Genomic DNA, 144179 nt, shown 5'->3' with positions numbered 1-144179 from the left:
AAAAGTAACTCTGTATAGGCCAGTGCTAAGTGGGCTATCGTTAAAGTACAGTAATTCGGTATAGGCCAGTAATGGGCTATCTTAATGGTACACAGACAACAGTAATTCGCATAGGCCAGTGCTAAGTGGTCTAAAGTAAAGGTACACAGACAACAGTAACTCTGTATAGGCCAGTGCTGAGTGGGTTATCGTTAAAGTACAGTAATTCGGTATAGGCCAGTAATGGGCTATCTTAATGGTACACAAACAACAGTAATTCTCATAGGCCAGTGCTAGGTGGTCTATAGTAAAGGTACACAGACAACAGTAACTCTGTATAGGCCAGTGCTGAGTGGGTTATCGTTAAAGTACAGTAATTCGGTATAGGCCAGTAATGGGCTATCTTAATGGTACACAAACAACAGTAATTCTCATAGGCCAGTGCTAAGTGGTCTATAGTAAATATACACAAACAACAGTAACTCTGTATAGGCCAGTGCTAAGTGGGATATCTTAAAGCTACACAAACAAAAGTAACTCTGTATAGGCCAGTGCTAAGTGGGCTATCGTTAAAGTACAGTAATTCGGTATAGGCCAGTAATGGGCTATCTTAATGGTACACAAACAACAGTAATTCTCATAGGCCAGTGCTAAGTGGGCTATCGTAAAGGTACACAAACAACAGTAATTCTGTTTAGACCAGTACTAAGAGGACTATCGCAAAGGAACACAAACAACAGTAATTCTGTGTTTACCAGTGCTGAGTAGGCTATCGTTAATGTACACAAACAACAGTAATTCTTAAAGGCCAGTGCTAAATGGGTTTTCGTAAAGGTACACAAACAACAGTGATTGTTTATAGACCAGTACTAAGTGGGCTATCGTTAAGGTACACTAGCAACAGTAACTCTGTATAGGCCAGTGCTAAGTGGGCTATCGTAAAACTACACAAACAAGAGTAATTCTGTATAGGCCAGTGCTAAGTGGGCTATCGTTAAGGTACACTAGCAACAGTAACTCTGTATAGGCCAGTGCTAAGTGGGCTATCGTAAAACTACACAAACAAGAGTAATTCTGTATAGGCCAGTGCTAGGTGGTCTATCGTAAAGGTACACAAACAACAGTAACTCTGAATAGGCCAGTGCTAAGTGGGCTATCGTAAAACTACACAAACAGCAGTAATTCTGTATAGGTCATTGCTGATTGGGCTATCGTTAAGGTACACAAACAACAGTAATTCTGTATAGGCCAGTGCTAAGTGGGCTATCGTAAAGGCACACAAACAACAATAATTCGGTATAGGCCAGTAATGGGCTATCTTAGAGGTAAACAAACAACAGCAATTTTGTATAGGCCAGTAATGGGCTATCTTAAAGGTACGCAAACAACAGTAAATATGTATAGACCAGTGCTAAGTGTGCTATCGTAAAGGTACAGGAACAGCAGTAATTCTGTCTAGGCCAGTGATGAGTGCGCTATCGTAAAACTACACAAACAATAGCAATTCTGTATAGGCCAGTGCTAAGTGGGCTATCGTTAAGGTACACAAGCAACAGTAACTCTGTATAGGACAGTGCCAGGTGGGCTATCGTAAAGGTACACAAACAACAGTATAACTCTGTATAGGCGAGTGCTAAGTGAGCTATCGTAAAACTACACAAACAACAGTAATTCTGTAGAGGCCATTGCTATGTGGGCTATCGTAAAGGTACACAAACAACAGTAACTCTGTATAGGCCGTGCTGAGTGGGCTATTGAAAAGGTACACAAACAACAGTAACTCTGTATATGCCAGTGCTAAGTGGGCTATCTTTAAGGTACATAAGCAACAGTAACTCTGTATAGGACAGTGCCAGGTGGGCTATCGTATAGGTACACTAACAACAGTAACTCTGTATAGGCGAGTGCTAAGTGAGCTATCGTAAAACTACACAAACAACAGTAATGCTGTGTAGACCAGTGCTGAGCGGGCAATCGTAAAGGTACACAAACAACAGTAATTCTGTGTAGACCAGTGCTGAGTGGGCTATGGTAAAAGTACACCAACAACAGTAATTATGTAAAGGCTGTGCTGAGTGGGCTACCGTAAAGGTACACAAACAACAGTAACTTTGTATAGGCCAGTGCTAAGTGGGCTATCGTTAAGGTACACAAGCAACAGTAACTCTGTATAGGCCAGTGCTAAGTGAGCTATCGTAAAACTACAAAAACAAGAGTAATTCCGTACAGGCCAGTGCTAAGTAGGCTATCGTAAAGGTACACAAACAACAGTAACTCTGAATAGGCCAGTGCTAAGTGGGCTATCGTTCAGGTACACAAAACCACAGTGATTCTCTATATGCCAGTGCTGAGTGGGCTATCGTTAAAGTACACAAACAATAGTAACTCTGTATAGGCCAGTGTTAAGTGGGCTATCGTAAAACTACACAAACAACAGTAATTCGGTATAGGTCAGTAACGGGCTATCTTAAAGGTACACAAACTACAGTAATTCTGTGTAGGTCAGTGCTGAGTGGGCTATCGTTAAGGTACACAAACAACAGTAATTCTCTATAGGCCAGTGCTGAGTGGGCTATCGTTAAAGTACACAAACAATAGTAACTATGTATAGGCCAGTGCTAAGTGGGCTATCGTAAAACTACACAAACAACAGCAATTTTGTATAGGCCAGTAATGGGCTATCTTAAAGGTACGCAAACAACAGTAATTGTGTATAACCCAGTGCTAAGTGGGCTATCGTAAAGGTACAGGAACAGCAGTAATTCTGTATAGGCCAGTGATGAGTGTGCTATCGTAAAAGTACACAAACAATAGCAATTCTGTATAGGCCAGTGCTACGTGGGCTATCGTAAAGGTACAGGAGCAGCAGTAATTCTTTATAGAACAGTGATGAGTGGGCAATCGTAAAAGTACACATACAACAGTAATTCTGTATAGGCCAGTGCTAAGTGGGCTATCGTTAAGGTACACAAGCAACAGTAACTCTGTATAGTACAATGCCAGGTGGGCTATCATAAAGGTACACAAACAACAGTAACTCTCTATAGGCGAGTGCTAAGTGAGCTATCGTAAAACTACACAAACAACAGTAATTCTGTATAAGCCAGTGGAATGTGGGCTATCGTAAAGGTACACAAACAACAGTAATTCATATCGGCCAGTGCTGAGTGGGCTTTCGTAAAGATACACAAACAGTGAATCTGTAAAGGCCAGTTCTAAGTGGGCTATCTTAAAGGTACACAAACCACATTAATTCATATAGGCCAGAGCTAAGTGGGCTATCTTAAAGGTACACAAACCAAAGTAATTCATATAGGCCAGAGCTATGTGGGCTATTGTAAAGGTACACAAACAACAGTAATTCTGTATAGCCAAGTGCTGAGTGGGCTATCGTAAAGGTACACAAACAGTAATTCGGTATAGGCCAGTAATGGACTATCTTAAGGGTACACGAACAACAGTAATTTTGTATAGGCCAGTAATGAGCTATGTTAAAGGTACACAAACAACAGTAATTCAGCATAGGCCAGTGCTAAGTGAGCTATCGTAAAACTACAAAAACAAGAGTAATTCTGTACAGGCCAGTGCTAAGTGGGCTATCGTAAAGGTACACAAACAACAGTAATTCAGTATAGGCCAGTGCTAAGTGGACTATCGTAAAGCTACACAAACAAAAGTAACTCTGTATAGGCCAGTGCTAAGTGGGCTATCGTAAAGGTACACAAACAACAGTAATTCAGTATAGGCCAGTGCTAAGTGGACTATCGTAAAGCAACACAAACAAAAGTAACTCTGTATAGGCCAGTGCTAAGTGGGTTATCGTAAAGGTACACAAACAACAGTATAACTCTGTATAGGCGAGTGCTAAGTGAGCTATCGTAAAACTACACAAACAACAGTAATTCTGCATAGGCCATTGCTATGTGGGCTATCGTAAAGGTACACAAACAACAGTAACTCTATATAGGCCGTGCTGAGTGGGCTATTGAAAAGGTACACAAACAACAGTAACTCTGTATAGGCCAGTGCTAAGTGGGCTATCTTTAAGGTACATAAGCAACAGTAACTCTGTATAGGACAGTGCCAGGTGGGCTATCGTATAGGTACACAGACAACAGTAACTCTGTATAGGCGAGTGCTAAGTGAGCTATCGTAAAACTACACAAACAACAGTAATGCTGTGTAGACCAGTGCTGAGCGGGCAATCGTAAAGGTACACAAACAACAGTAATTCTGTGTAGACCAGTGCTGAGTGGGCTATGTTAAAAGTACACCAACAACAGTAATTATGTAAAGGCTGTGCTGAGTGGGCTACCGTAAAGGTACACAAACAACAGTAACTTTGTATAGGCCAGTGCTAAGTGGGCTATCGTTAAGGTACACAAGCAACAGTAACTCTGTATAGGCCAGTGCTAAGTGAGCTATCGTAAAACTACAAAAACAAGAGTAATTCTGTACAGGCCAGTGCTAAGTCGGCTATCGTAAAGGTACACAAACAAAAGTAACTCTGAATAGGCCAGTGCTAAGTGGACTATCGTAAAGGTACACAAACAACAGTAATTCTGTATAGGCCAGTGCTAAGTGGGCTATCGTAAAGGTACACAAACAACAGTAATTCTGTATAGGCCAGCGGTAATTGGGTTATTGTGAGATACAAAAACAACAGTGATTCTGTATAGACCAGTGCTGAGTGGGCTATCGTAAAGGTACACAAACAACAGTAATTCTGTATACATATAGCCCAGTGCTAAGTGGGCTATCATAAAGGTACACAAACAACATTAATTGTGTATAGGCCAGTGCTATGTGGGCTATCGTAAAGGTACACACAGAACAGTGACTCTGTATAGGCCAGTGTTGAGCGGGCAATCGTAAAGGTACACAAACAACAGTAATTCTGTATAGGCCAGTGCTAAGTGGACTATCGTAAAGGTACACAAACAACAGTAATTCTGTATAGGCCAGTGCTAAGTGGGCTATCGTAAAGGTACACACAGAACAGTGACTCTGTATAGGCCAGTGCTGAGCGGGCAATCGTAAAGGTACACAAACAACAGTAATTCGGTATAGGCCAGTAATGGGCTATCTTAAAGGTACACAAACAACAGCAATTTTGTAAAGGCCAGTAATGGGCTATCTTAAAGGTACAGGAACAGCAGTAATTCCGTATAGGCCAGTGATGAGTGGGCAATCGTAAAAGTACACATACAACAGTAATTCTGTAAAGGCCTGAGCTGAGTGGGCTAACGTAAAGGTACACCAACAACAGTAACTCTGTATAGGCGAGTGCTAAGTGAGCTATCTTAAAACTACACAAACAACAGTAATTCTGTGTAGACCAGTGCTGAGTGGGCTATCGTAAAAGTACACAAACAACAGTAATTATGTAAAGGCTGTGCTGAGTGGGTTATCGTAAAGGTACACAAACAACAGTAATTCTCATAGGCCAGTGCTGAGTGGGTCATCGTTAAAGTACAGTAATTCGGTACAGGCCAGTAATGGGCTATCTTAATGGTACACAAACAACAGTAATTCTCATAGGCCAGTGCTAAGTGGTCTATAGTAAAGGTACACAGACAACAGTAACTCTGTATAGGCCAGTGCTGAGTGGGTTATCGTTAAAGTACAGTAATTCGGTATAGGCCAGTAATGGGCTATCTTAATGGTACACAAACAACAGTAATTCTCATAGGCCAGTGCTAAGTGGTCTATAGTAAATATACACAAACAACAGTAACTCTGTATAGGCCAGTGCTAAGTGGGCTATCTTAAAGCTACACAAACAAAAGTAACTCTGTATAGGCCAGTGCTAAGTGGGCTATCGTTAAAGTACAGTAATTCGGTATAGGCCAGTAATGGGCTATCTTAATGGTACACAGACAACAGTAATTCGCATAGGCCAGTGCTAAGTGGTCTAAAGTAAAGGTACACAGACAACAGTAACTCTGTATAGGCCAGTGCTGAGTGGGTTATCGTTAAAGTACAGTAATTCGGTATAGGCCAGTAATGGGCTATCTTAATGGTACACAAACAACAGTAATTCTCATAGGCCAGTGCTAGGTGGTCTATAGTAAAGGTACACAGACAACAGTAACTCTGTATAGGCCAGTGCTGAGTGGGTTATCGTTAAAGTACAGTAATTCGGTATAGGCCAGTAATGGGCTATCTTAATGGTACACAAACAACAGTAATTCTCATAGGCCAGTGCTAAGTGGTCTATAGTAAATATACACAAACAACAGTAACTCTGTATAGGCCAGTGCTAAGTGGGATATCTTAAAGCTACACAAACAAAAGTAACTCTGTATAGGCCAGTGCTAAGTGGGCTATCGTTAAAGTACAGTAATTCGGTATAGGCCAGTAATGGGCTATCTTAATGGTACACAAACAACAGTAATTCTCATAGGCCAGTGCTAAGTGGGCTATCGTAAAGGTACACAAACAACAGTAATTCTGTTTAGACCAGTACTAAGAGGACTATCGCAAAGGAACACAAACAACAGTAATTCTGTGTTTACCAGTGCTGAGTGGGCTATCGTTAATGTACACAAACAACAGTAATTCTTAAAGGCCAGTGCTAAATGGGTTTTCGTAAAGGTACACAAACAACAGTGATTGTTTATAGACCAGTACTAAGTGGGCTATCGTTAAGGTACACTAGCAACAGTAACTCTGTATAGGCCAGTGCTAAGTGGGCTATCGTAAAACTACACAAACAAGAGTAATTCTGTATAGGCCAGTGCTAAGTGGGCTATCGTTAAGGTACACTAGCAACAGTAACTCTGTATAGGCCAGTGCTAAGTGGGCTATCGTAAAACTACACAAACAAGAGTAATTCTGTATAGGCCAGTGCTAGGTGGTCTATCGTAAAGGTACACAAACAACAGTAACTCTGAATAGGCCAGTGCTAAGTGGGCTATCGTAAAACTACACAAACAGCAGTAATTCTGTATAGGTCATTGCTGATTGGGCTATCGTTAAGGTACACAAACAACAGTAATTCTGTATAGGCCAGTGCTAAGTGGGCTATCGTAAAGGCACACAAACAACAATAATTCGGTATAGGCCAGTAATGGGCTATCTTAGAGGTAAACAAACAACAGCAATTTTGTATAGGCCAGTAATGGGCTATCTTAAAGGTACGCAAACAACAGTAAATATGTATAGACCAGTGCTAAGTGTGCTATCGTAAAGGTACAGGAACAGCAGTAATTCTGTCTAGGCCAGTGATGAGTGCGCTATCGTAAAACTACACAAACAATAGCAATTCTGTATAGGCCAGTGCTAAGTGGGCTATCGTTAAGGTACACAAGCAACAGTAACTCTGTATAGGACAGTGCCAGGTGGGCTATCGTAAAGGTACACAAACAACAGTATAACTCTGTATAGGCGAGTGCTAAGTGAGCTATCGTAAAACTACACAAACAACAGTAATTCTGTAGAGGCCATTGCTATGTGGGCTATCGTAAAGGTACACAAACAACAGTAACTCTGTATAGGCCGTGCTGAGTGGGCTATTGAAAAGGTACACAAACAACAGTAACTCTGTATATGCCAGTGCTAAGTGGGCTATCTTTAAGGTACATAAGCAACAGTAACTCTGTATAGGACAGTGCCAGGTGGGCTATCGTATAGGTACACTAACAACAGTAACTCTGTATAGGCGAGTGCTAAGTGAGCTATCGTAAAACTACACAAACAACAGTAATGCTGTGTAGACCAGTGCTGAGCGGGCAATCGTAAAGGTACACAAACAACAGTAATTCTGTGTAGACCAGTGCTGAGTGGGCTATGGTAAAAGTACACCAACAACAGTAATTATGTAAAGGCTGTGCTGAGTGGGCTACCGTAAAGGTACACAAACAACAGTAACTTTGTATAGGCCAGTGCTAAGTGGGCTATCGTTAAGGTACACAAGCAACAGTAACTCTGTATAGGCCAGTGCTAAGTGAGCTATCGTAAAACTACAAAAACAAGAGTAATTCCGTACAGGCCAGTGCTAAGTAGGCTATCGTAAAGGTACACAAACAACAGTAACTCTGAATAGGCCAGTGCTAAGTGGGCTATCGTTCAGGTACACAAAACCACAGTGATTCTCTATATGCCAGTGCTGAGTGGGCTATCGTTAAAGTACACAAACAATAGTAACTCTGTATAGGCCAGTGTTAAGTGGGCTATCGTAAAACTACACAAACAACAGTAATTCGGTATAGGTCAGTAACGGGCTATCTTAAAGGTACACAAACTACAGTAATTCTGTGTAGGTCAGTGCTGAGTGGGCTATCGTTAAGGTACACAAACAACAGTAATTCTCTATAGGCCAGTGCTGAGTGGGCTATCGTTAAAGTACACAAACAATAGTAACTATGTATAGGCCAGTGCTAAGTGGGCTATCGTAAAACTACACAAACAACAGCAATTTTGTATAGGCCAGTAATGGGCTATCTTAAAGGTACGCAAACAACAGTAATTGTGTATAACCCAGTGCTAAGTGGGCTATCGTAAAGGTACAGGAACAGCAGTAATTCTGTATAGGCCAGTGATGAGTGTGCTATCGTAAAAGTACACAAACAATAGCAATTCTGTATAGGCCAGTGCTACGTGGGCTATCGTAAAGGTACAGGAGCAGCAGTAATTCTTTATAGAACAGTGATGAGTGGGCAATCGTAAAAGTACACATACAACAGTAATTCTGTATAGGCCAGTGCTAAGTGGGCTATCGTTAAGGTACACAAGCAACAGTAACTCTGTATAGTACAATGCCAGGTGGGCTATCATAAAGGTACACAAACAACAGTAACTCTCTATAGGCGAGTGCTAAGTGAGCTATCGTAAAACTACACAAACAACAGTAATTCTGTATAAGCCAGTGGAATGTGGGCTATCGTAAAGGTACACAAACAACAGTAATTCATATCGGCCAGTGCTGAGTGGGCTTTCGTAAAGATACACAAACAGTGAATCTGTAAAGGCCAGTTCTAAGTGGGCTATCTTAAAGGTACACAAACCACATTAATTCATATAGGCCAGAGCTAAGTGGGCTATCTTAAAGGTACACAAACCAAAGTAATTCATATAGGCCAGAGCTATGTGGGCTATTGTAAAGGTACACAAACAACAGTAATTCTGTATAGCCAAGTGCTGAGTGGGCTATCGTAAAGGTACACAAACAGTAATTCGGTATAGGCCAGTAATGGACTATCTTAAGGGTACACGAACAACAGTAATTTTGTATAGGCCAGTAATGAGCTATGTTAAAGGTACACAAACAACAGTAATTCAGTATAGGCCAGTGCTAAGTGAGCTATCGTAAAACTACAAAAACAAGAGTAATTCTGTACAGGCCAGTGCTAAGTGGGCTATCGTAAAGGTACACAAACAACAGTAATTCAGTATAGGCCAGTGCTAAGTGGACTATCGTAAAGCTACACAAACAAAAGTAACTCTGTATAGGCCAGTGCTAAGTGGGCTATCGTAAAGGTACACAAACAACAGTAATTCAGTATAGGCCAGTGCTAAGTGGACTATCGTAAAGCAACACAAACAAAAGTAACTCTGTATAGGCCAGTGCTAAGTGGGTTATCGTAAAGGTACACAAACAACAGTATAACTCTGTATAGGCGAGTGCTAAGTGAGCTATCGTAAAACTACACAAACAACAGTAATTCTGCATAGGCCATTGCTATGTGGGCTATCGTAAAGGTACACAAACAACAGTAACTCTATATAGGCCGTGCTGAGTGGGCTATTGAAAAGGTACACAAACAACAGTAACTCTGTATAGGCCAGTGCTAAGTGGGCTATCTTTAAGGTACATAAGCAACAGTAACTCTGTATAGGACAGTGCCAGGTGGGCTATCGTATAGGTACACAGACAACAGTAACTCTGTATAGGCGAGTGCTAAGTGAGCTATCGTAAAACTACACAAACAACAGTAATGCTGTGTAGACCAGTGCTGAGCGGGCAATCGTAAAGGTACACAAACAACAGTAATTCTGTGTAGACCAGTGCTGAGTGGGCTATGTTAAAAGTACACCAACAACAGTAATTATGTAAAGGCTGTGCTGAGTGGGCTACCGTAAAGGTACACAAACAACAGTAACTTTGTATAGGCCAGTGCTAAGTGGGCTATCGTTAAGGTACACAAGCAACAGTAACTCTGTATAGGCCAGTGCTAAGTGAGCTATCGTAAAACTACAAAAACAAGAGTAATTCTGTACAGGCCAGTGCTAAGTCGGCTATCGTAAAGGTACACAAACAAAAGTAACTCTGAATAGGCCAGTGCTAAGTGGGCTATCGTTCAGGTACACAAAACCACAGTGATTCTCTATATGCCAGTGCTGAGTGGGCTATCGTTAAAGTACACAAACAATAGTAACTCTGTATAGGCCAGTGTTAAGTGGGCTATCGTAAAACTACACAAACAACAGTAATTCGGTATAGGCCAGTAATGGGCTATCTTAATGGTACACAAACAACAGTAATTCTCATAGGCCAGTGCTAAGTGGTCTATAGTAAATATACACAAACAACAGTAACTCTGTATAGGCCAGTGCTAAGTGGGCTATCTTAAAGCTACACAAACAAAAGTAACTCTGTATAGGCCAGTGCTAAGTGGGCTATCGTTAAAGTACAGTAATTCGGTATAGGCCAGTAATGGGCTATCTTAATGGTACACAAACAACAGTAATTCGCATAGGCCAGTGCCAAGTGGTCTATAGTAAAGGTACACAGACAACAGTAACTCTGTATAGGCCAGTGCTGAGTGGGTTATCGTTAAAGTACAGTAATTCGGTATAGGCCAGTAATGGGCTATCTTAATGGTACACAAACAACAGTAATTCTCATAGGCCAGTGCTAAGTGGTCTATAGTAAATATACACAAACAACAGTAACTCTGTATAGGCCAGTGCTAAGTGGGATATCTTAAAGCTACACAAACAAAAGTAACTCTGTATAGGCCAGTGCTAAGTGGGCTATCGTTAAAGTACAGTAATTCGGTATAGGCCAGTAATGGGCTATCTTAATGGTACACAAACAACAGTAATTCTCATAGGCCAGTGCTAAGTGGGCTATCGTAAAGGTACACAAACAACAGTAATTCTGTGTTTACCAGTGCTGAGTGGGCTATCGTTAATGTACACAAACAACAGTAATTCTTAAAGGCCAGTGCTAAATGGGTTTTCGTAAAGGTACAAAAACAACAGTGATTGTTTATAGACCAGTACTAAGTGGGCTATCGTTAAGGTACACTAGCAACAGTAACTCTGTATAGGCCAGTGCTAAGTGGGCTATCGTAAAACTACACAAACAAGAGTAATTCTGTATAGGCCAGTGCTAAGTGGGCTATCGTTAAGGTACACTAGCAACAGTAACTCTGTATAGGCCAGTGCTAAGTGGGCTATCGTAAAACTACACAAACAAGAGTAATTCTGTATAGGCCAGTGCTAGGTGGTCTATCGTAAAGGTACACAAACAACAGTAACTCTGAATAGGCCAGTGCTAAGTGGGCTATCGTAAAACTACACAAACAGCAGTAATTCTGTATAGGTCATTGCTGATTGGGCTATCGTTAAGGTACACAAACAACAGTAATTCTGTATAGGCCAGTGCTAAGTGGGCTATCGTAAAGGCACACAAACAACAATAATTCGGTATAGGCCAGTAATGGGCTATCTTAGAGGTAAACAAACAACAGCAATTTTGTATAGGCCAGTAATGGGCTATCTTAAAGGTACGCAAACAACAGTAAATATGTATAGACCAGTGCTAAGTGTGCTATCGTAAAGGTACAGGAACAGCAGTAATTTTGTCTAGGCCAGTGATGAGTGCGCTATCGTAAAACTACACAAACAATAGCAATTCTGTATAGGCCAGTGCTAAGTGGGCTATCGTTAAGGTACACAAGCAACAGTAACTCTGTATAGGACAGTGCCAGGTGGGCTATCGTAAAGGTACACAAACAACAGTATAACTCTGTATAGGCGAGTGCTAAGTGAGCTATCGTAAAACTACACAAACAACAGTAATTCTGTATAGGCCATTGCTATGTGGGCTATCGTAAAGGTACACAAACAACAGTAACTCTGTATAGGCCGTGCTGAGTGGGCTATTGAAAAGGTACACAAACAACAGTAACTCTGTATAGGCCAGTGCTAAGTGGGCTATCTTTAAGGTACATAAGCAACAGTAACTCTGTATAGGACAGTGCCAGGTGGGCTATCGTATAGGTACACAAACAACAGTAACTCTGTATAGGCGAGTGCTAAGTGAGCTATCGTAAAACTACACAAACAACAGTAATGCTGTGTAGACCAGTGCTGAGCGGGCAATCGTAAAGGTACACAAACAACAGTAATTCTGTGTAGACCAGTGCTGAGTGGGCTATGGTAAAAGTACACCAACAACAGTAATTATGTAAAGGCTGTGCTGAGTGGGCTACCGTAAAGGTACACAAACAACAGTAACTTTGTATAGGCCAGTGCTAAGTGGGCTATCGTTAAGGTACACAAGCAACAGTAACTCTGTATAGGCCAGTGCTAAGTGAGCTATCGTAAAACTACAAAAACAAGAGTAATTCCGTACAGGCCAGTGCTAAGTAGGCTATCGTAAAGGTACACAAACAAAAGTAACTCTGAATAGGCCAGTGCTAAGTGGGCTATCGTTCAGGTACACAAAACCACAGTGATTCTCTATATGCCAGTGCTGAGTGGGCTATCGTTAAAGTACACAAACAATAGTAACTCTGTATAGGCCAGTGTTAAGTGGGCTATCGTAAAACTACACAAACAACAGTAATTCGGTATAGGCCAGTAATGGGCTATCTTAATGGTACACAAACAACAGTAATTCTCATAGGCCAGTGCTAAGTGGTCTATAGTAAATATACACAAACAACAGTAACTCTGTATAGGTCAGTGCTAAGTGGGCTATCTTAAAGCTACACAAACAAAAGTAACTCTGTATAGGCCAGTGCTAAGTGGGCTATCGTTAAAGTACAATAATTCGGTATAGGCCAGTAATGGGCTATCTTAATGGTACACAAACAACAGTAATTCTCATAGGCCAGTGCTAAGTGGGCTATCGTAAAGGTACACAAACAACAGTAATTCTGTGTTTACCAGTGCTGAGTGGGCTATCGTTAATGTACACAAACAACAGTAATTCTTAAAGGCCAGTGCTAAATGGGTTTTCGTAAAGGTACAAAAACAACAGTGATTGTTTATAGACCAGTACTAAGTGGGCTATCGTTAAGGTACACTAGCAACAGTAACTCTGTATAGGCCAGTGCTAAGTGGGCTATCGTAAAACTACACAAACAAGAGTAATTCTGTATAGGCCAGTGCTAGGTGGTCTATCGTAAAGGTACACAAACAACAGTAACTCTGAATAGGCCAGTGCTAAGTGGGCTATCGTAAAACTACACAAACAGCAGTAATTCTGTATAGGTCATTGCTGATTGGGCTATCGTTAAGGTACACAAACAACAGTAATTCTGTATAGGCCAGTGCTAAGTGGGCTATCGTAAAGGCACACAAACAACAATAATTCGGTATAGGCCAGTAATGGGCTATCTTAGAGGTAAACAAACAACAGCAATTTTGTATAGGCCAGTAATGGGCTATCTTAAAGGTACGCAAACAACAGTAAATATGTATAGACCAGTGCTAAGTGTGCTATCGTAAAGGTACAGGAACAGCAGTAATTTTGTCTAGGCCAGTGATGAGTGCGCTATCGTAAAACTACACAAACAATAGCAATTCTGTATAGGAAAGTGCTAAGTGGGCTATCGTTAAGGTACACAAGCAACAGTAACTCTGTATAGGACAGTGCCAGGTGGGCTATCGTAAAGGTACACAAACAACAGTATAACTCTGTATAGGCGAGTGCTAAGTGAGCTATCGTAAAACTACACAAACAACAGTAATTCTGTATAGGCCATTGCTATGTGGGCTATCGTAAAGGTACACAAACAACAGGAACTCTGTATAGGCCGTGCTGAGTGGGCTATTGAAAAGGTACACAAACAACAGTAACTCTGTATAGGCCAGTGCTAAGTGGGCTATCTTTAAGGTACATAAGCAACAGTAACTCTGTATAGGACAGTGCCAGGTGGGCTATCGTATAGGTACACAAACAACAGTAACTCTGTATAGGCGAGTGCTAAGTGAGCTATCGTAAAACTACACAAACAACAGTAATGCTGTGTAGACCAGTGCTGAGCGGGCAATCGTAAAGGTACACAAACAACAGTAATTCTGTGTAGACCAGTGCTGAGTGGGCTATGGTAAAAGTACACCAACAACAGTAATTATGTAAAGGCTGTGCTGAGTGGGCTACCGTAAAGGTACACAAACAACAGTAACTTTGTATAGGCCAGTGCTAAGTGGGCTATCGTTAAGGTACACAAACAACAGTAACTCTGAATAGGCCAGTGCTAAGTGGGCTATCGTTCAGGTACACAAAACCACAGTGATTCTCTATATGCCAGTGCTGAGTGGGCTATCGTTAAAGTACACAAACAATAGTAACTCTGTATAGGCCAGTGTTAAGTGGGCTATCGTAAAACTACACAAACAACAGTAATTCGGTATAGGTCAGTAACGGGCTATCTTAAAGGTACACAAACTACAGTAATTCTGTGTAGGTCAGTGCTGAGTGGGCTATCGTTAAGGTACACAAACAACAGTAATTCTCTATAGGCCAGTGCTGAGTGGGCTATCGTTAAAGTACACAAACAATAGTAACTATATATAGGCCAGTGCTAAGTGGGCTATCGTAAAACTACACAAACAACAGCAATTTTGTATAGGCCAGTAATGGGCTATCTTAAAGGTACGCAAACAACAGTAATTGTGTATAACCCAGTGCTAAGTGGGCTATCGTAAAGGTACAGGAACAGCAGTAATTCTGTATAGGCCAGTGATGAGTGTGCTATCGTAAAAGTACACAAACAATAGCAATTCTGTATAGGCCAGTGCTAAGTGGGCTATCGTAAAGGTACAGGAGCAGCAGTAATTCTTTATAGAACAGTGATGAGTGGGCAATCGTAAAAGTACACATACAACAGTAATTCTGTATAGGCCAGTGCTAAGTGGGCTATCGTTAAGGTACACAAGCAACAGTAACTCTGTATAGTACAGTGCCAGGTGGGCTATCATAAAGGTACACAAACAACAGTAACTCTCTATAGGCGAGTGCTAAGTGAGCTATCGTAAAACTACACAAACAACAGTAATTCTGTATAAGCCAGTGGAATGTGGGCTATCGTAAAGGTACACAAACAACAGTAATTCATATCGGCCAGTGCTGAGTGGGCTTTCGTAAAGATACACAAACAGTGAATCTGTAAAGACCAGTTCTAAGTGGGCTATCTTAAAGGTACACAAACCACATTAATTCATATAGGCCAGAGCTAAGTGGGCTATCTTAAAGGTACACAAACCAAAGTAATTCATATAGGCCAGAGCTATGTGGGCTATTGTAAAGGTACACAAACAACAGTAATTCTGTATAGCCAAGTGCTGAGTGGGCTATCGCAAAGGTACACAAACAGTAATTCGGTATAGGCCAGTAATGGACTATCTTAAGGGTACACGAACAACAGTAATTTTGTATAGGCCAGTAATGAGCTATGTTAAAGGTACACAAACAACAGTAATTCAGTATAGGCCAGTGCTAAGTGAGCTATCGTAAAACTACAAAAACAAGAGTAATTCTGTACAGGCCAGTGCTAAGTGGGCTATCGTAAAGGTACACAAACAACAGTAATTCAGTATAGGCCAGTGCAAAGTGGACTATCGTAAAGCTACAAAAACAAGAGTAATTCTGTACAGGCCAGTGCTAAGTGGGCTATCGTAAAGGTACACAAACAACAGTAATGCTGTATAGGCCAGTGCAAAGTGGACTATCGTAAAGGTACACAAACAACAGTAATTCAGTATAGGCCAGTGCAAAGTGGACTATCGTAAAACTACAAAAACAAGAGTAATTCTGTACAGGCCAGTGCTAAGTGGGCTATCGTAAAGGTACACAAACAACAGTAATGCTGTATAGGCCAGTGCAAAGTGGACTATCGTAAAGCTACACAAACAAAAGTAACTCTGTATAGGCCGTGCTGAGTGGGCTATTGAAAAGGTACACAAACAACAGTAACTCTGTATAGGCCAGTGCTAAGTGGGCTATCTTTAAGGTACATAAGCAACAGTAACTCTGTATAGGACAGTGATAGGTGGGCTATCGTATAGGTACACAAACAACAGTAACTCTGTATAGGCGAGTGCTAAGTGAGCAATCGTAAAACTACACAAACAACAGTAATGCTGTGTTGACCAGTGCTGAGCGGGCAATCGTAAAGGTACACAAACAACAGTAATTCTGTGTAGACCAGTGCTGAGTGGGCTATGGTAAAAGTACACCAACAACAGTAATTATGTAAAGGCTGTGCTGAGTGGGCTACCGTAAAGGTACACAAACAACAGTAACTTTGTATAGGCCAGTGCTAAGTGGGCTATCGTTAAGGTACACAAGCAACAGTAACTCTGTATAGGCCAGTGCTAAGTGAGCTATCGTAAAACTACAAAAACAAGAGTAATTGTGTATAGGCCAGAGCTAAGTCGGCTATCGTAAAGGTACACAAACAAAAGTAACTCTGAATAGGCCAGTGCTAAGTGGGCTATCGTTCAGGTACACAAAACCACAGTGATTCTCTATATGCCAGTGCTGAGTGGGCTATCGTTAAAGTACACAAACAATAGTAACTCTGTATAGGCCAGTGTTAAGTGGGCTATCGTAAAACTACACAAACAACAGTAATTCGGTATAGGTCAGTAACGGGCTATCTTAAAGGTACACAAACAACAGTAACTCTGTATAGGCCGTGCTGAGTGGGCTATTGAAAAGGTACACAAACAACAGTAACTCTGTATAGGCCAGTGCTAAGTGGGCTATCTTTAAGGTACATAAGCAACAGTAACTCTGTATAGGACAGTGCCAGGTGGGCTATCGTATAGGTAAACAAACAACAGTAACTCTGTATAGGCCAGTGCTAAGTGGGCTATCGTAAAGGTACAGGAGCAGCAGTAATTCTTTATAGAACAGTGATGAGTGAGCAATCGTAAAAGTACACATACAACAGTAATTCTGTATAGGCCAGTGCTAAGTAGGCTATCGTTAAGGTACACAAGCAACAGCAACTCTGTATAGTACAGTGCCAGGTGGGCTATCATAAAGGTACACAAACAACAGTAACTCACTATAGGCGAGTGCTAAGTGAGCTATCGTAAAACTACACAAACAACAGTAACTCTGTATAGGCCAGTGCTAAGTGGGCTATCTTTAAGGTACATAAGCAACAGTAACTCTGTATAGGACGATGCCAGGTGGGCTATCGTTAAGGTACACAAGCAACAGCAACTCTGTATAGGCCAGCGCTAAGTGAGCTATCGTAAAACTACAAAAACAACAGTAACTCTGTATAGGCCAGTGCTAAGTGGGCTATCTTTAAGGTACATAAGCAACAGTAACTCTGTATAGGACGGTGCCAGGTGGGCTATCGTTAAGGTACACAAACAACAGTAACTCTGAATAGGCCAGTGCTAAGTGGGCTATCGTTCAGGTACACAAAACCACAGTGATTCTCTATATGCCAGTGCTGAGTGGGCTATCGTTAAAGTACACAAACAATAGTAACTCTGTATAGGCCAGTGTTAAGTGGGCTATCGTAAAACTACACAAACAACAGTAATTCGGTATAGGTCAGTAACGGGCTATCTTAAAGGTACACAAACTACAGTAATTCTGTGTAGGTCAGTGCTGAGTGGGCTATCGTAAAGGTACACAAACAACAGTAATTCTGTGTAGGTCAGTGCTGAGTGGGCTATCGTTAAAGTACACAAACAATAGTAACTCTGTATAGGCCAGTGTTAAGTGGGCTATCGTAAAACTACACAAACAACAGTAATTCGGTATAGGTCAGTAATGGGCTATCTTAAAGGTACACAAACAACAGTAATTCTCATTGGCCAGTGTTAAGTGGGCTATCGTAAAGGTACACAAACAACAGTAATTCTGTGTAGGTCAGTGCTGAGTGGGCTATCGTTAAAGTACACAAACAATAGTAACTATGTATAGGCCAGTGCTAAGTGGGCTATCGTAAAACTACACAAACAACAGCAATTTTGTATAGGCCAGTAATGGGCTATCTTAAAGGTACGCAAACAACAGTAATTGTGTATAGACCAGTGCTAAGTGGGCTATCGTAAAGGTACAGGAACAGCAGTAATTCTGTATAGGCCAGTGATGAGTGTGCTATCGTAAAAGTACACAAACAACAGTAATTCTGTGTAGGTCAGTGCTGAGTGGGCTATCGTAAAAGTACACAAACAACAGTAATTATGTAAAGGCTGTGCTGAGTGGGTTATCGTAAAGGTACACAAACAACAGTAACTCTGTATAGGCCGTGCTGAGTGGGCTATTGAAAAGGTACACAAACAACAGTAACTCTGTATAGGCCAGTGCTAAGTGGGCTATCTTTAAGGTACATAAGCAACAGTAACTCTGTATAGGACGGTGCCAGGTGGGCTATCGTTAAGGTACACAAGCAACAGTAACTCTGTATAGGCCAGTGCTAAGTGAGCTATCGTAAAACTACAAAAACAAGAGTAATTCTGTACAGGCCAGTGCTAAGTCGGCTATCGTAAAGATACACAAACAACAGTAACTCTGAATAGGCCAGTGCTAAGTGGGCTATCGTTCAGGTACACAAAACCACAGTGATTCTCTATATGTCAGTGCTGAGTGGGCTATCGTTAAAGTACACAAACAATAGTAACTCTGTATAGGCCAGTGTTTAGTGGGCTATCGTAAAACTACACAAACAACAGTAATTCGGTATAGGTCAGTAACGGGCTATCTTAAAGGTACACAAACTACAGTAATTCTGTGTAGGTCAGTGCTGAGTGGGCTATCGTTAAGGTACACAAACAACAGTAATTCTCTATAGGCCAGTGCTGAGTGGGCTATCGTTAAAGTACACAAACAATAGTAACTATGTATAGGCCAGTGCTAAGTGGGCTATCGTAAAACTACACAAACAACAGCAATTTTCTATAGGCCAGTAATGGGCTATCTTAAAGGTACGCAAACAACAGTAATTGTGTATAGACCAGTGCTAAGTGGGCTATCGTAAAGGTACACAAACAACAGTAACTTTGTATAGGCCAGTACTAAGTGGGCTATCGTTAAGGTACACAAGCAACAGTAACTCTGTATAGGCCAGTGCTAAGTGAGCTATCGTAAAACTACAAAAACAAGAGTAATTCCGTACAGGCCAGAGCTAAGTAGGCTATCGTAAAGATACACAAACAATAGTAACTATGTATAGGCCAGTGCTAAGTGGGCTATCGTAAAGGTACACAAACAACAGTAATTCTGTATAGGCAAGTGCTGAGTGGGCTATCGTAAAGGTACACAAACAGTAATTTGGTATAGGCCAGTTATGGACTATCTTAAGAGTACACGAACAACAGTAATTTTGTATAGGCCAGTAATGAGCTATGTTAAAGGTACACAAACAACAGTAATTCAGTATAGGCCAGTGCTAAGTGAGCTATCGTAAAACTACAAAAACAAGAGTAATTCTGTATAGGCCAATAATGGGCTATCTTAAAGGTACGCAAACAACAGTAATTGTGTATAGACCAGTGCTAAGTGGGCTATCGTAAAGGTACACAAACAATAGCAATTCTGTATAGGCCAGTGCTAAGTGGGCTATCGTAAAGGTACAGGAGCAGCAGTAATTCTTTATAGAACAGTAATGAGTGGGCAATCGTAAAAGTACACATACAACAGTAACTCTGTATAGGCCAGTGCTAAGTGGGCTATCGTAAAACTACACAAACAACAGCAATATTGTATAGGCCAGTAATGGGCTATCTTAAAGGTACGCAAACAACAGTAATTGTGTATAGACCAGTGCTAAGTGGGCTATCGTAAAGGTACAGGAACAGCAGTAATTCTGTATAGGCCAGTGATGAGTGTGCTATCGTAAAAGTACACAAACTACAGTAATTCTGTGTAGGTCAGTGCTGAGTGGGCTATCGTAAAAGTACACAAACAACAGTAATTATGTAAAGGCTGTGCTGAGTGGGTTATCGTAAAGGTACACAAACAACAGTAACTCTGTATAGGCCGTGCTGAGTGGGCTATTGAAAAGGTACACAAACAACAGTAACTCTGTATAGGCCAGTGCTAAGTGGGCTATCTTTAAGGTACATAAGCAACAGTAACTCTGTATAGGACGATGCCAGGTGGGCTATCGTTAAGGTACACAAGCAACAGTAACTCTGTATAGGCCAGTGCTAAGTGAGCTATCGTAAAACTACAAAAACAAGAGTAATTCTGTACAGGCCAGTGCTAAGTCGGCTATCGTAAAGATACACAAACAACAGTAACTCTGAATAGGCCAGTGCTAAGTGGGCTATCGTTCAGGTACACAAAACCACAGTGATTCTCTATATGCCAGTGCTGAGTGGGCTATCGTTAAAGTACACAAACAATAGTAACTCTGTATAGGCCAGTGTTAAGTGGGCTATCGTTAAGGTACACAAACAACAGTAATTCTGTGTTTACCAGTGCTGAGTGGGCTATCGTTAATGTACACAAACAACAGTAATTCTTAAAGGCCAGTGCTAAATGGGTTTTCGTAAAGGTACAAAAACAACAGTGATTGTTTATAGACCAGTACTAAGTGGGCTATCGTTAAGGTACACTAGCAACAGTAACTCTGTATAGGCCAGTGCTAAGTGGGCTATCGTAAAACTACACAAACAAGAGTAATTCTGTATAGGCCAGTGCTAGGTGGTCTATCGTAAAGGTACACAAACAACAGTAACTCTGAATAGGCCAGTGCTAAGTGGGCTATCGTAAAACTACACAAACAGCAGTAATTCTGTATAGGTCATTGCTGATTGGGCTATCGTTAAGGTACACAAACAACAGTAATTCTGTATAGGCCAGTGCTAAGTGGGCTATCGTAAAGGCACACAAACAACAATAATTCGGTATAGGCCAGTAATGGGCTATCTTAGAGGTAAACAAACAACAGCAATTTTGTATAGGCCAGTAATGGGCTATCTTAAAGGTACGCAAACAACAGTAAATATGTATAGACCAGTGCTAAGTGTGCTATCGTAAAGGTACAGGAACAGCAGTAATTTTGTCTAGGCCAGTGATGAGTGCGCTATCGTAAAACTACACAAACAATAGCAATTCTGTATAGGAAAGTGCTAAGTGGGCTATCGTTAAGGTACACAAGCAACAGTAACTCTGTATAGGACAGTGCCAGGTGGGCTATCGTAAAGGTACACAAACAACAGTATAACTCTGTATAGGCGAGTGCTAAGTGAGCTATCGTAAAACTACACAAACAACAGTAATTCTGTATAGGCCATTGCTATGTGGGCTATCGTAAAGGTACACAAACAACAGGAACTCTGTATAGGCCGTGCTGAGTGGGCTATTGAAAAGGTACACAAACAACAGTAACTCTGTATAGGCCAGTGCTAAGTGGGCTATCTTTAAGGTACATAAGCAACAGTAACTCTGTATAGGACAGTGCCAGGTGGGCTATCGTATAGGTACACAAACAACAGTAACTCTGTATAGGCGAGTGCTAAGTGAGCTATCGTAAAACTACACAAACAACAGTAATGCTGTGTAGACCAGTGCTGAGCGGGCAATCGTAAAGGTACACAAACAACAGTAATTCTGTGTAGACCAGTGCTGAGTGGGCTATGGTAAAAGTACACCAACAACAGTAATTATGTAAAGGCTGTGCTGAGTGGGCTACCGTAAAGGTACACAAACAACAGTAACTTTGTATAGGCCAGTGCTAAGTGGGCTATCGTTAAGGTACACAAACAACAGTAACTCTGAATAGGCCAGTGCTAAGTGGGCTATCGTTCAGGTACACAAAACCACAGTGATTCTCTATATGCCAGTGCTGAGTGGGCTATCGTTAAAGTACACAAACAATAGTAACTCTGTATAGGCCAGTGTTAAGTGGGCTATCGTAAAACTACACAAACAACAGTAATTCGGTATAGGTCAGTAACGGGCTATCTTAAAGGTACACAAACTACAGTAATTCTGTGTAGGTCAGTGCTGAGTGGGCTATCGTTAAGGTACACAAACAACAGTAATTCTCTATAGGCCAGTGCTGAGTGGGCTATCGTTAAAGTACACAAACAATAGTAACTATATATAGGCCAGTGCTAAGTGGGCTATCGTAAAACTACACAAACAACAGCAATTTTGTATAGGCCAGTAATGGGCTATCTTAAAGGTACGCAAACAACAGTAATTGTGTATAACCCAGTGCTAAGTGGGCTATCGTAAAGGTACAGGAACAGCAGTAATTCTGTATAGGCCAGTGATGAGTGTGCTATCGTAAAAGTACACAAACAATAGCAATTCTGTATAGGCCAGTGCTAAGTGGGCTATCGTAAAGGTACAGGAGCAGCAGTAATTCTTTATAGAACAGTGATGAGTGGGCAATCGTAAAAGTACACATACAACAGTAATTCTGTATAGGCCAGTGCTAAGTGGGCTATCGTTAAGGTACACAAGCAACAGTAACTCTGTATAGTACAGTGCCAGGTGGGCTATCATAAAGGTACACAAACAACAGTAACTCTCTATAGGCGAGTGCTAAGTGAGCTATCGTAAAACTACACAAACAACAGTAATTCTGTATAAGCCAGTGGAATGTGGGCTATCGTAAAGGTACACAAACAACAGTAATTCATATCGGCCAGTGCTGAGTGGGCTTTCGTAAAGATACACAAACAGTGAATCTGTAAAGACCAGTTCTAAGTGGGCTATCTTAAAGGTACACAAACCACATTAATTCATATAGGCCAGAGCTAAGTGGGCTATCTTAAAGGTACACAAACCAAAGTAATTCATATAGGCCAGAGCTATGTGGGCTATTGTAAAGGTACACAAACAACAGTAATTCTGTATAGCCAAGTGCTGAGTGGGCTATCGCAAAGGTACACAAACAGTAATTCGGTATAGGCCAGTAATGGACTATCTTAAGGGTACACGAACAACAGTAATTTTGTATAGGCCAGTAATGAGCTATGTTAAAGGTACACAAACAACAGTAATTCAGTATAGGCCAGTGCTAAGTGAGCTATCGTAAAACTACAAAAACAAGAGTAATTCTGTACAGGCCAGTGCTAAGTGGGCTATCGTAAAGGTACACAAACAACAGTAATTCAGTATAGGCCAGTGCAAAGTGGACTATCGTAAAGCTACAAAAACAAGAGTAATTCTGTACAGGCCAGTGCTAAGTGGGCTATCGTAAAGGTACACAAACAACAGTAATGCTGTATAGGCCAGTGCAAAGTGGACTATCGTAAAGGTACACAAACAACAGTAATTCAGTATAGGCCAGTGCAAAGTGGACTATCGTAAAACTACAAAAACAAGAGTAATTCTGTACAGGCCAGTGCTAAGTGGGCTATCGTAAAGGTACACAAACAACAGTAATGCTGTATAGGCCAGTGCAAAGTGGACTATCGTAAAGCTACACAAACAAAAGTAACTCTGTATAGGCCGTGCTGAGTGGGCTATTGAAAAGGTACACAAACAACAGTAACTCTGTATAGGCCAGTGCTAAGTGGGCTATCTTTAAGGTACATAAGCAACAGTAACTCTGTATAGGACAGTGATAGGTGGGCTATCGTATAGGTACACAAACAACAGTAACTCTGTATAGGCGAGTGCTAAGTGAGCAATCGTAAAACTACACAAACAACAGTAATGCTGTGTTGACCAGTGCTGAGCGGGCAATCGTAAAGGTACACAAACAACAGTAATTCTGTGTAGACCAGTGCTGAGTGGGCTATGGTAAAAGTACACCAACAACAGTAATTATGTAAAGGCTGTGCTGAGTGGGCTACCGTAAAGGTACACAAACAACAGTAACTTTGTATAGGCCAGTGCTAAGTGGGCTATCGTTAAGGTACACAAGCAACAGTAACTCTGTATAGGCCAGTGCTAAGTGAGCTATCGTAAAACTACAAAAACAAGAGTAATTGTGTATAGGCCAGAGCTAAGTCGGCTATCGTAAAGGTACACAAACAAAAGTAACTCTGAATAGGCCAGTGCTAAGTGGGCTATCGTTCAGGTACACAAAACCACAGTGATTCTCTATATGCCAGTGCTGAGTGGGCTATCGTTAAAGTACACAAACAATAGTAACTCTGTATAGGCCAGTGTTAAGTGGGCTATCGTAAAACTACACAAACAACAGTAATTCGGTATAGGTCAGTAACGGGCTATCTTAAAGGTACACAAACAACAGTAACTCTGTATAGGCCGTGCTGAGTGGGCTATTGAAAAGGTACACAAACAACAGTAACTCTGTATAGGCCAGTGCTAAGTGGGCTATCTTTAAGGTACATAAGCAACAGTAACTCTGTATAGGACAGTGCCAGGTGGGCTATCGTATAGGTAAACAAACAACAGTAACTCTGTATAGGCCAGTGCTAAGTGGGCTATCGTAAAGGTACAGGAGCAGCAGTAATTCTTTATAGAACAGTGATGAGTGAGCAATCGTAAAAGTACACATACAACAGTAATTCTGTATAGGCCAGTGCTAAGTAGGCTATCGTTAAGGTACACAAGCAACAGCAACTCTGTATAGTACAGTGCCAGGTGGGCTATCATAAAGGTACACAAACAACAGTAACTCACTATAGGCGAGTGCTAAGTGAGCTATCGTAAAACTACACAAACAACAGTAACTCTGTATAGGCCAGTGCTAAGTGGGCTATCTTTAAGGTACATAAGCAACAGTAACTCTGTATAGGACGATGCCAGGTGGGCTATCGTTAAGGTACACAAGCAACAGCAACTCTGTATAGGCCAGCGCTAAGTGAGCTATCGTAAAACTACAAAAACAACAGTAACTCTGTATAGGCCAGTGCTAAGTGGGCTATCTTTAAGGTACATAAGCAACAGTAACTCTGTATAGGACGGTGCCAGGTGGGCTATCGTTAAGGTACACAAACAACAGTAACTCTGAATAGGCCAGTGCTAAGTGGGCTATCGTTCAGGTACACAAAACCACAGTGATTCTCTATATGCCAGTGCTGAGTGGGCTATCGTTAAAGTACACAAACAATAGTAACTCTGTATAGGCCAGTGTTAAGTGGGCTATCGTAAAACTACACAAACAACAGTAATTCGGTATAGGTCAGTAACGGGCTATCTTAAAGGTACACAAACTACAGTAATTCTGTGTAGGTCAGTGCTGAGTGGGCTATCGTAAAGGTACACAAACAACAGTAATTCTGTGTAGGTCAGTGCTGAGTGGGCTATCGTTAAAGTACACAAACAATAGTAACTCTGTATAGGCCAGTGTTAAGTGGGCTATCGTAAAACTACACAAACAACAGTAATTCGGTATAGGTCAGTAATGGGCTATCTTAAAGGTACACAAACAACAGTAATTCTCATTGGCCAGTGTTAAGTGGGCTATCGTAAAGGTACACAAACAACAGTAATTCTGTGTAGGTCAGTGCTGAGTGGGCTATCGTTAAAGTACACAAACAATAGTAACTATGTATAGGCCAGTGCTAAGTGGGCTATCGTAAAACTACACAAACAACAGCAATTTTGTATAGGCCAGTAATGGGCTATCTTAAAGGTACGCAAACAACAGTAATTGTGTATAGACCAGTGCTAAGTGGGCTATCGTAAAGGTACAGGAACAGCAGTAATTCTGTATAGGCCAGTGATGAGTGTGCTATCGTAAAAGTACACAAACAACAGTAATTCTGTGTAGGTCAGTGCTGAGTGGGCTATCGTAAAAGTACACAAACAACAGTAATTATGTAAAGGCTGTGCTGAGTGGGTTATCGTAAAGGTACACAAACAACAGTAACTCTGTATAGGCCGTGCTGAGTGGGCTATTGAAAAGGTACACAAACAACAGTAACTCTGTATAGGCCAGTGCTAAGTGGGCTATCTTTAAGGTACATAAGCAACAGTAACTCTGTATAGGACGGTGCCAGGTGGGCTATCGTTAAGGTACACAAGCAACAGTAACTCTGTATAGGCCAGTGCTAAGTGAGCTATCGTAAAACTACAAAAACAAGAGTAATTCTGTACAGGCCAGTGCTAAGTCGGCTATCGTAAAGATACACAAACAACAGTAACTCTGAATAGGCCAGTGCTAAGTGGGCTATCGTTCAGGTACACAAAACCACAGTGATTCTCTATATGTCAGTGCTGAGTGGGCTATCGTTAAAGTACACAAACAATAGTAACTCTGTATAGGCCAGTGTTTAGTGGGCTATCGTAAAACTACACAAACAACAGTAATTCGGTATAGGTCAGTAACGGGCTATCTTAAAGGTACACAAACTACAGTAATTCTGTGTAGGTCAGTGCTGAGTGGGCTATCGTTAAGGTACACAAACAACAGTAATTCTCTATAGGCCAGTGCTGAGTGGGCTATCGTTAAAGTACACAAACAATAGTAACTATGTATAGGCCAGTGCTAAGTGGGCTATCGTAAAACTACACAAACAACAGCAATTTTCTATAGGCCAGTAATGGGCTATCTTAAAGGTACGCAAACAACAGTAATTGTGTATAGACCAGTGCTAAGTGGGCTATCGTAAAGGTACACAAACAACAGTAACTTTGTATAGGCCAGTACTAAGTGGGCTATCGTTAAGGTACACAAGCAACAGTAACTCTGTATAGGCCAGTGCTAAGTGAGCTATCGTAAAACTACAAAAACAAGAGTAATTCCGTACAGGCCAGAGCTAAGTAGGCTATCGTAAAGATACACAAACAATAGTAACTATGTATAGGCCAGTGCTAAGTGGGCTATCGTAAAGGTACACAAACAACAGTAATTCTGTATAGGCAAGTGCTGAGTGGGCTATCGTAAAGGTACACAAACAGTAATTTGGTATAGGCCAGTTATGGACTATCTTAAGAGTACACGAACAACAGTAATTTTGTATAGGCCAGTAATGAGCTATGTTAAAGGTACACAAACAACAGTAATTCAGTATAGGCCAGTGCTAAGTGAGCTATCGTAAAACTACAAAAACAAGAGTAATTCTGTATAGGCCAATAATGGGCTATCTTAAAGGTACGCAAACAACAGTAATTGTGTATAGACCAGTGCTAAGTGGGCTATCGTAAAGGTACACAAACAATAGCAATTCTGTATAGGCCAGTGCTAAGTGGGCTATCGTAAAGGTACAGGAGCAGCAGTAATTCTTTATAGAACAGTAATGAGTGGGCAATCGTAAAAGTACACATACAACAGTAACTCTGTATAGGCCAGTGCTAAGTGGGCTATCGTAAAACTACACAAACAACAGCAATATTGTATAGGCCAGTAATGGGCTATCTTAAAGGTACGCAAACAACAGTAATTGTGTATAGACCAGTGCTAAGTGGGCTATCGTAAAGGTACAGGAACAGCAGTAATTCTGTATAGGCCAGTGATGAGTGTGCTATCGTAAAAGTACACAAACTACAGTAATTCTGTGTAGGTCAGTGCTGAGTGGGCTATCGTAAAAGTACACAAACAACAGTAATTATGTAAAGGCTGTGCTGAGTGGGTTATCGTAAAGGTACACAAACAACAGTAACTCTGTATAGGCCGTGCTGAGTGGGCTATTGAAAAGGTACACAAACAACAGTAACTCTGTATAGGCCAGTGCTAAGTGGGCTATCTTTAAGGTACATAAGCAACAGTAACTCTGTATAGGACGATGCCAGGTGGGCTATCGTTAAGGTACACAAGCAACAGTAACTCTGTATAGGCCAGTGCTAAGTGAGCTATCGTAAAACTACAAAAACAAGAGTAATTCTGTACAGGCCAGTGCTAAGTCGGCTATCGTAAAGATACACAAACAACAGTAACTCTGAATAGGCCAGTGCTAAGTGGGCTATCGTTCAGGTACACAAAACCACAGTGATTCTCTATATGCCAGTGCTGAGTGGGCTATCGTTAAAGTACACAAACAATAGTAACTCTGTATAGGCCAGTGTTAAGTGGGCTATCGTTAAGGTACACAAACAATAGTAACTCTGTATAGGCCAGTGTTAAGTGGGCTATCGTTAAGGTACACAAACAATAGTAACTCTGTATAGGCCAGTGTTAAGTGGGCTATCGTTAAGGTACACAAACAATAGTAACTCTGTATAGGCCAGTGCTAAGTGGGCTATCGTTAAGGTACACAAACAATAGTAACTCTGTATAGGCCAGTGCTGAGTGGGCTATCGTTAAAGTACACAAACAATAGTAACTCTGTATAGGCCAGTGTTAAGTGGGCTATCGTTAAGGTACACAAACAATAGTAACTCTGTATAGGCCAGTGCTAAGTGGGCTATCGTTAAGGTACACAAACAATAGTAACTCTGTATAGGCCAGTGTTAAGTGGGCTATCGTAAAACTACACAAACAACAGTAATTCTCTATAGGCCAGTGCTGAGTGGGCTATCGTTAAAGTACACAAACAATAGTAACTATGTATAGGCCAGTGTTAAGTGGGCTATCGTAAAACTACACAAACAACAGTAATTCTCTATAGGCCAGTGCTGAGTGGGCTATCGTTAAAGTACACAAACAATAGTAACTATGTATAGGCCAGTGCTAAGTGGGCTATCGTAAAACTACACAAACAACAGCAATTTTTTATAGGCCAGTAATGGGCTATCTTAAAGGTACGCAAACAACAGTAATTGTGTATAGACCAGTGCTAAGTGGGCTATCGTAAAGGTACAGGAACAGCAGTAATTCTGTATAGGCCAGTGATGAGTGTGCTATCGTAAAAGTACACAAACAATAGCAATTCTGTATAGGCCAGTGCTAAGTGGGCTATCGTAAAGGTACAGGAGCAGCAGTAATTCTTTATAGAACAGTAATGAGTGGGCAATCGTAAAAGTACACATACAACAGTAACTCTGTATAGGCCAGTGCTAAGTGGGCTATCGTTAAGGTACACAAACAACAGTAACTCTCTATAGGCGAGTGCTAAGTGAGCTATCGTAAAACTACACAAACAACAGTAATTCTGTATAAGCCAGTGGAATGTGGGCTATCGTAAAGGTACACAAACAACAGTAATTCATATCGGCCAGTGCTGAGTGGGCTTTCGTAAAGATACACAAACAGTAATTCGGTATAGGCCAGTAATGGACTATCTTAAGGGTACACGAACAACAGTAATTTTGTATAGGCCAGTAATGAGCTATTTTAAAGGTACACAAACAACAGTAATTCTGTATAGGACAGTACTAAGTGAGCTATCATAAAACTACACAAACAGCAGTAATTCTGTATTGCCCAGTGTTGAGTGGGCTATTGTAAAGGTACACAAACAACAGTAAATTTGTATAGGCCTGTGCCAAGTGGGATATCATAAAGGTACACAAACAACAGTAATTCTGTATAGGACAGTACTAAGTGAGCTATCATAAAACTACAAAAACAAGAGTAATTCGGTATAGGCCAGTAATAAGCTATCTTAAAAGTACACAAACAACAGTAATTCTGTATAGCCCAGTGCTGAGTGGGCTATCGTTAAAGTACACAAACAACAGTAAATCTGTAAAGGCCAGTGCTAAGTGGGCTATCGTAAAGGTACACAAACAGTAATTCGGTATAGGCCAGTAATGGACTATCTTAAGGGTACACGAACAACAGTAATTTTGTATAGGCCAGTAATGAGCTATTTTAAAGGTACACAAACAACAGTAATTCTGTATAGGACAGTACTAAGTGAGCTATCATAAAACTACACAAACAGCAGTAATTCTGTATTGCCCAGTGTTGAGTGGGCTATTGTAAAGGTACACAAACAACAGTAAATTTGTATAGGCCTGTGCCAAGTGGGATATCATAAAGGTACACAAACAACAGTAATTCTGTATAGGACAGTACTAAGTGAGCTATCATAAAACTACAAAAACAAGAGTAATTCGGTATAGGCCAGTAATAAGCTATCTTAAAAGTACACAAACAACAGTAATTCTGTATAGCCCAGTGCTGAGTGGGCTATCGTTAAAGTACACAAACAACAGTAAATCTGTAAAGGCCAGTGCTAAGTGGGCTATCGTAAAGGTACACAAACAACAGTAATTTTGTATAGGTCAGTAATGGGCTATCTTAAAGGTACACAAACAACAGTAAATCTGTATAGACCAGTGCTAAGTGAGTGTCACACGCAACGTAATATTACCGTAATTGGTATAGTACAGGTGTGATGGTTCAAATACTAAAATGGCAACAGTAACAGAAAGACTTCCCTGGCGGCGATGATAAAATACGAACACGGAGCCAACAGATGAGGTTTCAACTGGTACTGGTATTATTATACTCTGCAAACATCAAGTACAATAACGCGGTAAAACTCCACTACTCCAATAACTAGATACTTAAACTCCAATACAATTCAACGAGATCTCCGATCTGAACTCAGTGCTGAACAACTAATGATCTATAAATAGACCATTACATCAGCATACATAATGAGTCTGGAACTTACTACCAATTTCTAGAATGTTCCATTACCTTCTTTTGCCTCCTACAGTGTTCTATTACCTATTCAACCAGTTTCTAAACAAAATCTAGAATATTCCACCCAGACACAGTACGGTTCTAGAACATTCTCAGTGACACGGAAGTGGTACATAAGTCGTATGCGACAGTGAGCTATTGTAAAACTACACAAACAGCAGTAATTTTGTATAGACCAGTGCTATGTGGGCTAACGTAAAGGTACAGAAATAACAGTAATTCATATAGACCAGTGCTGAGTGGGCTATCGTAAAGGTACACAAACAGTAATTCGGTATAGGCCAGTAATGAGCTATCTTAAAGGCACACAAACAACAGTAATTCTCTATAGGCCAGTGCTGAGTAAGCAATCGTAAAGGTACACAAATAACAGTAAATCTGTAAAGGCCAGTGCTAAGTGGGCTATCGTTAAGGTACACAAACAACAGTAAATCTGTATAGACCAGTGCTAAGTGAGCTATCATAAAGGTACACAAACAGTAATTCTTATAGGCCAGTGCTAAGTGGGCTATCGTAAAGGTACACAAACAGTAAATCTGTATAGACCAGTGCTAAGTGAGCTATCGTAAAGGTACACAAACAACAGTAATTCTTATAGGCCTGTGCTGAGTGGGCTATCTTAAGGCTACACAAACAACAGTAATTTTGTATAGGCCAGTAATGAGCTATCTTAAAAGTACACAAACCACAGTAATTCTGTGTAGACCAGCGCTAAGTGAGTTATCGTAAAACTACACAAACAGCAGTAATTTTGTATAGACCAGTGCTATGTGGGCTATCATAAAGGTACACAAACAACAGCAATTCTGTGTAGACCAGTGCTGAGTGGGCTATCGTAAAGGTACGCAAACAATAGCAATTCTGTATAGGCCAGTGCTAAGTGGGCTATCGTAAAGGTACAGGAGCAGCAGTAATTCTTTATAGAACAGTAATGAGTGGGCAATCGTAAAAGTACACATACAACAGTAACTCTGTATAGGCCAGTGCTAAGTGGGCTATCGTTAAGGTACACAAACAACAGTAATTCTGTGTAGGTCAGTGCAGAGTGGGCTATTGTTAAAGTACACAAACAATAGTAACTATGTATAGGCCAGTGCTAAGTGGGCTATCGTAAAACTACACAAACAACAGCAATATTGTATAGGCCAGTAATGGGCTATCTTAAAGGTACGCAAACAACAGTAATTGTGTATAGACCAGTGCTAAGTGGGCTATCGTAAAGGTACAGGAACAGCAGTAATTCTGTATAGGCCAGTGATGAGTGTGCTATCGTAAAAGTACACAAACTACAGTAATTCTGTGTAGGTCAGTGCTGAGTGGGCTATCGTAAAAGTACACAAACAACAGTAATTATGTAAAGGCTGTGCTGAGTGGGTTATCGTAAAGGTACACAAACAACAGTAACTCTGTATAGGCCGTGCTGAGTGGGCTATTGAAAAGGTACACAAACAACAGTAACTCTGTATAGGCCAGTGCTAAGTGGGCTATCTTTAAGGTACATAAGCAACAGTAACTCTGTATAGGACGATGCCAGGTGGGCTATCGTTAAGGTACACAAGCAACAGTAACTCTGTATAGGCCAGTGCTAAGTGAGCTATCGTAAAACTACAAAAACAAGAGTAATTCTGTACAGGCCAGTGCTAAGTCGGCTATCGTAAAGATACACAAACAACAGTAACTCTGAATAGGCCAGTGCTAAGTGGGCTATCGTTCAGGTACACAAAACCACAGTGATTCTCTATATGCCAGTGCTGAGTGGGCTATCGTTAAAGTACACAAACAATAGTAACTCTGTATAGGCCAGTGTTAAGTGGGCTATCGTAAAACTACACAAACAACAGTAATTCTCTATAGGCCAGTGCTGAGTGGGCTATCGTTAAAGTACACAAACAATAGTAACTATGTATAGGCCAGTGCTAAGTGGGCTATCGTAAAACTACACAAACAACAGCAATTTTCTATAGGCCAGTAATGGGCTATCTTAAAGGTACGCAAACAACAGTAATTGTGTATAGACCAGTGCTAAGTGGGCTATCGTAAAGGTACAGGAATAGCAGTAATTCTGTATAGGCCAGTGATGAGTGTGCTATCGTAAAAGTACACAAACAATAGCAATTCTGTATAGGCCAGTGCTAAGTGGGCTATCGTAAAGGTACAGGAGCAGCAGTAATTCTTTATAGAACAGTAATGAGTGGGCAATCGTAAAAGTACACATACAACAGTAACTCTGTATAGGCCAGTGCTAAGTGGGCTATCGTTAAGGTACACAAACAACAGTAACTCTCTATAGGCGAGTGCTAAGTGAGCTATCGTAAAACTACACAAACAACAGTAATTCTGTATAAGCCAGTGGAATGTGGGCTATCGTAAAGGTACACAAACAACAGTAATTCATATCGGCCAGTGCTGAGTGGGCTTTCGTAAAGATACACAAACAGTAATTCGGTATAGGCCAGTAATGGACTATCTTAAGGGTACACGAACAACAGTAATTTTGTATAGGCCAGTAATGAGCTATTTTAAAGGTACACAAACAACAGTAATTCTGTATAGGACAGTACTAAGTGAGCTATCATAAAACTACACAAACAGCAGTAATTCTGTATTGCCCAGTGTTGAGTGGGCTATTGTAAAGGTACACAAACAACAGTAAATTTGTATAGGCCTGTGCCAAGTGGGATATCATAAAGGTACACAAACAACAGTAATTCTGTATAGGACAGTACTAAGTGAGCTATCATAAAACTACAAAAACAAGAGTAATTCGGTATAGGCCAGTAATAAGCTATCTTAAAAGTACACAAACAACAGTAATTCTGTATAGCCCAGTGCTGAGTGGGCTATCGTTAAAGTACACAAACAACAGTAAATCTGTAAAGGCCAGTGCTAAGTGGGCTATCGTAAAGGTACACAAACAGTAATTCGGTATAGGCCAGTAATGGACTATCTTAAGGGTACACGAACAACAGTAATTTTGTATAGGCCAGTAATGAGCTATTTTAAAGGTACACAAACAACAGTAATTCTGTATAGGACAGTACTAAGTGAGCTATCATAAAACTACACAAACAGCAGTAATTCTGTATTGCCCAGTGTTGAGTGGGCTATTGTAAAGGTACACAAACAACAGTAAATTTGTATAGGCCTGTGCCAAGTGGGATATCATAAAGGTACACAAACAACAGTAATTCTGTATAGGACAGTACTAAGTGAGCTATCATAAAACTACAAAAACAAGAGTAATTCGGTATAGGCCAGTAATAAGCTATCTTAAAAGTACACAAACAACAGTAATTCTGTATAGCCCAGTGCTGAGTGGGCTATCGTTAAAGTACACAAACAACAGTAAATCTGTAAAGGCCAGTGCTAAGTGGGCTATCGTAAAGGTACACAAACAACAGTAATTTTGTATAGGTCAGTAATGGGCTATCTTAAAGGTACACAAACAACAGTAAATCTGTATAGACCAGTGCTAAGTGAGTGTCACACGCAACGTAATATTACCGTAATTGGTATAGTACAGGTGTGATGGTTCAAATACTAAAATGGCAACAGTAACAGAAAGACTTCCCTGGCGGCGATGATAAAATACGAACACGGAGCCAACAGATGAGGTTTCAACTGGTACTGGTATTATTATACTCTGCAAACATCAAGTACAATAATGCGGTAAAACTCCACTACTCCAATAACTAGATACTTAAACTCCAATACAATTCAACGAGATCTCCGATCTGAACTCAGTGCTGAACAACTAATGATCTATAAATAGACCATTACATCAGCATACATAATGAGTCTGGAACTTACTACCAATTTCTAGAATGTTCCATTACCTTCTTTTGCCTCCTACAGTGTTCTATTACCTATTCAACCAGTTTCTAAACAAAATCTAGAATATTCCACCCAGACACAGTACGGTTCTAGAACATTCTCAGTGACACGGAAGTGGTACATAAGTCGTATGCGACAGTGAGCTATTGTAAAACTACACAAACAGCAGTAATTTTGTATAGACCAGTGCTATGTGGGCTAACGTAAAGGTACAGAAATAACAGTAATTCATATAGACCAGTGCTGAGTGGGCTATCGTAAAGGTACACAAACAGTAATTCGGTATAGGCCAGTAATGAGCTATCTTAAAGGCACACAAACAACAGTAATTCTCTATAGGCCAGTGCTGAGTAAGCTATCGTTAAGGTACACAAACAACAGTAATTCTCTATAGGCCAGTGCCAGGTGGGCTATCGTTAAGGTACACAAACAATAGTAAATCTGTATAGACCAGTGCTAAGTGAGCTATCATAAAGGTACACAAACAGTAATTCTTATAGGCCAGTGCTAAGTGGGCTATCGTAAAGGTACACAAACAGTAAATCTGTATAGACCAGTGCTAAGTGAGCTATCGTAAAGGTACACAAACAACAGTAATTCTTATAGGCCTGTGCTGAGTGGGCTATCTTAAGGCTACACAAACAACAGTAATTTTGTATAGGCCAGTAATGAGCTATCTTAAAAGTACACAAACCACAGTAATTCTGTGTAGACCAGCGCTAAGTGAGTTATCGTAAAACTACACAAACAGCAGTAATTTTGTATAGACCAGTGCTATGTGGGCTATCATAAAGGTACACAAACAACAGCAATTCTGTGTAGACCAGTGCTGAGTGGGCTATCGGAAAGGTACACAAACAGCGGCAATTCTGTATAGACCAGTGCTGCGTGGGCTATCGTGAAGGTACACAAACAACAGTAATTATGTAAAGGCCAGTGCTGAGTGGGCTATCGTAAAAGTACACAAACAACAGTAATTGACATTCATAATTACCTCCGTTATGTTTTTTTACTGGCAGAGATTTGAACTCTCAGAGTGCATTCTATTTCATATTGATTGATTTCACCTCTCCCAACATATCGAAAACCGTTTTTTTTGTAGCTTATTAGTATTCACTAACGTATTAAAATGTCAAATATGTCTTTATATCTATTTGTAAATAATTCAATGAACGGTATACACTAGATACAACTGTTGATTTAGAAGGAGCAAATATAGTGAATTAAGTTTTGATATTTATTTGAATTTTGGGGATATTATCGATGCCAAACGATTATGCAAATAATTGTGTTACAACAATTTTCTGTTGTGAAACATAATTTAAGGCTTGTGGATTATAGTCGTGACTAAAACTAAACAAGTAAAATGCGTTCTAGGTATTTAGGAACGTGGAGACAAACAAGCAGCCTGTCGGCTGAGATAGCTCCGCTGTTAGCAATGCACATGGCAATTAAAGAACAGAAAATATCATTAGAAAATGAACAAATCTGAGAGAGGTCCACATGTAGTACCTATATGTATAATATATCAAAGCAATTGGACTTGCGATTTTCAACAAGAAGTCGAAAATATCACTTTTTACCAAAAATATTCTCCAAAATTAGAGAATTGAAGATATCATTATGAAATGAACAAATCTGAGAGAGGTCCACATGTAGTACCTATATATGTAATATCAAAGCAATTGGACTTGCAGTTTTTAACAAGAAGTTGAAAATATCACTTTTTACCAAAAATGACAAAAATATTCATCAAAATTAGAGAATTGAAGATATCATTATGAAATGAACAAATCTGAGAGAGGTCCACATGTAGTACCTATATATGTAATATCAAAGCAATTGGACTTGCGGTTTTTAACAAGAAGTTGAAAATATCACTTTTTACCAAAAATGACAAAAATATTCACCAAAATTAGAGAATTAAAGATATCATTACAAAATGAACAAATCTGAGAGAGGTCCACATGTAGTACCTATATATGTAATATCAAAGCAATTGGACTTGCGGTTTTTAACAAGAAGTTGAAAATATCACTTTTTACCAAAAACGACAACAATATTCACCAAAATTAGAGAATTGAAGATATCATCATGAAATGAACAAATCTGAGAAAGGTCTACCCAAGGTACATATACAACAAGTATCAAAGCATTCAGGCTTGTAGTTTTCAAGAAGAAGTCGAAAAAGTAAAACATTGACACGGACGACGACTGACAATCACTCATATGAAAAGAGAAATTATAAAGTTGTATCCATTACCCCAACTATCAAATCCACATAATATAAACAACACATATTAAATTTTACATCATAAAAATCTTTGTCATGTTTACTGAAACATAATAATGTTTCATCAATTTAATTAAAAACGTTTTAACAGTTAACGATGTAATAAACATTGGAATAACACTTACTTTTCTATTTATGCACATTTTAACAATGTACATTCGGACGTAATCACGTACAACAAATGGACATAGTAGTACATACGTCAAGTTATTTTCGACTTCTCCAAAACGGTCAGTCAGATTGCTTTCATATATTTAGTATGTAGGGATCTGTGGCAGACCTCTCTGAAGGTTGTTCATTTTGTAATGATATCTTCAATTTTGTGCAATTTATAATTTTTTCTGATTATTTTTTTAATTTTTGACTCTATAAATACATAGCATTAAGTGTAAGCAGTGGCCATTGGTTTTGATATTTGTGAAGGTACTCTGTGGGGTAGAGATTGGAATTTGTTCATAGATTGGGTCAAAAAAAAGCTAAAAATAGAAATTTCTCAGTCTTATTAACTTCATATTTATCCTGTTAATACATAGGCTGGTCCTCTGTGTAGCCTGTTGATGTGATAGCATTATCTTCAATTCTCTATTTTAGCGGTTTTTTAACATTTTTTTTTTGTGTCCAAATTATAATCTTTGAGAAATTTCTCTCCGTCACACATATTGCTTTCAAAATTGTAATTAATTAAAATATTTAGAGCGATACAAATACATTTTTATGGTTGTTATAGCTTGAATTTAAGGTAATTCTGAAGAATCTTCTTCAAGAGATGATAGGGGCCATGTGCTGAATAGCATTTTTTCAAAGACTATTCACTTGGGACGAAATAACAAAACGTTACTGTTGTTTGTGTACCTTTACGATAGCCCACATAGCAATGTCCTATACAGAATTACTGTTGTTTGTGTACCTTTACGATAGCTCACTTAGCACTCGCCTATAGAGAATTACTGTTGTTTGTGTGCCTTTACGATAGCCCACTCAGCACTGGTCTACACAGCATTACTGTTGTTTGTGTACCTTTACGATAGCCCACCTGACACTGTCATATACAGAGTTACTGTTGCTTGTGTACCTTAACGAAATCACTAACCAGACCTTGAATTTCTCCATTTATTTTTATGGGCATTGGAAGGTCTAAAGACACAAAACTTTGCCAGATTTGATCTACACACTTTCGCTGAAATGTGCACGTCTTTCAACTATATGCCGTGCAACATGTGACGCACAACTGCCAGAAACTAAGATTACACATTCTATAAGGGAGAGATAAAATCAAGAATCATTGAACTAAGATAAGTGTACCAGAGGTACATTACTTGAAGTTTGCAGCTACGGTGACTTGAATGAGATCTTGACATGATGTCACCATACAGTACTATGCGCGTTGCAAACCCCAAGTAATGTACCTCTGGTGTACACTGTAAACATTTTATTTGTTATCAAATTATCCTGTGAAATGTGTCCAAACAAAGTAAGTTTCATTTCCATGGTTAACCATAAACCAATGATTGCTTGCGTAGTGTGAAATAATTAAGGTCAATGACACATTTAATGGGTTGATTATCTTTGACATTGAACTAAATGCATTTGTACAGTGCCCTTGTCGTACATTGATACTGCCAACATATTTCTATTATAAATGTTTTTCTGTACACAATCTAATACTCAGATAGACGACCTAAAATATGATGCTGGCCAAAACCCAGAATTGATCTTGACCCCAAAAATTGATTTTAATTCCTCATGCAAAGTTATATACTACAAATATAATAAAAAGTCTCACAATAAATTAGGTGCTAGCATTTCAGAGTGATAGACTTGGTCCAGGTTGGGGGTGGCTGGGTAGGTGCCCCGAGTGCTCAAAAGTGTGACCATTTTTATACCTGGATAGTGGAAAAATCTGTACCCATATTTATAAAAAAGTACCATTTCTGTCATCACTGTTTATTCCAAATAGAACAGTTACAGTATTTGCTCTATTAGAAGAGCATCTCCAATAGAAGCACGTACGCCAATAGTTGCATTTTGACCATAGAAACAGCTGTCACTTACGTAAGAGCATATTATTAACACAATGTTCAGGTTGTTTATACCAAATCGGATATTTATACCTATCTTGACCAGAAATAAGACACTTATACCTAAAATCCAAAAAACAAGATCCATTTCAGGGGCACGTCCCCATTAGGCAAGTTCTATGTATACCCCCCCCCCCCCAGACTTGGAGGCAAGGGAGTGGCAAATGTGTTCAAAAGAGGGCGCTTCAGGTACAATGAACAAAACTTGGACAAGGTTGGTTCAGGCAAGTAATGAATCTGACATTAGAGGCATATCAATCTAAATATAAGTCATAAATTTACAACAAGTGTGCATGTTGGTTACCTTGGTACATGTATCCAGGCTAGATTTCTTGCCAAAGAGCACTAAGTGGAGCATCAAGAAGACACACAGACCATGGTAGTTTAGCTAAAGAAATTCTTCCTGTAGTAACTACTTTTAATGATCAAAGCCATTTTTAGCATTGATATGGGAGGCAGATGAAGGCCCTAACAGTAGATATGACTGACCTCAGCAGTGTCTAGTTGGTCCCATGCAGTTTCCATGCTATAAAATAAGGTTTGCTAGACAGCAGTGGCATAAAATCAATTAACAAGAGATGGTTGAATATAAGGGATAGCCACAAAAGGCTAGTCTGATAATGAAAACAAGACTTTGAAACAATGTTTTTTTTCATATCAAAGCAGGTTTTCAATAACAATCAATTAGCTGTCCAAATAAGCTTGGATAGCTATGAATTATAGCTCAATAAGATTACACAAGTGAAATATTTAAATGAGTTATTGCCCATTTTTATACCCAGTACCCCTTGATGCCCACTCCTGTTAGTGGAGGGTTGTACAACTGTGAATTCTATAGCCTGATCATAAATTAATTGCACAACATAATCCATTTGTAATTTATGTAAACATCCAAATAAAAGTAGCATTATGGTATAAACTGAACAGAGAAATGCCAAACATTCCCTCTTTGTGCTTTATATTTATTTTTTGAAACATGTTTACAATAAATTTAATCAGAAATACAAGTAGAAAGATTTGTACAAAATGAGTGGTCATTAATAATGATTCAATATATTTTTGACAATATATCTGCTGAATAGAAAAGTACAAAAATAAATTGAACTAAAATAATAACATTAGTACTAATGTGTCACCCAAATCTTGATAAAAAACTGACCAATTAGTTTACATATAGACAACTGAGCTGATAACCAAAACACGACGACAGAGTCACAAAGTAATAAAAGTATAAAAGTTTGTTTTTTTAAAATCATCTACTACAAAGATAATTCCATGACTTAAAATATACATCAACAGAGGCATGTTCCAAGAATCTACAAACATTGTAAACAAACTAAATAATGGAATAGAATTATCCTGATTACCATTCAAGTATTGCCCTGCTTCTATAATAAATTAAGAACAGTAAAAAAATGCAAAAAAACACTTGAAGAAGTCCCAATGCATAATTCAACTGCAGTGCTATCTTTAGAAGGGGCAGTATGATTCTTTAGACAACTGAACTTCAATAAAAAAACATACTGGCATTAAAAAAACTAATGAGACAAAAACATCTAACTACAAAATAAGTTTTGATGAAACATTTATGTACAACATGTATGTTTGGAATGATGAAATAGCAAGAGCTTCTCCTGATTAGAAACTCCATAACTGAAGTACCTTAAAACAAATACGCCTAACAAGTGCAAAACTGAACCTGCTCCAACATGTCGGCTGAGAGGGAGAATGTAGAGAAATAAAATTAATATGAAATATTGCTTGGAATATTGTGTCTGCATATCCATGTGAATTTGATAGTGTAAGTAAGCTGCCAGAGATGTAACAGAAATTATTATGCTGCAATGTCCTTGAAGACTTCCATCAGTTGAAATAGCAAATTGGTCATTGTAGTAAACTCAGAACAACGATGACTCAACCTTTTTTTCAAGAGTTCAACATGAGCATTGATATCAGACAGGCAGTGTAAATCATCTGCTACAAGATGTCCCGGTGAACATAAATGACTTGATGATTGTGATGCAGTCATATACCGTGACATGGTTGGCAAATGTAATTTACCTGTAAAACAAAAACAAACAGTAACATCAATTTATATGCAAGACATTTAGATAACTGCAACTACTAAAACCTTGTTAATCAACTAAAGTTCAAAATATATAGTTTTGAAAAACAAGCAGCCTCTCGGCTGAGATAGCTCTGCTGTTAGGAATGCACATTTCAATTAAAGAACAGAAGATATCATTAGAAAATGAACAAATCTGAGGTACCTACATGTACAACATCAAAACAATCAGATTTGTGGTTTTTAACAAGTCGAAAATATCACTTTTTAATAAAAATATTCATCAAAATTAGAGAATTGAAGATATCGTAACGAAATGAACAAATCTGAGAGGTCTGCCCAAGGTACATAAACACCAAAGCCAAGTATCAAAGCAATAACAACTGTAGTTTTCAAGAACAAGACAATGAACAATCACTCATATGATAAGCTCTGGAGCTAAAAATCAAAACTGGGTCAAAATTTAAATCGCCGAACAAAATTGAAACGAGGTCATCTGTTGTTTTCAAATTTTCAGACATAGTACTGTAAATTGAATATATTGAGGGAAAAAAAACAATTATGCTAATGAGGTCATTAATTTATACTACAAAGCTCTAGAACAAGACAATCATAATGTCACTAGCATACAATCAATAATTTTTTTGCTGCTGGGAGATAAAAATCTGGATTGATTTTTGGCACCGAATACAGTAAGCTATGCTTCCAAACAAAAGAGTACTATTAATAGTTTATTCATAGTTATTGACAGGTTTATTCAAAAGTGACCTTTAAGTGATTTTTATGTAAACTTTAATTAGTGCAATGATGTTTAGTTGTAAATTACCAGTGAAATATACAGGTTTTCTGGATTATTCATTAGAAATGTAAACTGTATACTGATTAGTGACATAATAGGTGTAGGTCTACTATATAGTCAGACTAGGGGATTAAAAGTAATCAACTACCATTAAAACTTATCACCAGAATTTTTTTGTAATTGAAAAAACAGATGGTCCCTGAAACTACTTTCTGCACAAAAAACACTTGGAACTTGATATTTTGTTCCTACTTATAGGTTGAATATCCATGAGCAACCTAAATGAGAGACATTCTAAACTATTATAAAGCCAGACCCCCTTCCCCAGCCCCCAACTCTGAAAGAAAAATGCTTCACATTTGTTTCAAGTGAAAATTTTGTTTACATGCATAAGAACAAGATCAAAGGTTATTAAAATCACATACACAAATCTGTGGAGTAAGTATAACATACCATTGACACACTGAATGTGGCTTTGGATGAGATAATATAACATCATAACAAGCTCTTCACATGCCTCTGGTTTATATATATCACTGCCATCATTATTAAAGCTCTCAGAAAATGTGTTGTTGAAAGGTAACCTTTTAAAATGAATTTGCAGAATCTTCTTTATTGACAAAGCAGCCATTCGACCAGGTGACTGTATCTCATCAAATGTTTTATCAAGTACACAACAATTATCCAGTAACACTTCTAGAAGTTTAGCTCTAATAAGGCTTGAACTCATTGTTAGGAACAACTGTCGACGACAATGAAGAGAGGGAAGATGAAGAAATGGATACATTATCTCTTCAGCAATATTCATAGTACTCTCAGGTGGATTCTTACTGACGACTACACATAGTTCAAGCATTTTCTGTAGTGGCAGTAGAGGAGAAAGGGTCTTTAAGGGAACATTTGAAACAGTTTCCGTTGACAAGTTTTTGGAAATACTAGTCTCTAATTCAGCAAAAAGTGTTTGCTCACTTGTGGAATACTCCCCACTAGACTCTCTCTTAACAACTTCCAAAATCCAAGAAATTATATTGTTGACATGACTTCTGGCCATTTCTGGTGAAAGTAAGTTAGCAGCCATAGACTTATGAATAGATGCATCTTGAACATGCCGCTTCAGATTAACTTCAAGAACACTAATGATGTAATCAAGACATAATCTGTGGTTGTAAACTGTGAATGAGTTCTCTTTTGTAACTGTAATCTTGGCAATCTTAACTACACCAGAAATGAAATCCCAGTCCCAATCAATATCATCCAGAGATGATGGATGAAGGTTCAGAATATGCAACAATGTTGTATAAACACGAGATGTCAAGACTGAACCTTTGCTCTTGAGAAGAACATCTTTAATTAAATAGTTTAGTATGTTTGTGGATGGTATCCTTGAAGTTGTTGAGAAATCGTGGATCAACTGAACAGCTGAATCATGGTGTTCTTCCTCTTGGCAAGCTTCAATAGTGTGTATATGTTTCAAGGCAAATGGCACATAGGACATAGGAGTCATTGAACACAGAGAGTCGTCAAAAACTTCATTGATCTCTTGTTCAGGGACTTTCATATGTTCTGGTGGCACAGACAAATTATAGCCAATAGCTGCATCTAAATGTTGTATGACAGGTGGTGAAAGTAAATTACATTTACCAACAAAGTTAGTCTTTTGTGGGGGAAATCTGTTTATCTCACTTGGTTTGACACATTTTGTGAGTGACATATTAGATGAACTTTGCTTTGAAGATAAAAGACAAACATCTTTTCTTGTGGAGATATCTCGATTGAGTTTTTGATTGTCTTTATCTTGTTTCTTAACAGGCTGACTACCATCATGTGACTGGTCGTTTCTGGTTTGGTTCTGCTCAGACACTGACAAAGAACTATTTTTGCTCTGGGCCTTTAGATGAATGCTTTCCTTTTGAGAAAATTCTTCATTTTGAACAAAAGGGTGATTGTTATTAGTAGAGGGAAAAAGCTTACTGGAATATACTGAAGAAATATTTTTATTCTGTATTTTGGGAGAAGGATGTTCAAGTTCCTTGTCAAACACAACACAAACCTCTTCAATTGGATTAACCGATTGAGGCTTATTCACTTCATTCTTTTCTAAAACTAGTGCTTTAGACTTATCATTTGGAGAATGACGGTCAGTCTGTTCATTTACATCTGTGGTGGGTTTAAAGAGACCATAGCTATTCCCAAGCTTCGGTTGACCTTTTTTCAACTGTTTCATCCAATCTACACAGTATTCTTTTATTTTCGCAGGTTTGCTTGACTCACACAAGACAGAACAATTCAATTTATTGTCTTTGCTGTTGGCAAAATCATTGGGTGTGACTAAGGTCTTTATTTCTCCATTCGGTGCTGTTTTTCCTTTGGTTTTACAACTTTGCAAAAGTTCTTGTGCAAGGGTGTTTAGTATCGGTTGTTTAAGCTCATGTGCTCTTGGTTCTTCATCAGAGTCCTTTTTCACCTGTGCAGCTGAGGACCTACAATGCTTTGCAGCATGTCCCTTATGACAACCAGAGATATTTTGCACACCCAAGCCATTATTCATGCCCAAATTACCATGCTGTGCATTTATGTTACCTTTGGCTCTCTTATGAGTATTAACTGATTTGAGTTCCTTACTCTGCATTTTTTCCTTGGAACATTCATGCTTTTGATGAGGCACTTGATTTGGGGATGTGTTACATTCTGTTGTTTTAACTACAGTGACATTGAATTGTCCTTCATAGGACAATGCAGGCTCCACATTCCGCATACCATGGTTCAGGGTTTCTTGTTTTCTTATGCTATTCACATCCTCGTATCTCTTGTGTTTATAAACCTTACATGGTTTTTTACATGTTGTGTGTGGTAGTTTATGGTCAGTAGATGATTTTTTATCTTTCTTGTGATTAGCCATACTGTTGGTTGATTTCTGCATACCTGTCTGAAAGTGTTGCTTTGAAGGCTTTGTGTGAATTCTTCTGCTTTGATCAGGTGTAAACAAAGCATGCTGTTCTAATTGTCCATTCATTGTTTTTGAAGGTTTTGCAGGACATTGCTTTTTTTCCTTTTCAATTTTATTCTCATTTTCAGAAGATTTTCTAACAATTTTATCCTTTTGATGATGCACTTTAGAACAACAATGTTGAACTGACAGTCTTTCACCAATTTTCACAGTCCCTGTACTATGTAGATCAATAGATCTGACTGTATGTTTTAATTTCTTCTTGCATTCTAGATCTGGTTGTTTGTTATCATATTTCCTTTTAACATTACTATTCAAATCATTATCAATACAGTGTGAAATCCTTTCTATACCAGGTTTACCTGAATTGACAGTGTTACTTTTCAGCTTATTTTCTTTGTCATGTTTCAGCTGGTTTTGGTGACAACAAAAGTCAAGTTTGGGTTTCTTCAAATGATTACAAGCTGGAAACTCACACACTAGACAAACATCTGTCCTTTGCAAATTAGATAACAAAGATTTATCTAACATGCTTTCTTGTGTTGCTTCTCTCTTTAACTTATTGAAATGTTTTTTTGTACTACTATTGTATATCTCTACAATCTCTGGTGAATCTCCTGACAGGTCACTAAACCTCTCTAAACCTCTAATAAATTTGTCTTTGTCTGTCTCTGGCAGCTCATCGCTTGAATATTCCTCATCTTCTATACTAGTGACTCTGGCTCTGCAACCAAATGTGTTCAAAGGTTTGGATACTCCACAACTCTTCTCAGAAGATGAATATGGAGAATAAGATACTTTCATATGAAGGTTAGTTACCATGTCCCTAGGTGTGGATAAGTCCCTCTTGCCTTTCACAGGTGATTTTCCTTCTGCCATTCTATTTGTGTATGTTTGCTTTGACTCACTGTTTGTGACACAGTGGTTATTCAAAGTGTGTGATGAAGATGGCATAAATTTATAAACCCTGGACTGTGCAATCAGTTCTGGAGCATTAGCATCCAATGGAAACAAATTTGCAGAGTCAACATCTGGAATGTGTATATCATCATCAATTTTTTCAAGCATTGGTGGAGGGGTGCACCTTTGTATTTTACCAAATGGATCAATTATAAACTCTGCATCAGATGAACGGAACTTCTCTTGTTTACATAAACTGTCATCGCCCATCAAAAGGGCAGTCTCCTGCAATGAAGAGAAAGATAATATTTAGCAAACCAATTAATAAACAAACTAGCAATAACACATTTGTTCTATTATAAGTGCATCTCTAACAGGTGCATATCATATGAACAAACTAGCAATAACACATTTGTTCTATTATAAGTGCATCTCTAACAGGTGCGTATCATATGAACAAACTAGCAATAACACATTTGTTCTATTATAAGTGCATCTCTAACAGGTGCGTATCATATGAACAAACTAGCAATAACACATTTGTTCTATTATAAGTGCATCTCTAACAGGTGCATATCATATGAACAAACTAGCAATAACACATTTGTTCTATTATAAGTGCATCTCTAACAGGTGCGTATTATATGAACAAACTAGCAATAACACATTTGTTCTATTATAAGTGCATCTCTAACAGGTGCATATCATATGAACAAACTAGCAATAACACATTTGTTCTATTATAAGTGCATCTCTAACAGGTGCATATCATATGAACAAACTAGCAATAACACATTTGTTCTATTATAAGTGCATCTCTAACAGGTGCGTATCATATGAACAAACTAGCAATAACACATTTGTTCTATTATAAGTGCATCTCTAACAGGTGCATATCATATGAACAAACTAGCAATAACACATTTGTTCTATTATAAGTGCATCTCTAACAGGTGCATATCATATGAACAAACTAGCAATAACACATTTGTTCTATTATAAGTGCATCTCTAACAGGTGCGTATCATATGAACAAACTAGCAATAACACATTTGTTCTATTATAAGTGCATCTCTAACAGGTGTGTATCATATGAACAAACCAGCAATAACACATTTGTTCTATTATAAGTCATCTCTAACAGGTGCATATCATATGAACAAACTAGCAATAACACATTTGTTCTATTATAAGTGCATCTCTAACAGGTGCATATCATATGAACAAACTAGCAATAACACATTTGTTCTATTATAAGTGCATCTCTAACAGGTGCGTATCATATGAACAAACTAGCAATAACACATTTGTTCTATTATAAGTGCATCTCTAACAGGTGCATATCATATGAACAAACTAGCAATAACACATTTGTTCTATTATAAGTGCATCTCTAACAGGTGCGTATCATATGAACAAACTAGCAATAACACATTTGTTCTATTATAAGTGCATCTCTAACAGGTGCGTATTATATGAACAAACTAGCAATAACACATTTGTTCTATTATAAGTGCATCTCTAACAGGTGCATATCATATGAACAAACTAGCAATAACACATTTGTTCTATTATAAGTGCATCTCTAATAGGTGCATATCATATGAACAAACTAGCAATAACACATTTGTTCTATTATAAGTGCATCTCTAACAGGTGTGTATCATATGAACAAACTAGCAATAACACATTTGTTCTATTATAAGTGCATCTCTAACAGGTGCATATCATATGAACAAACTAGCAATAACACATTTGTTCTATTATAAGTGCATCTCTAACAGGTGCGTATTATATGAACAAACTAGCAATAACACATTTGTTCTATTATAAGTGCATCTCTAACAGGTGCGTATTATATGAACAAACTAGCAATAACACATTTGTTCTATTATAAGTGCATCTCTAACAGGTGCGTATTATATGAACAAACTAGCAATAACACATTTGTTCTATTGTAAGTGCATCTCTAACAGGTGCGTATCATATGAACAAACTAGCAATAACACATTTGTTCTATTATAAGTGCATTTCTAACAGGTGCGTATCATATGAACAAACTAGCAATAACACATTTGTTCTATTATAAGTGCATCTCTAACAGGTGTGTATCATATGAACAAACCAGCAATAACACATTTGTTCTATTATAAGTCATCTCTAACAGGTGCATATCATATGAACAAACTAGCAATAACACATTTGTTCTATTATAAGTGCATCTCTAACAGGTGCATATCATATGAACAAACTAGCAATAACACATTTGTTCTATTATAAGTGCATCTCTAACAGGTGCGTATCATATGAACAAACTAGCAATAACACATTTGTTCTATTATAAGTGCATCTCTAACAGGTGCGTATTATATGAACAAACTAGCAATAACACATTTGTTCTATTATAAGTGCATCTCTAACAGGTGCATATCATATGAACAAACTAGCAATAACACATTTGTTCTATTATAAGTGCATCTCTAACAGGTGCGTATCATATGAACAAACTAGCAATAACACATTTGTTCTATTATAAGTCATCTCTAACAGGTGCATATCATATGAACAAACCAGCAATAACACATTTGTTCTATTATAAGTCATCTCTAACAGGTGCATATCATATGAACAAACTAGCAATAACACATTTGTTCTATTATAAGTGCATCTCTAACAGGTGCATATCATATGAACAAACTAGCAATAACACATTTGTTCTATTATAAGTGCATCTCTAACAGGTGCGTATCATATGAACAAACTAGCAATAACACATTTGTTCTATTATAAGTGCATCTCTAACAAGTGCGTATTATATGAACAAACTAGCAATAACACATTTGTTCTATTATAAGTGCATCTCTAACAGGTGCATATCATATGAACAAACTAGCAATAACACATTTGTTCTATTATAAGTGCATCTCTAACAGGTGCGTATCATATGAACAAACTAGCAATAACACATTTGTTCTATTATAAGTGCATCTCTAACAGGTGCGTATTATATGAACAAACTAGCAATAACACATTTGTTCTATTATAAGTGCATCTCTAACAGATGCATATCATATGAACTAGCAATAACACATTTGTTCTATTATAAGTGCATCTCTAACAGGTGCATATCATATGAACAAACTAGCAATAACACATTTATTCTATTATAAGTGCATCTCTAACAGGTGCGTATCATATGAACAAACTAGCAATAACACATTTGTTCTATTATAAGTGCATCTCTAACAGGTGCGTATCATATGAACAAACTAGCAATAACACATTTGTTCTATTATAAGTGCATCTCTAACAGATGCATATCATATGAACTAGCAATAACACATTTGTTCTATTATAAGTGCATCTCTAACAGGTGCATATCATATGAACAAACTAGCAATAACACATTTATTCTATTATAAGTGCATCTCTAACAGGTGCGTATCATATGAACAAACTAGCAATAACACATTTGTTCTATTATAAGTGCATCTCTAACAGGTGCATATCATATGAACAAACTAGCAATAACACATTTGTTCTATTATAAGTGCATCTCTAACAGGTGCGTATCATATGACCTGGCAATAACACATTTGTTCTATTATAAGTGCATCTCTAACAGGTGCATATCATATGAACAAACTAGCAATAACACATTTGTTCTATTATAAGTGCATCTCTAACAGGTGCGTATCATATGAACAAACTAGCAATAACACATTTGTTCTATTATAAGTGCATCTCTAACAGGTGCATATCATATGAACAAACTAGCAATAACACATTTGTTCTATTATAAGTGCATCTCTAACAGGTGCGTATCATATGAACAAAAAAATGCATTTAATGCATCACTGAATCATTAAAATTTTTTTTTTTGACCATAGAAACTATGACATTTGCTTGGTATGAAACTAATAGACTACTACATCATGTTTTACAATCACTTGTTGGACAAGCAATGTCCAGCATTATAATACAATGAAAAAACATGCATGGCACAGTCCCAGTTAGTTATCAACTTTAAGATATATAGTTTTGTTTATAGTAATATAGCTGGAATATAACCATGTCAGGAATATGATTATGATGATTGTTTAACATTAAAATGATTGACATTTGTATCTGATCGGCAAACAAGTACTTGTCCATATTGAGAGATATTGCTCTGGAACAGCATTAATAAAAACAAAATCAGCCATTTTGAATCATGTATATATCTATAACATGATGTATAATGGATATATATAATTTGACATAATCAGTCAAAACATGTCAGAGATATGGCTCTAGAAGCCCAATCATCAAAATGGCCGCCAGTTAGCCATATTGAATCTAATCTGAATAATAAAATGACGTGTATCAGGAACTTTAAATATCTAATGTACTAGTATGTACCAAGTTTGAACGAAATCCATCCATAAATGCCAGAAATGCTTGATATTTGATGATTTTTTAGCACAAAAATGGCCACCATTTGGCCATTTTGAATAGGATTGTCAAACCAATATATCTGTGTATCTATGACATGATGTATAATGAATATTTCAAATTTGAACATAACAAGACATGAAATGTCACAGTCCCCGTTATTTGATTATAAAGTTGTACAAGGAACATCTGCAAACAGGTGAATAAATATGTACTCTTTGTGGTTACAACTCATCATAAAGTGATTTCCGATGATCTAGTTTTGTATTGACAACTAAAAACTTCCACTGACCCATGTTCAGAATCTCAGAGTACACACGTGCAACAAAACTATTTGTCATACATGTATACTTGCTCAAGAAACTGCATTCATAAATCTGAGTGAACCTTGATGTACCAGTACATGACTTCTTTGTTAATCAGGTCTTAGTATATTACCAAGACCAGGGTTTGTTTCAACATCACCACTGGGCATCAGAATCATTCTCATGTTGTCAAATACAATTTGTTATTAACACAGTAAGGTTTATTATTTAAAATGTATTCATTGTACATAGAACAACATCTGTTAATTTAAACAATTGTAAAAGCTATGTTTTCAGAGCAAGTACATGTAATAATTAAGAAAGCCAGTAGTGATAAAGGTTGGTCTGCTCATTCCCTTCAATGGAGAAGAAACAAATAATTGTTTGAAGTCTTTTTAGTGCAGTGATATTATTGCATTTCAATCATTATTAATGGGTATAAAATACTGTAAACCATTTAATTTTCACTTCTAGATATATTCAGGATTTTGTGAAATTTGTGTACAACATTTCAATAAAGTCCCTGACACTCCATGTTGTAGGAACCCAGAAAAAATTGCCTTGCGAAATTGAAGCAGTTCACAGCACCACTGTAAAAAAAAAAAAAAAAAATAGGTTAAAATGAGTATAGTCAAAGATATACACATGTGGGTTCATAAGACATATGTCCCAATCTGAGTGGTTATAGGGATTAGTATCACCAGATTTTACTCTCCGTGATTCAATATCAGTCCTATGTATAACGCTGTGTTGATCAGGCGAACTAATTGACAATGGCCCTACAGGTATCGCTATGAAATCACAGTAGTTTTGTATTCTTCTAGCATTTCGACTATGGAAAAATATTTGTTTTTGAAAGTGGACGAATTATTAGAAGAAAAACAGAAACTATTTTTTTAGTATGAATTCTAGTAACTGAAATGCAGGATTGAAAAAGAACAAGACAATATGCAGGATTGATAAACCTTCAGCGAGCACTCCTGAAATTTCAGATCATTGGTACCATGTTTTTGGATACATTCAATGACCTAATACATAAAATCACATTTGTTATTGCTCAATCACTTGACCCGGTATGGCACAAGATTGCAAGCTTCTATCATAAAATTGGGTTATTTATTTGATGTAACGAAACATGCATTCATAGCAGACGGAAATTCGTTTGAGATGTTACTGGATTTTTGTATTCAGTTTTCCATTTCAACCACAATCATCACTTAGTAAGCTGTGATCGCGCATTGGGATACTGACTGTCCATAAATGCGCAGTGTAGTGTCATCAGAAGACTGATTGTTTGAGAATATTTTGCACCATTACGCCATTTCAAATATTATATTAATTCACAAACAAAATAAAGATTTTCAATAACATACAAGTTTTCCCACAGTTGATGATTGTATGGCAATTACAAGGCTTCGCCAGTTTTACTTTGGAAGAAGTTGAAAACAGGTAACAGGAAGGGGCTACATGACTACATCTTTTTTTTTTGAATTTTAATCAAGCATGATTTTTTTAATTTTTTTTTTTTTTTTTTACAAATGTCTATTTCAGGGCAACAGAAACAAAAACAATAAATGTGTAGGTAGGCATTTTAACAATTGCACAATTAATATTGGATGAAAACGTCATTACCGATATAAATCATAATCATAATTAAAAATAAGATCACATTTAATTTAGTCAGTTTTCATAATGAAATACATAATAACATGTATTTATAAATTTGAATAAGGTTCAACGGCCTTTTCATTTAGTGCCAATTTATACACCATAAAACCTCTAGTTTAGGTGTCACACTCAGAGAAGAGTGAAAGGCCTTTGGTTCATAGGCATCGCGAAATGTTGGAATTGAATCCCCCCCAAAAAATTCACATACTGTAACATCCATTATTTTTTTTATAATCTTGTTGATAACGAAAAGTAAAGTATGTTCTAAAAGAAGTTTCGAATAAATACAAACATGAATACATTGCTTAGTGGTTAGTACCAGTAGCGAATGATCACGGTAGCACAATCTGGTCATTCTGTGTTTCGCAAGTGAATAACTTACTTGTTTTCGAAGTATTGCAATTGTTGATTATTATTCAGTAATGATTATAATAACGCACAAAAATTTAATTCGTTGAATTTTTATAAATTGGAAGTAATATTCAACTTAGTTTCATCGTAAACGAATGATTTCGGTCGAATGTAAATGCGCGAAGCGATAGATATCCGCCTTGTTCTCATTTACACGTGGCTCATTTAAATATGTTAATGACGGTTCAGTGACCTCGTGGTGAACGCAACGCGGTAGTAGATTTACCGATGTTCTGGCAAGATCTTTATGCTTTGATTTTGACAGGGAAACGGCATGATTTTTTTTTTTAATCAAAAAATTAGTTGTTTTCAAAATATAAACTGAGCATTCAAAGAATAATTTAACATTGTTCGCAGAAATAACAGCTCATTGTCGAAACGAAGCTTGCCCATTCGGGCTATTCACAATAGGTGTCAATGACTACGGTAAAATATAAATTAGACTCTTTTAGGCGTCAGGAGTGAATGAAATATATAATATATTTAAAAAAAAACTAAAAAAAAAATGCCGAAAAAACGCCGGGCGATTTCATGGACCGTTGCAGACTACTCGACCGAACGTCCATACACGTGTTGTCACTGCACATCGGCCATGTTGAATCGTACGAGATCGGCAAAATCTTCAATACAACTAACAGTTTAATGCTCACAACATAAAAATACGAATATAATCATATGCAACCTACTATTATATAATGAATAAATTGATCGACACAGGGACATCCCCCCCCCCCCCCGAGTTGTGGATTTTTCGGAAATCGCGACACAAGCAAAAGACCGGATAACGATTTACTAACTTGAAACTATGTCCCCATGAATTAATCGTCCGTGTACAATAATTTGACAGGGTATACAATTTACAAACTAGTTTCATAGATTGGAGACAATTGTTTGCTTTTTTGGCTTTTCACAAGAATATAAAGCTGGTAATCATCATAATATTCACGTCCGTACGTACGTCACAGAATGTACACCAATCGTACCCCAAAATACATTCAATTTTGTAGAAACTGGAGAACTTACCTTTGCAAACACGTCTCTTATGTCGCCTTCTTGAAGTTCTTGAAATCAAATAAGGTTACTAGTTCTTCTAGTAACTAGTGAATGAGACCACTGAGCCGAACAGAATACATGTATAAACAGTACTATAATAAATTGCACGCAATGGAGAAATCAAGCGCTAGCGTTACTCACAGATCTAATCTACTGTAAAATATTTTATTTCAGCTGGAATTATCATTAGCTGAAAAGACTTTTTCTGGCTGTTTTTGTATTGAATTTATTTTCATTGATTTTTGACAAGTTTGACTGTAAAATATAGGAAAAAGGGAATATTCGCTGGATTTTATTTTAACTGAAACATTCCTTCAGCGAAAATAGCAAAAAAATGTTGCAAGCAAAAATAAAGTATTTTACAGTAATTAATTTATTCTGAGCATGCGCAGACGTTCTGTCAATGTTGCCGGGAGAGGTAATTTTTGATAAAAATCGGGAAAAAGACCCACTTGGGATTTTCAGATCTGGAAAAAAAATTACGTGCATACTCGGAAGACACTTGTTCATCAACCTGCCAAGTTTCACTGATACCTGCTGTAGAATTTCTGAGAAAATGTTGGAGACGGAAAAAGGACAAAACCTGAATTATAAGTCCCCTTTTCAGGCTGCGCCTGAACGGGGACTAATCAGTCAAAGCAAGTCAGAGATATGGGTCTAGAACCACATTCATTGAAAGGAAATTTTGAATCTTATCTGAAAAACAACATTATTTGCATCAAGATCCCATAATGTCTAATGTATATACCGAGTTTGAACAAAATCCATCTGTAAACAGCCAAGAAATGCTTGATTTTGATGATTTTTAGCACAAAATGGCCACCATTCGGCCATCTTGAATCAGATCATAAAACAAATTGATGTGCATATGTATAATATCATGTATGATGTATTTGTGAAGTTTGATTATGACTGGCCTAGGCATTTCTAAGATACATGTCCGGACCACGCATGGAAGGGTCAAAACATAAGTCCCACAGGACTAATAATCAAGTCTTTCTCTGCCACACAAAGGCAGCTCCACGCTACATACAACCCTACAAAATAATTCTATGAACCAATGAACGCTGCTCTGCACACATGCAGTAGTGAGGGAATATGTTCACATATATTCTAAAATTAAAAAATAATCACATTATAGAGTTCATAATACAGAAAATAGCTAAATAGAAAATGAAGCAGAGCATCATGGGTATTCTCTATTTACTGATCACAAACTGATGAGTGGCTAAGAACCAATTCAAAATCGCCTCAACCATTCAACATAATTTTCTACAATTTATAATACACCATAAAGTACATGAACTCATTTACAATTCTGATCAAGTATTTCAATGCAAAATGTTATAGTTTGGGTGTATTTGAAGACTGAATTTTAGTTATACATGTATGTCACAATTGAAATGAGAACTTTGTTTTATGTTTGAGGTTAATGCCATGATGAGGACAGGCAGAACCACAAAGAATTTCGAATTTTGCTTGTTTTGGATAAACTGCTACATATCCATGAACATATCACCTTGCCTGAACATATATTGGTGGAAATTCAGAGCCATAAGTCAGTGACCTTCGTTAAACCGCTGTTTACAAATGCAAATTTTCTGCTGCTGACATGTTTCGTTCTAATTTTGAAGCGATGTGCACAGTAACGCAAGAGAAGACGTGCCAAACTTATTTGCATGCACAGAAATAGTATACAACGGCGTAAAAGAATGCAGAGTTTTATTAATGCATGTTGTAGACAGCGAACTAAATTTATTTTGTCCACGATTGGAGCTGCTGTATGCTCTACTACAGCGACCCGATCAATGTGGAAACGTGTGCAAAGTAATGACTGGTGGGATAGATGAAAGTCGAAGATACAGTGTTTCGCATGCGCGCACATGTCGTTTTGGGGTGTAATGTAAATTTGCAGGTGTGATATTGTGCTTCTGAGTGTACCAATCAACGTCACAAAAAATAAATTTCCTTCTATCGACTATCAGCAAACTGAGAAGTTTTTTTCATACATAATATTCACAGCCAAAGCTTGCCACAAAGCCACAAAGCTTAGCCCTGGGCTAAGTGTTCACCCATACTTCGTTAGCCTGTGCTAAGGTTCTGGGCCGTGTCTTAAAATCAGTTCAGATTTTACCCGTACTTAGCATTCCTTAGCCCATGCTAAGCACTCAAGCACGTTTTCTTAGCACAGGCTAAAGAATTTGACCTCTTAGCCCGTGGCTAAGATGCTGGATTTATGGTTTGCATAAGTTTACAATTTTTCATTTTTTTATTGGCCCAACATCAGTGATGAATACTGGCTAAATGGCTGATGTTGATAAATCATCAGTGACCATTTGAGATAGTTTGTCTTCCAGAGTTGTATACGGTATATATTAGTTCACCTATTTTTCGTTCAAAAATACGCTATAATTTCATCTCAGGCAGAGACGTAGAATGTCAGTTTCATTATTGTGTGAACGATTTCAACAAAATGGTGATTACTCGACCCTTAGTTTTCACATCGTATTTTATGTGGTATTGTGACTGTAGTCACTATGCATTTCTGTCTAGAACAATATTTTGGTCATCTTTATGTGGTTATATTTGAACAAAAAAATGTTAAAAATCACAGCTATTGTCCCTTTGAGTCTAAACAAAAAGTGTAAAAAACACCAGATTGTATGTTCAATATCATGTCAGAATATATATTGATGATCATTAATTCAGGATGGAGGTTTATTTCCCTGAATTTGTCAACACAGAAACAAAATAACAATGATTTAGGCATATGCCTAAAATTATTCTTGCAATGTTCAATAAGAAGTCAAAAATAGTATTTTTTTACCAAAAATATTCTCAAAAATTTGTGAATTGAGGTTATCATCAAAATATGACATATTTTGAACAAAGACACACTATAATTTATGCAAGTGTATGCACTACTACGTCTGGTTCATGTATTTATGATGACTGAAGGTGACTCACAACATTTTAAACTGGTTTTCATGTATTGACTGAATGAAATAATAAAAATATTCCACTATCAGCATCAAATGTGTGACCTCTATCATGGCTGCTGTGTACTGACTACATAGAGGGATTAGTGAAAGCAGTTACTGGAATACACAGCATGTACACAATGTAACAGGTATACATGCACACAATTTATAGTATCAAGAAATAAGTATATACAATATATTTATAGTCTGGAGAAAAATATAATAATTAATTTTTATATTTATATTTTTAATCAGCAGTGATGTGAGTATTTTTCCATACACAATATAATGTCTAAATTTTTAAATGGTTATATATTTTTAAATAATAACATAATTTCATGTTTATGAAATAATACATGTAATAGTTTATATGATTGTGTTTTTGATCTACAATCAAATCGATAACTTTGAATATTGCAAAATGTGACGACATTGAAAAATAGGGATTATAAACCATAAACCATGTTGGCTGAACATTTACATTGTACGTAGTTCTGTAGTGAAATTTCACTCACCAATGATCCGTTGAACCCCTGAACTTGCAACATATTACAGTTGATCTGTGTCTTTCAAGCTAGCAACTTGTAAATAAATAACACATAACAAAGACATGTTCCATGCAAGATAAGATATTAATGCCCCTTGACTCCACAAACATATACTGTGTGTGTATTATCAGATATGATTTCATCAGCCTCATGTGATCTACCTTATTTGCATAGCTTAGGCCACCTCATCACTAACAGTGGGTCATACCATTATGTATTATGGGGGTAGACAGACTATAAAAAAGGGGTTTAGTTGTGGTAACATTTGTTTTGAATCTATCACTCAACTAATTAAATCTCTTTAAAGCAATATAAATGAAAATGAACCTCAGATTAACAATGGGACAGCAGTGGATGGATTACCACATGAATATACAATCATATATTTATTTTTTCAAAAAAAGGTTGCATGCATCTCTACACAACTAAAGAACAGTGCATTGGAAGAGGCAATTTTGAAATACAAAATGTTGACTAAAAGTAAACTACTAATTAATGCCACAGCCTATGATGACATAATTTCTATAATGCATCACCTACTGAATTTTAACTACTGTAGAAAACTTTATTTTCGCTTGGAATTTATTTTCGCTATTTTCGCTGAAGGGATGATTTGTCGGGAACAGACATGATGTCTACGTTACGATTACTTAACAACCCAGATACCAAGTTTAATAGCTAGATCAAATACAAAGCTAAACTGTCGCCTGACATCTGGATCATGTTTGACTTTAATTACTACATCGTGTGTACTGTATATTTAATAGCTTAGTGTCTTTCTGAATAAACCAGTTGTGTGTTAACCATCATACTGTAAGCATCATCTTGTACCAACTATCCCTATACTCGCCCACATGATTCCGTGAAAATAAAATCCAGCGAATATATTTTTTTTCCTATATCAGTAGAATTTATTTTCACTGATTTCCTAATCAGTGAAAATAAATTCTATACAAAAAGTCTTTTCAGCGAAAATTAATTCCAGCGAAAATAAAGTATTCCACAGTAGTTAGTTGAACAACACAATATGCAGTTGTGTTTTTGTGCGCACCAGTCTGAAACCTGTGCATTACACACTTTTTTCTGCAATTTTGTAAAAAGGTAAATTGAGAGATGTTGGTAAAACGAGAAAATGTTTATTTTCTGTTTCAGAGGAAGTTTTGTCAATCCCAAAACAACCTTTTATGCATGTATTCTGAAATAAATTTTTCTTAAAGCAAAAGCAAATCATTTTTTTAATGACCTGAAGGAAATAAAGCAATCCAATTTGGGTGAGTAAACAGGACATTTTATATTTGTAATCATCAATATGTTCAAACAATAAAGTGAAGAAAAGATGGGTTAATACTCCCCTATCTATTGTTCATTTGACAACAAAGTTTGTATAATGCTATTATTTATGAAGAGTTCTTGATTTGACCATTTTCTTAATTGCATTGCAAGTGATGTGACACCTATTCAACTAATTCAAGATAGTTTAATTGCATTGCAAGTGATGTGACACCTATTCAACTAATTCAAGATAGTTTAATTGCATTGCAAGTGATGTGACACCTATTCAACTAATTCAAGATAGTTTGATTGCATTGCAAGTGATGTGACACCTATTCAACTAATTCAAGATAGTTTGATTGCATTGCAAGTGATGTGACACCTATTCAACTAATTCAAGATAGTTTGATTGCATTGCAAGTGATGTGACACCTATTCAACTAATTCAAGATAGTTTAATTGCATTGCAAGTGATGTGACACCTATTCAACTAATTCAAGATAGTTTAATTGCATTGCAAGTGATGTGACACCTATTCAACTAATTCAAGATAGTTTAATTGCATTGCAAGTGATGTGACACCTATTCAACTAATTCAAGATAGTTTAATTGCATTGCAAGTGATGTGACACCTTTTCAACTAATTCAAGATAGTTTGATTGCAATGCAAGTGATGTGACACCTATTCAACTAATTCAAGATAGTTTAATTGCATTGCAAGTGATGTGACACCTATTCAACTAATTCAAGATAGTTTAATTGCATTGCAAGTGATGTGACACCTATTCAACTAATTCAAGATAGTTTAATTGCATTGCAAGTGATGTGACACCTATTCAACTAATTCAAGATAGTTTAATTGCATTGCAAGTGATGTGACACCTATTCAACTAATTCAAGATAGTTTAATTGCATTGCAAGTGATGTGACACCTATTCAACTAATTCAAGATAGTTTAATTGCATTGCAAGTGATGTGACACCTATTCAACTAATTCAAGATAGTTTAATTGCATTGCAAGTAATGTGACACCTATTCAACTAATTCAAGATAGTTTGGCTGTTTAAATTTGTTTACAGTATTCTATGCTCAGTTCAAAACAAATCATAATTAAAAAACTAGAGATTATACACCTGTCAAAGTTACTGGTATAGTATATTTTTTTATTACCTTATACTAAAATATGGTTGGATATTTAGAGCACTAACGAATTTTCACTTACGGTCCGGTTAGATCAAAAATACACCAAAAATATTCACTTTTGAGATATCATTTTTGATATGTGTTGATTCTTGGATGTTTTATCTTCGTCGTCTTGTACTTCGTTTAGTAATTCAAACTTCCCAGTTTGCATAAAAAGGGAGAGTTTTGCAATTTCCACATCAAAAATTTCCTTTGCTTCATTATTTTCTGACAGACGGCCGCTTTAGTATGTGCTCTGTAACATGCAGCATATGAACCTAAAAACCTTAGGTAATCAAACAAAAATGTTGTAGTACTATAGTCCAAAAAGTATGTTCAAGCTCTGCATTTTTTCGGAGCATAAAAACGATTTACTCTCTCGCTTATTGTGACATCCTCAAATCAACTGATTTCCATTCCCCTCAAGAGTCAAAATGGTACGTGCCTCCATTTTACACTACGACTCGAAACAGTCTTTTTTGCCTGACGTGTTCATTTGACTTAAATAATGTTTCAGTGGCTGTCGCTGTCGTACTCTGAGTCTTGCTGATAACATTTTGGTTAAAATCCACGTAGATATCGTCGAAAAAATTACAGAAATCTTTCATCTCTTTGTCAACTAACACTACGGAAATCAAATTAGCATAACAATGCATTTGAAGGTTGTCACCATTTTATCCAACAGCTTCCCACACCAGTGTCACACCACAGACAATAAAACATTTAAACCTTTGTTGGAAAATTCATGTGCATTGAATTGCGTTTTTAAGTCGCGTACCTTAAATTGCGTTTTAGAGTCCCCTAAGTTTGTTCCAAAGACGCACCAGAGATAACCAGAACATTGATTCGTTTCAAAAACGTTTGTTGTGAAATTCACGTTTAAAAAACCTTTTTGACCTTTGTCACCTATTCCCCTACCAGTGTGAATTACAGTACTAATACCGGATTCTGCCAAATTGGCCCTGGGCCGTTAAACAGCAGTTCAGCTTTTAAAAACAAGCAGCCTGTCGGCTGAGATAGCTCCGCTGTTAGCAATGCACATTGCAATTAAAGAACAGAAGATATCATTAGAAAATTAACAATATGTATAGTATCAAAGCAACAAGACTTACTGTTTTCAACAAGAATTCAAAAATATCACTTTTCAATATTCACCAAAATTAGAGAATTGAAGATATCATCACAAAATGAACAAACCATGCATGGCACAGTCCCCGTTAGTTATCAAATTTAAGATATATAGATTTGTTTATAGTAATATAGCTGGAATATAAACATGTCAGGAATATGATGATTGTTTAACATTTAAATGATTGACATTTGTATCTGATCGTCAAATGAGGATTGAGAGATATTGCTCTGGAACAGCATTAATTAAAACAAAATCAGCCATTATTAATATATGTATAATGAATATATGAAATTTGAACATAGTCAGTCAAAGCATGTCAGAGATATGGCTCTAGAAGCCCATTCATTAAAACAAAATGGCCACTAGTCAGCCATTCAGAATCCGATCTAAAAAATAAAACAATTTTTTTAGCACAAAAATAGCCACCATTAGGCCACTTTGAAAAGGAACGTCAAAACAATATATCCGTATATCTGTGACATGATGTATAATGAATATTAACAATTTGAACATAATCAGTCAAAACAAGTCAGACATATGGGTCTGGAAACCCATTCATTAAAACAAAATGGCCACCGGAGAGCCATTTTGAGTCTGATCTGAAAATCCATCCATAAATGCCAGAAATGCTTGATATTTGATGATTTTTTAGCACAAAAATGACAACCATTCGGTCATTTTGAATAGGATCGTCAAACCAATATATCTGTCTATCTATGACATGATGTATAATGAATATTTAAAATTTGAACATAATCAGTCAAAACAAGTTGGAAATATGAGTCTAGAAGCCCATTCATTAAAACAAAATGGCCGCCAGTCAGCCATTTTGAATGTTATCTGAAAAACAAAATTATTTGCATCAAGGTCCCATAATGTCTAATGTATATATCAAATTTGAACAAAATCCATCGGTAAACAGTCGAGAAATGCTTGATCTTTATGATTTTTTAGCACAAAAATGGCCGCCATTCGGCCATGTTGAATCAGATCGTAAAACAAAATGATGTTCATCAAGGTTCTATAATGTCCAACGTATATACAAGGTTTGAACAAAATCCATCTGTAAACAGCTGGAAAATGCTTGTTTTTGATGATTTTTAGCACAAAAATGGCTGCCTTTCGGCCATCTTGAATCAGATTGTGAAACAAATTGACATGCATATGTATGATATCATGTATGATGTATGTGTGAAGTTTGATTGTGATTGGTCCAGGCATTTCTAAGATACAGGTCCGGACGCACGCACAGACGCACGCACGCACGGACACACGGAGGTCAAAACATAAAAATCTGAGAGAGGACCATATGTAGTACCTATATATGTAATATCAAAGCAATTGGACTTGGGTTTTTTAACAAGAAGTCGAAAATATCACTTTTTACCAAAAATGACAAAAATATTCACCAAAATTAGAGAATTGAAGATATCATTACACAAGAGTTGGCAGAGCCATCTCGATGCTGGGAAAATAAGAGTGTGTTTTGGAGCAATGGATTGGCGAACAGGCAGAAAAGCAATTTCAAAAACTTTGACTTTGTTTTAATGAAAACTTGAAGTACCGGTATACATGAGGGTACGTATTATTATTTATTTATTTTAGAAACTCAATTTTTAACTGAAGGAATTAAACTAAATTAAATAATCATGTTAGAAATGACTACTGTTCAACTCCGGACGTATAATTGTACTTAGCGTATGTTACTATGACAGTCAACCAATTCGAGAAAAAGAGTCGCCAATGACTAAATGCAAGGTCACAGCCAAATCGCTGTTTAATTGAAATAAAAAAATCAAAGAAAACAGAGAACTCTAAGACAGGAAGAGAAACACGAGCGATGTATTCGAACAAGAGGCATTACAGCAGCCAAGTTTGTTTCACCTCGATCATTGCAGTAATACTCATGATGCACTATTCCCATAAGCGTGGGTATGTGGAAGTTCATAGCCAAGCGTACTGCGGTCAAGAACAAGGTAAGAAATTACGTGATGAGACCTTCCTGGTTTGCCGTCGATTTCCGGGTTCGGGTGCGTTTCATACAAGAAGATAGATACGAACTACACCGCCGAGTGTAGTAGACATAATCACGATGCCAATAGGAAGTTCGAAGGAAGCTAATGCAGTTGATTTTGTGCATACTTAGATGACGACTCCACGCTATACGCAGTGTGAAAATGGCAATTTAAAATTTGATTGCAGATTATCCCGGGCAGATTTATATAATAATACAGTTTGATAACACAGTCAGTCACATAAAATCCATCAAAAGGGAACTGCAAGTCGTATAATGCCATAACAGTACCATGATTTTACAACTTTCGAAATACGTTCGCTTTTATTGACGTCCACTGTACAACAGTTTAATGTCTTCCCGTTCGCAAGAACACAAGGCCTAAACTATCAGAAATTCGTAACACATAATTCGAGTGATGGAATAATAAAATTACTCAATATTTGTAAATTCAATCCATCAAAAAAGTATAAAAAACATTTTTATAAACATTTTTTATTATATAAATACACTTTGAAAAGATTCAAAATTAGAAAGTATATTCTGACAGGAGTTTCAAATAAAAACAAACATTAATGCTTTCCTTAGTAGAAAATGATCATGGTACGGCACTAAAAAGTACGGTACCGTGAATAACTTGTTTTCGAAGTGTTGATTATTACTCAGTGGTGATTAGAATAACGCACGAAAAATGCAAATGCAAGTAAAATTCAACTTAGTTTCACCGTAAGTGAATTATTTCGGTCATATGTAAATGATCGATGCGGTACGACATCCGCCATATAGTTTGAATGCACACAAGGCGTTACTTGACCGGATAGGTCAAGTCGCTAATTAACCAATCAAAAGGCTGGATGGTACCCAAGTGTTCAAATTACCTTAGTTCATTTAAATATGTTAATGACAGATCACTGACTTCATGGGGTACGAAACACGGAAGGGATTTACCGATAATGTAGTACAATCTTTTGACTTTGATTTTCATGGGGAAACGACATGACTTTTTTTTAAATCAAGAAATCAGTTGTTTTCGAAAACTTGCGACACACAGACGTATTCATAAAGAGTATTGACAAAAGTTGTCGCAAGAACAAAAGCAGTTTCACTGCGTGTTTGACATCCTAACACTACTGAACAATAAAGAGGTGTGAATATTTTTAGGCACATTGTCGAAACAAATGAATAGGATTAGAAACAATGTACCAGCTGGTTGAAACAAAGTCAGTCACGGTCTTGTTGAATTGGGGGTGCGGTTAGTAATAGGTACTTTTCATGTTTTCAATTTTTGTTGAGAACTTTTTAACACGGAAGCCGAAATCGGAGGTGCGGTCAGTATTAGGTATGTGGTTTATAATAGGATTTTAACGGTAATTTTTTTTATTTAAAAACAAATCATGTCGCTTTCCCATCAAAATCCAAACAAAAAGATCGTACAACAACATCGGCAAATCTCTTCCTGCTGCGGTCAATAACATTAACATATTTAAATGAGCTATGGTAATTTGAACACATTGGCATCATCCATCGTTTTCATTGGTTAATTATCAATTTTACCGTCCACATCAAAACATGGTGGATATTCATTTCTACAGCATCGAGTGTTGAAAATGTGATCGGAATCATTCTCTTTAGATGAAATAAGTTGAAATTTATTTGCATTTCATAACAATTCTACGAATTTATTTTTTTTCACGTTATTTTAATCATTACTAGGTAATAATCAACAAATGTGAAACGCAGCATGACCGGATTGCGCTACCGGTTCGTTTTTATTTGAAACTTCTTTTAGAATATACTTCCGTTAAATAAAATAATTGTATTTGGCACACGAGGTATGTTAATTTGATTTTTTAGGGGAAAGATGCGCGGTCTACTTTTTAATCCAGCAAAAACAAAATGTATAAAATTTAATAAATTGCAACTTCAATAGCATCTTTCGTTTGGGTGGTCCAACTGCCGGCGTTGAAAATCGGCATAAGGTGGACTTTTCAATTAAAATATAAGCCCCCAAAAAATATTTTATATTCATTTTTTGAAAATTTGAACCCCAAATAACAAATGTGAAACGCAGCATGACCGGATCGCGCTACCGCGATGATTTGCTACTGAGTAATGCAGTTGGGTTCCTTTTTATTTGAAACTTCTTTTAGAATATACTTTCGTTATAAAATGAAACAAAATAATTGTATAAAATTAAAACAAAATGTATAAAATTAAATAAAATGCAATAGTGTCTTTCGTTTTGGGTGGTCCAACTGCCAGCATTAAAAATCGGCGTAGATGGATTTTTCATTGAAAATATAAGCCCCTAAAAATATTTGATAATAATTTTTTGAAAATTTGAACCCCAATTAAGGGCCCACTAGCTGTGAAACCGCCCAGGGCGATTTTTGGGATGGGCAAATTTATGGCAGAATCCGGTATTTGTTTCCCGAGAATCTATAATCAAGTAATGGGTGAATATAGAACATGTTCAAGCCCAAAATTGTAGCAATAATGTTCATGTCGCTGTACGTCAAAACACACTCTTGATCTTGACAACATTCAATTACTGACCACTGAGCAAATAAGTGGAAATACCAGTTACATCACTCATGAAGATTGATGATTTGATTGATGACCGGGATAGATGCAATAGTGATAATTTCTATGCAATGTAAAATCATATGGATGCTGTGGGCGGCGAAGGCCCACAGATTGTTTTGATTCTATGGCCGGCTCTCTTCACACGGGCAACTGACATTTGCTGACTTTTTTCACAATTCTGACGTGTTCTTGGCTGTATATAACAGTCAGACACTGACAAGTAAGTAGGTTGGTACTGGTAAACAGCCTGGGACATAGTCAATATAGGAGTCTGAGTCAGTTAGGCCCTGAAAATAGCGTCATCGCGCAGTATTCCATTAATGAACAGAGTTCACATAACAATCTTATGCTTACAAATAATCCCATAATTATTGACAAGTTGTTACTACCTTATACTAAACAGATTTTTGGTATGTGTTGGTTCTTGGATATTTCAGCTTTATCGTCCTGTACTTCATTTAGTGATTCAAACTTCCCAGATTTTGTAAAAACAGAGAGTTTCCTGATTTCAATATCGAAAACGCCTTGGTTAATTATTTGCTGAGGGACGGCCGCTTAGGTACATGCTCTGTAACTTGAAGCACTTGAACCTAAAAACGTTGGATAATCAAATTCACTGAATATCTTTATTTATTCAAATATGTACACATCAAATCTAATTGGGGTGGGTATTGCCAAGCAAGTTTATGAAATTATAAACAAATATTTTCGTAAATAACACTGACTGCGAAATACGCCTTTGAGAAGTATTACTGATGGAATATTTTATATTGCAATTTCTTTTAATTTGAATTAGTTGTATTGCAATGCATTAGTAATAATGTATATATATATATGTACATTCCTTTATTTCATTGTTGAGACTAAGTTATACAGTTTGATACGTACTTCAATTTATTTATATTGGAAAACGGTTATGAGGATTATTATCAATTTCAATAAACAATATTCAACTATCCTTTGCAACACCAATAAGATCATAATGGTAATGTTTATTGGTCTTTGAAACTAGAGGCATTATCAGAGCATGGGTTCTATTTTGGAACTCCTGCTAGGATGGTATTCCCAGAATAGCGCCAGGAAACATGAAACTTTAATTCTCAACAAGGATGAAAGGACCAGTAACTGAGACAAAGCCCTACTCCCCGAGAAACCCACCAGATACGAAACCCACTTACCGCGAAAGCCACTCACCGCGAAGCTACTAGTACTATCTATAAAATAAATGGCTTTTGCTAATGAGAACAAATGCAGCTGAGGGCTGGTGTTAAAACTCTAAGACCATGACAAACACATGCAACAATTTGAGTGTTAATGTACACAAAAAAATAACTTAACCTAACTAACAGCACTGATTATTATTCAGCCATGGTCTGATAACAAAAATATTATTTCTTTTGTTTGCTATGAAATATGTATCAACTTTGTGTTATCATCAACAAATGTTTTGGAATGCTTGATAAATTCCCTACACCTGAAAGGTCAAGAATGCCATTAAGCTATCACAATACCATGTCAAAAGACAATATAATTTATGTATAGTATTAGTAGCTTCGCAATGAGTGGTTTTCGCGGTGAGTTGCTTTCGCAGTGAATAGGGCTTTGTCACAGTAATTGGTGCTTTCGTCAGAGTTGAGAATTTAGGGGTTAGCATACGTTCGCTGGTTAAATTCTTTGGCCTCAATTTACAGACTGAAACATACATTTTACCCATACATGTTATATACCATAATAAAGATCTTGTTTCAAACTTTGGAAATATGGCATTTTTTTTAAATAATGCAAATACCAAGTCACGTGATCACAAGAATACGCGAAAATGGAGCAAAACGGTTAATGACGCAATTAATAATTAATTTGCAGCACGAGTGAATATATTTTTTTATGTAAATAATATAGAGGGGTGCTTCATGTACAATGTTCTTCGTTTTTTGGCAACTACAATTTGTTTTTATGTAGCCTTATGCCTTATTCTAAATGTTTGGACGTTAATACCCGAGTAAAAACAACATGTCTCAATATAAAACTAAGCAACAAATCAAAACAAAGGCAGACAGAAAAAAATCCAGGAACATTCCTCCAGTACTCTATATAGCGGTAAAGTTAACCAAAAATGACGACAATCTGACTTTTCGTTTGTTAGAAATTGCGTAGAACTATGTAGAAATCAATTTCAAGAAAAACCCAAGTTCCATGCATGGGCTGAGTGAAAGAAAATATTTAATCTAAGCCTAAAATAAAACCTAATATTACACCTGTTTGTGTATTTGTTAATTTTACATGTTTGCCATGACAGTATATCTAAAAAAATCTCCTCTTTTGTTGATAATTTCCATTGTTTGGAATGTCTGTTGACCGTGCCCCAATAATTTGTTCGGGAAATCGATCCCTGTTGGTTTCTCCATACTGAGTTTAGGACGGGCGTCGGTCCTGACGTCCGGCATTCATCACAATCAGCCGAGACAAAACATTGACCGCAATTCATGGGGATCATGTCCAGTAATTTGTGGGCTGAAAACCCAAATAATTAAACAAGTATTATTATTATATATATTTCAATTTACATCGCGAAACTACAACAGAGCTTGGTTGTTCGCGGTGAAACAGCCGCCTTGAAGTCGACACAACTTGAACGAGCCATTTCTTACCTTGAAATCAAAAAAATAAAAATTCCAAGAGCATCGGGGAATATATTAATAACCATTTTTAGCAATCGCTAGATTTATTTTTATCGGAATACATAAAATGCACGAGATTTTCGATATTTATTGGCAACTTCCGCTCTGAATATGGTTGAAAATGTGGGTGTGGTTCTCCCGCAAAATCCTGATAATACGGACAAATATGTTTCTGTGACCCAGATCGTGCTCCGATCAGGTGACTTTCAGCAAATCAATGATGTTGTACCAAAGCATATTTGACGCTAATTGAAGGGTCGTCATACCATCTAATCTCCGGCTTCCATTCACATAGTTTTTTTTGTTCTGTGACAGGCTTCAAAATTATTCACTGAAAAACATTGGTATATTTTGACTAACGGAGGGGATTTGACCTCAGTTGAGAAAAAAGAAAAACTAAGCTGAGTCCACGGCGAATCAGTTTTCTTTGTTAGTCATGAAATAAGGTAACCCAGCCCTGAAGGACTTCCACGTGAATCCTGATTTTCGAATTGTTCATCGTCTGGCCACCAAATATTTATTTATAACTAAATTTGGCACGTTTTTTTTCTGAATTATTCATTTATGTCAAGCTCTGTTCTATTTTTTCAGAGCACTTTTACGGTACGTATAGATCGAGCTCATTCACTGATCGTGACTTAATTTTGAAAATTCAATGTCAAATTATACCAGACCAACGTGGTTTTGGTATCGTTATTTTTGCAATTAATCATTAACATTTTCCTTGTTTCTCTGCTCTGTCGAAAGAAGTTACCTATGCCCTTTTCACGTAACTGTCTTATTAAAATAAAATATTACATGTAGAACAAGCACCGAAAACACGTAACAAGAGGTCCCAGTTAAGTTGCTTTGACGATTGAGTGTCATGCAACAATTAGATTTGAAAAACCACCATTTCGACTACTCATGTGTGATCAGTGTTTTGGCGAGCAGTCAATGTTTTCAATGAGCGAGCGAGCGAAAACAAGAGCGATTAAAATGCTGTCTGTTTCCGGTCAGACAAGGCCGCGCAGTCGGAAATCAAGCAATAAGCTGTGGATGTAAAAGCGGAAGGCTGGGCGAAATGAGTACCGTAATTACATACACAGTATTGATATGCAAATCGGATCTTTCATCAAGTGTCAATTAGGATTACTTTCATGCTTGTGTTGTGCTTGTGTTGGTGGTATATATAAACAATCACACGTGGCAATGTTTTAAAATAGAAAAAACATCGAAATATGCCTTATGAAATGGAGTTTTTGTTTAGAATAAAAGCACAGTCATAGATACTGTCATAACCATCAATAATTTAAAATAAAAAAAAATATTGAAAAAAAACACATTGAAAGTATGCTAACCACTTAATGTTTATTCTTAATTTGTTATTTAATTTATGCAGTTGCTTTGCCAGGAGTTCCTAAATAAGATCCATGCTTAAATTCACTATGTTCAATTACCCAATTACCCTCCGGTCAGTCAAAATGACTATTTTGAACTGTAGGCAGAGTCAGACACCAATAGGTGGCGGGTTTTCCGAGCAAACAGAAAAATGATGAAAGTCTTCCCCCAGTCCAGGATGAAACACTCTACAGTAATCCCGTACTTGTTCCCGTACGTTCTCAATGGTGGGGGACAAGCCCGACCTGTAGCCAACGATCGCTTCGTAGGACAAACCCACTTTGTCAAACAGGTGGATGAAGGAACCTGCTACCTGGCCAATAGAGGGATGGTACGGATCAATCTCCCTTCCGCTACACCAATCAGTGTATGCTCGCAAGCTAGAAATGTAGACCGCATTGGTGGAATCCCTGTTCGCCCTGGCCAGAATGTTGGCAGCCCGCTAAGATAAAGCTTTCGTATGTGCAGGTCTACTGAGAGCCTCTATGCGTGTAAGTGATACCAGCTGGGCTCGTTGGTAGTGCGCCATCTGGTTGGGACAGCAGGTCCGGTAAGTCCGGAAGCACTACTGGTGTTTCGACTAGCATTTCCGACAGAAGTGGAAACTAGGCCTTGTTTGGCCAATTGGGTGCGACCAATGATAATATGCAGGTGTGCACCTGTTGAAGTTTTCTCCCGTCGAGCCGGTGAAAATTCGAGAAAACAACACAAACTCAACTTTGAAGTAATCCCGAACAACCAAATTTATATATGTTACACACGTAGGTCTAGTCTTGTTACACTGTTCAGGAGAGTCTCAACAATCATCCCAAAATACCTTTTTCTGCGAGTTTTGGATGAGTATCCCCAAGGTCTGATGTAGTCACTAAGCTGTGACCTGGCCGCCACCCCCCTTGCAAAGGTATGCGTCAAACACGCTTCCCCCGCTGCCGAGGTAGACAACCTCCTGAAGAGGGTGAGGAGCCACTACCTGGCTCTTTCCTCCCTGGGGGCACTCCACTACTCTTCCCTTCCATTGAAGGGTATGAGCGCTTGCCTCCTGGCTGACTGGCTGGCTGGCTGGCTAGCGGACGACACCCTAGGGCGTTGTGTTTTCTGTGCTTGGGGTGCCCTCCGCTTGACCCTTGGCAGGGCCTACTAGCTAGCTGATTCAATCTGAATCCTCTGGTTCATTGCACTCCGAGACTGTAACCACCATTCCCCGAACAAAGAGAGTGGAAGATGTCCAGTCTGCTTCACTGAGGTGGGGAAGTACCCCCTGACTCAGCTTGCCGGTGAAAACACATGTGTCTAAGGTCGCGTCTCGTTGCACAGTAGTGGCCCCGGCCAAGAGAGCCAGGTGAAACTAGGGGAAGTTGCGCTTAGATGTGCGATGGCCCACCAGTGAATGTCGCCTGGTCTAGGAGGCTGGTGCGTTCTGCATCCGAGGTCTCAGAGTCATGTGTGCGCACAATAATGTGCTCAAGCAACTATGCCCTCAGGGCGTGATGGATCGTCTCAGATTGAGCTGGTGAGAACGATCATGGAACATGGCTGTCCCTCTTTACCCGGTTTGCCAAGCAGAAATTCATGGTACCGGGGTCTGGAGAAGGAGCCTTGGGATCCAGTTGGGGGTATTTTGGTCTCATCCCACACTTTGGGGTCTGATCCCGAAACCACATCGACCGGGTAGCGTTTGGTCCAACGTAAAGTGTTGCATAACATTTTACCCCACCTAGGGGCCTTAAGCGTTACCTCCTCCGCAGCTGACCAACGTCCGCCCATCAACACCGTTTGTGCACCCTACGTCCCACTCCGCACTCGGACGGACATGGAGAGATGTGCCGACAGGGTTGCTTTGCATCCAGATGCCCGTGATCCCATAAGTGTTGAAGCAACTGTAAGTGGTCGCTTTAGGATAAAGGGTGGAGGTATTTACATTGTATCAATAGGATCGATGAAACTCTGTATCACCCCAAAGGCGTGATGGAAACCGAGTCGTTACGAATGGAAGACTGTTACAGATGGAAAACCGGCTGTATCCGACGCAAGCGAACTGTGTCTCCTTTTCACTTTAATTATGTGAGAGAGAGCGTGTTCTACTGTGCGTCTCACGACAGGGTTGGTTCCCTCTGGGGACGCACGTAGGTCGGTAAGAAGGGAGTCAAAACTGACCGGACACAAGGATAAATTCGTTACCGTTGTACCATTACTGTGCGATTAGCCTGAGCCTCACCCAAATTAGTGGGAGAGCCGCGGCTGGGAACAGGGGGTTCCCAGGAAGAGACGTGTTTGAATGCAAATGATGCTTTCGTGTTTCTTCCTGCTTGCCCACTGGGGCCCACAGTGGAGTCAGCTCACTCCGACTGCGTCTGATCTACCCGGCCTGCCATGGACGCAATTTTCCCCGACAGTCCTTCGACCAAAGCTCTCAACTCAGAGGCAAACCTGGCACCATGCGAGGAAGGATGCACAAAGGGACCCGCCACGGGCCCCATAGAAGGAAAACATAGTTGAACTCTGGTGACCTTGCCCTTTGTTATATAATATAATTCCCTTTATCATAGTTTGTTTCAATATAAATATGCATTGTCATAATTAATTTTGAATACAAACAAGTTTTGGGGTTGAACCAACAGTGGGGAATCAGTCTACTGAATGTCCTTAAAAGATGTAAATATCTTACAAAAACATTGGTGCCTTATTTGTTTAATTATTTTAAGGGACATAATTTCCAGCTTTCTTCAAAGTAATTCAGATATTTTAGTATAAAAACAAATGTCTCATTGAAAAAACAAGCAGCCTATCGGCTGAGATAGCTCCGCTGTTAGCAATGCACATTTCAATTAAAAAACTGAAGACATCATTAGAAAATGAACAATATGAATAGTATCAAAGCAATCGGACTTACAGTTTTTAACAAGAAGTCGAAAATATCACTTTTTACCAAAAATTACAAAAATATTCACCAAAATAAATTAATTAGAGAATTGAAGATATCATCACAAAATGAACAAATCTGAGAGAGGTCCACATGTAGTACCTATATATGTAATATCAAAGCAATCGGACATACAGTTTTCAACAAGAAGTCGAAAATATCACTTTTTACCAAAAATGACAAAAATATTCACCAAAATTAGAGAATTGAAGATATCAACATAAAATGAACAAATCTAAGAGAGGTCTACCCAAGGTACATATACACCAAGTATCAAAGCATTCAGGCTTGTAGTTTTCAAGAAGAAGTCGAAAAAGTAAAACATTGACACGGACGACGACGACGGACAATCACTCATATGATAAGCTCCGCTCGACAAAGTCGACAGTGGAGCTAATAAAAAACTGCCGAAAAATGGCCCTGAGTGATTTCTTGGTCCAGTTTATTTTTTTTAAACTAAAACTGCCGTTTAACCACCCAGGCCGAATTTACGACAGAATCTGGTCAATCTGATTAAAATAAGATCCTGGTTTGGGCTTTTTTTTTTTTTTTTTTTTTTAAATAATATCATTCATATTTTTTCATATATTCTATTATTTATTTTTTTCAAAATTTATTTGCTGGTATTTTTTTGAAGTTTTGGTAATCGCGAAAGCCCACAAGGATCTGACCAACTACCTATACAAATCGCGTTCAAGTACCTCTCCGCTGACGGGATTAGTCAACCAATCACAGAGCGCCTTACGAAAACATGGTGATGCACTTTGCGCGTGCGCATGAAGTGGTCACAAAAAAAATGAAAAAAATGGCGGCGCTTACCGGCCAATCGAGCGAGAAACTCGGAACAAATAATTGACCATGAGGTGAGTATTTGTTGAATATGACATGTTTCCTATTATGATTGAACTATGTCGGGTATTGGTGGACGTTTAGTCAAGTAACAATATTTATATAGGCGAAAATGCGTACTTGTGTGGATATAAATAAAAACAACAGTGTTATTCACAGGCGCTCGGAACGTTTCTTGGATAATAAAAAATGACCTAAAGTAGAATCGACATAATTAGTCAGTCGCCTACCACTCATGTTAGTCACATTAACAAGGATACAAGGAGATTGTGTTTTAATATTGTCGCTTCCTGTCTCATTAATGAAAGACCAAGTCACAGTCCCTCTATCCTCTACTGTCACTGGAAATTGTTTAATTTGACTGGTTCATCTCATTTCGAAATCTATACTTCCTGTTATTATTTTAATATCTTGGTGATTAGTTTCTAAGTGATTGATTAATTGGTAATTCTTCCAGATAGACAGTTTGACTTTGTTGGGATTTAGTGCAAAAATGGCCAGAGATATCCAGATTGATAGAAAGTTGCCAACCTATATATATGGTACCCCAAAGGAACAAAGCACACCTTCATAGACATGCTACATCAACACCATGGTGATAAGATTGTATTATTGGTAGTTGATGAAGTTCATACTATTCAAAAGTGGTAAGTATATTGCTTGTATGCTTGCTTGTAAAATTTGTATGCATGTTATTTCCATAATTGACACTAGAGGCATTTTGAGTCTATTTGTAATTCTAAACCACTCACTGCATCATGGGAAAGAACTTCCATTGTATATATAATCTGGAAACTGACTAAATTCTTATGTAAATTTTATGAAATTTTTCAACAATATTAGGATTTGTATCACTATATTAATATACAATTTTTTCATCCTATGTCAGAGATTTTTTGAGAAACAAAAAAACAAAAACATTATCACCATATACATGTACCACATTTTGGACTCTTGTAATCTCGATTTTATTTATTTTATTTTGAGTATCCTGATGGCCCAGTACCGATAATGATAAAACTATGACAAACATGACCTAATCTTGAATTCAACATGAATCTCTTTAACATCTAAATTTAGCATAATTTTTTTGATCAATTTAACAGGGGTGAAAAATCTGATGCAAGTAACAAAAGCAGGCGAAAGGCACAAGAAGAGGCATTCCGAACTAGGGAACTGAGATAGTTTTTTCCTGGTGTCGGAGTTTTGGCATTAACAGCAACAGCATCAAAATGTCTGCAAAATCAGATTAAGGAAAATTTAATTATGCAGACTGCAAAGTTGTAAATGTTTGCCCAAACAGAGATAATATCAGACTATCTGTTTTGAAGATTCAACGAGATATCCCATCATCATTTTATTGAATGGTCGACAAGCTACGAGAAGATCTACATGAATCCCAAAGGACAATAGTATACTGTTCATCTATTGATGCAACAGAAACACTTATTATTTTTTTTAAGGAGGAATACCCTCAATTACAGCGAGACGGATAATACAGTTCAGGAATCGCACTTAAAAGAGTTTACTAAATTATCTACTTCTAATTTTGAGATTACTTTTTGTACAACAGCCCTTGGGCATTGACATGAAATCAATATACCATGTACTTCACTATGGGTCATCATTTGATCTCGAGAGCTATATACAAGAATCTGGCAGAGTTGGAAGAGATGGTAAACCATCTCATGCCGCGTTATTTTATCACGGTGGAATGTTACGCGACATTTGTCCAGAACTGAAAAGTTATGTCAAAAATGATACTCTTTGTAGGAGAGTTAAATTATTTAAAGATTTTACATCCAGTAAAGACTTAAGTGTTTTAAAAAACAAGGAATCACATCACAACTGCTGTGATATATGTGAACGGAACTGTTCTTGTAGTAATTACGACTCTCATGCTAACTGTGTAGAAAAATATATGGTCCATTACTGTGCCAATACAGAGAGTGATGAGTCACGTGCAGTTTAGAATCGGATGCTGTATTGGCAGATTCATTACAGTCTTCATATTCTAATGAAAGTTTGGAAGCAGACCAAACTGAATAAATCAATGTACATGTACATATCACTTTGTTGATCATGTATGCATTTAAAATCAGAGTAAAAAAAAACACATCATTAATGTAAATAAATAATTGTTTATTACAAATTATATGATTCATTTTTGGCTCAAGTGTGAGTTTAAGGTGTGTTCCAGAAAATTATTTTGTGAACAAATTAAATGATTTGAACCAAATTTGATAGGGATATTATACATTGATGTGTCTACATGGCATTACTGTTGGGGATAATTTACTCGTGCAAATTATTTTTACATCATGAACACCTCCAATTTGTATTCTGAGCTTTTACAAGCTTGTCATTAAAACCCATACAAATCACACATATGGATGATAACCAAAATAACAAAGCCTTTTATTTCTATAGCACTAAATGTGACATACAAAAATAAATTAAAATTACAAGCAGATAGATATAACAGCTATAGAAAAGGGGCAACAAGAAGCATTGCCACCTGTATACATTGTGATTATAGGGGATGTAATGATTTTGGCATGGCAAGGTAAATAATATAAGGGGTAAATAATTGACAAAATAAGTTAAACATTAAATAGATATTGTATTTATCTAACAGACTCTTTACGTAGAGGTGTTTAAATTTTGTTTGACTATTGCAATATTTAATATAATTTTTGATATTACTACCTGTAGTATTCCAAAGTTTGATTCCATAACATGACATACACATTGATTGAGTAGTTCTTCTATATTTTATACAGAAATCTAAATGTTTTGTACTATGGCTGTGTACTTCATGGGTATTTGTAAAGTACTTCAAGTTGTTTTCTGGGACTTTTTTATGATAAACATTATACATTACAAGCATGGTTCTTAATTCAATTAGATTTAATACATTTAGTTTATAAAATAATGATTTTGTATGGCTAAAGTATCCCTCTTTTGTAACAATTCTTATAGCTTTTTTTGGAGTAAAAATAAACAAATTAGAGTAGTTTTATATGTATGTCCTCAGATTTCACAACAATACACAAGATATGGCAATATAAGGGTTAAATACAAACGAGTCTAACAGGTATTTTAATTTTTAAAGAATACCTAAGTTTTTAGCAACTTTAACTAAATATTTTTCACATGTTCTTTCCACTGGAATTTACAGTCCAGTTCTACACATAAGAATTTAGTATGATACACTCTTTCAATATAAACATCATTGATTGGATGGACACTGTTTACATTTTTACAATAGAAAATCATGTAGTTAGTTTTAGTAATATTTAAAGATAATTTGTTAGCCATAAACCATAAGTGTAAATTCTTCATATTTTCTACATAAAAATATGTTAGTATCATCTGCATATAGAATAACCTTTAACAATTATGATACATTACAGATATCATTTACATATAGTATAAATAAAGTTGAACCTTGCGCAACGCCATGAATTATACTCATTAGATCTGAGTTAATACCATCAATACAGATGGTTACAATGCTGTAACCTGTAATCCAAACACCTCGAATGCCATAATTACATAATTTTTGGACTAGGATTTTGTGATCTATAGTGTCAAACGCCTTTTTTAGGTCGATGAAAACACCAACTGTATACATAGAGACCATGATGGTAATTGTATATCTTGTAAAACATCACATTAGATATCTGGATTATCGTGGAACTTTAAATCACAAACTGCACACAGGTTTGTTTGGGTTGCCATGATTAATCTGTGTGGAAAAAATACAAAACCAATTATCTCCACAATTACTAGTAGTATATCGTGTTACTGGGACGTGAAGTTGACGATCTAACGTATGCGGTTGGTTGCCGAAGTCTAGTAGAAAATATTGTTTATAAATGATAAAAGACGCCCAAAATTGCCGCTACTACGTTTTAAGCCGACCCTGTATAACTAGTGTCATTTATAAGCATTATTTCCTGCTAGATTTCGGCAGAGACCTTTTGTCTTTTTAGTTCTAATGATTTCGGCAACCAACCGGCGACTGACTAACTATGCCGATCCCACTTTAGCTCATTTTTTTTATTATCCAGGAAACGTTCCGAGCGCCTGTGCAACCAACCACATACTAAATTTGCCTATGATTGTTTCGTTACAGCACGGAAATCTTACAAACAAATCAATAATGCATAACGTTAATCATTTTCTAAGCTAAACTAATTAGTGAATGGCAGCTCAAAAAACAAGGCACGTGAATGGTTACTGAAATCGATAGCGATAACTTACGTATTTGCACTGTTCAATGTAGCTTAGTATACGTCTTCTGAAAAAATACAGCAGAAAAACAAGTCCACCATTGTTCATGTGTTTGTTTGTTGTGTCGCTTCTCCTCCTCTAGAAAGTGATTTGTAACACGAGTTCTGATTGGTTGCTGATTCTACGAGACTTGAACGCGATTTGTATAGGTAGTTGGTCAGATCCTTGTGGGCTTTCGCGATTACCAACTTAAAAAAAATACCAGCAAATAAATTTTGAAAAAAAAATAATAGAATATATGAAAAAAATATTAATGATATTATTTTAACAAAAAAAAAAAAAAAAAAAAAAAAAAAAAAAAAAAAAAAAAAAAAGCCCAAACTAGGATCTTATTTTAATCAGATTGGAATCTGGTAATATACAACAACATTTCTGTCCACTTTTTTTCAAGATTTATTTTTTCATGAAAACCAAAAAAAAAAAAACCAGACTGTGGGCCATTTCTGTCACTGAATCAGATCAAGGTCATGATGTCACTGAAAACCCTAGCATTACCATCTAACCTAATTATTTATTCTGAGCATGCTCAGTTGTTCTCTCATTGCTGTTGGGAGAGGTAATTTACAGGGATGAGAATGAGAATTTTAATTTTCAGCTGAAAGTAAAGTAGCCGGGGTCCGAGAACCGCAGTTGATCAAATCGTTATAATACAGACACCTTTCCCGGGACCTCGCACTTGCTCATGACGTCACTCAATTTTTCAGTTACCACTTCACTTCACAAGCCATGCCCAACGAAATTTGTTCCTAATGTCTTTATCGATCTCTTGCACAGCTGACTCGTTGTCTTTTGTAACCAATTTCACCATTATCGCTGTATCAAACTTGTAAACAACGATCCAATGCAGCTAACAATTGAAACAATAAAATGATGCCAATGATGAAAAGAAAAATGAAAGCTCTTCACTGATTGGCCCGTTAGAGCAAACCCAGCCAATCATGTTAATCGTTACATATTACTTTGAACACTTCGAAACCACTTATACGATTGCACTGATGAAAAGAGTTGTGAACATTCCGCATTGGAGACACCAAGAAAGTCCCCCTTCGACCATACACAGATACAGGCCTCTTGCAGTCGACAACAATGACCATACAGCGTGTTTAATTCCGGTGAATGAACAAGATTTGTATTCTTACCCCCCTAAAATTTTCTCTTCAGATTTAGACGTTTCAGAAAATCGATACCTGGGGCTTAGAAATCCACGGAAAATTCTCATCCCTGAATTTATGGTGAAAAAGACCCACTTAGGATTTTCAGATCTGGAAAAAAAATCTTCAAAATCCGTGCAGAAATTACAAACTATATAACTCCTGTGATGCCATGATTTGAGTGAAACTAAAGCGAACCTAAATGCGGCCTTAATTTATAGTTGCGTATATTCTAAACTGTATTCAAAATAATATTGCAGTGGTTTAATTTTCAAAGCTATGACGTTTTAGTATCTGATCGCATTCGTATACACCATTGCACATAGCCGTTCATGCTGCCAAGCATTGTGTACTACTAGTATAAACTCAACTTTTATATGCACAATGTGCTTTTTAAAACTTGGGTTAGAGCCTTATGCGTTTGAACAACAGTATTCTGAGAGTGAGAGCCCAATTGCGTTAAAGTACCGTACTTCCCCGATCGTAAGCCCCTCCCGAGTATGAAGCCCATCCCTATATTTTTACTTGGTATTTATCGAGTTGAGAGCATTCACAATTATAAGCCCAGAGTGTTTTTACTGGGCGTCAACGATATTCTTTAAAATATGCGTGTAAAAGGTGTGTTTCATTTCATAATAATCGTGATTGGCATAGTAGTTTGGTTCATGCTTTTAGTTTTATGAGAAAAACTCGCATAAATTTCAGAGTGCATGGCGAACGTACACAACGTGGTTTGCCTCGATGTTGCAATTCTGGAGTAATCCATATTTCTTTGAGTAGTAGCTTTCGAAAAGCTAAAAATGTGATCGTTAAGTCGTGTACCTGGTTATTGGGCATGGTTTGCTTTGAGACTATCATGAAAGGCCTAGGGTTTGAACGATGTGACATGTTGGCGACCGAGAAAAGTGTTTAAATTCTTCCTCCACACTCAGTTTACCCAAGATTACTATTAACCATCGTTTATATTTCGGAAATTGCGAATCGCCAGTTTTTAGAGAAAAAATCATCGTTTTTTTCGTTGCAATCAGTGCTACAGATCGCATTTTAACATTGCGGTAATTCACTTCCGCACTGCGTTAAAAAATCATCATCAATAATCAGAAAATTTCATCATTATGACACAACATTTTGATTGGTTAATGACCTGTTATGTCAAAGGAAGTTGTTCCAGGTCAAATCGTGCTGAAAAACCTCATGGTGGAAAATTGCTTTGCGTCAAGAGTTTGCGTACAATCGAAAACATACCAAAATGATAAACGTCTTTGTCCACTGTTTCCTCACAGACCCTACCCATTATTTCACCGTAAATTCAGACGGTATGTAAATCGTATTGTAATAAAATGTGTGTGTTTTTTATGAACGTGTTTGTTTCTTCATTGTAAGTGTCGTTCAAATCAATGACGCATTTTTTTTAAAAAAAAATAAGTATTATTTTCCCGAGCCGGGCGTGGTGAACGAATAAATTTTTTGGATAATTTTTCGTTGTTTGCAAGATGGTTACAGTGTTTAACCCCAAAACAAAATCATTTTTTCTGAGTTGGTCCTCGAGTACAAGCTCATCCCTTACTTTTCCCTTACAAGTTCATGCCTCCGGGCTTATGATCAGGGAAGTACGGTATACTGTGAAGATTCAGATTAGTCCAGTGTGAGTGATGAGAGTATATCGTCGACGATGCCCCTTGTTCGGATGATAGTTTTATTTCAAATTACACGGTCTGTGAACAATCTGCTTGGTGTTCCTGTGACACTTGTCCCATGATTTGCCAGTGCAGCCAGTGAACACATGGACGAAAATGTTTCCACCACCACCCTACGAACTCAAGATTGCATACTCCAGCATCCATACTTTGAATAATTTGCGCGCAGCACAGTGCAGTACCGGAAACAGCATTTATTATTCAGTTAGACAAAAAACAAAACAAAATGCCTGTCTCGATCAATCGCACATCCATGATGTTTGTATGTTGATACGCTTGTAAATAACATTAACGTAAAAGTTGTAACAACCTAGAATAGAAGTCAATTCACCAGTCCAGCCAACTATGGCTCCCTAAGTTGCTTGTATTTAATCAGATACTATTTCGTCATCATGCTTTGTTACTTTACCTGTTTATACCGCATGAGGGGGTTTTTTTTATGGCAAGATGGCACAAACAGAAGTCCTTTGCAGGTTTATGGTTTCTCATATTTAAATCGTCATAACTCTGAAGATAATCATTTTTTTTTCCTTTTTTTTTTTTTCAAATTTATAATCAATATACATAACTTGATAAATACAAACACCAAAATAGGCTCTATTCAGTTCCCCTTTAAGGAAGGTGATAAAGAGGGTTTCTTTAGCAGTCAGGTTAGTTTTCGTGATCATGCTAAAAGGATTAAAAGAACAATTAATTTCTGCTCTGATAAATTGTTGGTGTGTAAACAAGGTAATAATGAACATTTTGGGTAATCCCCCTCAGTGTCATTATTTATTGTTTCAACAGATTCTGTTTTTCCTTAATCAAACATGTTATACAAAACAATTTCACAGGTAAAAATATGACAATAAAATTACATTATACATGTTTATACATGTAAATACAACTATGTATAGATCACCTAATTTGGGAAATCACATAATCCTTAATCACTATATTAGGGGATTATCAAAAATATTCATTATATCAGGCAGTTGTGTGTTTAAGGTAGCGGGACTATTATTTGCATACTTGTTTTCATCTTCTATTTGTGACTAAATGACTACAAATAGACCCGGGAAAGTATATATTTTTAGAATCGCCAGACTTCAAGCTTTTCACAAGTGTATTTTGCATGCCCGTATCTGCATTCTGCGACGCGTTACTCAATCAAAAGTGAAAAATTACTTTTTCTGTCAAAAAAAAAATTACGCATTTATGCTGGCGATAAGAAGTATTTTTTTCACTTTTCCTAGTTGTTCAATAGTCTGGTAAATTGAATGTGTCTGGTTAGTTTTATTCAAGCAACGTGTTTTAAAAAATAGTGTCCTGAATTTCAATTACTGTTTTAGTCGCATTGCCCCCAACTCAAACCACAACTCGTTGGTAAATAATCGATGAAATAGTTTGTCTGGACACATTCAAGTTCCTCTCATTGTCACCTTAAAGCTGTGAAAATTTGGTGTTAATCCGACGACAATAAGTATACGTTATTTTTTGTTAAAGACCTTGTATTTTGAAAAACATAAACTCCTAGAAAACGTCCATGAAGTAACAGCAAAGATTTTCAAGCTTGTTTATCGGCACAATCAATTTGTTTTCCCATCAAGGTCTGTTTTACCATGTGTAGGGACATCCAAATGTGTAAGGCTATTGGAAACCAAAAAAATAAAGGAATGGGATAGCTATAATTGGATAAATTCGGCATATGAAAACACCAAAATCAATGATTTTTTTCAGTGGCTGTGTGACCTTGTGTCTGACACATTCATATGCAAATGACTAATCTGTGAAACAAACAGGGGCGGAGACAAACCACTCAAATGTTTGGAAACACTCATTGTGTGTCAGATAGCTACTGATAACACATCCTAACATTGCTTTGTCTTGAATTTATCTTTGAAACTTATAGGCACACAGATTAAACCTGTGTTGTTGATTTTGGAAAACACTACTGAGGCTGCCTTGCTTCCCTTCAGAAAATCTACATTTTAACCAACTTACATGACATTCTATGTTATATTGACTTTATCATATGAAAGTTTATGGTGCATTTCATCAATTAATAAATAAATGTGAAAATCGTAATTTTCAACACAAATAATAGTCTCGCTACCTTAAATATAGAGACAGGTCTTTATAGTTTCAATGCTGACAATGGCGCTATTACAAGCTACAGGCTTTTCATGACAAGATATTGTTAACTTATCACTCCTGGACTTCAAACCCTCTTAAGATAACATGTAAGCATTTATCAACCCACACAATTCATTCACATATTTCTGTTCAAACCCTCTTAAGATAACATGTAAGCATTTATCAACCCACACAATTCATTCACATATTTCTGTTCAAACCCTCTTAAGATAACATGTAAGCATTTATCAACCCACACAATTCATTCACATATTTCTGTTCAAACCCTCTTAAGATAACATGTAAGCATTTATCAACCCACACAATTCATTCACATATTTCTGTTCAAATCCTCTTAAGATAACATGTAAGCATTTATCAACACACACAATTCATTCACATATTTCTGTTCAAATCCTCTTAAGATAACATGTAAGCATTTATCAACCCACAACAATTCATTCACATATTTCTGTTCAAACCCTCTTAAGATAACATGCAAGCATTTATCAACACACACAATTCATTCACATATTTCTGTTCAAACCTTCTTAAGATAACATGTAAGCATTTATCAACCCACACAATTCATTCACATATTTCTGTTCAAACCTTCTTAAGATAACATGTAAGCATTTATCAACCCACACAATTCATTCACATATTTCTGTTCAAACCCTCTTAAGATAACATGTAAGCATTTATCAACACACACAATTCATTCACATATTTCTGTTCAAACCCTCTTAAGATAACATGTAAGCATTTATCAACACACACAATTCATTCACATATTTTTGTTTACAGAATGATAGGAGACAAACATATAAAGCATTATTTTACATCTGACATCAAAAACAATTCATTTGTCCACAAAATTTGTGGTAATTTACAATGCTTAGAACAAATTTATTTGTTACAAGAACTTGCTTAGTATGAATGGATTTACTCAGAAAAACAATGATCTGTAAAACCTATAGCGAACATTCTCATTCATACATACAGCTGAGAAATCCTGAAATGAACAGCCAAATACCCGGTGTAACACTTTGGGCTAGTGCCATGCCATGTACGGTACCTAATATAATAAGCCAATTCACACAGCAAAAATAGCTTTTGTGTACACGATTTTCATGCCTAGTCACTTGTAGCACTTTGCTGCTCAAGTTTTTAATTTTAAGAAGCACAATGAAAAAAATGTGAAGCATGGACGCTGTAAATCTGTGATAAAATAAGGTGACTCAGAATGTTAGCAACTTGTGTCAAACAATATGCCTTTTTGATGAACTGTGATATCCAAATGTTCAAAGCAATTGACGCAAGCATTAGGCATGGCCATGTTAAACCCAGTAGACTATCAACGATTTTAAAAACAAAACAGTGTCAGTGTCATAAGCAGGCATTGCTGAAATGGTTTACCAGTATCTGGTTCTATGAATCATGCTGAATTCAAAGCTCACAATGGTTGGCAGGAGAGATTCAAATCCTGACACATATGATGCCCAATAAGACATTTAAGAATGACATATGCTCAGGAAGAAGAGAATTGAAGATACCTTTAAGAAATGAACAAATCCGAGAGGTCCACCTGACGTACCTACATGTACCGTACTCAACCGCATTAGCACCCAGGGTTCCCAACTCAGAAAATCATGAATTTTTAAGGGGTGGGCGCTTACATGAGCACCCCCTCGGAAAAGAATGCAAATGACAATTTTAATTCACCATGTGACAGATTGAGGAGGATATTATGTCTTTTAGGAAAATAGAATTATGAAATTAGTTGCGATGTCATTGGCTTTAACAGTGAAGAAACAGAAATGATCACAAAAAATGTGCACATTTTATTACAATATTAATTATGTACTACCCGAATTTATGAGGTTAAAAATATTAGAGTTCGTTGAAACGCAATCAAAATCAAAACTGTCATCATTACCTCCTGCAGCAACATCCTTTGACCTAATGGGTCAAGTCTGTTATTAACCAATCAGAATGCTGTGTTGTACTGACGCAATTCTTCGGAAATTGACGCAGACCTTCTTGTAACACAATGCAGTAGTGAATTATCGATGTCAAAGTACGATCTATTGGATTTGATTTTAGCGAAAAAACTGCATGGTTTTTTTTAAAAAAAAATGGTAAATAGTAATTATTGCTAGGTAAACTGAATATGGCATGAAAAACATGTATTTACTGCATTTTACTTTATTAACAGGTCATTGTCGAAGCATAGAATGGTCTATGCACTCACAACATGTTCACGACAGTCGATATCCACACTGTATCATATAAAAACGATTCCCAGTATTCATTAAGCAATGATCAAAGACCAAGTTTTAAACAAGCCATGCATGGCACAGTCCCCGTTAGTTATGGAATTTAAGATATATAGTTCTGTTTATAGTAATATAGCCGGAACATAAACATGTCAGGAATATGATTATGATGATTGATTAATATTAAAATGATTGACATTTGTATTTGATCGTCAAACGAGTGTTTAGAGATATTGCTCCGGAACAGCATTAATTAAAACAAAATCAGCCATTTTGAATACATGTACACTGAATATATAAAGTTTGAACATAATCAGTCAAACCATGTCAGAGATATGGCACTAGAACGGCATTCATTAATACATAATGGCCACCAGTCGGCCATTTTAAATCCGTTCTGAAAAATACAAGCCATGCATGGCACAGTCCCAGTTAGTTATCAAATTTAAGATATATAGTTTTGTTAATAGTAATATAGCTGGAATATAACCATGTCAGGAATATGATTTTTTAACATTAAAATGATTGACATTTGTATCTGATCGTCAAAAAAGTACTTGTCCATATTGAGAGATATTGCTCTGGAACAGCATTCAAAATCAGCCATTTTGTATACATGTATATATATAACATGATGTATAACGAATATATAAAATTTGAATATAATCAGTCAAAGCATTTAAGAGATATGGCTCTAGAAGCCCAATCATTAAAACAAAATGGCCGCAAGACAGCCATTTTGAATCCGATCTGAAAAATAAATGATGTGCATCAGGAACCTGCAATGTCTAACATATGTACCAAGTTTGAACGAAATCCATCCATAAATGCTTGATATTTGATTTTTTTTTAGCACAAAAATGGCCACCATTTGGCCATTTTGAATAGGATCGTCAAACCAATATATCTGTCTATCTATGCATGTATGTAAATGTGTCGAAATGGGCGTAGTGCGAGTGGCAAGTGCTAGTAGCACTAATCCGAAAAAGTACTAGATCTAGTGCTAAAATGGCACTAGATCTAGTGCTAAAATGGCACTAGATCTAGTGCTAAAATTGTGCACAGTGCGAGTGGCATTGTTATCGCATTGTCAACGACGTCGAATAATAGGAGGGGCATCAACAACCACTTTCATATGCAAACTACAAACAGTATAAAACATCGGCAATATCTGTGAGATATCCATAATAATACTTTCTTTATATAATACCGGATTCTGCTGTAAATTCACTCATCAGAAAAATCGTCCTGGGGATTTCACGGCTGGTGGGCGCTTATTTGGGGTTCAAAATTTCAAAAAATAATCATCAAATATTTTTGGGGGACTTATTTTCATTGAAGTATCCAACTACGCAGACTTTCAACGCCGTTAGTTGGGCCACCCAAGACGAAAGAAACTATTTCAGAATTAACATTAATTAATAATTCTTGCTGAATTAAAAAGTAGACTGCCTGAAATGTCATTACAGTGTCGCCCAGTGTCATTTTTCAAATACATTTGTTTTTATTTTATTGGTAACGAAAGAATATTTTAAACGAAGTTTCATATAAAAACAAACACAACTGCATTGCGTAGTAGCAAACGATCAGTTGCGTAATCCGATCATGCTGCGTTTGACAATTGTTGATTATTACTCAGTAGTGATTATAATAACGCACAAAAAATAAATTCGTTGAATTGTTATGAAATTCAAATAAAATTCAACTTAGTTTCATTGTAAGCAAATGATTCCGATCGCATATAAACGCTCGATGCTGTATGGTATCCGCCATGTTTCTCTTGCATGAGTTGAGGTCAAATCGCTAATTAACCAATCAAAATGCTGAATGATGCCAACGTGTTCAAATCACCATAGCTCATTTAAATATGTTAATGTTATTGAACGCAACGCGGAGAGATTTACCGATACAATTACATATATGCATATTATCCTGGCAATATATACGTAATAGAATTATTTGCATCCAAATAATTTGTTTTTATTCTACTTCATGGAAAACGGCTATGACCTAGTAACAGTTCATTTGATTGTAAGCACACTGGTACTATGTAACGATGTATTTGATTGAAAGAAGCCACACAAAACAATCAATCCGCATATTTTGTTTCAAAAAAGATAGAAAAGAAATTTATTTCCACCACAAAGTATGCTTTTTACCTGGGTTTTTTACATGTGATTGAAAGTTCTCAAAACATAACAATTTACATGTTTTCGCAAGTATTTATATGGAAATCTGCCAGATACGGGTCACTCTAGAAAGAGACTATAAGGCAGATTAAGGTATCCATTGACAGATTTTCTTTTTGCCTTCACATTAGATCAATGAGAGTTGTTTTAAAATAACATACCTTTAAACTAAGTTCCATGGCGAGTTGCAGATCCTTTTCGAACTGATTTTTATGTTCATTAGCAGTCTGTAAGAATAATAAAACATAATATAAATATTACAACTTTGCATGTTGAGAATCTAGATATCAAACAAGTAGTTGCATATAGTCCCTGTGAGTTCTCAATTTTAATAAATATATCAAATTTGAACATCAACAGTCAGAGAATGTTAGGGATATGGCACCAGTCAGCCATTTTGAATACGATCTGAAAAACAAAACAACTTTCATCTAAGGCTCATAATGTCTGATGTTTGTACCAAGATTGAACAAAATCCACCCAAACACAACCAAGATCTGGCTCCGAAGTAACAGAAATGCTTGATTTTGATGAATTTTAAATATTAAAATAACCACCATTCGGCTCATTTGTATTAGTGGCTTACCAAAACACAAGACACATACACAGTACTGTTGAGCATAATGGGCAGCTCAGTCCCTTTAATCAGAAACATATGGGCTGAGAAAAGACACCCCTATGAAAAATGGTAAAACTACAAAGCAATAAATGGAAAGAGGTGCCCGACAGTTACTTATAAACTAAAGTGTATTGTCATTAGTAAGAGATCCAGGGTGGGATGGTGGGTATCAAAAGTACAGCCTGAAAAATGCATGCACAGACGACATGCATACGTTAATAAACGAAAGATATGTCAACCTGTCACCTAGGGCTGTGAGGGCGCTATAACATGTAAGACAACTTAGGACAATTAGGGCGCTGTCACAGAAAAGCCACTAAATCCTTGCTTTGAAAATTCTACTTTTTTGCTGGACTACAAGGAGCAAACACTCAGTAGGAAAAAAAGTGAATTGGATGTTTTTATAGGGTGTAAAAATCAATTTTTGTTAATTAAAAACAAAAGCACATGTCATTGTTTTGTTTTAATTGATCAGCCAAAGACATAATAGACAGATAATTTGCATAATAGTCACCACCCATAGCAAATATGAATAGTCACTTGCATTCAGTACAAGCTCAGACTAGTAAATACAAGTATTAGTAGTCCGAGGTACAAGTTACACGCATTCCATTTACGATCGTCCACAAATTTAATTTCGTTGAATTTTTCGCTCTTCAAGCAGTCGACTATGAAACCGTCTTGGGGTTGACTATGACAGTGACGAAAAAAAACAAATGCAAGAAAATTTGGAGAAGAACGTCGACAGTATGTAAAGCGATTATTATGAAAATTTAATAGTGGAAGGTACCTTCCACGATTTAATTGATCAGACCATGGAGGTGTAAACAGAAGGTAGAAAATTTGAGCACATGGCAGACTTAGTTTTCGTGACCAAATTACGTGTCATGGACTCCAACCACAATGAGTCCTTGGGCCTGGACTTGGCTACACCATGGCTACACGTAAAGCACAAGACAAGCAGCTGTAAAAGCGTGTGTGTGAGCATCCTTGTTTTACCTGTTTTATTTTTCTTAATTTTCACATTCTCAATAAATAATTTGACGGATTCAATGAAGTTATATTAGTTATACATGATATAGAAAGTGAACTGAATGTAAGATACCGGCAGTAGTCCCCGCCAGCGGTTGTATTACGCATTGAAGATGGAAAAAGAATCATCACACTAATTTTGTCACAACAGTTTTGGGAACTAAAAAACGGAAAACATGATTTATGGCGAACAGGTTATTTTACAAATCAACAAGACATGAAATGTCACAGTCCCCGTTATTTGATTATAAAGTTGTACAAGGAACTTCTGCAAACAGGTGAATAAATATGTACTCTTTGTAGTTACAACTCATCATAAAGTGATTTCCGATGATCTAGTTTTGTACTGACAACTAAAAACTTCCACTGACCCATGTTCAGAATCTCAGAGTACACAAGTGCAACAAAACTATTTGTCATACATGTATACTTGCTCAAGAAACTGCATTCATAAATCTGAGTGAACCTTGATGTACATGACTTCTTTGTTAATCAGGTCTTAGTATACTAGTATTACCAGGACCTGGGTTTGTTTCAACATCACCACTGGGCATCAGAATCATTATTATGTTGTCAAATACAATTTGTTATTAATACAGTAAGGTTTATTATTTAAAATGTATTCATTGTACATAGAACAACATCTGTTAATTTAAAAAAATTGTAAAGCTATGTTTTCAGAGCAAGTAAAGGTTGGTCTGCTCATAACCTTCAATGGAGAAGTAACAATAATTGTTTGAAGTCTTTTTAGTGCAGTGATATTATTGCATTTCAATTATTATTAATGGGTATAAAATACTGTAAACCATTTAAATTTGACTTCTAGATACCGATATATTCAGGATTTTATGAAATTTTTGTACAACATTTCAATAAAGTCCCTGACACTCCATGTTCACATGTTCAATTCAGTTCACAGCACCACTGTAAAAAAAAAAAAAAGTTTAAAATGAGTATAGTCAAAGATATACACATGTGGGTTCATAAGACATATGTACCAATCTGAGTTGGTTCTAGAGATTAGTATCACAAGATTTTACTCTCCGTGATTCAATATCAGTCCTATGTATAACGCTGTGTTGATCAGGCGAACTAATTGACAAAGGCATCGCTATGAAATCACAGTAGTTTTGTATTCTTCTTGCATTTCGACCATGGAAAAATATTTGTTTTTGAAAGTGGCCGAATTATTAGAAGAAAAACAAAAACTATTTTTTTAGTATGAATTCTAGTAACTGAAATGCAGGATTGAAAAAGAACAAGACAATACGCGGGATTGATAAACCTTCAGCGAGCACTCCTGAAATTTCAGATCATTGGTACCATGTTTTCGGATACATTCAATGACCTAATACATAAAATCACATTTGTTATTGCTCAATCACTTGACCCTGTATGGCACAAGATTGTCTATCATAAAATTGGGTTATTTATTTGATGCAACGAAACATGCATTCACAGCAGACGGAAATTCGTTTGAGATGTTACTGGATTTTTGTATTCAGTTTTCCATTTCAACCACCATCACTTAGTAAGCTGTGATCGCGTATTGGGATACTGACTGTGCATAAATGCGCAGTGTAGTGTCATCAGAAGACTGATTGTTTGAGAATATTTTGCACCATTACGCCATTTCAAATATTAATTCGCAGACAACAAAATAAAGATTTTCAATAACATACAAGTTTTCCCACAGTTGATGATTGTATGGCAATTACAAGGCTTCGCCAGTTTTACTTTGGAAGAAGTTGAAAACAGGTAACAGGAAGGGGCTACATGACTACATCTTTTTTTTTTGAATTTTAATCAAGCATGATTTTATTAATTTTTTTTTTTTTTACAAATGTCTATTTCAGGGCAACAGAAACAAAAACAATAAATGTGTAGGTAGGCATTTTAACAATTGCACAATTAATATTGGATGAAAACATCATTACCGATATAAATCATAATCATAATTAAAAATAAGATCACATTTAATTTAGTCAGTTTTCATAATGAAATGCATAATAACATGTACTTATAAATTTGAATAAGGTTCAACAGCCTTTTCATTTAGTGCCAGTTTATACACCATAAAACCTCTGGTTTAGGTGTCACACTCAGAGAAGAGTGAAAGGCCTTTGGTTCATAGGCATCGCGAAATGTTGGAATTGAATCCCCCCAAAAAATTCACATACTGTAACATGCATTATTTTTTTTATAATCTTGTTGATAACGAAAAGTAAAGTTTCGAATAAATACAAACACGAATACATTGCTTAGTGGTTAGTACCGGTAGCGAATGATCACGGTAGCACAATCTGGTCATTCTGTGTTTCGCAAGTGAATAACTTACTTGTTTTCGAAGTATTGCAATTGTTGATTATTATTCAGTAATGATTATAATAACGCACAAAAATTTAATTCGTTGAATTTTTATAAATTGGAAGTAATATTCAACTTAGTTTCATTGTAAACGAATGATTTCGGTCGAATGTAAATGCTCAAAGCGATACGATATCCCCCATGCTCTCATTTACACGTGGCTCATTTAAATATGTTAATGACGGTTCAGTGACCTCGTGGTGAACGCAACGCGGTAGTAGATTTACCGATGTTCTGGCAAGGTCTTTATGCTTTGATTTTGACGGGGAAAACAGCATGATTTTTTTTTAATCAAAAAATTAGTTGTTTTCAAAATATAAACTGAGCATTCAAAGAATAATTTAACATTGTTTGCAGAAATAACAGCTCATTGTCGAAACGAAGCTTACCCATTCGGGCTATTCACAATAAGTGTCAATGACTATGGTAAAATATAAATCAGACTTATTTAGGCGCCAGGAGTGAATGAAATATCTAAAATATTTAAAAACAAGCAGCCTGTCGGCTGAGATAGCTCCGCTGTTAGCAATGCACATGGCAATTAAAGAACAGAAGATATCATTAGAAAATGAACAAATCTGAGAGAGGTCCACATGTAGTACCTATATGTATAATATATCAAAGCAATTGGACTTGCGGTTTTCAACAAGAAGTCGAAAATATCACTTTTTACCAAAAATTACAAAAATATTCATCAAAATTAGAGAATTAAAGATATCATTATGAAATGAACAAATCTGAGAGAGGTCCACATGTAGTACCTATATATGTAATATCAAAGCAATTGGACTTGCGGTTTTCAACAAGAAGTCGAAAATATCACTTTTTACCAAAAATTACAAAAATATTCACCGAAATTAGAGAATTAAAGATATCATTATAAAATGAACAAATCTGAGAGAGGTCCACATGTAGTACCTATATATGTAATATCAAAGCAATTGGACTTGTGGTTTTTAACAAGAAGTCGAAAATGTCACTTTTTACCAAAAATTACAAAAATATTCATCAAAATTAGAGAATTAAAGATATCATTATGAAATGAACAAATCTGAGAGAGGTCCACATGTAGTACCTATATATGTAATATCAAAGCAATTGCACTTGCGGTTTTCAACAAGAAGTCGAAAATATCACTTTTTACTAAAAATGACAAAAATATTCACCAAAATTAGAGAATTGAAGATATCATCATGAAATGAACAAATCTGAGAGAGGTCTACCCAAGGTACATATACACCAAGTATCAAAGCATTCAGGCTTGTAGTTTTCAAGAAGAAGTCGAAAAAGTAAAACATTGACACGAACGAGACGGACGACGACGACGGACGACGACGACAACGACGGACAATCACTCATGATAAGCTCCGCTCAACAAAGTCGACAGCGGAGCTAAAAACTAAAAAACAAGCAGCCTATCGGCTGAGATAGCTCCGCTGTTAGCAATGCACATTTCAATTAAAGAACTGAAGACATCATTAGAAAATGAACAATATGAATAGTATCAAAGCAATCGGACTTACAGTTTTTAACAAGAAGTCGAAAATATCACTTTTTACCAAAAATTACAAAAATATTCACCAAAATAAATTAATTAGAGAATTGAAGATATCATCACAAAACGAACAAATCTGAGAGAGGTCCACATGTAGTACCTATATATGTAGTATCAAAGCAATTGCACTTGCGGTTTTTAACAAGAAGTCGAAAATATCAGTTTTTACCAAAAATGACAAAAATATTCACCAAAATTAGAGAATTAAAGATATCATTACAAAATGAACAAATCTGAGAGAGGTCCACATGTAGTACCTATATATGTAATATCAAAGCATTTGCACTTGCGGTTTTTAACAAGAAGTCGAAAATATCACTTTTTACCAAAAATGACAAAAATATTCACCAAAATTAGAGAATTAAAGATATCATTACAAAATGAACAAATCTGAGAGAGGTACACATGTAGTACCTATATATGTAATATCAAAGCAATTGCACTTGCGGTTTTTAACAAGAAGTCGAAAATATCAGTTTTTACCAAAAATGACAAAAATATTCACCAAAATTAGAGAATTAAAGATATCATTACAAAATGAACAAATCTGAGAGAGGTCCACATGTAGTACCTATATATGTAGTATCAAAGCAATTGGACTTGCGGTTTTTAACAAGAAGTCGAAAATATCAGTTTTTACCAAAAATGACAAAAATATTCACCAAAATTAAAGAATTAAAGATATCATTACAAAATTAACAAATCTGAGAGAGGTCCACATGTAGTACCTATAGATGTAATATCAAAGCAATTGCAATTGCACTTGCGGTTTTTAACAAGAAGTCGAAAATATCAGTTTTTACCAAAAATGACAAAAATATTCACCAAAATTAGAGAATTAAAGATATCAACATGAAATGAACAAACCTAAGAGAGGTCTACCCAATGTACATATACACCAAGTATCAAAGCATTTAGGCTTGTAGTTTTCAAGAAGAAGTCGAAAAAGTAAAACATTGACACGGACGACGACGACGACAGACGACGACGACGACGGACAATCACTCATATGATAAGCTCCGCTCGACAAAGTCGACAGCGGAGCTAAAAATGCCGGAAAAATGCCGGGCGATTTCATGGTCCGTTGCAGACTACTCGACCGACCGTCCATACACGTGTTGTCACTGCACATCGGCCATGTTGAATCGCACGAGATCGGCAAAATCTTCATTTACAACTAACAGTTTAATGCTCACAACATAAAAATACGAATATAATCATAGGCAACCTACTATTATATAATGAATAAGTTGATCGACACAGGGACATCCCCCCCCCCCCCCGAGTTGTGGATATTTCGGAAGTCGCGACACAAGCAAAATACCAGATAACAATTTACTTGAAACTATGTCCCCATGAATTAATCGTCCGTGTACAATAATTTGACAGGGTATACAATTTACAAACTAGTTTCGTAGATTGGAGACAATTGTTTGCTTTTTTGGCTTTTCACAAGAATATAAAACTGGCAATCATCATAATATTCACGTCCGTACATACGTCACGGAATGTGCACCAATCGTACCCCAAAATACATTCAATTTTGTAGAAACTGGAGAACTTACCTTTGCAAACACGTCTCTTATGCCGCCTTCTTGAAGTTCTTGAAATCAAATAAGGTTACTAGTTCTTCTAGTAACTAGTGAATGAGACCACTGAGCCGAACAGAATACATGTATAAACAGTACTATAATAAATTGCACGCAATGGAGAAATCACGTGCTGTAGCGTTACTCACAGATCTAATCTACTGTAAAATATTTAATTTCAGCTGGAATTATCATTCGCTGAAAAGACTTTTTCTCGCTGTTTTTTGTATTGAATTTATTTTCATTGATTTTTGACAAGTTTGACTGTAAAATATAGGAAAAAGGGAATACTCGCTGGATTTTATTTTAACTGAAACATTCCTTCAGCAAAAATAGCAAAAAAATTTTGCAAGCAAAAATAAAGTATTTTACAGTAATTAATTTATTCTGAGCATGCGTTCTGTCAATGTTGCCGGGAGAGGTAATTTTTGATAAAAATCGTGAAAAAGACCCACTTGGGATTTTCAGATCTGGAAAAAAAATTACGTGCATACTCGGAAGACACTTGTTCATCAACCTGCCAAGTTTCACTGATACCTGCTGTAGAATTTCCAAGAAAATGTTGGAGATGGAAAACGGACAAAACCTGAATTATAAAGTCCCCTTGACGTCATTTTGGCGCGGCTTTGTCACGCCGTGAAACAGTGTTTCCTATTGGATTCGGGAGCATAATTTCGTACTTTATAACCAATTGCGACCACGCATATCCACACATCTGCGTGATTATGACAGACAGATACAATGACTATTCATTATGAGTTTGTTTTGATCCATGGGACAAACGGATTTCGAGTTAGCCGACGATACGTTGCTGCTAAGTTGTTTTTGCCATTTTCTCGGTTAAACAAAACAGCGATTCACGGCAACTGCAGGCCTTTGATCTCGAGTTTTAGTGGACGCATTATACTAATTTTTCGCTCAGACACTCTTCGATATGTTCCCTCTCAAGCGGCGCTGGGATTTTTCTATTTTCCTATTTGTTTCGAAATTACGTTCTAATTTCTGAATACCGGAAAGAACCAGATCGCATTGTTTTTTCAAGATAGCTAAATTATTATTTCTTCTCCAATTATCATGTAGATATATATCTCAATTAACACGGAATGGTGGTGAGCGTCGTCTGAAAAACTGTTTTGTTGCCAATGTTCCACTAAATTTGTTTATTCATTGGTTCAATTATTTTTTTACCGAAAATGGCTTTCTGTGTTTACACAGAGATCACGTGACTATACATGTCCATACACACACTATCTTGTCGGTTTCATATCCAGTGTGAAATAAGCTTTCCATCAATATATAGCTTTGTGTTGTTCAGTAAATATTTTATATGAAAATATCAGTTTAGAAAATCAATACCAAAAACGTGTACAGCATCCTTAAACATACATCGTATGAGCCAATTGCTTTGTAAGATAGGAAACATATGTTTTGAGTTCTGTCTATCCAATGTCATTTCTCAAACATGCCTGGACTGATTATGCTCAAAGATGGTACAAAGAAATCTTATAGTGGCATACATATGTATGCACGTCAATTTTTACTATGTTCTTGTTATCTTTGATTGACAGGCGACAATTTTTTTTACCCAAAAATCAACATTTGAGCATGTCATTGAAGATTTCAGGCATGTCTTGGCTAATTTCATTCAAACTTGTTATTAACATCACTACATGCTTCATTGGTTACTAATGCATATCATTTTGTTGAAATAGTTAATTTTATTTTCAATTGTCCTAAGCATTATCTCCAATACAAATTTTGGTATGAATTTACTCAAAGATGTGTGTCATCAAAATAAGTCATATTTTTGTTTTTATTTTTTATTCAAAATGAGCTTCTAATCAATCATTGATTTCAATGACAGTAATATTATTTCTTCTTTCTTTTGTGTCCCCAAATGCAAATGGAAACTATTGAATTTTAAAAATACTAATTAGAAAAATTCATTTTTTTTATTTGTAACTGATTAATTACTATACTACTATATAATTCTATCTACACAACAAGCCAGACGAAATAGGTGTTTCAGCAAAGCACATTTTGAGTGGAAGCATATAGTTACACAGGGTTCGCCCAGCCTGATTTAACTACTTTAATTCCTAATTTCCGAGTTACTATTTTTCTCACGAAATTTGATAGAGGGCGTTTTTCAAAGTACCCGGATGACAGTCCGTTCAAAGTTCGTGGTGGGGTTGAAATTTGAGCGGCGTCTGCTGTAAGCAATATACTAGTAGTTACTGTTGCCGAAGTCTTATTTTTTACAAACGTTTTGCAAGAATTGGTCAAAATGGTTAACTGGCATTGTAATGCCCCAGACTATCCCTTGGGTTCGATTAAAAAGAAAAAACAGCGAAATATCCTGAGATGAAAGGCGTAACTTTTCATACATTTCTTTCGTCCAAGAAATCAACACTTCAACGCCAGTGGATTTGAATGTGTCATTGGGAATCTGAGTGGACGCCAAACTATATTCCTGGGTTTGTTTACGGCATCTTCCATCCTGCGCCAGTATTTTTTTTAGTTCAATAACTGGAGACAGTCGTCTTTCAACCGCAGTTATACATTGATTGAAAAACGAAGACTCTGTCAGCTTCCCGAGACGAGCGCAAACGAAAACATTGAGCCGGATTTGATGAAAAATTCGCTCGCTGCCGATTCCCACATCGATCTTCTTGTTCAGAATCATTATGATGGCATTTTTTGCGAAGTTAAAGTTAAAATAACTACGGAAGGAAAAAAACGTGTGTCCATTTATGATAACTGCATCTGCTGATCGCCTGGTGAATAAAATATTAAATCAAACTTACACTACACAGTTACAAACACCAGAAACTATTTTAGAGTTTGATTTAATAATAAACCATGGCTTGTAAGGATTTTCCTTCATGGATCATTGCCGAATACACTCTGCCATAATGAAATTAAATTCTGTATTCTGCACATGATGAAGCTTTACGGAAATTATGAAGTAAATAACCATTATCAAGTCGATATTCTTTCAGTCTGGCTGTTGTCCAGTCACTTCGATGCAACAAATATTCGAACATATCAGCTATTTAACACAAAGGCAAAGTTTTTTTGCCAAGTTTTTACGTTACACGGATCTACCAAAGTTATCGTCGACTCGTGTTTTACAGTACGATGACGATTGTTTGACTCTTGGCGAACATTTATCTCGTTTGCTAACTCAACAAGTTCAAACAGTTTAGCTTTACGACGAACATTGCTGCAAGTTATACCACGATTCTGAAGCAATTTGCGGAGTTCTGGGACTTTTTTGCTTTTCCAATCTATTGATTTACGCATGTAAGAATACAGAACTTCAATAAAAACAACCCCACTCAGGCTCGTCATCCGGGAATTTTGGATGCGCCCTCTAGCGGAATTCCGTAGAAAACTAACAACTCAAAAATTAGGAATTAATTTACCTTTCATTTTAAATATTTTAATGTAAAATAAATCTGCTTTGATAAAAATGAGAAATAGACATTGACCCTTGTCCTAGCAGCCATTTCTGTCAAATAAATACTCTTTGTATCACTGATTCAACATATATTCTGAATTTAATTTTATGAACAAGTCATGGAGCCAAAAACATCAACAAAGCTTACAACAAGCAGCAATTGAATTTGCGGTTTTCAACAAGAAGTCAAAAATATCACTTTTAGCCAAAAATTACAAAAATATTCACCAAAATTAGAGAATTGAAGATATCATCATGAAATGAACAAATCTAAGAGAGGTCTACTCAAGGCACATAGACACCAATTATCAAAGCATTCAGACTTGTAGTTTCTAAGAAGAAGTCGAAACAAGCAGCCTATCGGCTGAGATAGCTCCGCTGTTAGCAATGCACATTTCAATTAAAGAACTGAAGACATTAGAAAATGAACAATATGAATAGTATCAAAGCAATCGGACTTAAGGTTTTTAACAAAAAGTCGAAAATATCACTTTTTACCGAAAATTACAAAAATATTCACCAAAATAAATTAATTAGAGAATTGAAGATATCATCACAAAATGAACAAATCTGAGAGGTCCACATGTAGTACCTATATATGTAATATCAAAGCAATCGGACTTACAGTTTTCAACAAGAAGTCGAAAATATCACTTTTTACCAAAAATTACAAAAATATTCACCAAAATTAGAGAATTAAAGATATCATTACAAAATGAACAAATCTGAGAGAGGTCCACATGTAGTACCTATATATGTAATATCAAAGCAATTGGACTTGCGGTTTTCAACAAGAAGTCGAAAATATCACTTTTTACCAAAAATTACAAAAATATTCACCAAAATTAGAGAATTGAAGATATCATTACAAAATGAACAAATCTGAGAGAGGTCGACATGTAGTACCTATATATGTAATATCAAAGCAATTGGACTTGCGGTTTTCAACAAGAAGTCGAAAATATCACTTTTTACCAAAAATGACAAAAATATTCACCAAAATTAGAGAATTGAAGATATCATTACAAAATGAACAAATCTGAGAGAGGTCCACTTGTAGTACATATATATGTAGTATCAAAGCAATTGGACTTGCGGTTTTTAACAAGAAGTCGAAAATATCACTTTTTACCAAAAATGACAAAAATATTCACCAAAATTAGAGAATTAAAGATATCATTAAAAAATGAACAAATCTGAGAGAGGTCCACATGTAGTACCTATATATGTAATATCAAAGTAATTGCACTTGCGGTTTTTAACAAGAAGTCGAAAATATCACTTTTTACCAAAAATGACAAAAATATTCACCAAAATTAGAGAATTAAAGATATCATTACAAAATCAACAAATCTGAGAGAGGTCCACATGTAGTACCTATATATGTAATATCAAAGCAATTGCACTTGCGATTTTTAACAAGAAGTCGAAAATATCACTTTTCACCAAAAATGACAAAAATATTCGCCAAAATTAGAGAATTAAAGATATCATTACAAAATGAACAAATCTGAGAGAGGTCCACATGTAGTACCTATATATGTAATATCAAAGCAATTGGACTTGCGGTTTTTAACAAGAAGTCAAAAATATCACTTTTTACCAAAAATGACAAAAATATTCACCAAAATTAGAGAATTGAAGATATCATCACTAAATGAACAAATCTGAGAGAGGTCCACATGTAGTACCTATATACATGTATGTAGTATCAAAGCGATTGGACTTGCGGTTTTTAACAAGAAGTTGAAAATATCACTTTTTACCAAAAATGACAAAAATATTCACCAAAATTAGAGAATTAAAGATATCATTACAAAATGAACAAATCTGAGAGAGGTCCACATGTAGTACCTATATATGTAATATCAAAGCAATTGCACTTGCGGTTTTTAACAAGAAGTCGAAAATATCACTTTTTACCAAAAATGACAAAAATATTCACCAAAATTAGAGAATTAAAGATATCATTACAAAATGAACAAATCTGAGAGAGGTCCACATGTAGTACCTATATATGTAATATCAAAGCAATTGCACTTGCGGTTTTTAACAAGAAGTCGAAAATATCACTTTTCACCAAAAATGACAAAAATATTCACCAAAATTAGAGAATTGAAGATATCAACATGAAATGAACAAACCTAAGAGAGGTCTACCCAAGGTACATATACACCAAGTATCAAAACATTCAGGCTTGTAGTTTTCAAGAAGAAGTCGAAAAAGTAAAACATTGACATGGACGACGACGACGGACGACACCGGACAATCACTCATATGATAAGCTCCGCTCGACAAAGTCGACAGCGGAGCTAAAAATAACAAGCAGCCTGTCGGCTGAGATAGCTCCGCTGTTAGCAATGCACATGGCAATTAAAGAACAGAAGATATCATTAGAAAATGAACAAATCTGAGAGAGGTCCACATGTAGTACCTATATGTATAATATATCAAAGCAATTGGATTTGCGGTTTTCAACAAGAAGTCGAAAATATTACTTTTTACCAAAAATTACAAAAATATTCATCAAAATTAGAGAATTAAAGATATCATTATGAAATGAACAAATCTGAGAGAGGTCCACATGTAGTACCTATATATGTAATATCAAAGCAATTGGACTTGCGGTTTTCAACAAGAAGTCGAAAATATCACTTTTTACCAAAAATTACAAAAATATTCACCAAAATTAGAGAATTAAAGATATCATTACAAAATGAACAAATCTGAGAGAGGTCGACATGTAGTACCTATATACGTAATATCAAAGCAATTGGACTTGCGGTTTTCAACAAGAAGTCGAAAATATCACTTTTTACCAAAAATTACAAAAATATTCACCAAAATTAGAGAATTAAAGATATCATTACAAAATGAACAAATCTGAGAGAGGTCCACATGTAGTACCTATATATGTAATATCAAAGCAATTGGACTTGCGGTTTTCAACAAGAAGTCGAAAATATCACTTTTTACCAAAAATTACACAAATATTCACCAAAATTAGAGAATTAAAGATATCATTAGAAAATGAACAAATCTGAGAGAGGTCGACATGTAGTACCTATATACGTAATATCAAAGCAATTGGACTTGCGGTTTTCAACAAGAAGTCGAAAATATCACTTTTTACCAAAAATTACAAAAATATTCATCAAAATTAGAGAATTAAAGATATCATTATGAAATGAACAAATCTGAGAGAGGTCCACATGTAGTACCTATATATGTAATATCAAAGCAATTGGACTTGCGGTTTTCAACAAGAAGTCGAAAATATCACTTTTTACCAAAAATTACAAAAATATTCACCGAAATTAGAGAATTAAAGATATCATTATAAAATGAACAAATCTGAGAGAGGTCCACATGTAGTACCTATATATGTAATATCAAAGCAATTGGACTTGTGGTTTTTAACAAGAAGTCGAAAATGTCACTTTTTACCAAAAATTACAAAAATATTCATCAAAATTAGAGAATTAAAGATATCATTATGAAATGAACAAATCTGAGAGAGGTCCACATGTAGTACCTATATATGTAATATCAAAGCAATTGCACTTGCGGTTTTCAACAAGAAGTCGAAAATATCACTTTTTACTAAAAATGACAAAAATATTCACCAAAATTAGAGAATTGAAGATATCATCATGAAATGAACAAATCTGAGAGAGGTCTACCCAAGGTACATATACACCAAGTATCAAAGCATTCAGGCTTGTAGTTTTCAAGAAGAAGTCGAAAAAGTAAAACATTGACACGGACGACGACGACGGACGACGGACGACGACGACGGACAATCACTCATATGATAAGCTCCGCTCGACAAAGTCGACAGCGGAGCTAAAAATAAGGCAGGCTTATCTAAATATTTAGGCTTGCATTGATAAGTTGGGATGGGGTGCCAGGGCCAGCCCCAATTTTAATCCTACGCAAGATATTGTCACAAAATGTTTAAATCAAACCAATCAGAGTAAAAGTTTTCAAGTAGTCAAAAAAAACATTGACCAAAAATTACCAAGAAAAGGTGATTTGAAAAAAAAAAAGTTGATACAGGATAGCGACAGACAATCACCTATACCAACAGCTCTGCCTGTCATCATTATTGACAATTGAACAATTTAAGATATATACCATATTTATCCAGCCCATGCCTGGGCAAACACCCACGCCCAAATTTCGATACAATAAAGAAATTGAGGTCGTGTGTCCAGGCATTCGACCAGAAGGTCTTTTTCTACACTTGTAAGGTACATATACACCAAGTTTCAAAGCATTCAGGCTTGTAGTTTTCAAGAAGAAGTCAAAAAAGTAAAACATTGACACGGACGACAACGGACAATAACTCATATGATAAGCTTCGCTCGACTAAGTCGACAGCGGAACTAAAAAGGGAACAGAGCTGAACTGCAGTGCTCCCTCTTGCAGTTTTTTTCTAGAAAAACCCCTGATAGTAGTCAGAAAGTTCACAAAAATGTATATTGAAGCAGAAACGGTAGTTCTCTTTTTGAAATATGTTGTGGCATTGAAAAAGACCGGTCATCTGGTTTGTGCTTCCTTAGAAACGATGCAAGCAAATCTTACAGAATATAGAGAGAGGCGAACCAAGTGAAGCACTCGTTAGGCTTTAGTGCCATCGACAATGAAACCAATATTGTAGCAACCAGTACCTGGGAGAGTGGTTGAAATCGCGTTGTTTTGACTTTATAAAATATTCGGGAGCAGCTTGCAAATCCATAACTGGGGCAAGCAATGTTGCAATGTCACGCCGAAGACTGCAAACTTTTTTACCACCTTTCATCACAGCTATTGCATTTCTATCATGAAAATTATTATTCTGTCGTTAGTGATATCCATATAAGTGAGACATCCGAACCGCCGGAACTTGCTGAATAATAATAACTTTCAGCATGATGATGAGCATATACATGTAGTGTGATAATAAAACAATGATGACTTGACCTCTATGATGAAACAATAGTAGTGATGTCATTCGTAGCCAATCAGTAAAGCAGTGCTTAAAGGTCAAAGATGATTGACAGACTGTAAACAAAAGCATTGTGTGCCATCGTAGGTTACGCAGTTTAACCCCAACTTTTTAGTTCATTTTACTGACTTGCCTGACCATATTACATTTTACTGACTTGCCTGACCATATTACATTTTACTGACTTGCCTGACCACAATATTGCATTTTACTGACTATTGCATTTTACTGACTTGCCTGAACATAAAATTACATTTTACTGACTTGCCTGACCACAATATTGCATTTTACTGACTTGACTGACCACAATAGCACATTTTACTGACTTGCCTGACCACAATATTCCATTTTACTGACTTGCCTGAACACAATATATTCCACTTTACTGACTTGACTGACCACAATATTCCATTTTACTGACTTGCCTCACCACAATATTGCATTTTACTGACTTGCCTGAATACAATATTCCATTTTACTGACTTGCCTGAACACAATATAACATTTTACTGACTTGCCTGAACACAATATAACATTTTACTGACTTGCCTGAATACAATATTCCATTTTACTGACTTGCCTGAACACAATATAACATTTTACTGACTTGCCTGAACACAATAGCACATTTTACTGACTTGCCTGAACACAATAGCACATTTTACTGACTTGCCTGAACACAATATTCCATTTTACTGACTTGCCTCACCACAATATTGCATTTTACTGACTTGCATGAACACAATATTCCATTTTACTGACTTGCCTGAATACAATATTCCATTTTACTGACTTGCCTGAACACAATATAACATTTTACTGACTTGCCTGAACACAATAGCACATTTTACTGACTTGCCTGAACACAATAGCACATTTTACTGACTTGCCTGAACACAATATTCCATTTTACTGACTTGCCTCACCACAATATTGCATTTTACTGACTTGCGTGAACACAATATTCCATTTTACTGACTTGCCTGAATACAATATTCCATTTTACTGACTTGCCTGAACACAATATAACATTTTACTGACTTGCCTGAACACAATATATTCCATTTTACTGACTTGCCTGACCACAATATATTCCATTTTACTGACTTGCCTGAACACAATATATTCCATTTTACTGACTTGCCTGAACACAATATATTCCATTTTACTGACTTGCCTGAACACAATATATTCCATTTTACTGACTTGCCTGAACACAATATTCCATTTTACTGACTTGCCTGAACACAATATTCCATTTTACTGACTTGCCTGACCACAATATATTCCATTTTACTGACTTGCCTGAACACAATATATTCCATTTCACGTACTTGCCTGAACACAATATTCCATTTTACTGACTTGCCTGAACACAATATTCCATTTTACTGACTTGTCTGAACACAATATTCCATTTTACTGACTTGCCTGACCACAATATATTCCATTTTACTGACTTGCCTGACCACAATATATTCCATTTTACTGACTTGTCTGAACACAATATTCCATTTTACTGACTTGCCTGACCACAATATATTCCATTTTACTGACTTGTCTGAACACAATATTCCATTTTACTGACTTGCCTGACCGCAATATATTCCATTTTACTGACTTGCCTGAACACAATATTGCATTTTACTGACTTGCCTGACCACAATATATTCCATTTTACTGACTTGCCTGAACACAATATATTCCATTTTACTGACTTGCCTGACCACAATATATTCCATTTTACTGACTTGCCTGAACACAATATTGCATTTTACCGACTTGCCTGAACACAATATTCCATTTTACTGACTTGCCTGACCACAATATATTCCATTTTACTGACTTGCCTGACCACAATATATTCCATTTTACTGACTTGCCTGACCACAATATATTCCATTTTACTGACTTGCCTGAACACAATATATTCCATTTTACTGACTTGCTTGAACACAATATTTCATTTTACTGACTTGCCTGAACACAATATTCCATTTTACTGACTTGCCTGAACACAATATATTCCATTTTACTGACTTGCCTGAACACAGTATTCCATTTTACTGACTTGCCAAAAACACAATATTCCATTTTACTGACTTGCCTGAACACAATATATTCCATTTTACTGACTTGCCTGAACACAATATATTCCATTTTACTGACTTGACTGACCACAATATTTCATTTTACTGACTTGCCTCACCACAATATTGCATTTAAATGACTTGCCTGAACACAATATATTCCATTTTACTGACTTGCGTGAACACAATATTCCATTTTACTGACTTGCCTGAACACAATATTCCATTTTACTGACTTGCCTGAACACAATATATTCCATTTTACTGACTTGCCTGAACACAATATATTCCATTTTACTGACTTGCCTGAACACAATATTCCATTTTACTGACTGGCCTGAACACAATATATTCCATTTTACTGACTTGCCTGAACACAATATTCCATTTTACTAACTTGCGTGAACACAATATTCCATTTTACTGACTTGCCTGAACACAATATTCCATTTTACTGACTTGCCTGACCACAATATATTCCATTTTACTGACTTGCCTGAACACAATATTCAATTTTACTGACTTGCCTGAACACAATATTCCATTTTACTGACTTACCTGAACACAATATTCAATTTTACTGACTTGCCTGAACACAATATTCCATTTTACTGACTTGTCTGAACACAATATTCCATTTTACTGACTTGCCTGAACACAATATATTCCATTTTACTGACTTGCCTGAACACAATATTCAATTTTACTGACTTGCCTGAACACAATATTCCATTTTACTGACTTGTCTGAACACAATATTCCATTTTACTGACTTGCCTGACCACAATATATTCCATTTTACTGACTTGTCTGAACACAATATATTCCATTTTACTGACTTGCCTGACCGCAATATATTCCATTTTACTGACTTGCCTGAACGCAATATATTCCATTTTACTGACTTGCCTGACCACAATATTGCATTTTACTGACTTGCCTGACCACAATATATTCCATTTTACTGACTTGCCTGAACACAATATATTCCATTTTACTGACTTGCCTGACCACAATATATTCCATTTTACTGACTTGCCTGAACACAATATTGCATTTTACCGACTTGCCTGAACACAATATTCCATTTTACTGACATGCCTGACCACAATATATTCCATTTTACTGACTTGCCTGACCACAATATATTCCATTTTACTGACTTGCCTGAACACAATATTCCATTTTACTGACTTGCCTGAACACAATATTCCATTTTACTGACTTGCCTGAACACAATATATTCCATTTTACTGACTTGCCTGAACACAATATTCCATTTTACTGACTTGCCTGAACACAATATATTCCATTTTACTGACTTGCTTGAACACAATATTCCATTTTACTGACTTGCCTGAACACAATATTCCATTTTACTGACTTGCCTGAACACAATATATTCCATTTTACTGACTTGCCTGAATACAGTATTCCATTTTACTGACTTGCCAAAAACACAATATTCCATTTTACTGACTTGCCTGAACACAATATATTCCATTTTACTGACTTGCCTGAACACAATATATTCCATTTTACTGACTTGACTGACCACAATATTTCATTTTACTGACTTGCCTCACCACAATATTGCATTTAAATGACTTGCCTGAACACAATATATTCCATTTTACTGACTTGCCTGAACACAATATTTCATTTTACTGACTTGCCTGAACACAATATTCCATTTTACTGACTTGCCTGAACACAATATTCCATTTTACTGACTTGCCTGAACACAATATTTCATTTTACTGACTTGCCTGAACACAATATATTCCATTTTACTGACTTGCCTGAACACAATATTCCATTTTACTGACTTGCCTGAACACAATATATTCCATTTTACTGACTTGCCTGAACACAGTATTCCATTTTACTGACTTGCCAAAAACACAATATTCCATTTTACTGACTTGCCTGAACACAATATATTCCATTTTACTGACTTGCCTGAACACAATATTCCATTTTACTGACTGGCCTGAACACAATATATTCCATTTTACTGACTTGCCTGAACACAATATATTCCATTTTACTGACTTGCCTGAACACAATATAACATTTTACTGACTTGCCTGAACACAATATTCCATTTTACAGACTTGCCTGAAAACAATATTCCATTTTACTGACTTGCCTGAACACAATATATTCCATTTTACTGACTTGCCTGAACACAATATTCCATTTTACTGACTTGCCTGAACACAACATATTCCATTTTACTGACTTGCCTGAACACAATATATTCCATTTTACTGACTTGCCTGAACACAATATATTCCATTTTACTGACTTGCCTGAACACAGTATTCCATTTTACTGACTTGCCAAAAACACAATATTCCATTTTACTGACTTGCCTGAACACAATATATTCCATTTTACTGACTTGCCTGAACACAATATATTCCATTTTACTGACTTGACTGACCACAATATTTCATTTTACTGACTTGCCTCACCACAATATTGCATTTAAATGACTTGCCTGAACACAATATATTCCATTTTACTGACTTGCCTGAACACAATATTCCATTTTACTGACTTGCCTGAACACAATATTCCATTTTACTGACTTGCCTGAACACAATATTCCATTTTACTGACTTGCCTGAACACAATATTCCATTTTACTGACTTGCCTGAACACAATATATTCCATTTTACTGACTTGCCTGAACACAATATATTCCATTTTACTGACTTGCCTGAACACAATATTCCATTTTACTGACTTGCCTGAACACAATATATTCCATTTTACTGACTTGCCTGAACACAGTATTCCATTTTACTGACTTGCCAAAAACACAATATTCCATTTTACTGACTTGCCTGAACACAATATATTCCATTTTACTGACTTGCCTGAACACAATATATTCCATTTTACTGACTTGCCTGAACACAATATTCCATTTTACTGAATGGCCTGAACACAATATATTCCATTTTACTGACTTGCCTGAACACAATATATTCCATTTTACTGACTTGCCTGAACACAGTATTCCATTTTACTGACTTGCCAAAAACACAATATTCCATTTTACTGACTTGCCTGAACACAATATATTCCATTTTACTGACTTGCCTGAATACAATATTCCATTTTACTGACTTGCCTGAACACAATATAACATTTTACTGACTTGCCTGAACACAATATTCCATTTTACTGACTTGCCTGAAAACAATATTCCATTTTACTGACTTGCCTGAACACAATATATTCCATTTTACTGACTTGCCTGAACACAATATTCCATTTTACTGACTTGCCTGAACACAATATTCCATTTTACTGACTTGCCTGACCACAATATATTCCATTTTACTGACTTGCCTGAACACAATATATTCCATTTTACTGACTTGCCTGAACACAATATTCCATTTTACTGACTTGCCTGAACACAATATTCCATTTTACTGACTTGTCTGAACACAGTATTCCATTTTACTGACTTGCCTGACCGCAATATATTCCATTTTACTGACTTGTCTGAACACAATATTCCATTTTACTGACTTGCCTGACCGCAATATATTCCATTTTACTGACTTGCCTGAACACAATATTGCATTTTACTGACTTGCCTGACCACAATATATTCCATTTTACTGACTTGCCTGACCACAATATATTCCATTTTACTGACTTGCCTGACCACAATATATTCCATTTTACTGACTTGCCTGAACACAATATTGCATTTTACCGACTTGCCTGAACACAATATTCCATTTTACTGACTTGCCTGAACACAATATACTCCATTTTACTGACTTGCCTGAACACAGTATTCCATTTTACTGACTTGCCTGAACACAATATTCCATTTTACTGACTTGCCTGAACACAATATTCCATTTTACTGACTTGCCTGAACACAATATTCCATTTTAAGGACTTGCCTGAACACAATATATTCCATTTTACTGACTTGCCTGTACACAGTATTCCATTTTACTGACTTGCCAAAAACACAATATTCCATTTTACTGACTTGCCTGAACACAATATATTCCATTTTACTGACTTGCCTGAACACAATATTCCATTTTACTGACTTGCCTGAACACAATATTCCATTTTACTGACTTGCCTGAACACAATATATTCCATTTTACTGACTTGCCTGAACACAATATTCCATTTTACTGACTTGCCTGAACACAATATATTCCATTTTACTGACTTGCCTGAACACAATATTCCATTTTACTGACTTGCCTGAACACAATATATTCCATTTTACTGACTTGCTTGAACACAATATTCCATTTTACTGACTTGCCTGAACACAATATTCCATTTTACTGACTTGCCTGAACACAATATATTCCATTTTACTGACTTGCCTGAACACAGTATTCCATTTTACTGACTTGCCAAAAACACAATATTCCATTTTACTGACTTGCCTGAACACAATATATTCCATTTTACTGACTTGCCTGAACACAATATATTCCATTTTACTGACTTGACTGACCACAATATTTCATTTTACTGACTTGCCTCACCACAATATTGCATTTAAATGACTTGCCTGAACACAATATATTCCATTTTACTGACTTGCCTGAACACAATATTCCATTTTACTGACTTGCCTGAACACAATATTCCATTTTACTGACTTGCCTGAACACAATATTCCATTTTACTGACTTACCTGAACACAATATTCCATTTTACTGACTTGCCTGAACACAATATATTCCATTTTACTGACTTGCCTGAACACAATATATTCCATTTTACTGACTTGACTGACCACAATATTTCATTTTACTGACTTGCCTCACCACAATATTGCATTTAAATGACTTGCCTGAACACAATATATTCCATTTTACTGACTTGCCTGAACACAATATTCCATTTTACTGACTTGCCTGAACACAATATTCCATTTTACTGACTTGCCTGAACACAATATTCCATTTTACTGACTTGCCTGAACACAATATTCCATTTTACTGACTTGCCTGAACACAATATATTCCATTTTACTGACTTGCCTGAACACAATATATTCCATTTTACTGACTTGCCTGAACACAATATTCCATTTTACTGACTTGCCTGAACACAATATATTCCATTTTACTGACTTGCCTGAACACAGTATTCCATTTTACTGACTTGCCAAAAACACAATATTCCATTTTACTGACTTGCCTGAACACAATATATTCCATTTTACTGACTTGCCTGAACACAATATATTCCATTTTACTGACTTGCCTGAACACAATATTCCATTTTACTGAATGGCCTGAACACAATATATTCCATTTTACTGACTTGCCTGAACACAATATATTCCATTTTACTGACTTGCCTGAACACAGTATTCCATTTTACTGACTTGCCAAAAACACAATATTCCATTTTACTGACTTGCCTGAACACAATATATTCCATTTTACTGACTTGCCTGAATACAATATTCCATTTTACTGACTTGCCTGAACACAATATAACATTTTACTGACTTGCCTGAACACAATATTCCATTTTACTGACTTGCCTGAAAACAATATTCCATTTTACTGACTTGCCTGAACACAATATATTCCATTTTACTGACTTGCCTGAACACAATATTCCATTTTACTGACTTGCCTGAACACAATATTCCATTTTACTGACTTGCCTGACCACAATATATTCCATTTTACTGACTTGCCTGAACACAATATATTCCATTTTACTGACTTGCCTGAACACAATATTCCATTTTACTGACTTGCCTGAACACAATATTCCATTTTACTGACTTGTCTGAACACAGTATTCCATTTTACTGACTTGCCTGACCGCAATATATTCCATTTTACTGACTTGTCTGAACACAATATTCCATTTTACTGACTTGCCTGACCGCAATATATTCCATTTTACTGACTTGCCTGAACACAATATTGCATTTTACTGACTTGCCTGACCACAATATATTCCATTTTACTGACTTGCCTGACCACAATATATTCCATTTTACTGACTTGCCTGACCACAATATATTCCATTTTACTGACTTGCCTGAACACAATATTGCATTTTACCGACTTGCCTGAACACAATATTCCATTTTACTGACTTGCCTGAACACAATATACTCCATTTTACTGACTTGCCTGAACACAGTATTCCATTTTACTGACTTGCCTGAACACAATATTCCATTTTACTGACTTGCCTGAACACAATATTCCATTTTACTGACTTGCCTGAACACAATATTCCATTTTAAGGACTTGCCTGAACACAATATATTCCATTTTACTGACTTGCCTGTACACAGTATTCCATTTTACTGACTTGCCAAAAACACAATATTCCATTTTACTGACTTGCCTGAACACAATATATTCCATTTTACTGACTTGCCTGAACACAATATTCCATTTTACTGACTTGCCTGAACACAATATTCCATTTTACTGACTTGCCTGAACACAATATATTCCATTTTACTGACTTGCCTGAACACAATATTCCATTTTACTGACTTGCCTGAACACAATATATTCCATTTTACTGACTTGCCTGAACACAATATTCCATTTTACTGACTTGCCTGAACACAATATATTCCATTTTACTGACTTGCTTGAACACAATATTCCATTTTACTGACTTGCCTGAACACAATATTCCATTTTACTGACTTGCCTGAACACAATATATTCCATTTTACTGACTTGCCTGAACACAGTATTCCATTTTACTGACTTGCCAAAAACACAATATTCCATTTTACTGACTTGCCTGAACACAATATATTCCATTTTACTGACTTGCCTGAACACAATATATTCCATTTTACTGACTTGACTGACCACAATATTTCATTTTACTGACTTGCCTCACCACAATATTGCATTTAAATGACTTGCCTGAACACAATATATTCCATTTTACTGACTTGCCTGAACACAATATTCCATTTTACTGACTTGCCTGAACACAATATTCCATTTTACTGACTTGCCTGAACACAATATTCCATTTTACTGACTTACCTGAACACAATATTCCATTTTACTGACTTGCCTGAACACAATATATTCCATTTTACTGACTTGCCTGAACACAATATTCCATTTTACTGACTTGCCTGAACACAATATATTCCATTTTACTGACTTGCCTGAACACAGTATTCCATTTTACTGACTTGCCAAAAACACAATATTCCATTTTACTGACTTGCCTGAACACAATATATTCCATTTTACTGACTTGTCTGAACACAATATTCCATTTTACTGACTTGCCTGAACACAATATTCCATTTTACTGACTTGCCTGAACACAATATTCCATTTTACTGACTTGCCTGAACACAATATATTCCATTTTACTGACTTACCTGAACACAGTATTCCATTTTACTGACTTGCCAAAAACACAATATTCCATTTTACTGACTTGCCTGAACACAATATATTCCATTTTACTGACTTGCCTGAACACAATATATTCCATTTTACTGACTTGCCTGAACACAATATTCCATTTTACTGACTTGCCTGAACACAATATATTCCATTTTACTGACTTGCCTGAACACAGTATTCCATTTTACTGACTTGCCAAAAACACAATATTCCATTTTACTGACTTGCCTGAACACAATATATTCCATTTTACTGACTTGCCTGAACACAATATATTCCATTTTACTGACTTGCCTGAACACAATATTCCATTTTACTGACTGGCCTGAACACAATATTCCATTTTACTGACTTGCCTGAACACAATATATTCCATTTTACTGACTTGCCTGAACACAATATTCCATTTTACTGACTTGCCTGAACACAACATATTCCATTTTACTGACTTGCCTGAACACAATATATTCCATTTTACTGACTTGCCAAAAACACAATATTCCATTTTACTGACTTGCCTGAACACAATATATTCCATTTTACTGACTTGCCTGAACACAATATATTCCATTTTACTGACTTGCCTGAACACAATATTCCATTTTACTGACTTGCCTGAACACAATATATTCCATTTTACTGACTTGCCTGAATACAATATTCCATTTTACTGACTTGCCTGAACACAATATAACATTTTACTGACTTGCCTGAACACAATATTCCATTTTACTGACTTGCCTGAAAACAATATTCCATTTTACTGACTTGCCTGAACACAATATATTCCATTTTACTGACTTGCCTGAACACAATATTCCATTTTACTGACTTGCCTGAACACAATATTCCATTTTACTGACTTGCCTGACCACAATATATTCCATTTTACTGACTTGCCTGAACACAATATATTCCATTTTACTGACTTGCCTGAACACAATATTCCATTTTACTGACTTGCCTGAACACAATATTCCATTTTACTGACTTGTCTGAACACAGTATTCCATTTTACTGACTTGCCTGACCGCAATATATTCCATTTTACTGACTTGTCTGAACACAATATTCCATTTTACTGACTTGCCTGACCGCAATATATTCCATTTTACTGACTTGCCTGAACACAATATTGCATTTTACTGACTTGCCTGACCACAATATATTCCATTTTACTGACTTGCCTGACCACAATATATTCCATTTTACTGACTTGCCTGACCACAATATATTCCATTTTACTGACTTGCCTGAACACAATATTGCATTTTACCGACTTGCCTGAACACAATATTCCATTTTACTGACTTGCCTGAACACAATATATTCCATTTTACTGACTTGCCTGAACACAGTATTCCATTTTACTGACTTGCCTGAACACAATATTCCATTTTACTGACTTGCCTGAACACAATATTCCATTTTACTGACTTGCCTGAACACAATATATTCCATTTTACTGACTTGCCTGAACACAATATTCCATTTTACTGACTTGCCTGAACACAATATATTCCATTTTACTGACTTGCCTGTACACAGTATTCCATTTTACTGACTTGCCAAAAACACAATATTCCATTTTACTGACTTGCCTGAACACAATATATTCCATTTTACTGACTTGCCTGAACACAATATTCCATTTTACTGACTTGCCTGAACACAATATATTCCATTTTACTGACTTGCTTGAACACAATATTCCATTTTACTGACTTGCCTGAACACAATATTCCATTTTACTGACTTGCCTGAACACAATATATTCCATTTTACTGACTTGCCTGAACACAGTATTCCATTTTACTGACTTGCCAAAAACACAATATTCCATTTTACTGACTTGCCTGAACACAATATATTCCATTTTACTGACTTGCCTGAACACAATATATTCCATTTTACTGACTTGACTGACCACAATATTTCATTTTACTGACTTGCCTCACCACAATATTGCATTTAAATGACTTGCCTGAACACATTATATTCCATTTTACTGACTTGCCTGAACACAATATTCCATTTTACTGACTTGCCTGAACACAATATTCCATTTTACTGACTTGCCTGAACACAATATTCCATTTTACTGACTTACCTGAACACAATATTCCATTTTACTGACTTGCCTGAACACAATATATTCCATTTTACTGACTTGCCTGAACACAATATTCCATTTTACTGACTTGCCTGAACACAATATATTCCATTTTACTGACTTGCCTGAACACAGTATTCCATTTTACTGACTTGCCAAAAACACAATATTCCATTTTACTGACTTGCCTGAACACAATATAATCCATTTTACTGACTTGCTTGAACACAATATTCCATTTTACTGACTTGCCTGAACACAATATTCCATTTTACTGACTTGCCTGAACACAATATATTCCATTTTACTGACTTGCCTGAACACAGTATTCCATTTTACTGACTTGCCAAAAACACAATATTCCATTTTACTGACTTGCCTGAACACAATATATTCCATTTTACTGACTTGCCTGAACACAATATATTCCATTTTACTGACTTGCCTGAACACAATATTCCATTTTACTGACTGGCCTGAACACAATATTCCATTTTACTGACTTGCCTGAACACAATATATTCCATTTTACTGACTTGCCTGAACACAATATTCCATTTTACTGACTTGCCTGAACACAACATATTCCATTTTACTGACTTGCCTGAACACAATATATTCCATTTTACTGACTTGCCAAAAACACAATATTCCATTTTACTGACTTGCCTGAATACAATATTCCATTTTACTGACTTGCCTGAACACAATATAACATTTTACTGACTTGCCTGAACACAATATAACATTTTACTGACTTGCCTGAATACAATATTCCATTTTACTGACTTGCCTGAACACAATATAACATTTTACTGACTTGCCTGAACACAATAGCACATTTTACTGACTTGCCTGAACACAATAGCACATTTTACTGACTTGCCTGAACACAATATTCCATTTTACTGACTTGCCTCACCACAATATTGCATTTTACTGACTTGCATGAACACAATATTCCATTTTACTGACTTGCCTGAATACAATATTCCATTTTACTGACTTGCCTGAACACAATATAACATTTTACTGACTTGCCTGAACACAATAGCACATTTTACTGACTTGCCTGAACACAATAGCACATTTTACTGACTTGCCTGAACACAATATTCCATTTTACTGACTTGCCTCACCACAATATTGCATTTTACTGACTTGCGTGAACACAATATTCCATTTTACTGACTTGCCTGAATACAATATTCCATTTTACTGACTTGCCTGAACACAATATAACATTTTACTGACTTGCCTGAACACAATATATTCCATTTTACTGACTTGCCTGACCACAATATATTCCATTTTACTGACTTGCCTGAACACAATATATTCCATTTTACTGACTTGCCTGAACACAATATATTCCATTTTACTGACTTGCCTGAACACAATATATTCCATTTTACTGACTTGCCTGAACACAATATTCCATTTTACTGACTTGCCTGAACACAATATTCCATTTTACTGACTTGCCTGACCACAATATATTCCATTTTACTGACTTGCCTGAACACAATATATTCCATTTCACGTACTTGCCTGAACACAATATTCCATTTTACTGACTTGCCTGAACACAATATTCCATTTTACTGACTTGTCTGAACACAATATTCCATTTTACTGACTTGCCTGACCACAATATATTCCATTTTACTGACTTGCCTGACCACAATATATTCCATTTTACTGACTTGTCTGAACACAATATTCCATTTTACTGACTTGCCTGACCACAATATATTCCATTTTACTGACTTGTCTGAACACAATATTCCATTTTACTGACTTGCCTGACCGCAATATATTCCATTTTACTGACTTGCCTGAACACAATATTGCATTTTACTGACTTGCCTGACCACAATATATTCCATTTTACTGACTTGCCTGAACACAATATATTCCATTTTACTGACTTGCCTGACCACAATATATTCCATTTTACTGACTTGCCTGAACACAATATTGCATTTTACCGACTTGCCTGAACACAATATTCCATTTTACTGACTTGCCTGACCACAATATATTCCATTTTACTGACTTGCCTGACCACAATATATTCCATTTTACTGACTTGCCTGACCACAATATATTCCATTTTACTGACTTGCCTGAACACAATATATTCCATTTTACTGACTTGCTTGAACACAATATTTCATTTTACTGACTTGCCTGAACACAATATTCCATTTTACTGACTTGCCTGAACACAATATATTCCATTTTACTGACTTGCCTGAACACAGTATTCCATTTTACTGACTTGCCAAAAACACAATATTCCATTTTACTGACTTGCCTGAACACAATATATTCCATTTTACTGACTTGCCTGAACACAATATATTCCATTTTACTGACTTGCCTGAACACAATATATTCCATTTTACTGACTTGACTGACCACAATATTTCATTTTACTGACTTGCCTCACCACAATATTGCATTTAAATGACTTGCCTGAACACAATATATTCCATTTTACTGACTTGCCTGAACACAATATTCCATTTTACTGACTTGCCTGAACACAATATTCCATTTTACTGACTTGCCTGAACACAATATTCCATTTTACTGACTTGCCTGAACACAATATTCCATTTTACTGACTTGCCTGAACACAATATATTCCATTTTACTGACATGCCTGAACACAGTATTCCATTTTACTGACTTGCCAAAAACACAATATTCCATTTTACTGACTTGCCTGAACACAATATATTCCATTTTACTGACTTGCCTGAACACAATATTCCATTTTACTAACTTGCGTGAACACAATATTCCATTTTACTGACTTGCCTGAACACAATATTCCATTTTACTGACTTGCCTGAACACAATATATTCCATTTTACTGACTTGCCTGAACACAATATATTCCATTTTACTGACTTGCCTGAACACAATATTCCATTTTACTGACTGGCCTGAACACAATATATTCCATTTTACTGACTTGCCTGAACACAATATTCCATTTTACTAACTTGCGTGAACACAATATTCCATTTTACTGACTTGCCTGAACACAATATTCCATTTTACTGACTTGCCTGACCACAATATATTCCATTTTACTGACTTGCCTGAACACAATATTCAATTTTACTGACTTGCCTGAACACAATATTCCATTTTACTGACTTACCTGAACACAATATTCAATTTTACTGACTTGCCTGAACACAATATTCCATTTTACTGACTTGTCTGAACACAATATTCCATTTTACTGACTTGCCTGAACACAATATATTCCATTTTACTGACTTGCCTGAACACAATATTCAATTTTACTGACTTGCCTGAACACAATATTCCATTTTACTGACTTGTCTGAACACAATATTCCATTTTACTGACTTGCCTGACCACAATATATTCCATTTTACTGACTTGCCTGACCACAATATATTCCATTTTACTGACTTGTCTGAACACAATATTCCATTTTACTGACTTGCCTGACCGCAATATATTCCATTTTACTGACTTGCCTGAACACAATATTGCATTTTACTGACTTGCCTGACCACAATATATTCCATTTTACTGACTTGCCTGAACACAATATATTCCATTTTACTGACTTGCCTGACCACAATATATTCCATTTTACTGACTTGCCTGAACACAATATTGCATTTTACCGACTTGCCTGAACACAATATTCCATTTTACTGACATGCCTGACCACAATATATTCCATTTTACTGACTTGCCTGACCACAATATATTCCATTTTACTGACTTGCCTGACCACAATATATTCCATTTTACTGACTTGCCTGAACACAATATTCCATTTTACTGACTTGCCTGAACACAATATTCCATTTTACTGACTTGCCTGAACACAATATATTCCATTTTACTGACTTGCCTGAACACAATATTCCATTTTACTGACTTGCCTGAACACAATATATTCCATTTTACTGACTTGCTTGAACACAATATTCCATTTTACTGACTTGCCTGAACACAATATTCCATTTTACTGACTTGCCTGAACACAATATATTCCATTTTACTGACTTGCCTGAATACAGTATTCCATTTTACTGACTTGCCAAAAACACAATATTCCATTTTACTGACTTGCCTGAACACAATATATTCCATTTTACTGACTTGCCTGAACACAATATATTCCATTTTACTGACTTGACTGACCACAATATTTCATTTTACTGACTTGCCTCACCACAATATTGCATTTAAATGACTTGCCTGAACACAATATATTCCATTTTACTGACTTGCCTGAACACAATATTTCATTTTACTGACTTGCCTGAACACAATATTCCATTTTACTGACTTGCCTGAACACAATATTCCATTTTACTGACTTGCCTGAACACAATATTTCATTTTACTGACTTGCCTGAACACAATATATTCCATTTTACTGACTTGCCTGAACACAATATTCCATTTTACTGACTTGCCTGAACACAATATATTCCATTTTACTGACTTGCCTGAACACAGTATTCCATTTTACTGACTTGCCAAAAACACAATATTCCATTTTACTGACTTGCCTGAACACAATATATTCCATTTTACTGACTTGCCTGAACACAATATTCCATTTTACTGACTGGCCTGAACACAATATATTCCATTTTACTGACTTGCCTGAACACAATATATTCCATTTTACTGACTTGCCTGAACACAATATAACATTTTACTGACTTGCCTGAACACAATATTCCATTTTACTGACTTGCCTGAAAACAATATTCCATTTTACTGACTTGCCTGAACACAATATATTCCATTTTACTGACTTGCCTGAACACAATATTCCATTTTACTGACTTGCCTGAACACAACATATTCCATTTTACTGACTTGCCTGAACACAATATATTCCAATTTACTGACTTGCCTGAACACAATATATTCCATTTTACTGACTTGCCTGAACACAGTATTCCATTTTACTGACTTGCCAAAAACACAATATTCCATTTTACTGACTTGCCTGAACACAATATATTCCATTTTACTGACTTGCCTGAACACAATATATTCCATTTTACTGACTTGACTGACCACAATATTTCATTTTACTGACTTGCCTCACCACAATATTGCATTTAAATGACTTGCCTGAACACAATATATTCCATTTTACTGACTTGCCTGAACACAATATTCCATTTTACTGACTTGCCTGAACACAATATTCCATTTTACTGACTTGCCTGAACACAATATTCCATTTTACTGACTTGCCTGAACACAATATTCCATTTTACTGACTTGCCTGAACACAATATATTCCATTTTACTGACTTGCCTGAACACAATATATTCCATTTTACTGACTTGCCTGAACACAATATTCCATTTTACTGACTTGCCTGAACACAATATATTCCATTTTACTGACTTGCCTGAACACAGTATTCCATTTTACTGACTTGCCAAAAACACAATATTCCATTTTACTGACTTGCCTGAACACAATATATTCCATTTTACTGACTTGCCTGAACACAATATATTCCATTTTACTGACTTGCCTGAACACAATATTCCATTTTACTGAATGGCCTGAACACAATATATTCCATTTTACTGACTTGCCTGAACACAATATATTCCATTTTACTGACTTGCCTGAACACAGTATTCCATTTTACTGACTTGCCAAAAACACAATATTCCATTTTACTGACTTGCCTGAACACAATATATTCCATTTTACTGACTTGCCTGAATACAATATTCCATTTTACTGACTTGCCTGAACACAATATAACATTTTACTGACTTGCCTGAACACAATATTCCATTTTACTGACTTGCCTGAAAACAATATTCCATTTTACTGACTTGCCTGAACACAATATATTCCATTTTACTGACTTGCCTGAACACAATATTCCATTTTACTGACTTGCCTGAACACAATATTCCATTTTACTGACTTGCCTGACCACAATATATTCCATTTTACTGACTTGCCTGAACACAATATATTCCATTTTACTGACTTGCCTGAACACAATATTCCATTTTACTGACTTGCCTGAACACAATATTCCATTTTACTGACTTGTCTGAACACAGTATTCCATTTTACTGACTTGCCTGACCGCAATATATTCCATTTTACTGACTTGTCTGAACACAATATTCCATTTTACTGACTTGCCTGACCGCAATATATTCCATTTTACTGACTTGCCTGAACACAATATTGCATTTTACTGACTTGCCTGACCACAATATATTCCATTTTACTGACTTGCCTGACCACAATATATTCCATTTTACTGACTTGCCTGACCACAATATATTCCATTTTACTGACTTGCCTGAACACAATATTGCATTTTACCGACTTGCCTGAACACAATATTCCATTTTACTGACTTGCCTGAACACAATATACTCCATTTTACTGACTTGCCTGAACACAGTATTCCATTTTACTGACTTGCCTGAACACAATATTCCATTTTACTGACTTGCCTGAACACAATATTCCATTTTACTGACTTGCCTGAACACAATATTCCATTTTACTGACTTGCCTGAACACAATATATTCCATTTTACTGACTTGCCTGTACACAGTATTCCATTTTACTGACTTGCCAAAAACACAATATTCCATTTTACTGACTTGCCTGAACACAATATATTCCATTTTACTGACTTGCCTGAACACAATATTCCATTTTACTGACTTGCCTGAACACAATATTCCATTTTACTGACTTGCCTGAACACAATATATTCCATTTTACTGACTTGCCTGAACACAATATTCCATTTTACTGACTTGCCTGAACACAATATATTCCATTTTACTGACTTGCCTGAACACAGTATTCCATTTTACTGACTTGCCAAAAACACAATATTCCATTTTACTGACTTGCCTGAACACAATATATTCCATTTTACTGACTTGCCTGAACACAATATTCCATTTTACTGACTTGCCTGAACACAATATATTCCATTTTACTGACTTGCTTGAACACAATATTCCATTTTACTGACTTGCCTGAACACAATATTCCATTTTACTGACTTGCCTGAACACAATATATTCCATTTTACTGACTTGCCTGAACACAGTATTCCATTTTACTGACTTGCCAAAAACACAATATTCCATTTTACTGACTTGCCTGAACACAATATATTCCATTTTACTGACTTGCCTGAACACAATATATTCCATTTTACTGACTTGACTGACCACAATATTTCATTTTACTGACTTGCCTCACCACAATATTGCATTTAAATGACTTGCCTGAACACAATATATTCCATTTTACTGACTTGCCTGAACACAATATTCCATTTTACTGACTTGCCTGAACACAATATTCCATTTTACTGACTTGCCTGAACACAATATTCCATTTTACTGACTTACCTGAACACAATATTCCATTTTACTGACTTGCCTGAACACAATATATTCCATTTTACTGACTTGCCTGAACACAATATTCCATTTTACTGACTTGCCTGAACACAATATATTCCATTTTACTGACTTGCCTGAACACAGTATTCCATTTTACTGACTTGCCAAAAACACAATATTCCATTTTACTGACTTGCCTGAACACAATATATTCCATTTTACTGACTTGTCTGAACACAATATTCCATTTTACTGACTTGCCTGAACACAATATTCCATTTTACTGACTTGCCTGAACACAATATTCCATTTTACTGACTTGCCTGAACACAATATATTCCATTTTACTGACTTACCTGAACACAGTATTCCATTTTACTGACTTGCCAAAAACACAATATTCCATTTTACTGACTTGCCTGAACACAATATATTCCATTTTACTGACTTGCCTGAACACAATATATTCCATTTTACTGACTTGCCTGAACACAATATTCCATTTTACTGACTTGCCTGAACACAATATATTCCATTTTACTGACTTGCCTGAACACAGTATTCCATTTTACTGACTTGCCAAAAACACAATATTCCATTTTACTGACTTGCCTGAACACAATATATTCCATTTTACTGACTTGCCTGAACACAATATATTCCATTTTACTGACTTGCCTGAACACAATATTCCATTTTACTGACTGGCCTGAACACAATATTCCATTTTACTGACTTGCCTGAACACAATATATTCCATTTTACTGACTTGCCTGAACACAATATTCCATTTTACTGACTTGCCTGAACACAACATATTCCATTTTACTGACTTGCCTGAACACAATATATTCCATTTTACTGACTTGCCAAAAACACAATATTCCATTTTACTGACTTGCCTGAACACAATATATTCCATTTTACTGACTTGCCTGAACACAATATATTCCATTTTACTGACTTGCCTGAACACAATATTCCATTTTACTGACTTGCCTGAACACAATATATTCCATTTTACTGACTTGCCTGAATACAATATTCCATTTTACTGACTTGCCTGAACACAATATAACATTTTACTGACTTGCCTGAACACAATATTCCATTTTACTGACTTGCCTGAAAACAATATTCCATTTTACTGACTTGCCTGAACACAATATATTCCATTTTACTGACTTGCCTGAACACAATATTCCATTTTACTGACTTGCCTGAACACAATATTCCATTTTACTGACTTGCCTGACCACAATATATTCCATTTTACTGACTTGCCTGAACACAATATATTCCATTTTACTGACTTGCCTGAACACAATATTCCATTTTACTGACTTGCCTGAACACAATATTCCATTTTACTGACTTGTCTGAACACAGTATTCCATTTTACTGACTTGCCTGACCGCAATATATTCCATTTTACTGACTTGTCTGAACACAATATTCCATTTTACTGACTTGCCTGACCGCAATATATTCCATTTTACTGACTTGCCTGAACACAATATTGCATTTTACTGACTTGCCTGACCACAATATATTCCATTTTACTGACTTGCCTGACCACAATATATTCCATTTTACTGACTTGCCTGACCACAATATATTCCATTTTACTGACTTGCCTGAACACAATATTGCATTTTACCGACTTGCCTGAACACAATATTCCATTTTACTGACTTGCCTGAACACAATATATTCCATTTTACTGACTTGCCTGAACACAGTATTCCATTTTACTGACTTGCCTGAACACAATATTCCATTTTACTGACTTGCCTGAACACAATATTCCATTTTACTGACTTGCCTGAACACAATATATTCCATTTTACTGACTTGCCTGAACACAATATTCCATTTTACTGACTTGCCTGAACACAATATATTCCATTTTACTGACTTGCCTGTACACAGTATTCCATTTTACTGACTTGCCAAAAACACAATATTCCATTTTACTGACTTGCCTGAACACAATATATTCCATTTTACTGACTTGCCTGAACACAATATTCCATTTTACTGACTTGCCTGAACACAATATATTCCATTTTACTGACTTGCTTGAACACAATATTCCATTTTACTGACTTGCCTGAACACAATATTCCATTTTACTGACTTGCCTGAACACAATATATTCCATTTTACTGACTTGCCTGAACACAGTATTCCATTTTACTGACTTGCCAAAAACACAATATTCCATTTTACTGACTTGCCTGAACACAATATATTCCATTTTACTGACTTGCCTGAACACAATATATTCCATTTTACTGACTTGACTGACCACAATATTTCATTTTACTGACTTGCCTCACCACAATATTGCATTTAAATGACTTGCCTGAACACATTATATTCCATTTTACTGACTTGCCTGAACACAATATTCCATTTTACTGACTTGCCTGAACACAATATTCCATTTTACTGACTTGCCTGAACACAATATTCCATTTTACTGACTTACCTGAACACAATATTCCATTTTACTGACTTGCCTGAACACAATATATTCCATTTTACTGACTTGCCTGAACACAATATTCCATTTTACTGACTTGCCTGAACACAATATATTCCATTTTACTGACTTGCCTGAACACAGTATTCCATTTTACTGACTTGCCAAAAACACAATATTCCATTTTACTGACTTGCCTGAACACAATATAATCCATTTTACTGACTTGCTTGAACACAATATTCCATTTTACTGACTTGCCTGAACACAATATTCCATTTTACTGACTTGCCTGAACACAATATATTCCATTTTACTGACTTGCCTGAACACAGTATTCCATTTTACTGACTTGCCAAAAACACAATATTCCATTTTACTGACTTGCCTGAACACAATATATTCCATTTTACTGACTTGCCTGAACACAATATATTCCATTTTACTGACTTGCCTGAACACAATATTCCATTTTACTGACTGGCCTGAACACAATATTCCATTTTACTGACTTGCCTGAACACAATATATTCCATTTTACTGACTTGCCTGAACACAATATTCCATTTTACTGACTTGCCTGAACACAACATATTCCATTTTACTGACTTGCCTGAACACAATATATTCCATTTTACTGACTTGCCAAAAACACAATATTCCATTTTACTGACTTGCCTGAACACAATATATTCCATTTTACTGACTTGCCTGAACACAATATATTCCATTTTACTGACTTGCCTGAACACAATATTCCATTTTACTGACTTGCCTGAACACAATATATTCCATTTTACTGACTTGCCTGAATACAATATTCCATTTTACTGACTTGCCTGAACACAATATAACATTTTACTGACTTGCCTGAACACAATATTCCATTTTACTGACTTGCCTGAAAACAATATTCCATTTTACTGACTTGCCTGAACACAATATATTCCATTTTACTGACTTGCCTGAACACAATATTCCATTTTACTGACTTGCCTGAACACAATATTCCATTTTACTGACTTGCCTGACCACAATATATTCCATTTTACTGACTTGCCTGAACACAATATATTCCATTTTACTGACTTGCCTGAACACAATATTCCATTTTACTGACTTGCCTGAACACAATATTCCATTTTACTGACTTGTCTGAACACAGTATTCCATTTTACTGACTTGCCTGACCGCAATATATTCCATTTTACTGACTTGTCTGAACACAATATTCCATTTTACTGACTTGCCTGACCGCAATATATTCCATTTTACTGACTTGCCTGAACACAATATTGCATTTTACTGACTTGCCTGACCACAATATATTCCATTTTACTGACTTGCCTGACCACAATATATTCCATTTTACTGACTTGCCTGACCACAATATATTCCATTTTACTGACTTGCCTGAACACAATATTGCATTTTACCGACTTGCCTGAACACAATATTCCATTTTACTGACTTGCCTGAACACAATATATTCCATTTTACTGACTTGCCTGAACACAGTATTCCATTTTACTGACTTGCCTGAACACAATATTCCATTTTACTGACTTGCCTGAACACAATATTCCATTTTACTGACTTGCCTGAACACAATATATTCCATTTTACTGACTTGCCTGAACACAATATTCCATTTTACTGACTTGCCTGAACACAATATATTCCATTTTACTGACTTGCCTGTACACAGTATTCCATTTTACTGACTTGCCAAAAACACAATATTCCATTTTACTGACTTGCCTGAACACAATATATTCCATTTTACTGACTTGCCTGAACACAATATTCCATTTTACTGACTTGCCTGAACACAATATATTCCATTTTACTGACTTGCTTGAACACAATATTCCATTTTACTGACTTGCCTGAACACAATATTCCATTTTACTGACTTGCCTGAACACAATATATTCCATTTTACTGACTTACCTGAACACAATATTCCATTTTACTGACTTGCCTGAACACAATATATTCCATTTTACTGACTTGCCTGAACACAATATTCCATTTTACTGACTTGCCTGAACACAATATATTCCATTTTACTGACTTGCCTGAACACAATATAACATTTTACTGACTTGCCTGAACACAATATTCCATTTTACTGACTTGCCTGAAAACAATATTCCATTTTACTGACTTGCCTGACCACAATATATTCCATTTTACTGACTTGCCTGACCACAATATATTCCATTTTACTGACTTGCCTGAACACAATATTGCATTTTACCGACTTGCCTGAACACAATATTCCATTTTACTGACTTGCCTGAACACAATATATTCCATTTTACTGACTTGCCTGAACACAGTATTCCATTTTACTGACTTGCCTGAACACAATATTCCATTTTACTGACTTGCCTGAACACAATATTCCATTTTACTGACTTGCCTGAACACAATATATTCCATTTTACTGACTTGCCTGAACACAATATTCCATTTTACTGACTTGCCTGAACACAATATATTCCATTTTACTGACTTGCCTGTACACAGTATTCCATTTTACTGACTTGCCAAAAACACAATATTCCATTTTACTGACTTGCCTGAACACAATATATTCCATTTTACTGACTTGCCTGAACACAATATTCCATTTTACTGACTTGCCTGAACACAATATATTCCATTTTACTGACTTGCTTGAACACAATATTCCATTTTACTGACTTGCCTGAACACAATATTCCATTTTACTGACTTGCCTGAACACAATATATTCCATTTTACTGACTTACCTGAACACAATATTCCATTTTACTGACTTGCCTGAACACAATATATTCCATTTTACTGACTTGCCTGAACACAATATTCCATTTTACTGACTTGCCTGAACACAATATATTCCATTTTACTGACTTGCCTGAACACAGTATTCCATTTTACTGACTTGCCAAAAACACAATATTCCATTTTACTGACTTGCCTGAACACAATATATTCCATTTTACTGACTTGCCTGAACACAATATTCCATTTTACTGACTTGCCTGAACACAATATATTCCATTTTACTGACTTGCCTGAACACAATATTCCATTTTACTGACTTGCCTGAACACAATATATTCCATTTTACTGACTTGCCTGAACACAGTATTCCATTTTACTGACTTGCCAAAAACACAATATTCCATTTTACTGACTTGCCTGAACACAATATATTCCATTTTACTGACTTGCCTGAACACAATATATTCCATTTTACTGACTTGCCTGAACACAATATTCCATTTTACTGACTGGCCTGAACACAATATTCCATTTTACTGACTTGCCTGAACACAATATTCCATTTTACTGACTTGCCTGAACACAACATATTCCATTTTACTGACTTGCCTGAACACAATATATTCCATTTTACTGACTTGCCAAAAACACAATATTCCATTTTACTGACTTGCCTGAACACAATATATTCCATTTTACTGACTTGCCTGAACACAATATATTCCATTTTACTGACTTGCCTGAACACAATATTCCATTTTACTGACTGGCCTGAACACAATATATTCCATTTTACTGACTTGCCTGAACACAATACTAGTATTCCATTTTACTAACTTGCGTGAACACAATATTCCATTTTACTGACTTGCCTGAATACAATATTCCATTTTACTGACTTGCCTGAACACAATACAACATTTTACTGACTTGCCTGAACACAATATTCCATTTTACTGACTTGCCTGAAAACAATATTCCATTTTACTGACTTGCCTGAACACAATATATTCCATTTTACTGACTTGCCTGAACACAATATAACATTTTACTGACTTGCCTGAACACAATATTCCATTTTACTGACTTGCCTGAAAACAATATTCCATTTTACTGACTTGCCTGAACACAATATATTCCATTTTACTGACTTGCCTGAACACAATATAACATTTTACTGACTTGCCTGAACACAATATTCCATTTTACTGACTTGCCTGAAAACAATATTCCATTTTACTGACTTGCCTGAACACAATATATTCCATTTTACTGACTTGCCTGAACACAATTAGTTGATAATACTGTTCACAACTTTATGACCGTTTTGTATGGGAATTCAATAGCCATGGGAACACACATGTTTTGCTCTTGAAAAGTTGAATTACAGGACAACAATTATTTTTCGATAAAAACAAGACCTTACTTTATGATCAATTTGGAAATACTACTTGCTTGAAAACAAGTGGCCAAACGAATTATGAGTATTTTAATTTTAATTTTTAGTGGCCACCATTGGAGCTGTGAAAACACAGATTTTAGTAAAGTTACAAACTTAAAATAAAATGTAATGGTGTCACCAATGTCATTTTCTTTTTATCATTATTTTCTAGTCTTTTAAAGAGCCACCATTTTTAACTTGTTGTTGTCTAGACCATGGTTGTAAATAAATGCAAAACTGTTTATCGACTCGCTGCAGGTTAAATAGAAAGGTAGTTCTTTACCTCATCAAGGGGGCTTTGCTGCTTTATTGAAAACTTGTGTTTGCCATGGTTAAACGATGCATAGTGACTGATTCCAGCCAAACAAAAAGTAACGGTGTCAGTTTGTTCTTTTTTCCAACAGAAATCAAAATCAAAAAAAGCTTAGAAAGAACTCCCGTGTGCTGAGAGTATTGAAGACACATTAAATATTAATTCAAAATTACTTGTACCTGAGATATTGATGGAAAAACTGAAAACTAATTATGTAAATCAGGTAACTAATATGAACAGAAAAAAAAAATTATGAATTGTTATGCTAATTAGAGAATTAATATGAACAAATTTTAACCCAAAATTAATCAGGCCTGTCTATTGTCCTAGAGCATTTATGTACCAAATTTTATTCAAATGTGATGATCAGTAATTGAGATATCAGTGTTAATTAATTATGTTAATTAGGTGATTAATAAGCATAAATAGTTACAAAAACTAATTGGGTCTCTGTATAGTTCTAGATTCATTGAAATGTGATGATGAGTACTCTTTAAAAGTTTCATTAAAATCCAATTCGTGGTTCCTTATATATCAGTGGAACTTTCATGGAAAATAATAACTAATTATGCTAATTAGGTAATTAATATTCACAATTATTTACCCTATAACTCATCAGAAGATCTAATTATCAAGTCTCATTGAAATATGATTAGTACTTGAAATATCAAAGCTGAAAATTAATTAATATTGCAAATTAGGTAATTAAAATGCACAAATATTTACCCCAACACTAATCAGGAATCTGCACAGTCCTTAAGTAACTAAGTACCAAGTTACTTTGAAATGTGATGATTACTACTTGAAATAGCAAAAGCTGAAAATGAATTAATTATGCAAATTAGGTAATTAATATGTACTGATATTACCCTAAAAACTATCAGGTCTGTGCAGTGTCCTATGACATCTATGTACCAAGTTTCATTGAAATGTGATGATTACTACTTGAAATATCAAAAGCTGAAAATTATTTAATTATGCAAATTAGGTAATTAATATCTACTGATATTACCTTAAAAACTATCAGATCTGTGCAGTGTCCTGTGACATCTATGTACCAAGTTTCATCAAAAATCAATGTATGGTTCTTGAGATATCAGTGGAAAAGCCGAAAATTTATTAATCATTATGCAAATTAGGTAATTAATATTGGACAGATTTTTACCCAAAACTAATCGAATCTGCACATCAGTTTCGAGCATCTATGTGCCAAGTTTCATCAAAATCCAATAAGTGGTTCTTTAGATATCAGTGGAACAGTAATAACAGCTAAAAATCACCTAATTATCATGCAAATTAGGTAATTAATATGCATGGATTTTTAAGAAAACCTAATCAAAACTGCGCATTGGCCCAGAGCACAAAGTTTCATCAAAAATCAATGTATGGTTTTCGAGATATCAGTGGAACAGACGGACACACATACACACACACACATACCCCCCCCCCCCCCACACACACACACACACACACCCACACACACACACTAACTGCAAAGACTCCCATTGTGTGCTTTGCACACGGGAGTCAATTACAGAGACTCTGAACAGCATTCTTCAAACCAAAGGGAGGTAAGTAGACAACACCTTCCAAATACAGTGTAATATGCAGTAAAAATCTGCAACAAATTTGGCTTGTATTTTCTATGAACAGTTAATACAATTTTTGTTTAAAAATAAGAATACTCAACAATTTTGGTGAAAATCACATTGTTCATCCACGAGTATGATGCCACTGCATAAGCTATACTGCACCCTTTTCATGTCAGACCATTCGCAAAAAATAATCATATGACACTAATTTACTTTTATTTTATTATTTTATTTATATCGGCCTGTAAGACAGAAGCCGACATCTAGAAAATAGCGTATCTATACTACCGGTATCTATCTAAGATGATCATCATCACTGATACAGTATGACAGAAGACAGATCTATAGATATTATGGGAATAAAGTACGTCTACATCTCATAACATAACATGAATTAAGCAACATTGTAAAGTCACGAATGTGTTTTCGATTTTTAGTTTTAATTCCAGAGTTGGCCCTCACAAGGAAAGAAAGTACCTCACTTTTGAAAACAATTTACTGAGGTTGTTTTTTGTATGTTACCTATGCCGCTTGCTGTCTGAGGGAAAAATAAAGCAACGGATCGGGTCTTGCATCGTAGTTTTGCAGGAATGTAAAAATTAAGGCTACAAAAAAAAATGGGAAAGTCAACTCTTTATCAAGAATGTTCCAGCTAGAAATCTTGATCAATCCTCTTCTCCAGTGCAACTGTGGCAATATGTTTGTGCCTATTTACTTATCTCAATCATATGGCAATCATCACAACTATCATGCATCAATCTGCTATTACAAATGTTTTTCTAAAAACAACATCAATCACAACTAAAACTGTGAAAAGGTTGCACTATGGAACTGCACACTATAATCAATCATGTTTACTGGTGTGCAGTCTGATGACAATGTAGTGATACTTGCCAAATAAAAACGTTATTGGACCATATACAGATTTTCTTTATGTGCCTACAGATTACAACTGTGAGAGTGTGACAGACAAAAGAGGTAGTTGAAAATAAAATATGATTTGTATTTGTCATTGTGAATAATATAATATTTCGAAATCATATGATTATATTTTTTTCAATGCCATTACACCAAACTACATTTTGTTGGAGGCTTAATTTTTAGGATAGTCTGGATTTCAACTATAATAAAGATACATAATACGAATTATAAATGTGCCTCAGCTGACATCCCTGGACTTGCCTCTCACAACTATCGCAAACCTTAACATTATAGTTTCCGTATTGGCTTCAAGTTCTTGCAAAAAACTCGCAGAAATTGTAAACTGAAGAAGTAACTGCAGTGATACATGTATAAAGTTACTGTCTCCGTCTAATCAAACATTCTATCTAAAGACGTTCCATAGTCTAAATAATCCCATTGCACCCAAGATGAGGATTTTCCATCAAGTGACCAGATAAACGTAATGATGTCGTAGACTTTCGTTATTATGATAACACTAATGTAAACGTTAATTACATCACGTTTTTTTACTGTGATAAGTTTACCCCATCACGCCAGCTACAATGAACCATACCCTTGAATAGTGTCAATGACTACGGGGAAAACCTAAATTAGAATAAAATTTAGGCATCAGGAAGATTGAAATGTTCGAAATGACGTCTAAGCTAGATATTTTACTGAAAATGAATTAATGACCCCGACAGAATCGAATACGAATGTTTTTGAGTGACGTCACGTCGCTACACTTAAATTGTCATAGCCGTGTGAGGGTGTTTTAGAATGGCAATGTACGTAGCTTTTGGGAGGCATGTATTAAAACCCTTGGAATTCGACACACACACAATTTTCAACAACAAATACATTTTAATTAACAACACATAAACAATGTATTAAGCAATTATAAAAATTCGCAACACTGAATGTGTTATGTTCGAAAGGCCGAATGTGTACCGGAGACTAAAGTGAGATTTCCAGCCATAATGAGATTGTTCATGGATACATATTTTTCCCTTACACTGAGAACATTTACAGTGGTCAGCCAGATTCGAAATCAATATATCCAGGTTGACGAGCCTCGTGTTATTCGCTTCACCACAAGCATTGCCAGATACTGCAGACTTCGCTGGCACTATTTTTTGTTTGGACATGCTCATCCTGAGTGTTGATGTTGTGTCGTCAGCCTCCAGTGATAGTATAGTGGTGTCATCGTCAGCATTCGAGGTGGTTATGGTAGTGTCTTCAGTCTCCGGTGTGGTGGAGCAAATGTCACTTGGGTTTTCTTGACTTCGTCCGACTTTCGTAGAGGGACTTTGTTTCATAGTAAAAAATACTCTTTCTGCTATTCAGAAACTTGCAGGTTGCGCTTGTCATTGAAACAATCTTTTCCAAATTTTTTTTCTGTGCCATTTTGCAAAATAAACTTGGTCAATACAAAATAAATGAACAGTAATATATAGTAGAGAAAAGCGATGCAATGAACTATCAGCAAAGTGTTAGTGCATACGGTTATTTGACCAGACACGTACACGTAATGTTTACTTCTGCTAATTACAAATGTTATTGTTTCGTCTCAGAGGGGCTTAGCCGAAGTGCACATTCCTGGGATTTCCGTTACTTGTAAATTCTGATACTGTTTTTTCTTGAAATAAAAATGTGATTTAATAAAAAAAAGGTCGTATGGCTGCCTAAGTCCTATGGTATGAGTCACCATTTAATAAGAAAAAAATGAAAAACAAGCCATATATAGTTTTGTTTATAGTAATACAGAAGGAATATAACCATGTCAGAAATATGATTTTTTAACATTAAAATGATTGACATTTGTATCTGATCGTCAAACACGTACTTGTACCATATTGAGAGATATTGCTCTGGAACAGCATTCAAAATCAGCCATTTAAGAGATGTGGCTCTAGAAGCCCAATCATTAAAACAAAATGGCCACCAGTCAGCCATTTTGAATGCAATCTGAAAAATAAAATGACATGCATCAGGAACCTATGATGTCTAATGTATGTTATAAGTTTGAATAAAATCCATCCAGATTAGCACAAAAAAAGCCACCAATATATCCGTATATCTATGACATGATGTATAATGAATATTTAAAATTTGAACATAATCAGTCAAAACAAGTTGGAGATATGGGTCTAGAAGCCCATTCATTAAAACAAAATGGTCGCCAGACAGCCATTTTGAATCCGATCTGAAAAATAAATGATGTGCAGGAACCCATAATGTCTAATGTATGTACCGAGTTTGAACAAAATCCATCCAGAAATGCTTGATATTTGATGATTTTTAGCACAAAAATGGTAACCATTCGGCCATTTTTAATAGGATCGTCAAACTAATATATCTGTTTATCTATGACATGATCTGTAATGAGTATTTAAAATTTGAACATAATCAGTGAAAGCAAGTCAAAGATATGGCACGAGAACCACATTCATTAAAACAAAATGGCCACCAGTCGGTCATTTTGTATCTTATTTGAAAAACAAAATTATTTGCATCAAGGTCCCATAATGTTTAATGTATATACCAAGTTTGAACAAAATCCATCTGTAAACAGCCGAGAAATGCTTGATTTTTATGATTTTTTTAGCACAAAAATGGCCTCCATTCGGCCATCTTGAATCAGATGGAAAAACAAAATGATGTGCATCGAGGTCCTATAATGTCCAACGTATATACAAGGTTTGAACGAAATCCATCTGTAAACAACCAGGAAAAGCTTGATTTTGATGATTTTTTAGCACAAAAATGGCAAACATTCGGCCATTTCCAATAGAATCGTCAAACCAATATATCTGTATATCTATGACATGATGTATAATAAATATTTAAAATTTGAACATTATCAGTCAAAGCAAGTCAGAGATATAGCACTAGAACCACATTCACTAAACAAAATAATATATACCAATTTTGAACAAAATCTTTTTAGCACAAAAATGGCCGCCATTTGGCCATCTTGAATCAGATCGTGAAACAAATTGACATGCATATGTATAATATGATATATGATGTATGTGTGAAGTTTGATTGTGATTAGTCCAGGCATTTCTAATATACCGGACGGACGCTCGCACAGACACACAAAGGTCAAAACACAAGTCCCCGTTTTCGGACTGCGTCCGAACAGGAACTAAAAAGCACCATGAAAGTCTACTACATCCTTAATTTGAAGAAAAACACTGAAATCGTAAATTTACATGTACTATAATATATTTAATTTCACAAAAGCATATTTATAACATCACAGGTTATGTAGATGAACTTTTTGATAAAGTAGTTGAGTTGATGATAATGTCTGGTTCAGTTCACTACAATTGCATAATAAATTACTGCAGTGCAACTCAAATAAAATTCAATAATCATTTATTTATAAACAAGCAGCCTATCGGCTGAGATAGCTCCGCTGTTAGAAATGCACATTTCAATTAAAGAACTGAAGACATCATCAGAAAATGAACAATATGTATAGTATCAAAGCAATCGGACTTACAGTTTTTAACAAGAAGTCGAAAATATCACTTTCTACCAAAAATTACAAAAATATTCACCAAAATTAGAGAATTGAAGATATCATCACAAAATGAACAAATCTGAGAGAGGTCCACATGTAGTACCTATATATGTAGTATCAAAGCAATTGGACTTGCGGTTTTTAACAAGAAGTCGAAAATATCACTTTTTACCAAAAATGATAAAAATATTCACCAAAATTAGAGAATTAAAGATATCATTACAAAATGAACAATTCTGAGAGAGGTTCACATGTAGTACCTATATATGTAATATCAAAGCAATTGCACTTGCGGTTTTTAACAAGAAGTCGAAAATATCACTTTTTACCAAAAATGACAAAAATATTCACCAAAATTAGAGAATTAAAGATATCATTACAAAATCAACAAATCTGAGAGAGGTCCACATGTAGTACCTATATATGTAATATCAAAGCAATTGCACTTGCGGTTTTTAACAACAAGTCGAAAATATCACTTTTTACCAAAAATGACAAAAATATTCACCAAAATTAGAGAATTAAAGATATCATTACAAAATGAACAAATCTGAGAGAGGTCCACATGTAGTACATATATATGTAATATCAAAGCAATTGGACTTGCGGTTTTTAACAAGAAGTCGAAAATATCACTTTTTACCAAAAATGACAAAAATATTCACCAAAATTAGAGAATTGAAGATATCAACATGAAATGAACAAACCTAAGAGAGGTCTACCCAAGGTACATATACACCAAGTATCAAAGCATTCAGGCTTGTAGTTTTCAAGAAGAAGTCGAAAAAGTAAAACATTGACACGGACGACGACGACGGAGACGGACAATCACTCATATGATAAGCTCCGCTCGACAAAGTCGACAGCGGAGCTAAAAAAAAAAACCATGTCCACTTTAATCAGGTATTAACAATATAAGTAATTTTTTAGCATTTGTTGCAAGCATGTGAAAATCACCATACTCTGTGAACAAATCACATCAGGTATACCGGTAGTTAAATTAGTAAAATAGCTTATCATTTCTCATATTCTAATTAATTTATATTCATAACTGTCGTTAAAAAAAGTTTATATTTCATTTCTTAAGTTAAACTCAAAATCGTATATTCCGTGTCTTTGCCATTTTCGAACGAGGAAAAAGGGCAGGAGAGCTCAGTGCTTTCCACACTCAAACTAACACATGTATCTATTAGTCTATGGCATACAACTTTAATATGCAAAATATGGTTTAGTCAGATCATGGAAGGTACTAACGGAAGGAGCCACGACGCTATTGTTTTAGCTTTACCCCATGATCGTTTGTCAATGTTTGTTCACATTAGCTCTTAACATCTTCGTACAATGGGTTACGCTAATCTTGAGCACTCTGTAATATTCGGGGCATGTTCGGAAGCGATAGACGAACCTCGCATGTACAATACTGAAAATGGCGTCTAGTTTGAATGCTGTTGTTTCCAGAGATTTTGGCAAACTTTAATGAACAATAGGCAGATATAACATCGACTGAAGAAGAACTGATGAACTATCGTGAATCTTTTTGTATTTGTAATGGTGATGAGACTTAATCAATAATTGCCTGTGACAATAAACATTGCATTATTCAATGGTACCATTGTCATTGCTTGGGTTTGATGCCCGAAACTACCGTACTTATCCGGGTAAGAGTCCATGCCTGGACAAACGCCCACCCCCCACTTCTGACACAATAAAGAAGTTGAGGTCATATCCGGGCACACGCCCAGGGGTCTTTTTCTATATACACAAAATAAAAAACAAAAAAAACTATTTTCTATTCGTTGACTGTGGTTGTATTAACAGTTGACTTTCTTGAAGTCTGTCGTGATACTTATAAAAATTGTTAATTGCGTAAAACAAGGGGTGAACGCAAAATATCTGTGACAGCTTTCTGCCTTCAGGGCAGCGTTTTCACCATTGATTTTTTTCAGAATCATAACAGTCAGCAAGTCTATAAAAATAAATATTAAAGCAGAAACGGTAGTTCTCTTTTTGAAATATGTCATGGCCCTAAAAAGGGCCGGTCGTATGGTTTGTGCTTCCTTAGAAACGATTCAAGCAAATCGTATAAGGAGAGCCGCTAAGCAAGTGTCGCACTCGTTCGGCTTTAGCGGCAACGACAATGAAAACAATGTTGCAATATTGTAGCAACCCGTACCTGGGAGAATGGTTGAAATCACGTTATTTTGTCTTTATAAATATATTGTAGCAGCTTGCGAATCCATAACTGGGGCCAGCAATTTTGCAATGTCACGCCGAAGACTGACAACTTTTTTACCATCTTTTATCACCGCTATTGCATTTCTGTCATGAAAACTATTCTTCTGTCGTTGGATAAAAAAAACTTCCTATTTCAAGTCCACCGCGATATCCATAAAGTGAGACATTCCAACGGCCGAAACTTGCTGAATGATAACTTTCACAGTGATTAATAAAGCGTCAAGTCTGATAAGACAGCAATGTCACGATTTGACCTGCATGATGAAATACTAGTAGTGATGTCATTCTTAGCCAATCAGTAAAGCAGATGCATAAAGGTCAAAGATGATTGCTAGACTGTAAACAAAAGCATCGCAGCAGAGCGACCCAATTTTTCTTGTCTCTTTATTATGATTAGACATGAATAAAAAGTGCCAAGCTGACAGACTGCGAAATCCGTGGATTAAAAGTGCTAAGTCCAAATTGTGTGGGATGATATCGACGAACTTCAGGATTAAGTTGTAGGGATTTTGTTCGACGGCTACAGTGACACCGACTTGGACTTTGAGGGTTTTGAGTTTGACGAAGATGGCAATGAACGTACAAATAAAGATCCGAGAAGTTTTTTCAAACAGCTATGAATTTTTATAATTTTTACTGTGTAAATTATTTTTGATCTTGTATGACAGTTGATTCGTAATTTGTCGAGACCGAAAATCATTTTACGCAGTTCAACCCCTGACATTTTAATTCATTTTGAGTTCACGCGTATTGGGCGTGTTTGTTGGTGGGAAAATCCTAATTCAAATGATTTCTCACTGTCGATTTTTATTATTTCTGGTTTATTTGTCACATTATAAGCAGTACATTATTTTTGTTTTACTTCTAGTGTTGCATATTGTTCATTTATTGTCGTTGCATGTTTTCATTTGCCCACTGTCCCTGTGATAGAGGGACTGTGATTTGCCGTTCTATTCCCTGCCGCAGTTCGATCTGCGTGTTGTCAATTTTTGCGAATTTTCGTTTTTTTTGTCGGGGATCTCCTGGCAAACGCCCACCCCTTCTTTTTGGCAATTTTCCATGTTCAGGACCCTGGGCTTATACCCGGATAAATACGGTATTGAAATTTTCAACTACCGGGCATCAACACCACCAGAAAAGAGAGTATCGAAAGAAGGGCATGCCTAGACACTTTTTCTGTGATAATATTTTTTAGGAGTCCTTAGGAATTTTTGTTGTAGACACTCAAAATCTTGTTCTTGTTACAGTTGCTAATAATTAAAACATGTGAAAAACGTGAATTCCAATGTTCATCTGTTGAATTTCCGGCTGTGAAATACGTATTTAGTATATACGTATATAGTATTATATATCCAACATGTAATATATTTTCTGAAAGCTTATTATACAAACTTTGTAAAACTTGTCTTTATTTTAAATATCCAGATTGCGTTTTTGATTTTGGGTCAAAAAAATGCTTTTTTGGGCAAAAGTGGTTTAAAAAAAATTAGCTTAAAAACTTCAAGTCCGTTTGTGGGTAAAATTACATCACTAGATACCTTGGTATACTACTAATTTAAATGCGTCCACTCATCTCTCTAACGGCTTTCAAAGTCGCACAGCATGACCTCAAATTTCACTCTTTTCTATTTTTGCATAATTTATATATCCATGTTAATTGCGGACTTGTTATTTTTGTTCCACTCGCCGTAATAAACTGTCCAGACGCATTTTGAAGGGGGAACACCTTGTCAATAATGTGTGAAAATTTCGAGGCAAATGGCCAAAGCGTCTATCAGCTATTTTAATTTAAAACCCAAGAATTCACCAAAAATAGAAGACGAGAAAAAGGCTAATTTGCATATTTGCACGTTAAACTGGGAATTACTGCTTTGTCATACTTTGTCATACTTTCTAGACTATTGAAAGTTAACATATAGACATAGACATTTGATGTAAAATCTTTGGACCAGAACAACTGCTCTTGAATATATAAATCAGAAACACGTCATTCATACCAGTGTTTTGATGGGGTCAGTAAAACACGTGGCAATGCCCAGTGTAAATATGACATCAACTCATGAATTATTAAACAGGGGGCGGTCCTAGGAAGGTGACCTTTTATCACGATCAAAACATCATGGCTTCTCTTCATGTATTTTCAATAAAAAATCTACGAGCATTTCAGAGCCTATGGTTTACCGTGAAGAGTACAAAGTGGGATATTAAATTATTTATCCTCGATGATGTTTATGTAGTATTGAGAACCAACTCCAGGAAGCGAACGCACAATAATGAAAAATCGCGTAATCCTAGAATCGAAACGCGAGGCACAGAAGTTTTGTTCAGCGTTTCCAATCCCATTTTTCCTACTGCAACATATTTGTTAAAAAATATATTTGAATTCTGTTCGTTTTTTAAGGAGGCAATTTTTTATTTTTTCCGATTTTGGTAACGCCTTATTCAGGGATTTTCTAAGACAGTCGCAGACAATCAGCGCATGGATGTATGTACACAAAACATGCTGTTGTACTACCGGCGATGGTCGCCTGCAAGAAGAGAGCTCCAGCTCCTAACGTAAAAGTTTTAAAATTTCGACCGGTTTTTAAATAATTTGTGTTGAAAATCTGACATGTTTTAAGAGTGCAAAATTAAGGTGCATTTTCGAGCGGTCGAATTTTTCTGAAGAGAAATCAGCAAATGAAAAAAATAGGAGTGCTGAACAGTGTGCTTCGTCAAATTGGTGTAAACTTCCCCATTTTTCACGGAAAAAGAAAAGGTCGTGGCCGAGTTGCAGGCTAAAAAACTCAATAATCAAATCAAAATCATCAATCAGTAAGTATTATGACAAGGAAAACAAAACATCAGACAAGGAGAAGCGGTCAGCGCGTAAAAAGAGTTATTAATGTATCAAGTTACCTCTCTCTGTGATTTATTTTTCATTGAAATTATTTGCTTGTTTTCAATTAATTTTAGCGTACCTCTGCAATTTATTTTAGCATTGTCAGTTGTTTGCTTCATTGAATTAAACGGAGTTCGTCCGGTTGCAAACAAAGCTGTCTCGCACCACCTAGCAAAACTTGCGAGTGATCGAAGTACAGGTACCCATTAGACAAAAGATACACGAAAGTTTGTATCTCCCCGACCCAGTGCAATATATCCAGTTAGAATCAAAGCTCGCATGTCCCTTATTTGAGGGGACCAGATTCTGCAGTAAATTCGGGATGGGATTTAGAAAAAAATAATATGGGACTTTTAACCCTCTTCTTACAGACGCCATAAAATACCATGTGAAAAATGGACACCTATTTTCCCAGCATACATTTCACACTAACTAGCCAAGACTTTTTGTGTAATTTCAACCAATTTCAATTGTCAAGTACTGCCTTTTAAGTAATCAAATTGACATTAAACTTGGTTTTCCATTTAGAATAGAATATTGTCTTCTCATTTCATGAAATTCAGACACATAAATTAAATTGTACGATTAGAGGAGGGTTACAAAAATATGCTAATTACGATAAACATGACAGCTGTGAATTTTGTTAATAAATCATGAAACCAGAGATAAAAGTGAACTTGCCTAAAAGAGTAAGTCATGGTTTATCAAGTAACTATGCTACTTGAGAATTTGAATTTGGGGGGGTCCAAAAAAATGTTACCCCCCAAAATATGGTTTTGTATGGCTTGGGGTGTTTCCAGTCTAAAATCAATTATATGGTATTTTATGCATTCAGATTGTGCAGAACGTAGGGCATTTATCTTATGGCATTATATGGCTACAGTAATAATTAAAGATATGGTACTTTAGGGTTTCAGAAAGAATAAGTACTCAGCCAGATAATATGGGTTTTTATGGCTTGGGAAAGGAAATCGTTGGTCCATAAAATACCATGTTATGGTAAAATATGGTTTGGGGAATACACGTTTATTTTATCATAACCTCAGGACCACAAAATATGGTACTTTATGGTTTCAGAAGGAATAAGTATTCTGCCAGACAATATGGGTTTTTTTATGGCTTGGGAAAGGAAATCATTGGACCATAATATACCATGTTATGGTAAAATATGGCTTCAGGTTTTTATTTGAGAAAATATAATTACCTAAATGCGACGATCAAATTCTGTTAAACTCTGAATAATTTTGAAACTCAAAATGATGTCAACAGATTTAGCATTTACATGTACTGCCCTGCCCGTGTAGTAACTTTTTTATGGGCTAAAATAGCTGTCATTTTGAAAATGTTAATGATCTTCATTTGTTTATAGACTAGCAGCACTAGAAGAATTTGTTTATCAAAAGAAATGAACATTTCTACAGTTTGACCACTGATATATTTTGGCTAAAGAAAAACTAAGTATAAATATGATAAACAAAAACGTCTGGACAGATAGAAGCAAAAATATGTCATTAGTCCAAACAGATTTGCACCTGTGTATCAAATTTTAATGAAATCTTGATGGTATAGTAACACATGGTTTAGTGAAATCTGACACCATATATTACCATAAAATTTTAAATCTGAAGCCATAATATACCATTTCACAATCAAGTATCATATAAAATGCTATAAATTACCATATTCAATCCAAGTGTAACAAATTTTACCATAAAAAACCATAATGTCCATAATAGCTGATACCATAATAAACCATAAATCCATACCAACAGCAATATGGCCCAATCCATAAAAAGCCATGTGTGATTTTTTAGTGATGACTAGAAAAATACCTTTCATGTATTTCATAAAAGTAGTATAATACATAAAGGACATCATAATAGATATAATGCATACAAGAAATTGTAAGAATATTCCATAATCTAAAGTTCGGGAGATGTAAAACCAAAAGAGACAATGTGCAAAAATGGCTATGGCATTTTAAGGCATCAGGCAAAAATGCCCTCTATTTTCACAAGGTTTTTTATGGTGTCGGTAGGATAACACAAAATATATATTGGCTAAAAGAGGGTTAAGGTGTATTTTGGCGTCATTTTCGGACATTTCAATCATTCCTCATGCCTAAAATAGAGTCTAAGTTTTTTCATAGTCATTGACGCCTATTCAAGAGTATTGATGTTTATTGTGACTAGCGTGAAAGCGCTTTTGCCATCAAAATCCAAGCAAAAAGATCGTACAACAACATCGGCAAAGCTCTTCCATGCTGGGTTCAATACATTAACATATTTACATGTAAATGTATTATGGTAATTTGAACACGTTGGCATCATCCATCCTTTTCATTGGTTAATTATCGATTTGACCTGTCAGGTCGGGTCAAAACATGGCGGATATTCATTTCGTTGAAAATGCGATTGGAATCATTCGCTTACAATGAAATAAGTCGAAATTTATTTGCATTTCATAACAATTCAACAAATTTATTTTTTGTACGTTATTATAATCATTACTAGGTAATAATCAACAATTGTAAAATGCAGCATGACCGGATTGCGCTACCACGATCATTCGCTACTAAGAAATGCAATTGTGTTTGTTGTTATTTGAAACTTCTTTTAGAATATACTTTCGTTACTAATAAAATGAAACAAAATAATTGCATTTGGCGCACGAGGTTCGTTAATGTGATTTTTTTGGAGAATGATGCGTGGTCTACTTATTAATCCAGCTAGAAAAAAATGTATACAATTTTAGTTTCTTTCGTTTTGGGTGGTCCAACTGCCGTTTTTGAAAGTCGGCGTAGGTGGATTTTTCAATGAAAATATAAGCCCCCTAAAAATATTTGATGATAATTTTTTGAAATGAGCAAATTTACGGCAGAATCCGGTATATAATGTGTATTACAAGTTACAATGGAAGTGAAAGAGATTGTTACAAGTTTCTGATTGTGGTTTATTACTGTTTATGTTCTCTATTTGGTATTATTTTCCAAACTAATCTCAAGAATCTCCATGATTTGTATTTTAGGAAACTGAATTGAAGTATTTAAAATGAATTCTATTATCCATCCATCGTGATAAAGGTGTACGTGTAAGTATCTCCTGAACCTAAGTCAACTGAATTTACTGTTGTAACTAAGCCAGAGTGACACTGGAAACATGTTCATTCACATAAGTATTTGTTGTTCTGTGCTGCAATCCCAGTGATTGTTACCTGCTTTTCTATTAACATGGATACTTTTTTTTTTATTAGACTGAAACTATTCACATGCACTTCACGTTTTATGGTTTTGGCATTGTGACTACAGTTTTAAATTTAACCAAAGACACAAGAAAAAGTGTGTCTTGTGTCTTTGGTTAAACCAACTGTGTTAAAAAACTTCAAATTTTTCTTTCATGGTGATTTGACTGACTGATAATTGACGGGTTCTTATTATTGTCCAAGTCTCCCAACTGGGAATACCAGCAACTGTCTGGGCCAAGAAAATGTTATCATACAGATGATACCACCTTAGTCATATGTACCGTATCCAACAACTGCCATACACAACCACATTTATATTAACATGGATACCCACAATTCGAGCATTCATCAGGGCAGACAAAAATAGTAGTTGCAGTAGCATTGTAGCATGTCTGTTCAACCAGTAAAGCCCATTATTATTGCGTATATCTCGTATAAAATTCACTAATACGTTATTACATTTAATCGCATGAGCTATCAATTCATCATGAATAGCTTGTGGCTGATATCATCGGCCATTTTGAATGAAAATAACACAAATTCTGAAAATTAAATAAACCGGGTAAATGTGCGTGAAAAGTCACAGGAATGTGTTGTTTTAGCGATACGTTTAATATTAATTTTGTTTAACTGTTTCAGCGTCGTTGCGTGATCTGGGACAACCGGCAAGGGCAAATTTAACTACTAGGATGTCACTACGTAAATAAAGGTAAACATACTCGCATTACAACCATCATAAACAAGAGAACCATTTTAGACATACCTTTAGACTCAGTTCTATAGCACGCATCATGTCTTCCTTATAATGGTCACCTGAGTTTACATTGTTGGCAGGAGTTATACCTTCTCTGCCAACTAACTCCTTCATACGCATTTTATGTGTTCGCCTTTTTCGTGTCTTGTTATTCGTGGTCGGGTAGGTAGCGGTTGACTCATGATTCCAGTTTCTAGCGTTTGTTTCATTATCAGACTCCGAGCTAATAACGACCACATCTAATTTGTCTTCAGAATCATCATCACTGCTTATCACGATGAAAGATGGCTCAGCCGACTTCGCCATATGTATGAAACATTGAATCTACGTCGCTAAATGCACACACTCCGCTGTTCCGACCGCCATTTTCATGCTGAACGACGCTGAAGTTGCCCGTGGATTCAGATTGATTTTTGGGTTCGGGTTCGGGCACTAATATTATTTATCTTATTTTTATTTTATTTTTTATAAAGTTTTATAAACAGACAATACAAATCACGCCTTTGTGAAAACGCCACTACAGCAAACTCGTTGTTTTGTTTTTATAAATATTTATAATTTATAAATTTAAACTAAAATGAGAGGTTCCGATTGGCCGACTGACGTGGCACACTGTTCTT

At 36.0% G+C, this 144179-nt stretch overlaps 1 protein-coding gene and 1 long non-coding RNA gene across 3 annotated transcripts; one reads left to right on the top strand and one right to left on the bottom strand.

Annotated features, from left to right (window-relative positions):
• Positions 1–39748: 39748 nt before the first annotated feature.
• LOC146737817 (uncharacterized) lies at positions 39749–143953 on the bottom strand. 2 transcript variants are annotated; one of them, XM_085504139.1, is made up of 4 exons: positions 143569–143953; positions 86823–86888; positions 42125–45803; positions 39749–40868 (listed from the first exon to the last, which is right to left on the bottom strand). In XM_085504139.1, exons 1-4 carry the CDS (start codon positions 143863–143865, stop codon positions 40642–40644), a joined length of 4269 nt encoding a protein of 1422 aa, XP_085360265.1. In that variant the 5' UTR covers positions 143866–143953; the 3' UTR covers positions 39749–40641. The 2 variants fall into 2 exon arrangements, with proteins under 2 accessions (XP_085360265.1, XP_085360266.1); XM_085504140.1 differs by lacking the exons at positions 86823–86888; positions 143569–143953 and adding an exon at positions 56886–57063.
• Positions 72874–73425, top strand: LOC146737818 (uncharacterized). Its single transcript, XR_014930746.1, has 2 exons — positions 72874–72945; positions 73389–73425. It is a non-coding gene; the product is annotated as an uncharacterized LOC146737818 (long non-coding RNA).
• Positions 143954–144179: the final 226 nt, after the last annotated feature.

The sequence above is a fragment of the Saccoglossus kowalevskii genome, chromosome 10, assembly GCF_978046115.1.
Source record: "Saccoglossus kowalevskii chromosome 10, keSacKowa6.1, whole genome shotgun sequence".
NCBI lineage: Eukaryota > Metazoa > Hemichordata > Enteropneusta > Harrimaniidae > Saccoglossus > Saccoglossus kowalevskii.
Note: the sequence above shows the minus strand (reverse complement) of the source record. Positions and strands in the feature narration are given on the sequence as shown.

Coding starts and splice junctions, on each gene's coding strand:
- LOC146737817 (XM_085504139.1), bottom strand. CDS start 143,865: ATGGCGAAGTCGGCTGAGCCATCTTTCATCGTGATAAGCAGTGATGAT. Junction 86,889..143,568: donor CTATAGAACTGAGTCTAAAG/GTATGTCTAAAA, acceptor TTATTCTTACAG/ACTGCTAATGAACATAAAAA. Junction 45,804..86,822: donor CCATGGAACTTAGTTTAAAG/GTATGTTATTTT, acceptor TCTTCATTGCAG/GAGACTGCCCTTTTGATGGG.